This window comes from Ascaphus truei, chromosome 3 (assembly GCF_040206685.1).
Source record: "Ascaphus truei isolate aAscTru1 chromosome 3, aAscTru1.hap1, whole genome shotgun sequence".
NCBI lineage: Eukaryota > Metazoa > Chordata > Amphibia > Anura > Ascaphidae > Ascaphus > Ascaphus truei.
In genome coordinates, this window is record NC_134485.1 from 134,923,439 (window position 1) to 135,067,617 (window position 144,179).

Below are 144,179 nucleotides of genomic sequence, written 5' to 3' on the forward strand. Positions count from 1 at the left end.
AAGAAGTTAGCCAAAAAGTAGCTTCGAAAAACGCTTAGGTTAAGTTTCAGAGTTGCTTCTAATGTACCAAAGCTGGACTTAGACATAATTTCACTCTCACAACATTATGGCTGGTTGGAGACAGTCCGAACCACAAGTACCGGGTCCATGGTTCTGGGCGTATACTGGGGGGACGAGGACGACTCCCATTAACCCCTGACTATACCGGGGATACGCTTATCACAATGCCTTTCTGGTCTGTGATGAAGCAGGGCATTCTGGCAGCCAAGTGGCTTGACCTTTATTAGTGAGCCTGGTTACCCCCTCTCGGAACTACAGACTTAGAAATCGCCAGCTCATATACAGTGCATAAAATATATTTATATATACCCTTATACACCATTTTATAAAAAATATCACAAAATTCTTCTAAGTCCCTCGGGAAGAGTGAAAGACGCGCACGTTCATTTTCAGAGCTCCTAGACCTTCCTATAAGAAGTTAGCCAAAAAGTAGCTTCGAAAAACGCTTAGGTTAAGTTTCAGAGTTGCTTCTAATGTACCAAAGCTGGACTTAGACATAATTTCACTCTCACAACATTATGGCTGGTTGGAGACAGTCCGAACAACAAGTACCGGGTCCATGGTTCTGGGCGTATACTGGGGTGACGGGGACGACTCCCATTAACCCCTGACTATACCGGGGATAAGCTTATCACAATGCCTTTCTGGTCTGTGCTGAAGCAGGGCATTCTGGCAGCCAAGTGTCTTGACCTTTATTAGTGAGCCTGGTTACCCCCTCTAGGAACCACAGACTTAGAAATCGCCAGCTCATATACAGTGCTTAAAATATATTTATATATATACCCTTATACACCATTTTAATAAAAAATATCACAAAATTCTTCTAAGTCCCTCGGGAAGAGTGAAAGACGCGCACGTTCATTTTCAGAGCTACTAGACATTCCTATAAGAAGTTAGCCAAAAAGTAGCTTCGAAAAACGCTTAGGTTAAGTTTCAGAGTTGCTTCTAATGTACCAAAGCTGGACTTAGACATAATTTCACTCTCACAACATTATGGCTGGTTGGAGACAGTCCGAACAACAAGTACCGGGTCCATGGTTCTGGGCGTATACTGGGGTGACGGGGACGACTCCCATTAACCCCTGACTATACCGGGGATAAGCTTATCACAATGCCTTTCTGGTCTGTGCTGAAGCAGGGCATTCTGGCAGCCAAGTGGCTTGACCTTTATTAGTGAGCCTGTTTACCCCGTCTAGGAACCACAGACTTAGAAATCGCCAGCTCATATACAGTGCATAAAATATATTTATATATATACCCTTATACACCATTTTAATAAAAAATATCACAAAATTCTTCCAAGTCCCTCGGGAAGAGTGAAAGACGCGCACGTTCATTTTCAGAGCTCCTAGACATTCCTATAAGAAGTTAGCCAAAAAGTAGCTTCGAAAAACGCTTAGGTTAAGTTTCAGAGTTGCTTCTAATGTACCAAAGCTGGACTTAGACATAATTTCACTCTCACAACATTATGGCTGGTTGGAGACAGTCCGAACCACAAGTACCGGGTCCATGGTTCTGGGCGTATACTGGGGGGACGGGTGGGACTCCCATTAACCCCTGAAAATACCGGGGACTCGCTTATCACAATGCCTTTCTGGTCTGTGCTGAAGCAGGGCATTCTGGCAGCCAAGTGGCTTGACCTTTATTAGTGAGCCTGGTTACTCCCTCTCGGAACCACAGACTTAGAAATCGCCAGCTCATATACAGTGCATAAAATATATTTATATATATACCCTTATACACCATTTTAATAAAAAATATCACAAAATTCTTCTAAGTCCCTCGGGAAGAGTGAAAGACGCGCACGTTCATTTTCAGAGCTACTAGACATTCCTATAAGAAGTTAGCCAAAAAGTAGCTTACTAAAACGCTTAGGTTAAGTTTCAGAGTTGCTTCTAATGTACCAAAGCTGGACTTAGACATAATTTCACTCTCACAACATTATGGCTGTTTGGAGACAGTCCGAACCACAAGTACCGGGTCCATGGTTCTGGGCGTATACTGGGGGGACGGGGACGACTCCCATTAACCCCTGACTATACCGGGGATACGCTTATCACAATGCCTTTCTGGTCTGTGCTGAAGCAGGGCATTCTGGCAGCCAAGTGGCTTGACCTTTATTAGTGAGCCTGGTTACCCCCTCTCGGAACTACAGACTTAGAAATCGCCAGCTCATATACAGTGCATAAAATATATTTATATATAAACCCTTATACACCATTTTAATAAAAAATATCACAAAATTCTTCTAAGTCCCTCGGGAAGAGTGAAAGACGCGCACGTTCATTTTCAGAGCTCCTAGACCTTCCTATAAGAAGTTAGCCAAAAAGTAGCTTCGAAAAACGCTTAGGTTAAGTTTCAGAGTTGCTTCTAATGTACCAAAGCTGGACTTAGACATAATTTCACTCTCACAACATTATGGCTGGTTGGAGACAGTCCGAACCACAAGTACCGGGTCCATGGTTCTGGCGTACACTGGGGGGACGGGGACGACTCCCATTAACCCCTGACTATACCGGGGATATGCTTATCACAAAGCCTTTCTGGTCTGTGCTGAAGCAGGGCATTCTGGCAGCCAAGTGGCTTGACCTTTATTAGTGAGCCTGGTTACCCCCTCTCGGAACTACAGACTTAGAAATCGCCAGCTCATATACAGTGCATAAAATATATTTATATATATACCCTTATACACCATTTTAATAAAAAATATCACAAAATTCTTCTAAGTCCCTCGGGAAGAGTGAAAGACGCGCACGTTCATTTTCAGAGCTCCTAGACCTTCCTATAAGAAGTTAGCCAAAAAGTAGCTTCGAAAAACGCTTAGGTTAAGTTTCAGAGTTGCTTCTAATGTACCAAAGCTGGACTTAGACATAATTTCACACTCACAACATTATGGCTGGTTGGAGACAGTCCGAACAACAAGTACCGGGTCCATGGTTCTGGGCGTATACTGGGGTGACGGGGACGACTCCCATTAACCCCTGACTATACCGGGGATAAGCTTATCACAATGCCTTTCTGGTCTGTGCTGAAGCAGGGCATTCTGGCAGCCAAGTGGCTTGACATTTATTAGTGAGCCTGGTTACCCCCTCTCGGAACTACAGACTTAGAAATCGCCAGCTCATATACAGTGCATAAAATATATTTATATATACCCTTATACACCATTTTATAAAAAATATCACAAAATTCTTCTAAGTCCCTCGGGAAGAGTGAAAGACGCGCACGTTCATTTTCAGAGCTCCTAGACCTTCCTATAAGAAGTTAGCCAAAAAGTAGCTTCGAAAAACGCTTAGGTTAAGTTTCAGAGTTGCTTCTAATGTACCAAAGCTGGACTTAGACATAATTTCACTCTCACAACATTATGGCTGGTTGGAGACAGTCCGAACAACAAGTACCGGGTCCATGGTTCTGGGCGTATACTGGGGTGACGGGGACGACTCCCATTAACCCCTGACTATACCGGGGATAAGCTTATCACAATGCCTTTCTGGTCTGTGCTGAAGCAGGGCATTCTGGCAGCCAAGTGGCTTGACCTTTATTAGTAAACCTGGTTACCCCGTCTAGGAACCACAGACTTAGAAATCGCCAGCTCATATACAGTGCATAAAATATATTTATATATATACCCTTATACACCATTTTAATAAAAAATATCACAAAATTCTTCTAAGTCCCTCGGGAAGAGTGAAAGACGCGCACGTTCATTTTCAGAGCTACTAGACATTCCTATAAGAAGTTAGCCAAAAAGTAGCTTCGAAAAACGCTTAGGTTAAGTTTCAGAGTTGCTTCTAATGTACCGAAGCTGGACTTAGACATAATTTCACTCTCACAACATTATGGCTGGTTGGAGACAGTTCGAACCAAATTACCGGGTCCATGGTTCTGGGCGTATACTGGGGGGACGGGTGGGACTCCCATTAACCCCTGAAAATACCGGGGATACGCTTATCACAATGCCTTTCTGGTCTGTGCTGAAGCAGGGCATTCTGGCAGCCAAGTGGCTTGACCTTTATTAGTGAGCCTGGTTACCCCCTCTCGGAACTACAGACTTAGAAATCGCCAGCTCATATACAGTGCATAAAATATATTTATATATATATACCCTTATACACCATTTTAATAAAAAATATCACAAAATTCTTCGAAGTCCCTCGGGAAGAGTGAAAGACGCGCACGTTCATTTTCAGAGCTCCTAGACCTTCCTATAAGAAGTTAGCCAAAAAGTAGCTTCGAAAAACGCTTAGGTTAAGTTTCAGAGTTGCTTTTAATGTACCAAAGCTGGACTTAGACATAATTTCACTCTCACAACATTATGGCTGGTTGGAGACAGTCCGAACCACAAGTACCGGGTCCATGGTTCTGGGCGTATACTGGGGGGACGGGGACGACTCCCATTAACCCCTGACTATACCGGGGATACGCTTATCACAATGCCTTTCTGGTCTGTGCTGAAGCAGGGCATTCTGGCAGCCAAGTGGCTTGACCTTTATTAGTGAGCCTGGTTACCCCCTCTCGGAACTACAGACTTAGAAATCGCCAGCTCATATACAGTGCATAAAATATATTTATATATACCCTTATACACCATTTTAATAAAAAATATCACAAAATTCTTCTAAGTCCCTCGGGAAGAGTGAAAGACGCGCACGTTCATTTTCAGAGCTACTAGACATTCCTATAAGAAGTTAGCCAAAAAGTAGCTTACTAAAACGCTTAGGTTAAGTTTCAGAGTTGCTTCTAATGTACCAAAGCTGGACTTAGACATAATTTCACTCTCACAACATTATGGCTGTTTGGAGACAGTCCGAACCACAAGTACCGGGTCCATGGTTCTGGGCGTATACTGGGGGGACGGGGACGACTCCCATTAACCCCTGACTATACCGGGGATACGCTTATCACAATGCCTTTCTGGTCTGTGCTGAAGCAGGGCATTCTGGCAGCCAAGTGGCTTGACCTTTATTAGTGAGCCTGGTTACCCCCTCTCGGAACTACAGACTTAGAAATCGCCAGCTCATATACAGTGCATAAAATATATTTATATATAAACCCTTATACACCATTTTAATAAAAAATATCACAAAATTCTTCTAAGTCCCTCGGGAAGAGTGAAAGACGCGCACGTTCATTTTCAGAGCTCCTAGACCTTCCTATAAGAAGTTAGCCAAAAAGTAGCTTCGAAAAACGCTTAGGTTAAGTTTCAGAGTTGCTTCTAATGTACCAAAGCTGGACTTAGACATAATTTCACTCTCACAACATTATGGCTGGTTGGAGAGAGTCCGAACCACAAGTACCGGGTCCATGGTTCTGGCGTACACTGGGGGGACGGGGACGACTCCCATTAACCCCTGACTATACCGGGGATATGCTTATCACAAAGCCTTTCTGGTCTGTGCTGAAGCAGGGCATTCTGGCAGCCAAGTGGCTTGACCTTTATTAGTGAGCCTGGTTACCCCCTCTCGGAACCACAGACTTAGAAATCGCCAGCTCATATACAGTGCATAAAATATATTTATATATATACCCTTATACACCATTTTAATAAAAAATATCACAAAATTCTTCTAAGTCCCTCGGGAAGAGTGAAAGACGCGCACGTTCATTTTCAGAGCTCCTAGACCTTCCTATAAGAAGTTAGCCAAAAAGTAGCTTCGAAAAACGCTTAGGTTAAGTTTCAGAGTTGCTTCTAATGTACCAAAGCTGGACTTAGACATAATTTCACACTCACAACATTATGGCTGGTTGGAGACAGTCCGAACAACAAGTACCGGGTCCATGGTTCTGGGCGTATACTGGGGTGACGGGGACGACTCCCATTAACCCCTGACTATACCGGGGATAAGCTTATCACAATGCCTTTCTGGTCTGTGCTGAAGCAGGGCATTCTGGCAGCCAAGTGGCTTGACCTTTATTAGTAAACCTGGTTACCCCGTCTAGGAACCACAGACTTAGAAATCGCCAGCTCATATACAGTGCATAAAATATATTTATATATATACCCTTATACACCATTTTAATAAAAAATATCACAAAATTCTTCTAAGTCCCTCGGGAAGAGTGAAAGACGCGCACGTTCATTTTCAGAGCTCCTAGACATTCCTATAAGAAGTTAGCCAAAAAGTAGCTTCGAAAAACGCTTAGGTTAAGTTTCAGAGTTGCTTCTAATGTACCGAAGCTGGACTTAGACATAATTTCACTCTCACAACATTATGGCTGGTTGGAGACAGTTCGAACCACAAGTACCGGGTCCATGGTTCTGGGCGTATACTGGGGGGACGGGTGGGACTCCCATTAACCCCTGAAAATACCGGGGATACGCTTATCACAATGCCTTTCTGGTCTGTGCTGAAGCAGGGCATTCTGGCAGCCAAGTGGCTTGACATTTATTAGTGAGCCTGGTTACCCCCTCTCGGAACTACAGACTTAGAAATCGCCAGCTCATATACAGTGCATAAAATATATTTATATATACCCTTATACACCATTTTATAAAAAATATCACAAAATTCTTCTAAGTCCCTCGGGAAGAGTGAAAGACGCGCACGTTCATTTTCAGAGCTCCTAGACCTTCCTATAAGAAGTTAGCCAAAAAGTAGCTTCGAAAAACGCTTAGGTTAAGTTTCAGAGTTGCTTCTAATGTACCAAAGCTGGACTTAGACATAATTTCACTCTCACAACATTATGGCTGGTTGGAGACAGTCCGAACAACAAGTACCGGGTCCATGGTTCTGGGCGTATACTGGGGTGACGGGGACGACTCCCATTAACCCCTGACTATACCGGGGATAAGCTTATCACAATGCCTTTCTGGTCTGTGCTGAAGCAGGGCATTCTGGCAGCTAAGTGGCTTGACCTTTATTAGTGAGCCTGGTTACCCCCTCTAGGAACCACAGACTTAGAAATCGCCAGCTCATATACAGTGCATAAAATATATTTATATATATACCCTTATACACCATTTTAATAAAAAATATCACAAAATTCTTCTAAGTCCCTCGGGAAGAGTGAAAGACGCGCACGTTCATTTTCAGAGCTACTAGACATTCCTATAAGAAGTTAGCCAAAAAGTAGCTTCGAAAAACGCTTAGGTTAAGTTTCAGAGTTGCTTCTAATGTACCAAAGCTGGACTTAGACATAATTTCACTCTCACAACATTATGGCTGGTTGGAGACAGTCCGAACCACAAGTACCGGGTCCATGGTTCTGGGCGTATACTGGGGGGACGAGGACGACTCCCATTAACCCCTGACTATACCGGGGATACGCTTATCACAATGCCTTTCTGGTCTGTGATGAAGCAGGGCATTCTGGCAGCCAAGTGGCTTGACCTTTATTAGTGAGCCTGGTTACCCCCTCTCGGAACTACAGACTTAGAAATCGCCAGCTCATATACAGTGCATAAAATATATTTATATATACCCTTATACACCATTTTATAAAAAATATCACAAAATTCTTCTAAGTCCCTCGGGAAGAGTGAAAGACGCGCACGTTCATTTTCAGAGCTCCTAGACCTTCCTATAAGAAGTTAGCCAAAAAGTAGCTTCGAAAAACGCTTAGGTTAAGTTTCAGAGTTGCTTCTAATGTACCAAAGCTGGACTTAGACATAATTTCACTCTCACAACATTATGGCTGGTTGGAGACAGTCCGAACAACAAGTACCGGGTCCATGGTTCTGGGCGTATACTGGGGTGACGGGGACGACTCCCATTAACCCCTGACTATACCGGGGATAAGCTTATCACAATGCCTTTCTGGTCTGTGCTGAAGCAGGGCATTCTGGCAGCCAAGTGTCTTGACCTTTATTAGTGAGCCTGGTTACCCCCTCTAGGAACCACAGACTTAGAAATCGCCAGCTCATATACAGTGCTTAAAATATATTTATATATATACCCTTATACACCATTTTAATAAAAAATATCACAAAATTCTTCTAAGTCCCTCGGGAAGAGTGAAAGACGCGCACGTTCATTTTCAGAGCTACTAGACATTCCTATAAGAAGTTAGCCAAAAAGTAGCTTCGAAAAACGCTTAGGTTAAGTTTCAGAGTTGCTTCTAATGTACCAAAGCTGGACTTAGACATAATTTCACTCTCACAACATTATGGCTGGTTGGAGACAGTCCGAACAACAAGTACCGGGTCCATGGTTCTGGGCGTATACTGGGGTGACGGGGACGACTCCCATTAACCCCTGACTATACCGGGGATAAGCTTATCACAATGCCTTTCTGGTCTGTGCTGAAGCAGGGCATTCTGGCAGCCAAGTGGCTTGACCTTTATTAGTGAGCCTGTTTACCCCGTCTAGGAACCACAGACTTAGAAATCGCCAGCTCATATACAGTGCATAAAATATATTTATATATATACCCTTATACACCATTTTAATAAAAAATATCACAAAATTCTTCCAAGTCCCTCGGGAAGAGTGAAAGACGCGCACGTTCATTTTCAGAGCTCCTAGACATTCCTATAAGAAGTTAGCCAAAAAGTAGCTTCGAAAAACGCTTAGGTTAAGTTTCAGAGTTGCTTCTAATGTACCAAAGCTGGACTTAGACATAATTTCACTCTCACAACATTATGGCTGGTTGGAGACAGTCCGAACCACAAGTACCGGGTCCATGGTTCTGGGCGTATACTGGGGGGACGGGTGGGACTCCCATTAACCCCTGAAAATACCGGGGATACGCTTATCACAATGCCTTTCTGGTCTGTGCTGAAGCAGGGCATTCTGGCAGCCAAGTGGCTTGACCTTTATTAGTGAGCCTGGTTACTCCCTCTCGGAACCACAGACTTAGAAATCGCCAGCTCATATACAGTGCATAAAATATATTTATATATATACCCTTATACACCATTTTAATAAAAAATATCACAAAATTCTTCTAAGTCCCTCGGGAAGAGTGAAAGACGCGCACGTTCATTTTCAGAGCTACTAGACATTCCTATAAGAAGTTAGCCAAAAAGTAGCTTACTAAAACGCTTAGGTTAAGTTTCAGAGTTGCTTCTAATGTACCAAAGCTGGACTTAGACATAATTTCACTCTCACAACATTATGGCTGTTTGGAGACAGTCCGAACCACAAGTACCGGGTCCATGGTTCTGGGCGTATACTGGGGGGACGGGGACGACTCCCATTAACCCCTGACTATACCGGGGATACGCTTATCACAATGCCTTTCTGGTCTGTGCTGAAGCAGGGCATTCTGGCAGCCAAGTGGCTTGACCTTTATTAGTGAGCCTGGTTACCCCCTCTCGGAACTACAGACTTAGAAATCGCCAGCTCATATACAGTGCATAAAATATATTTATATATAAACCCTTATACACCATTTTAATAAAAAATATCACAAAATTCTTCTAAGTCCCTCGGGAAGAGTGAAAGACGCGCACGTTCATTTTCAGAGCTCCTAGACCTTCCTATAAGAAGTTAGCCAAAAAGTAGCTTCGAAAAACGCTTAGGTTAAGTTTCAGAGTTGCTTCTAATGTACCAAAGCTGGACTTAGACATAATTTCACTCTCACAACATTATGGCTGGTTGGAGACAGTCCGAACCACAAGTACCGGGTCCATGGTTCTGGCGTACACTGGGGGGACGGGGACGACTCCCATTAACCCCTGACTATACCGGGGATATGCTTATCACAAAGCCTTTCTGGTCTGTGCTGAAGCAGGGCATTCTGGCAGCCAAGTGGCTTGACCTTTATTAGTGAGCCTGGTTACCCCCTCTCGGAACTACAGACTTAGAAATCGCCAGCTCATATACAGTGCATAAAATATATTTATATATATACCCTTATACACCATTTTAATAAAAAATATCACAAAATTCTTCTAAGTCCCTCGGGAAGAGTGAAAGACGCGCACGTTCATTTTCAGAGCTCCTAGACCTTCCTATAAGAAGTTAGCCAAAAAGTAGCTTCGAAAAACGCTTAGGTTAAGTTTCAGAGTTGCTTCTAATGTACCAAAGCTGGACTTAGACATAATTTCACACTCACAACATTATGGCTGGTTGGAGACAGTCCGAACAACAAGTACCGGGTCCATGGTTCTGGGCGTATACTGGGGTGACGGGGACGACTCCCATTAACCCCTGACTATACCGGGGATAAGCTTATCACAATGCCTTTCTGGTCTGTGCTGAAGCAGGGCATTCTGGCAGCCAAGTGGCTTGACATTTATTAGTGAGCCTGGTTACCCCCTCTCGGAACTACAGACTTAGAAATCGCCAGCTCATATACAGTGCATAAAATATATTTATATATACCCTTATACACCATTTTATAAAAAATATCACAAAATTCTTCTAAGTCCCTCGGGAAGAGTGAAAGACGCGCACGTTCATTTTCAGAGCTCCTAGACCTTCCTATAAGAAGTTAGCCAAAAAGTAGCTTCGAAAAACGCTTAGGTTAAGTTTCAGAGTTGCTTCTAATGTACCAAAGCTGGACTTAGACATAATTTCACTCTCACAACATTATGGCTGGTTGGAGACAGTCCGAACAACAAGTACCGGGTCCATGGTTCTGGGCGTATACTGGGGTGACGGGGACGACTCCCATTAACCCCTGACTATACCGGGGATAAGCTTATCACAATGCCTTTCTGGTCTGTGCTGAAGCAGGGCATTCTGGCAGCCAAGTGGCTTGACCTTTATTAGTAAACCTGGTTACCCCGTCTAGGAACCACAGACTTAGAAATCGCCAGCTCATATACAGTGCATAAAATATATTTATATATATACCCTTATACACCATTTTAATAAAAAATATCACAAAATTCTTCTAAGTCCCTCGGGAAGAGTGAAAGACGCGCACGTTCATTTTCAGAGCTCCTAGACATTCCTATAAGAAGTTAGCCAAAAAGTAGCTTCGAAAAACGCTTAGGTTAAGTTTCAGAGTTGCTTCTAATGTACCGAAGCTGGACTTAGACATAATTTCACTCTCACAACATTATGGCTGGTTGGAGACAGTTCGAACCACAAGTACCGGGTCCATGGTTCTGGGCGTATACTGGGGGGACGGGTGGGACTCCCATTAACCCCTGAAAATACCGGGGATACGCTTATCACAATGCCTTTCTGGTCTGTGCTGAAGCAGGGCATTCTGGCAGCCAAGTGGCTTGACATTTATTAGTGAGCCTGGTTACCCCCTCTAGGAACCACAGACTTAGAAATCGCCAGCTCATATACAGTGCATAAAATATATTTATATATATACCCTTATACACCATTTTAATAAAAAATATCACAAAATTCTTCTAAGTCCCTCGGGAAGAGTGAAAGACGCGCACGTTCATTTTCAGAGCTACTAGACATTCCTATAAGAAGTTAGCCAAAAAGTAGCTTCGAAAAACGCTTAGGTTAAGTTTCAGAGTTGCTTCTAATGTACCAAAGCTGGACTTAGACATAATTTCACTCTCACAACATTATGGCTGGTTGGAGACAGTCCGAACCACAAGTACCGGGTCCATGGTTCTGGGCGTATACTGGGGGGACGAGGACGACTCCCATTAACCCCTGACTATACCGGGGATACGCTTATCACAATGCCTTTCTGGTCTGTGATGAAGCAGGGCATTCTGGCAGCCAAGTGGCTTGACCTTTATTAGTGAGCCTGGTTACCCCCTCTCGGAACTACAGACTTAGAAATCGCCAGCTCATATACAGTGCATAAAATATATTTATATATACCCTTATACACCATTTTATAAAAAATATCACAAAATTCTTCTAAGTCCCTCGGGAAGAGTGAAAGACGCGCACGTTCATTTTCAGAGCTACTAGACATTCCTATAAGAAGTTAGCCAAAAAGTAGCTTCGAAAAACGCTTAGGTTAAGTTTCAGAGTTGCTTCTAATGTACCAAAGCTGGACTTAGACATAATTTCACTCTCACAACATTATGGCTGGTTGGAGACAGTCCGAACCACAAGTACCGGGTCCATGGTTCTGGGCGTATACTGGGGTGACGGGGACGACTCCCATTAACCCCTGACTATACCGGGGATAAGCTTATCACAATGCCTTTCTGGTCAGTGCTGAAGCAGGGCATTCTGGCAGCCAAGTGGCTTGACCTTTATTAGTGAGCCTGTTTACCCCGTCTAGGAACCACAGACTTAGAAATCGCCAGCTCATATACAGTGCATAAAATATATTTATATATATACCCTTATACACCATTTTAATAAAAAATATCACAAAATTCTTCCAAGTCCCTCGGGAAGAGTGAAAGACGCGCACGTTCATTTTCAGAGCTCCTAGACATTCCTATAAGAAGTTAGCCAAAAAGTAGCTTCGAAAAACGCTTAGGTTAAGTTTCAGAGTTGCTTCTAATGTACCAAAGCTGGACTTAGACATAATTTCACTCTCACAACATTATGGCTGGTTGGAGACAGTCCGAACCACAAGTACCGGGTCCATGGTTCTGGGCGTATACTGGGGGGACGAGGACGACTCCCATTAACCCCTGACTATACCGGGGATACGCTTATCACAATGCCTTTCTGGTCTGTGATGAAGCAGGGCATTCTGGCTGCCAAGTGGCTTGACCTTTATTAGTGAGCCTGGTTACCCCCTCTCGGAACTACAGACTTAGAAATCGCCAGCTCATATACAGTGCATAAAATATATTTATATATAAACCCTTATACACCATTTTAATAAAAAATATCACAAAATTCTTCTAAGTCCCTCGGGAAGAGTGAAAGACGCGCACGTTCATTTTCAGAGCTCCTAGACCTTCCTATGAGAAGTTAGCCAAAAAGTAGCTTCGAAAAACGCTTAGGTTAAGTTTCAGAGTTGCTTCTAATGTACCAAAGCTGGACTTAGACATAATTTCACTCTCACAACATTATGGCTGGTTGGAGACAGTCCGAACCACAAGTACCGGGTCCATGGTTCTGGCGTACACTGGGGGGACGGGGACGACTCCCATTAACCCCTGACTATACCGGGGATATGCTTATCACAAAGCCTTTCTGGTCTGTGCTGAAGCAGGGCATTCTGGCAGCCAAGTGGCTTGACCTTTATTAGTGAGCCTGGTTACCCCCTCTCGGAACTACAGACTTAGAAATCGCCAGCTCATATACAGTGCATAAAATATATTTATATATATACCCTTATACACCATTTTAATAAAAAATATCACAAAATTCTTCTAAGTCCCTCGGGAAGAGTGAAAGACGCGCACGTTCATTTTCAGAGCTCCTAGACCTTCCTATAAGAAGTTAGCCAAAAAGTAGCTTCGAAAAACGCTTAGGTTAAGTTTCAGAGTTGCTTCTAATGTACCGAAGCTGGACTTAGACATAATTTCACTCTCACAACATTATGGCTGGTTGGAGACAGTTCGAACCACAAGTACCGGGTCCATGGTTCTGGGCGTATACTGGGGGGACGGGTGGGACTCCCATTAACCCCTGACTATACCGGGGATAAGCTTATCACAATGCCTTTCTGGTCTGTGCTGAAGCAGGGCATTCTGGCAGCTAAGTGGCTTGACCTTTATTAGTGAGCCTGGTTACCCCCTCTAGGAACCACAGACTTAGAAATCGCCAGCTCATATACAGTGCATAAAATATATTTATATATATACCCTTATACACCATTTTAATAAAAAATATCACAAAATTCTTCTAAGTCCCTCGGGAAGAGTGAAAGACGCGCACGTTCATTTTCAGAGCTACTAGACATTCCTATAAGAAGTTAGCCAAAAAGTAGCTTCGAAAAACGCTTAGGTTAAGTTTCAGAGTTGCTTCTAATGTACCAAAGCTGGACTTAGACATAATTTCACTCTCACAACATTATGGCTGGTTGGAGACAGTCCGAACCACAAGTACCGGGTCCATGGTTCTGGGCGTATACTGGGGGGACGAGGACGACTCCCATTAACCCCTGACTATACCGGGGATACGCTTATCACAATGCCTTTCTGGTCTGTGATGAAGCAGGGCATTCTGGCAGCCAAGTGGCTTGACCTTTATTAGTGAGCCTGGTTACCCCCTCTCGGAACTACAGACTTAGAAATCGCCAGCTCATATACAGTGCATAAAATATATTTATATATACCCTTATACACCATTTTATAAAAAATATCACAAAATTCTTCTAAGTCCCTCGGGAAGAGTGAAAGACGCGCACGTTCATTTTCAGAGCTACTAGACATTCCTATAAGAAGTTAGCCAAAAAGTAGCTTCGAAAAACGCTTAGGTTAAGTTTCAGAGTTGCTTCTAATGTACCGAAGCTGGACTTAGACATAATTTCACTCTCACAACATTATGGCTGGTTGGAGACAGTCCGAACCACAAGTACCGGGTCCATGGTTCTGGGCGTATACTGGGGAGACGGGGACGACTCCCATTAACCCCTGACTATACCGGGGATACGCTTATCACAATGCCTTTCTGGTCTGTGCTGAAGCAGGGCATTCTGGCAGCCAAGTGGCTTGACCTTTATTAGTGAGCCTGGTTAACCCCTCTCGGAACTACAGACTTAGAAATCGCCAGCTCATATACAGTGCATAAAATATATTTATATATATACCCTTATACACCATTTTAATAAAAAATATCACAAAATTCTTCTAAGTCCCTCGGGAAGAGTGAAAGACGCGCACGTTCATTTTCAGAGCTCCTAGACCTTCCTATAAGAAGTCAGCCAAAAAGTAGCTTCGAAAAACGCTTAGGTTAAGTTTCAGAGTTGCTTCTAATGTACCAAAGCTGGACTTAGACATAATTTCACTCTCACAACATTATGGCTGGTTGGAGACAGTCCGAACAACAAGTACCGAGTCCATGGTTCTGGGCGTATACTGGGGTGACGGGGACGACTCCCATTAACCCCTGACTATACCGGGGATACGCTTATCACAATGCCTTTCTGGTCTGTGCTGAAGCAGGGCATTCTGGCAGCCAAGTGGCTTGACCTTTATTAGTGAGCCTGGTTACCCCCTCTCGGAACCACAGACTTAGAAATCGCCAGCTCATATACAGTGCATAATATATATTTATATATATACCCTTATACACCATTTTATAAAAAATATCACAAAATTCTTCTAAGTCCCTCGGGAAGAGTGAAAGACGCGCACGTTCATTTTCAGAGCTACTAGACATTCCTATAAGAAGTTAGCCAAAAAGTAGCTTCGAAAAACGCTTAGGTTAAGTTTCAGAGTTGCTTCTAATGTACCAAAGCTGGACTTAGACATAATTTCACTCTCACAACATTATGGCTGGTTGGAGACAGTCCGAACAACAAGTACCGGGTCCATGGTTCTGGGCGTATACTGGGGTGACGGGGACGACTCCCATTAACCCCTGACTATACCGGGGATAAGCTTATCACAATGCCTTTCTGGTCAGTGCTGAAGCAGGGCATTCTGGCAGCCAAGTGGCTTGACCTTTATTAGTGAGCCTGTTTACCCCGTCTAGGAACCACAGACTTAGAAATCGCCAGCTCATATACAGTGCATAAAATATATTTATATATATACCCTTATACACCATTTTAATAAAAAATATCACAAAATTCTTCCAAGTCCCTCGGGAAGAGTGAAAGACGCGCACGTTCATTTTCAGAGCTCCTAGACATTCCTATAAGAAGTTAGCCAAAAAGTAGCTTCGAAAAACGCTTAGGTTAAGTTTCAGAGTTGCTTCTAATGTACCAAAGCTGGACTTAGACATAATTTCACTCTCACAACATTATGGCTGGTTGGAGACAGTCCGAACCACAAGTACCGGGTCCATGGTTCTGGGCGTATACTGGGGGGACGAGGACGACTCCCATTAACCCCTGACTATACCGGGGATACGCTTATCACAATGCCTTTCTGGTCTGTGATGAAGCAGGGCATTCTGGCTGCCAAGTGGCTTGACCTTTATTAGTGAGCCTGGTTACCCCCTCTCGGAACTACAGACTTAGAAATCGCCAGCTCATATACAGTGCATAAAATATATTTATATATAAACCCTTATACACCATTTTAATAAAAAATATCACAAAATTCTTCTAAGTCCCTCGGGAAGAGTGAAAGACGCGCACGTTCATTTTCAGAGCTCCTAGACCTTCCTATGAGAAGTTAGCCAAAAAGTAGCTTCGAAAAACGCTTAGGTTAAGTTTCAGAGTTGCTTCTAATGTACCAAAGCTGGACTTAGACATAATTTCACTCTCACAACATTATGGCTGGTTGGAGACAGTCCGAACCACAAGTACCGGGTCCATGGTTCTGGCGTACACTGGGGGGACGGGGACGACTCCCATTAACCCCTGACTATACCGGGGATATGCTTATCACAAAGCCTTTCTGGTCTGTGCTGAAGCAGGGCATTCTGGCAGCCAAGTGGCTTGACCTTTATTAGTGAGCCTGGTTACCCCCTCTCGGAACTACAGACTTAGAAATCGCCAGCTCATATACAGTGCATAAAATATATTTATATATATACCCTTATACACCATTTTAATAAAAAATATCACAAAATTCTTCTAAGTCCCTCGGGAAGAGTGAAAGACGCGCACGTTCATTTTCAGAGCTCCTAGACCTTCCTATAAGAAGTTAGCCAAAAAGTAGCTTCGAAAAACGCTTAGGTTAAGTTTCAGAGTTGCTTCTAATGTACCGAAGCTGGACTTAGACATAATTTCACTCTCACAACATTATGGCTGGTTGGAGACAGTTCGAACCACAAGTACCGGGTCCATGGTTCTGGGCGTATACTGGGGGGACGGGTGGGACTCCCATTAACCCCTGACTATACCGGGGATAAGCTTATCACAATGCCTTTCTGGTCTGTGCTGAAGCAGGGCATTCTGGCAGCTAAGTGGCTTGACCTTTATTAGTGAGCCTGGTTACCCCCTCTAGGAACCACAGACTTAGAAATCGCCAGCTCATATACAGTGCATAAAATATATTTATATATATACCCTTATACACCATTTTAATAAAAAATATCACAAAATTCTTCTAAGTCCCTCGGGAAGAGTGAAAGACGCGCACGTTCATTTTCAGAGCTACTAGACATTCCTATAAGAAGTTAGCCAAAAAGTAGCTTCGAAAAACGCTTAGGTTAAGTTTCAGAGTTGCTTCTAATGTACCAAAGCTGGACTTAGACATAATTTCACTCTCACAACATTATGGCTGGTTGGAGACAGTCCGAACCACAAGTACCGGGTCCATGGTTCTGGGCGTATACTGGGGGGACGAGGACGACTCCCATTAACCCCTGACTATACCGGGGATACGCTTATCACAATGCCTTTCTGGTCTGTGATGAAGCAGGGCATTCTGGCAGCCAAGTGGCTTGACCTTTATTAGTGAGCCTGGTTACCCCCTCTCGGAACTACAGACTTAGAAATCGCCAGCTCATATACAGTGCATAAAATATATTTATATATACCCTTATACACCATTTTATAAAAAATATCACAAAATTCTTCTAAGTCCCTCGGGAAGAGTGAAAGACGCGCACGTTCATTTTCAGAGCTACTAGACATTCCTATAAGAAGTTAGCCAAAAAGTAGCTTCGAAAAACGCTTAGGTTAAGTTTCAGAGTTGCTTCTAATGTACCAAAGCTGGACTTAGACATAATTTCACTCTCACAACATTATGGCTGGTTGGAGACAGTCCGAACAACAAGTACCGGGTCCATGGTTCTGGGCGTATAATGGGGTGACGGGGACGACTCCCATTAACCCCTGACTATACCGGGGATAAGCTTATCACAATGCCTTTCTGGTCAGTGCTGAAGCAGGGCATTCTGGCAGCCAAGTGGCTTGACCTTTATTAGTGAGCCTGTTTACCCCGTCTAGGAACCACAGACTTAGAAATCGCCAGCTCATATACAGTGCATAAAATATATTTATATATATACCCTTATACACCATTTTAATAAAAAATATCACAAAATTCTTCCAAGTCCCTCGGGAAGAGTGAAAGACGCGCACGTTCATTTTCAGAGCTCCTAGACATTCCTATAAGAAGTTAGCCAAAAAGTAGCTTCGAAAAACGCTTAGGTTAAGTTTCAGAGTTGCTTCTAATGTACCAAAGCTGGACTTAGACATAATTTCACTCTCACAACATTATGGCTGGTTGGAGACAGTCCGAACCACAAGTACCGGGTCCATGGTTCTGGCGTACACTGGGGGGACGGGGACGACTCCCATTAACCCCTGACTATACCGGGGATATGCTTATCACAAAGCCTTTCTGGTCTGTGCTGAAGCAGGGCATTCTGGCAGCCAAGTGGCTTGACCTTTATTAGTGAGCCTGGTTACCCCCTCTCGGAACTACAGACTTAGAAATCGCCAGCTCATATACAGTGCATAAAATATATTTATATATATACCCTTATACACCATTTTAATAAAAAATATCACAAAATTCTTCTAAGTCCCTCGGGAAGAGTGAAAGACGCGCACGTTCATTTTCAGAGCTCCTAGACCTTCCTATAAGAAGTTAGCCAAAAAGTAGCTTCGAAAAACGCTTAGGTTAAGTTTCAGAGTTGCTTCTAATGTACCGAAGCTGGACTTAGACATAATTTCACTCTCACAACATTATGGCTGGTTGGAGACAGTTCGAACCACAAGTACCGGGTCCATGGTTCTGGGCGTATACTGGGGGGACGGGTGGGACTCCCATTAACCCCTGACTATACCGGGGATAAGCTTATCACAATGCCTTTCTGGTCTGTGCTGAAGCAGGGCATTCTGGCAGCTAAGTGGCTTGACCTTTATTAGTGAGCCTGGTTACCCCCTCTAGGAACCACAGACTTAGAAATCGCCAGCTCATATACAGTGCATAAAATATATTTATATATATACCCTTATACACCATTTTAATAAAAAATATCACAAAATTCTTCTAAGTCCCTCGGGAAGAGTGAAAGACGCGCACGTTCATTTTCAGAGCTACTAGACATTCCTATAAGAAGTTAGCCAAAAAGTAGCTTCGAAAAACGCTTAGGTTAAGTTTCAGAGTTGCTTCTAATGTACCAAAGCTGGACTTAGACATAATTTCACTCTCACAACATTATGGCTGGTTGGAGACAGTCCGAACCACAAGTACCGGGTCCATGGTTCTGGGCGTATACTGGGGGGACGAGGACGACTCCCATTAACCCCTGACTATACCGGGGATACGCTTATCACAATGCCTTTCTGGTCTGTGATGAAGCAGGGCATTCTGGCAGCCAAGTGGCTTGACCTTTATTAGTGAGCCTGGTTACCCCCTCTCGGAACTACAGACTTAGAAATCGCCAGCTCATATACAGTGCATAAAATATATTTATATATACCCTTATACACCATTTTATAAAAAATATCACAAAATTCTTCTAAGTCCCTCGGGAAGAGTGAAAGACGCGCACGTTCATTTTCAGAGCTACTAGACATTCCTATAAGAAGTTAGCCAAAAAGTAGCTTCGAAAAACGCTTAGGTTAAGTTTCAGAGTTGCTTCTAATGTACCAAAGCTGGACTTAGACATAATTTCACTCTCACAACATTATGGCTGGTTGGAGACAGTCCGAACAACAAGTACCGGGTCCATGGTTCTGGGCGTATACTGGGGTGACGGGGACGACTCCCATTAACCCCTGACTATACCGGGGATAAGCTTATCACAATGCCTTTCTGGTCAGTGCTGAAGCAGGGCATTCTGGCAGCCAAGTGGCTTGACCTTTATTAGTGAGCCTGTTTACCCCGTCTAGGAACCACAGACTTAGAAATCGCCAGCTCATATACAGTGCATAAAATATATTTATATATATACCCTTATACACCATTTTAATAAAAAATATCACAAAATTCTTCCAAGTCCCTCGGGAAGAGTGAAAGACGCGCACGTTCATTTTCAGAGCTCCTAGACATTCCTATAAGAAGTTAGCCAAAAAGTAGCTTCGAAAAACGCTTAGGTTAAGTTTCAGAGTTGCTTCTAATGTACCAAAGCTGGACTTAGACATAATTTCACTCTCACAACATTATGGCTGGTTGGAGACAGTCCGAACCACAAGTACCGGGTCCATGGTTCTGGGCGTATACTGGGGGGACGAGGACGACTCCCATTAACCCCTGACTATACCGGGGATACGCTTATCACAATGCCTTTCTGGTCTGTGATGAAGCAGGGCATTCTGGCTGCCAAGTGGCTTGACCTTTATTAGTGAGCCTGGTTACCCCCTCTCGGAACTACAGACTTAGAAATCGCCAGCTCATATACAGTGCATAAAATATATTTATATATAAACCCTTATACACCATTTTAATAAAAAATATCACAAAATTCTTCTAAGTCCCTCGGGAAGAGTGAAAGACGCGCACGTTCATTTTCAGAGCTCCTAGACCTTCCTATGAGAAGTTAGCCAAAAAGTAGCTTCGAAAAACGCTTAGGTTAAGTTTCAGAGTTGCTTCTAATGTACCAAAGCTGGATTTAGACATAATTTCACTCTCACAACATTATGGCTGGTTGGAGACAGTCCGAACCACAAGTACCGGGTCCATGGTTCTGGCGTACACTGGGGGGACGGGGACGACTCCCATTAACCCCTGACTATACCGGGGATATGCTTATCACAAAGCCTTTCTGGTCTGTGCTGAAGCAGGGCATTCTGGCAGCCAAGTGGCTTGACCTTTATTAGTGAGCCTGGTTACCCCCTCTCGGAACTACAGACTTAGAAATCGCCAGCTCATATACAGTGCATAAAATATATTTATATATATACCCTTATACACCATTTTAATAAAAAATATCACAAAATTCCTTTAAGTCCCTCGGGAAGAGTGAAAGACGCGCACGTTCATTTTCAGAGCTCCTAGACCTTCCTATAAGAAGTTAGCCAAAAAGTAGCTTCGAAAAACGCTTAGGTTAAGTTTCAGAGTTGCTTCTAATGTACCGAAGCTGGACTTAGACATAATTTCACTCTCACAACATTATGGCTGGTTGGAGACAGTTCGAACCACAAGTACCGGGTCCATGGTTCTGGGCGTATACTGGGGGGACGGGTGGGACTCCCATTAACCCCTGAAAATACCGGGGATACGCTTATCACAATGCCTTTCTGGTCTGTGCTGAAGCAGGGCATTCTGGCAGCCAAGTGGCTTGACATTTATTAGTGAGCCTGGTTACCCCCTCTCGGAACTACAGACTTAGAAATCGCCAGCTCATATACAGTGCATAAAATATATTTATATATACCCTTATACACCATTTTATAAAAAATATCACAAAATTCTTCTAAGTCCCTCGGGAAGAGTGAAAGACGCGCACGTTCATTTTCAGAGCTCCTAGACCTTCCTATAAGAAGTTAGCCAAAAAGTAGCTTCGAAAAACGCTTAGGTTAAGTTTCAGAGTTGCTTCTAATGTACCAAAGCTGGACTTAGACATAATTTCACTCTCACAACATTATGGCTGGTTGGAGACAGTCCGAACCACAAGTACCGGGTCCATGGTTCTGGGCGTATACTGGGGGGACGAGGACGACTCCCATTAACCCCTGACTATACCGGGGATACGCTTATCACAATGCCTTTCTGGTCTGTGATGAAGCAGGGCATTCTGGCTGCCAAGTGGCTTGACCTTTATTAGTGAGCCTGGTTACCCCCTCTCGGAACTACAGACTTAGAAATCGCCAGCTCATATACAGTGCATAAAATATATTTATATATAAACCCTTATACACCATTTTAATAAAAAATATCACAAAATTCTTCTAAGTCCCTCGGGAAGAGTGAAAGACGCGCACGTTCATTTTCAGAGCTCCTAGACCTTCCTATGAGAAGTTAGCCAAAAAGTAGCTTCGAAAAACGCTTAGGTTAAGTTTCAGAGTTGCTTCTAATGTACCAAAGCTGGACTTAGACATAATTTCACTCTCACAACATTATGGCTGGTTGGAGACAGTCCGAACCACAAGTACCGGGTCCATGGTTCTGGCGTACACTTTGGGGACGGGGACGACTCCCATTAACCCCTGACTATACCGGGGATATGCTTATCACAAAGCCTTTCTGGTCTGTGCTGAAGCAGGGCATTCTGGCAGCCAAGTGGCTTGACCTTTATTAGTGAGCCTGGTTACCCCCTCTCGGAACTACAGACTTAGAAATCGCCAGCTCATATACAGTGCATAAAATATATTTATATATATACCCTTATACACCATTTTAATAAAAAATATCACAAAATTCTTCTAAGTCCCTCGGGAAGAGTGAAAGACGCGCACGTTCATTTTCAGAGCTCCTAGACCTTCCTATAAGAAGTTAGCCAAAAAGTAGCTTCGAAAAACGCTTAGGTTAAGTTTCAGAGTTGCTTCTAATGTACCGAAGCTGGACTTAGACATAATTTCACTCTCACAACATTATGGCTGGTTGGAGACAGTTCGAACCACAAGTACCGGGTCCATGGTTCTGGGCGTATACTGGGGGGACGGGTGGGACTCCCATTAACCCCTGACTATACCGGGGATAAGCTTATCACAATGCCTTTCTGGTCTGTGCTGAAGCAGGGCATTCTGGCAGCTAAGTGGCTTGACCTTTATTAGTGAGCCTGGTTACCCCCTCTAGGAACCACAGACTTAGAAATCGCCAGCTCATATACAGTGCATAAAATATATTTATATATATACCCTTATACACCATTTTAATAAAAAATATCACAAAATTCTTCTAAGTCCCTCGGGAAGAGTGAAAGACGCGCACGTTCATTTTCAGAGCTACTAGACATTCCTATAAGAAGTTAGCCAAAAAGTAGCTTCGAAAAACGCTTAGGTTAAGTTTCAGAGTTGCTTCTAATGTACCAAAGCTGGACTTAGACATAATTTCACTCTCACAACATTATGGCTGGTTGGAGACAGTCCGAACCACAAGTACCGGGTCCATGGTTCTGGGCGTATACTGGGGGGACGAGGACGACTCCCATTAACCCCTGACTATACCGGGGATACGCTTATCACAATGCCTTTCTGGTCTGTGATGAAGCAGGGCATTCTGGCAGCCAAGTGGCTTGACCTTTATTAGTGAGCCTGGTTACCCCCTCTCGGAACTACAGACTTAGAAATCGCCAGCTCATATACAGTGCATAAAATATATTTATATATACCCTTATACACCATTTTATAAAAAATATCACAAAATTCTTCTAAGTCCCTCGGGAAGAGTGAAAGACGCGCACGTTCATTTTCAGAGCTACTAGACATTCCTATAAGAAGTTAGCCAAAAAGTAGCTTCGAAAAACGCTTAGGTTAAGTTTCAGAGTTGCTTCTAATGTACCAAAGCTGGACTTAGACATAATTTCACTCTCACAACATTATGGCTGGTTGGAGACAGTCCGAACAACAAGTACCGGGTCCATGGTTCTGGGCGTATACTGGGGTGACGGGGACGACTCCCATTAACCCCTGACTATACCGGGGATAAGCTTATCACAATGCCTTTCTGGTCAGTGCTGAAGCAGGGCATTCTGGCAGCCAAGTGGCTTGACCTTTATTAGTGAGCCTGTTTACCCCGTCTAGGAACCACAGACTTAGAAATCGCCAGCTCATATACAGTGCATAAAATATATTTATATATATACCCTTATACAGTACACCATTTTAATAAAAAATATCACAAAATTCTTCCAAGTCCCTCGGGAAGAGTGAAAGACGCGCACGTTCATTTTCAGAGCTCCTAGACATTCCTATAAGAAGTTAGCCAAAAAGTAGCTTCGAAAAACGCTTAGGTTAAGTTTCAGAGTTGCTTCTAATGTACCAAAGCTGGACTTAGACATAATTTCACTCTCACAACATTATGGCTGGTTGGAGACAGTCCGAACCACAAGTACCGGGTCCATGGTTCTGGGCGTATACTGGGGGGACGAGGACGACTCCCATTAACCCCTGACTATACCGGGGATACGCTTATCACAATGCCTTTCTGGTCTGTGATGAAGCAGGGCATTCTGGCTGCCAAGTGGCTTGACCTTTATTAGTGAGCCTGGTTACCCCCTCTCGGAACTACAGACTTAGAAATCGCCAGCTCATATACAGTGCATAAAATATATTTATATATAAACCCTTATACACCATTTTAATAAAAAATATCACAAAATTCTTCTAAGTCCCTCGGGAAGAGTGAAAGACGCGCACGTTCATTTTCAGAGCTCCTAGACCTTCCTATGAGAAGTTAGCCAAAAAGTAGCTTCGAAAAACGCTTAGGTTAAGTTTCAGAGTTGCTTCTAATGTACCAAAGCTGGACTTAGACATAATTTCACTCTCACAACATTATGGCTGGTTGGAGACAGTCCGAACCACAAGTACCGGGTCCATGGTTCTGGCGTACACTGGGGGGACGGGGACGACTCCCATTAACCCCTGACTATACCGGGGATATGCTTATCACAAAGCCTTTCTGGTCTGTGCTGAAGCAGGGCATTCTGGCAGCCAAGTGGCTTGACCTTTATTAGTGAGCCTGGTTACCCCCTCTCGGAACTACAGACTTAGAAATCGCCAGCTCATATACAGTGCATAAAATATATTTATATATATACCCTTATACACCATTTTAATAAAAAATATCACAAAATTCTTCTAAGTCCCTCGGGAAGAGTGAAAGACGCGCACGTTCATTTTCAGAGCTCCTAGACCTTCCTATAAGAAGTTAGCCAAAAAGTAGCTTCGAAAAACGCTTAGGTTAAGTTTCAGAGTTGCTTCTAATGTACCGAAGCTGGACTTAGACATAATTTCACTCTCACAACATTATGGCTGGTTGGAGACAGTTCGAACCACAAGTACCGGGTCCATGGTTCTGGGCGTATACTGGGGGGACGGGTGGGACTCCCATTAACCCCTGAAAATACCGGGGATACGCTTATCACAATGCCTTTCTGGTCTGTGCTGAAGCAGGGCATTCTGGCAGCCAAGTGGCTTGACATTTATTAGTGAGCCTGGTTACCCCCTCTCGGAACTACAGACTTAGAAATCGCCAGCTCATATACAGTGCATAAAATATATTTATATATACCCTTATACACCATTTTATAAAAAATATCACAAAATTCTTCTAAGTCCCTCGGGAAGAGTGAAAGACGCGCACGTTCATTTTCAGAGCTCCTAGACCTTCCTATAAGAAGTTAGCCAAAAAGTAGCTTCGAAAAACGCTTAGGTTAAGTTTCAGAGTTGCTTCTAATGTACCAAAGCTGGACTTAGACATAATTTCACTCTCACAACATTATGGCTGGTTGGAGACAGTCCGAACAACAAGTATCGGGTCCATGGTTCTGGGCGTATACTGGGGTGACGGGGACGACTCCCATTAACCCCTGACTATACCGGGGATAAGCTTATCACAATGCCTTTCTGGTCTGTGCTGAAGCAGGGCATTCTGGCAGCTAAGTGGCTTGACCTTTATTAGTGAGCCTGGTTACCCCCTCTAGGAACCACAGACTTAGAAATCGCCAGCTCATATACAGTGCATAAAATATATTTATATATATACCCTTATACACCATTTTAATAAAAAATATCACAAAATTCTTCTAAGTCCCTCGGGAAGAGTGAAAGACGCGCACGTTCATTTTCAGAGCTCCTAGACCTTCCTATAAGAAGTTAGCCAAAAAGTAGCTTCGAAAAACGCTTAGGTTAAGTTTCAGAGTTGCTTCTAATGTACCGAAGCTGGACTTAGACATAATTTCACTCTCACAACATTATGGCTGGTTGGAGACAGTTCGAACCACAAGTACCGGGTCCATGGTTCTGGGCGTATACTGGGGGGACGGGTGGGACTCCCATTAACCCCTGAAAATACCGGGGATACGCTTATCACAATGCCTTTCTGGTCTGTGCTGAAGCAGGGCATTCTGGCAGCCAAGTGGCTTGACATTTATTAGTGAGCCTGGTTACCCCCTCTCGGAACTACAGACTTAGAAATCGCCAGCTCATATACAGTGCATAAAATATATTTATATATACCCTTATACACCATTTTATAAAAAATATCACAAAATTCTTCTAAGTCCCTCGGGAAGAGTGAAAGACGCGCACGTTCATTTTCAGAGCTCCTAGACCTTCCTATAAGAAGTTAGCCAAAAAGTAGCTTCGAAAAACGCTTAGGTTAAGTTTCAGAGTTGCTTCTAATGTACCAAAGCTGGACTTAGACATAATTTCACTCTCACAACATTATGGCTGGTTGGAGACAGTCCGAACAACAAGTATCGGGTCCATGGTTCTGGGCGTATACTGGGGTGACGGGGACGACTCCCATTAACCCCTGACTATACCGGGGATAAGCTTATCACAATGCCTTTCTGGTCTGTGCTGAAGCAGGGCATTCTGGCAGCTAAGTGGCTTGACCTTTATTAGTGAGCCTGGTTACCCCCTCTAGGAACCACAGACTTAGAAATCGCCAGCTCATATACAGTGCATAAAATATATTTATATATATACCCTTATACACCATTTTAATAAAAAATATCACAAAATTCTTCTAAGTCCCTCGGGAAGAGTGAAAGACGCGCACGTTCATTTTCAGAGCTACTAGACATTCCTATAAGAAGTTAGCCAAAAAGTAGCTTCGAAAAACGCTTAGGTTAAGTTTCAGAGTTGCTTCTAATGTACCAAAGCTGGACTTAGACATAATTTCACTCTCACAACATTATGGCTGGTTGGAGACAGTCCGAACCACAAGTACCGGGTCCATGGTTCTGGGCGTATACTGGGGGGACGAGGACGACTCCCATTAACCCCTGACTATACCGGGGATACGCTTATCACAATGCCTTTCTGGTCTGTGATGAAGCAGGGCATTCTGGCAGCCAAGTGGCTTGACCTTTATTAGTGAGCCTGGTTACCCCCTCTCGGAACTACAGACTTAGAAATCGCCACCTCATATACAGTGCATAAAATATATTTATATATAAACCCTTATACACCATTTTAATAAAAAATATCACAAAATTCTTCTAAGTCCCTCGGGAAGAGTGAAAGACGCGCACGTTCATTTTCAGAGCTCCTAGACCTTCCTATAAGAAGTTAGCCAAAAAGTAGCTTCGAAAAACGCTTAGGTTAAGTTTCAGAGTTGCTTCTAATGTACCAAAGCTGGACTTAGACATAATTTCACTCTCACAACATTATGGCTGGTTGGAGACAGTCCGAACAACAAGTATCGGGTCCATGGTTCTGGGCGTATACTGGGGTGACGGGGACGACTCCCATTAACCCCTGACTATACCGGGGATAAGCTTATCACAATGCCTTTCTGGTCTGTGCTGAAGCAGGGCATTCTGGCAGCTAAGTGGCTTGACCTTTATTAGTGAGCCTGGTTACCCCCTCTAGGAACCACAGACTTAGAAATCGCCAGCTCATATACAGTGCATAAAATATATTTATATATATACCCTTATACACCATTTTAATAAAAAATATCACAAAATTCTTCTAAGTCCCTCGGGAAGAGTGAAAGACGCGCACGTTCATTTTCAGAGCTACTAGACATTCCTATAAGAAGTTAGCCAAAAAGTAGCTTCGAAAAACGCTTAGGTTAAGTTTCAGAGTTGCTTCTAATGTACCAAAGCTGGACTTAGACATAATTTCACTCTCACAACATTATGGCTGGTTGGAGACAGTCCGAACCACAAGTACCGGGTCCATGGTTCTGGGCGTATACTGGGGGGACGAGGACGACTCCCATTAACCCCTGACTATACCGGGGATACGCTTATCACAATGCCTTTCTGGTCTGTGATGAAGCAGGGCATTCTGGCAGCCAAGTGGCTTGACCTTTATTAGTGAGCCTGGTTACCCCCTCTCGGAACTACAGACTTAGAAATCGCCAGCTCATATACAGTGCATAAAATATATTTATATATAAACCCTTATACACCATTTTAATAAAAAATATCACAAAATTCTTCTAAGTCCCTCGGGAAGAGTGAAAGACGCGCACGTTCATTTTCAGAGCTCCTAGACCTTCCTATGAGAAGTTAGCCAAAAAGTAGCTTCGAAAAACGCTTAGGTTAAGTTTCAGAGTTGCTTCTAATGTACCAAAGCTGGACTTAGACATAATTTCACTCTCACAACATTATGGCTGGTTGGAGACAGTCCGAACCACAAGTACCGGGTCCATGGTTCTGGCGTACACTGGGGGGACGGGGACGACTCCCATTAACCCCTGACTATACCGGGGATATGCTTATCACAAAGCCTTTCTGGTCTGTGCTGAAGCAGGGCATTCTGGCAGCCAAGTGGCTTGACCTTTATTAGTGAGCCTGGTTACCCCCTCTCGGAACTACAGACTTAGAAATCGCCAGCTCATATACAGTGCATAAAATATATTTATATATATACCCTTATACACCATTTTAATAAAAAATATCACAAAATTCTTCTAAGTCCCTCGGGAAGAGTGAAAGACGCGCACGTTCATTTTCAGAGCTCCTAGACCTTCCTATAAGAAGTTAGCCAAAAAGTAGCTTCGAAAAACGCTTAGGTTAAGTTTCAGAGTTGCTTCTAATGTACCGAAGCTGGACTTAGACATAATTTCACTCTCACAACATTATGGCTGGTTGGAGACAGTTCGAACCACAAGTACCGGGTCCATGGTTCTGGGCGTATACTGGGGGGACGGGTGGGACTCCCATTAACCCCTGAAAATACCGGGGATACGCTTATCACAATGCCTTTCTGGTCTGTGCTGAAGCAGGGCATTCTGGCAGCCAAGTGGCTTGACATTTATTAGTGAGCCTGGTTACCCCCTCTCGGAACTACAGACTTAGAAATCGCCAGCTCATATACAGTGCATAAAATATATTTATATATACCCTTATACACCATTTTATAAAAAATATCACAAAATTCTTCTAAGTCCCTCGGGAAGAGTGAAAGACGCGCACGTTCATTTTCAGAGCTCCTAGACCTTCCTATAAGAAGTTAGCCAAAAAGTAGCTTCGAAAAACGCTTAGGTTAAGTTTCAGAGTTGCTTCTAATGTACCAAAGCTGGACTTAGACATAATTTCACTCTCACAACATTATGGCTGGTTGGAGACAGTCCGAACAACAAGTACCGGGTCCATGGTTCTGGGCGTATACTGGGGTGACGGGGACGACTCCCATTAACCCCTGACTATACCGGGGATAAGCTTATCACAATGCCTTTCTGGTCTGTGCTGAAGCAGGGCATTCTGGCAGCTAAGTGGCTTGACCTTTATTAGTGAGCCTGGTTACCCCCTCTAGGAACCACAGACTTAGAAATCGCCAGCTCATATACAGTGCATAAAATATATTTATATATATACCCTTATACACCATTTTAATAAAAAATATCACAAAATTCTTCTAAGTCCCTCGGGAAGAGTGAAAGACGCGCACGTTCATTTTCAGAGCTACTAGACATTCCTATAAGAAGTTAGCCAAAAAGTAGCTTCGAAAAACGCTTAGGTTAAGTTTCAGAGTTGCTTCTAATGTACCAAAGCTGGACTTAGACATAATTTCACTCTCACAACATTATGGCTGGTTGGAGACAGTCCGAACCACAAGTACCGGGTCCATGGTTCTGGGCGTATACTGGGGGGACGAGGACGACTCCCATTAACCCCTGGCTATACCGGGGATACGCTTATCACAATGCCTTTCTGGTCTGTGATGAAGCAGGGCATTCTGTCAGCCAAGTGGCTTGACCTTTATTAGTGAGCCTGGTTACCCCCTCTCGGAACTACAGACTTAGAAATCGCCAGCTCATATACAGTGCATAAAATATATTTATATATAAACCCTTATACACCATTTTAATAAAAAATATCACAAAATTCTTCTAAGTCCCTCGGGAAGAGTGAAAGACGCGCACGTTCATTTTCAGAGCTCCTAGACCTTCCTATGAGAAGTTAGCCAAAAAGTAGCTTCGAAAAACGCTTAGGTTAAGTTTCAGAGTTGCTTCTAATGTACCAAAGCTGGACTTGGACATAATTTCACTCTCAAAACATTATGGCTGGTTGGAGACAGTCCGAACCACAAGTACCGGGTCCATGGTTCTGGCGTACACTGGGGGGACGGGGACGACTCCCATTAACCCCTGACTATACCGGGGATATGCTTATCACAAAGCCTTTCTGGTCTGTGCTGAAGCAGGGCATTCTGGCAGCCAAGTGGCTTGACCTTTATTAGTGAGCCTGGTTACCCCCTCTCGGAACTACAGACTTAGAAATCGCCAGCTCATATACAGTGCATAAAATATATTTATATATATACCCTTATACACCATTTTAATAAAAAATATCACAAAATTCTTCTAAGTCCCTCGGGAAGAGTGAAAGACGCGCACGTTCATTTTCAGAGCTCCTAGACCTTCCTATAAGAAGTTAGCCAAAAAGTAGCTTCGAAAAACGCTTAGGTTAAGTTTCAGAGTTGCTTCTAATGTACCGAAGCTGGACTTAGACATAATTTCACTCTCACAACATTATGGCTGGTTGGAGACAGTTCGAACCACAAGTACCGGGTCCATGGTTCTGGGCGTATACTGGGGGGACGGGTGGGACTCCCATTAACCCCTGAAAATACCGGGGATACGCTTATCACAATGCCTTTCTGGTCTGTGCTGAAGCAGGGCATTCTGGCAGCCAAGTGGCTTGACCTTTATTAGTGAGCCTGGTTACCCCCTCTCGGAACTACAGACTTAGAAATCGCCAGCTCATATACAGTGCATAAAATATATTTATATATAAACCCTTATACACCATTTTAATAAAAAATATCACAAAATTCTTCTAAGTCCCTCGGGAAGAGTGAAAGACGCGCACGTTCATTTTCAGAGCTCCTAGACCTTCCTATGAGAAGTTAGCCAAAAAGTAGCTTCGAAAAACGCTTAGGTTAAGTTTCAGAGTTGCTTCTAATGTACCAAAGCTGGACTTAGACATAATTTCACTCTCACAACATTATGGCTGGTTGGAGACAGTCCGAACCACAAGTACCGGGTCCATGGTTCTGGCGTACACTGGGGGGACGGGGACGACTCCCATTAACCCCTGACTATACCGGGGATATGCTTATCACAAAGCCTTTCTGGTCTGTGCTGAAGCAGGGCATTCTGGCAGCCAAGTGGCTTGACCTTTATTAGTGAGCCTGGTTACCCCCTCTCGGAACTACAGACTTAGAAATCGCCAGCTCATATACAGTGCATAAAATATATTTATATATATACCCTTATACACCATTTTAATAAAAAATATCACAAAATTCTTCTAAGTCCCTCGGGAAGAGTGAAAGACGCGCACGTTCATTTTCAGAGCTCCTAGACCTTCCTATAAGAAGTTAGCCAAAAAGTAGCTTCGAAAAACGCTTAGGTTAAGTTTCAGAGTTGCTTCTAATGTACCGAAGCTGGACTTAGACATAATTTCACTCTCACAACATTATGGCTGGTTGGAGACAGTTCGAACCACAAGTACCGGGTCCATGTTTCTGGGCGTATACTGGGGGGACGGGTGGGACTCCCATTAACCCCTGAAAATACCGGGGATACGCTTATCACAATGCCTTTCTGGTCTGTGCTGAAGCAGGGCATTCTGGCAGCCAAGTGGCTTGACCTTTATTAGTGAGCCTGGTTACCCCCTCTCGGAACTACAGACTTAGAAATCGCCAGCTCATATACAGTGCATAAAATATATTTATATATATACCCTTATACACCATTTTAATAAAAAATATCACAAAATTCTTCTAAGTCCCTCGGGAAGAGTGAAAGACGCGCACGTTCATTTTCAGAGCTCCTAGACCTTCCTATAAGAAGTTAGCCAAAAAGTAGCTTCGAAAAACGCTTAGGTTAAGTTTCAGAGTTGCTTCTAATGTACCGAAGCTGGACTTAGACATAATTTCACTCTCACAACATTATGGCTGGTTGGAGACAGTTCGAACCACAAGTACCGGGTCCATGGTTCTGGGCGTATACTGGGGGGACGGGTGGGACTCCCATTAACCCCTGAAAATACCGGGGATACGCTTATCACAATGCCTTTCTGGTCTGTGCTGAAGCAGGGCATTCTGGCAGCCAAGTGGCTTGACATTTATTAGTTAGCCTGGTTACCCCCTCTCGGAACTACAGACTTAGAAATCGCCAGCTCATATACAGTGCATAAAATATATTTATATATACCCTTATACACCATTTTATAAAAAATATCACAAAATTCTTCTAAGTCCCTCGGGAAGAGTGAAAGACGCGCACGTTCATTTTCAGAGCTCCTAGACCTTCCTATAAGAAGTTAGCCAAAAAGTAGCTTCGAAAAACGCTTAGGTTAAGTTTCAGAGTTGCTTCTAATGTACCAAAGCTGGACTTAGACATAATTTCACTCTCACAACATTATGGCTGGTTGGAGACAGTCCGAACAACAAGTACCGGGTCCATGGTTCTGGGCGTATACTGGGGTGACGGGGACGACTCCCATTAACCCCTGACTATACCGGGGATAAGCTTATCACAATGCCTTTCTGGTCTGTGCTGAAGCAGGGCATTCTGGCAGCTAAGTGGCTTGACCTTTATTAGTGAGCCTGGTTACCCCCTCTAGGAACCACAGACTTAGAAATCGCCAGCTCATATACAGTGCATAAAATATATTTATATATATACCCTTATACACCATTTTAATAAAAAATATCACAAAATTCTTCTAAGTCCCTCGGGAAGAGTGAAAGACGCGCACGTTCATTTTCAGAGCTCCTAGACCTTCCTATAAGAAGTTAGCCAAAAAGTAGCTTCGAAAAACGCTTAGGTTAAGTTTCAGAGTTGCTTCTAATGTACCGAAGCTGGACTTAGACATAATTTCACTCTCACAACATTATGGCTGGTTGGAGACAGTTCGAACCACAAGTACCGGGTCCATGGTTCTGGGCGTATACTGGGGGGACGGGTGGGACTCCCATTAACCCCTGAAAATACCGGGGATACGCTTATCACAATGCCTTTCTGGTCTGTGCTGAAGCAGGGCATTCTGGCAGCCAAGTGGCTTGACATTTATTAGTGAGCCTGGTTACCCCCTCTCGGAACTACAGACTTAGAAATCGCCAGCTCATATACAGTGCATAAAATATATTTATATATACCCTTATACACCATTTTATAAAAAATATCACAAAATTCTTCTAAGTCCCTCGGGAAGAGTGAAAGACGCGCACGTTCATTTTCAGAGCTCCTAGACCTTCCTATAAGAAGTTAGCCAAAAAGTAGCTTCGAAAAACGCTTAGGTTAAGTTTCAGAGTTGCTTCTAATGTACCAAAGCTGGACTTAGACATAATTTCACTCTCACAACATTATGGCTGGTTGGAGACAGTCCGAACAACAAGTACCGGGTCCATGGTTCTGGGCGTATACTGGGGTGACGGGGACGACTCCCATTAACCCCTGACTATACCGGGGATAAGCTTATCACAATGCCTTTCTGGTCTGTGCTGAAGCAGGGCATTCTGGCAGCTAAGTGGCTTGACCTTTATTAGTGAGCCTGGTTACCCCCTCTAGGAACCACAGACTTAGAAATCGCCAGCTCATATACAGTGCATAAAATATATATTATATATACCCTTATACACCATTTTAATAAAAAATATCACAAAATTCTTCTAAGTCCCTCGGGAAGAGTGAAAGACGCGCACGTTCATTTTCAGAGCTACTAGACATTCCTATAAGAAGTTAGCCAAAAAGTAGCTTCGAAAAACGCTTAGGTTAAGTTTCAGAGTTGCTTCTAATGTACCAAAGCTGGACTTAGACATAATTTCACTCTCACAACATTATGGCTGGTTGGAGACAGTCCGAACCACAAGTACCGGGTCCATGGTTCTGGGCGTATACTGGGGGGACGAGGACGACTCCCATTAACCCCTGACTATACCGGGGATACGCTTATCACAATGCCTTTCTGGTCTGTGATGAAGCAGGGCATTCTGGCAGCCAAGTGGCTTGACCTTTATTAGTGAGCCTGGTTACCCCCTCTCGGAACTACAGACTTAGAAATCGCCAGCTCATATACAGTGCATAAAATATATTTATATATACCCTTATACACCATTTTATAAAAAATATCACAAAATTCTTCTAAGTCCCTCGGGAAGAGTGAAAGACGCGCACGTTCATTTTCAGAGCTCATAGACCTTCCTATAAGAAGTTAGCCAAAAAGTAGCTTCGAAAAACGCTTAGGTTAAGTTTCAGAGTTGCTTCTAATGTACCAAAGCTGGACTTAGACATAATTTCACTCTCACAACATTATGGCTGGTTGGAGACAGTCCGAACAACAAGTACCGGGTCCATGGTTCTGGGCGTATACTGGGGTGACGGGGACGACTCCCATTAACCCCTGACTATACCGGGGATAAGCTTATCACAATGCCTTTCTGGTCTGTGCTGAAGCAGGGCATTCTGGCAGCCAAGTGGCTTGACCTTTATTAGTGAGCCTGGTTACCCCCTCTAGGAACCACAGACTTAGAAATCGCCAGCTCATATACAGTGCATAAAATATATTTATATATATACCCTTATACACCATTTTAATAAAAAATATCACAAAATTCTTCTAAGTCCCTCGGGAAGAGTGAAAGACGCGCACGTTCATTTTCAGAGCTACTAGACATTCCTATAAGAAGTTAGCCAAAAAGTAGCTTCGAAAAACGCTTAGGTTAAGTTTCAGAGTTGCTTCTAATGTACCAAAGCTGGACTTAGACATAATTTCACTCTCACAACATTATGGCTGGTTGGAGACAGTCCGAACAACAAGTACCGGGTCCATGGTTCTGGGCGTATACTGGGGTGACGGGGACGACTCCCATTAACCCCTGACTATACCGGGGATAAGCTTATCACAATGCCTTTCTGGTCTGTGCTGAAGCAGGGCATTCTGGCAGCCAAGTGGCTTGACCTTTATTAGTGAGCCTGTTTACCCCGTCTAGGAACCACAGACTTAGAAATCGCCAGCTCATATACAGTGCATAAAATATATTTATATATATACCCTTATACACCATTTTAATAAAAAATATCACAAAATTCTTCCAAGTCCCTCGGGAAGAGTGAAAGACGCGCACGTTCATTTTCAGAGCTCCTAGACCTTCCTATGAGAAGTTAGCCAAAAAGTAGCTTCGAAAAACGCTTAGGTTAAGTTTCAGAGTTGCTTCTAATGTACCAAAGCTGGACTTAGACATAATTTCACTCTCACAACATTATGGCTGGTTGGAGACAGTCCGAACCACAAGTACCGGGTCCATGGTTCTGGCGTACACTGGGGGGACGGGGACGACTCCCATTAACCCCTGACTATACCGGGGATATGCTTATCACAAAGCCTTTCTGGTCTGTGCTGAAGCAGGGCATTCTGGCAGCCAAGTGGCTTGACCTTTATTAGTGAGCCTGGTTACCCCCTCTCGGAACTACAGACTTAGAAATCGCCAGCTCATATACAGTGCATAAAATATATTTATATATATACCCTTATACACCATTTTAATAAAAAATATCACAAAATTCTTCTAAGTCCCTCGGGAAGAGTGAAAGACGCGCACGTTCATTTTCAGAGCTCCTAGACCTTCCTATAAGAAGTTAGCCAAAAAGTAGCTTCGAAAAACGCTTAGGTTAAGTTTCAGAGTTGCTTCTAATGTACCGAAGCTGGACTTAGACATAATTTCACTCTCACAACATTATGGCTGGTTGGAGACAGTTCGAACCACAAGTACCGGGTCCATGGTTCTGGGCGTATACTGGGGGGACGGGTGGGACTCCCATTAACCCCTGAAAATACCGGGGATACGCTTATCACAATGCCTTTCTGGTCTGTGCTGAAGCAGGGCATTCTGGCAGCCAAGTGGCTTGACATTTATTAGTGAGCCTGGTTACCCCCTCTCGGAACTACAGACTTAGAAATCGCCAGCTCATATACAGTGCATAAAATATATTTATATATACCCTTATACACCATTTTATAAAAAATATCACAAAATTCTTCTAAGTCCCTCGGGAAGAGTGAAAGACGCGCACGTTCATTTTCAGAGCTCCTAGACCTTCCTATAAGAAGTTAGCCAAAAAGTAGCTTCGAAAAACGCTTAGGTTAAGTTTCAGAGTTGCTTCTAATGTACCAAAGCTGGACTTAGACATAATTTCACTCTCACAACATTATGGCTGGTTGGAGACAGTCCGAACAACAAGTACCGGGTCCATGGTTCTGGGCGTATACTGGGGTGACGGGGACGACTCCCATTAACCCCTGACTATACCGGGGATAAGCTTATCACAATGCCTTTCTGGTCTGTGCTGAAGCAGGGCATTCTGGCAGCTAAGTGGCTTGACCTTTATTAGTGAGCCTGGTTACCCCCTCTAGGAACCACAGACTTAGAAATCGCCAGCTCATATACAGTGCATAAAATATATTTATATATATACCCTTATACACCATTTTAATAAAAAATATCACAAAATTCTTCTAAGTCCCTCGGGAAGAGTGAAAGACGCGCACGTTCATTTTCAGAGCTACTAGACATTCCTATAAGAAGTTAGCCAAAAAGTAGCTTCGAAAAACGCTTAGGTTAAGTTTCAGAGTTGCTTCTAATGTACCAAAGCTGGACTTAGACATAATTTCACTCTCACAACATTATGGCTGGTTGGAGACAGTCCGAACCACAAGTACCGGGTCCATGGTTCTGGGCGTATACTGGGGGGACGAGGACGACTCCCATTAACCCCTGGCTATACCGGGGATACGCTTATCACAATGCCTTTCTGGTCTGTGATGAAGCAGGGCATTCTGTCAGCCAAGTGGCTTGACCTTTATTAGTGAGCCTGGTTACCCCCTCTCGGAACTACAGACTTAGAAATCGCCAGCTCATATACAGTGCATAAAATATATTTATATATAAACCCTTATACACCATTTTAATAAAAAATATCACAAAATTCTTCTAAGTCCCTCGGGAAGAGTGAAAGACGCGCACGTTCATTTTCAGAGCTCCTAGACCTTCCTATGAGAAGTTAGCCAAAAAGTAGCTTCGAAAAACGCTTAGGTTAAGTTTCAGAGTTGCTTCTAATGTACCAAAGCTGGACTTGGACATAATTTCACTCTCACAACATTATGGCTGGTTGGAGACAGTCCGAACCACAAGTACCGGGTCCATGGTTCTGGCGTACACTGGGGGGACGGGGACGACTCCCATTAACCCCTGACTATACCGGGGATATGCTTATCACAAAGCCTTTCTGGTCTGTGCTGAAGCAGGGCATTCTGGCAGCCAAGTGGCTTGACCTTTATTAGTGAGCCTGGTTACCCCCTCTCGGAACTACAGACTTAGAAATCGCCAGCTCATATACAGTGCATAAAATATATTTATATATATACCCTTATACACCATTTTAATAAAAAATATCACAAAATTCTTCTAAGTCCCTCGGGAAGAGTGAAAGACGCGCACGTTCATTTTCAGAGCTCCTAGACCTTCCTATAAGAAGTTAGCCAAAAAGTAGCTTCGAAAAACGCTTAGGTTAAGTTTCAGAGTTGCTTCTAATGTACCGAAGCTGGACTTAGACATAATTTCACTCTCACAACATTATGGCTGGTTGGAGACAGTTCGAACCACAAGTACCGGGTCCATGGTTCTGGGCGTATACTGGGGGGACGGGTGGGACTCCCATTAACCCCTGAAAATACCGGGGATACGCTTATCACAATGCCTTTCTGGTCTGTGCTGAAGCAGGGCATTCTGGCAGCCAAGTGGCTTGACCTTTATTAGTGAGCCTGGTTACCCCCTCTCGGAACTACAGACTTAGAAATCGCCAGCTCATATACAGTGCATAAAATATATTTATATATAAACCCTTATACACCATTTTAATAAAAAATATCACAAAATTCTTCTAAGTCCCTCGGGAAGAGTGAAAGACGCGCACGTTCATTTTCAGAGCTCCTAGACCTTCCTATGAGAAGTTAGCCAAAAAGTAGCTTCGAAAAACGCTTAGGTTAAGTTTCAGAGTTGCTTCTAATGTACCAAAGCTGGACTTAGACATAATTTCACTCTCACAACATTATGGCTGGTTGGAGACAGTCCGAACCACAAGTACCGGGTCCATGGTTCTGGCGTACACTGGGGGGACGGGGACGACTCCCATTAACCCCTGACTATACCGGGGATATGCTTATCACAAAGCCTTTCTGGTCTGTGCTGAAGCAGGGCATTCTGGCAGCCAAGTGGCTTGACCTTTATTAGTGAGCCTGGTTACCCCCTCTCGGAACTACAGACTTAGAAATCGCCAGCTCATATACAGTGCATAAAATATATTTATATATATACCCTTATACACCATTTTAATAAAAAATATCACAAAATTCTTCTAAGTCCCTCGGGAAGAGTGAAAGACGCGCACGTTCATTTTCAGAGCTCCTAGACCTTCCTATAAGAAGTTAGCCAAAAAGTAGCTTCGAAAAACGCTTAGGTTAAGTTTCAGAGTTGCTTCTAATGTACCGAAGCTGGACTTAGACATAATTTCACTCTCACAACATTATGGCTGGTTGGAGACAGTTCGAACCACAAGTACCGGGTCCATGTTTCTGGGCGTATACTGGGGGGACGGGTGGGACTCCCATTAACCCCTGAAAATACCGGGGATACGCTTATCACAATGCCTTTCTGGTCTGTGCTGAAGCAGGGCATTCTGGCAGCCAAGTGGCTTGACCTTTATTAGTGAGCCTGGTTACCCCCTCTCGGAACTACAGACTTAGAAATCGCCAGCTCATATACAGTGCATAAAATATATTTATATATATACCCTTATACACCATTTTAATAAAAAATATCACAAAATTCTTCTAAGTCCCTCGGGAAGAGTGAAAGACGCGCACGTTCATTTTCAGAGCTCCTAGACCTTCCTATAAGAAGTTAGCCAAAAAGTAGCTTCGAAAAACGCTTAGGTTAAGTTTCAGAGTTGCTTCTAATGTACCGAAGCTGGACTTAGACATAATTTCACTCTCACAACATTATGGCTGGTTGGAGACAGTTCGAACCACAAGTACCGGGTCCATGGTTCTGGGCGTATACTGGGGGGACGGGTGGGACTCCCATTAACCCCTGAAAATACCGGGGATACGCTTATCACAATGCCTTTCTGGTCTGTGCTGAAGCAGGGCATTCTGGCAGCCAAGTGGCTTGACATTTATTAGTGAGCCTGGTTACCCCCTCTCGGAACTACAGACTTAGAAATCGCCAGCTCATATACAGTGCATAAAATATATTTATATATACCCTTATACACCATTTTATAAAAAATATCACAAAATTCTTCTAAGTCCCTCGGGAAGAGTGAAAGACGCGCACGTTCATTTTCAGAGCTCCTAGACCTTCCTATAAGAAGTTAGCCAAAAAGTAGCTTCGAAAAACGCTTAGGTTAAGTTTCAGAGTTGCTTCTAATGTACCAAAGCTGGACTTAGACATAATTTCACTCTCACAACATTATGGCTGGTTGGAGACAGTCCGAACAACAAGTACCGGGTCCATGGTTCTGGGCGTATACTGGGGTGACGGGGACGACTCCCATTAACCCCTGACTATACCGGGGATAAGCTTATCACAATGCCTTTCTGGTCTGTGCTGAAGCAGGGCATTCTGGCAGCTAAGTGGCTTGACCTTTATTAGTGAGCCTGGTTACCCCCTCTAGGAACCACAGACTTAGAAATCGCCAGCTCATATACAGTGCATAAAATATATTTATATATATACCCTTATACACCATTTTAATAAAAAATATCACAAAATTCTTCTAAGTCCCTCGGGAAGAGTGAAAGACGCGCACGTTCATTTTCAGAGCTCCTAGACCTTCCTATAAGAAGTTAGCCAAAAAGTAGCTTCGAAAAACGCTTAGGTTAAGTTTCAGAGTTGCTTCTAATGTACCGAAGCTGGACTTAGACATAATTTCACTCTCACAACATTATGGCTGGTTGGAGACAGTTCGAACCACAAGTACCGGGTCCATGGTTCTGGGCGTATACTGGGGGGACGGGTGGGACTCCCATTAACCCCTGAAAATACCGGGGATACGCTTATCACAATGCCTTTCTGGTCTGTGCTGAAGCAGGGCATTCTGGCAGCCAAGTGGCTTGACATTTATTAGTGAGCCTGGTTACCCCCTCTCGGAACTACAGACTTAGAAATCGCCAGCTCATATACAGTGCATAAAATATATTTATATATACCCTTATACACCATTTTATAAAAAATATCACAAAATTCTTCTAAGTCCCTCGGGAAGAGTGAAAGACGCGCACGTTCATTTTCAGAGCTCCTAGACCTTCCTATAAGAAGTTAGCCAAAAAGTAGCTTCGAAAAACGCTTAGGTTAAGTTTCAGAGTTGCTTCTAATGTACCAAAGCTGGACTTAGACATAATTTCACTCTCACAACATTATGGCTGGTTGGAGACAGTCCGAACAACAAGTACCGGGTCCATGGTTCTGGGCGTATACTGGGGTGACGGGGACGACTCCCATTAACCCCTGACTATACCGGGGATAAGCTTATCACAATGCCTTTCTGGTCTGTGCTGAAGCAGGGCATTCTGGCAGCTAAGTGGCTTGACCTTTATTAGTGAGCCTGGTTACCCCCTCTAGGAACCACAGACTTAGAAATCGCCAGCTCATATACAGTGCATAAAATATATTTATATATATACCCTTATACACCATTTTAATAAAAAATATCACAAAATTCTTCTAAGTCCCTCGGGAAGAGTGAAAGACGCGCACGTTCATTTTCAGAGCTACTAGACATTCCTATAAGAAGTTAGCCAAAAAGTAGCTTCGAAAAACGCTTAGGTTAAGTTTCAGAGTTGCTTCTAATGTACCAAAGCTGGACTTAGACATAATTTCACTCTCACAACATTATGGCTGGTTGGAGACAGTCCGAACCACAAGTACCGGGTCCATGGTTCTGGGCGTATACTGGGGGGACGAGGACGACTCCCATTAACCCCTGACTATACCGGGGATACGCTTATCACAATGCCTTTCTGGTCTGTGATGAAGCAGGGCATTCTGGCAGCCAAGTGGCTTGACCTTTATTAGTGAGCCTGGTTACCCCCTCTCGGAACTACAGACTTAGAAATCGCCAGCTCATATACAGTGCATAAAATATATTTATATATACCCTTATACACCATTTTATAAAAAATATCACAAAATTCTTCTAAGTCCCTCGGGAAGAGTGAAAGACGCGCACGTTCATTTTCAGAGCTCCTAGACCTTCCTATAAGAAGTTAGCCAAAAAGTAGCTTCGAAAAACGCTTAGGTTAAGTTTCAGAGTTGCTTCTAATGTACCAAAGCTGGACTTAGACATAATTTCACTCTCACAACATTATGGCTGGTTGGAGACAGTCCGAACAACAAGTACCGGGTCCATGGTTCTGGGCGTATACTGGGGTGACGGGGACGACTCCCATTAACCCCTGACTATACCGGGGATAAGCTTATCACAATGCCTTTCTGGTCTGTGCTGAAGCAGGGCATTCTGGCAGCCAAGTGGCTTGACCTTTATTAGTGAGCCTGGTTACCCCCTCTAGGAACCACAGACTTAGAAATCGCCAGCTCATATACAGTGCATAAAATATATTTATATATATACCCTTATACACCATTTTAATAAAAAATATCACAAAATTCTTCTAAGTCCCTCGGGAAGAGTGAAAGACGCGCACGTTCATTTTCAGAGCTACTAGACATTCCTATAAGAAGTTAGCCAAAAAGTAGCTTCGAAAAACGCTTAGGTTAAGTTTCAGAGTTGCTTCTAATGTACCAAAGCTGGACTTAGACATAATTTCACTCTCACAACATTATGGCTGGTTGGAGACAGTCCGAACAACAAGTACCGGGTCCATGGTTCTGGGCGTATACTGGGGTGACGGGGACGACTCCCATTAACCCCTGACTATACCGGGGATAAGCTTATCACAATGCCTTTCTGGTCTGTGCTGAAGCAGGGCATTCTGGCAGCCAAGTGGCTTGACCTTTATTAGTGAGCCTGTTTACCCCGTCTAGGAACCACAGACTTAGAAATCGCCAGCTCATATACAGTGCATAAAATATATTTATATATATACCCTTATACACCATTTTAATAAAAAATATCACAAAATTCTTCCAAGTCCCTCGGGAAGAGTGAAAGACGCGCACGTTCATTTTCAGTGCTCCTAGACATTCCTATAAGAAGTTAGCCAAAAAGTAGCTTCGAAAAACGCTTAGGTTAAGTTTCAGAGTTGCTTCTAATGTACCAAAGCTGGACTTAGACATAATTTCACTCTCACAACATTATGGCTGGTTGGAGACAGTCCGAACCACAAGTACCGGGTCCATGGTTCTGGGCGTATACTGGGGGGACGAGGACGACTCCCATTAACCCCTGACTATACCGGGGATACGCTTATCACAATGCCTTTCTGGTCTGTGATGAAGCAGGGCATTCTGGCTGCCAAGTGGCTTGACCTTTATTAGTGAGCCTGGTTACCCCCTCTCGGAACTACAGACTTAGAAATCGCCAGCTCATATACAGTGCATAAAATATATTTATATATAAACCCTTATACACCATTTTAATAAAAAATATCACAAAATTCTTCTAAGTCCCTCGGGAAGAGTGAAAGACGCGCACGTTCATTTTCAGAGCTCCTAGACCTTCCTATGAGAAGTTAGCCAAAAAGTAGCTTCGAAAAACGCTTAGGTTAAGTTTCAGAGTTGCTTCTAATGTACCAAAGCTGGACTTAGACATAATTTCACTCTCACAACATTATGGCTGGTTGGAGACAGTCTGAACCACAAGTACCGGGTCCATGGTTCTGGCGTACACTGGGGGGACGGGGACGACTCCCATTAACCCCTGATTTTACCGGGGATATGCTTATCACAAAGCCTTTCTGGTCTGTGCTGAAGCAGGGCATTCTGGCAGCCAAGTGGCTTGACCTTTATTAGTGAGCCTGGTTACCCCCTCTCGGAACTACAGACTTAGAAATCGCCAGCTCATATACAGTGCATAAAATATATTTATATATATACCCTTATACACCATTTTAATAAAAAATATCACAAAATTCTTCTAAGTCCCTCGGGAAGAGTGAAAGACGCGCACGTTCATTTTCAGAGCTCCTAGACCTTCCTATAAGAAGTTAGCCAAAAAGTAGCTTCGAAAAACGCTTAGGTTAAGTTTCAGAGTTGCTTCTAATGTACCGAAGCTGGACTTAGACATAATTTCACTCTCACAACATTATGGCTGGTTGGAGACAGTTCGAACCACAAGTACCGGGTCCATGGTTCTGGGCGTATACTGGGGGGACGGGTGGGACTCCCATTAACCCCTGAAAATACCGGGGATACGCTTATCACAATGCCTTTCTGGTCTGTGCTGAAGCAGGGCATTCTGGCAGCCAAGTGGCTTGACATTTATTAGTGAGCCTGGTTACCCCCTCTCGGAACTACAGACTTAGAAATCGCCAGCTCATATACAGTGCATAAAATATATTTATATATACCCTTATACACCATTTTATAAAAAATATCACAAAATTCTTCTAAGTCCCTCGGGAAGAGTGAAAGACGCGCACGTTCATTTTCAGAGCTCCTAGACCTTCCTATAAGAAGTTAGCCAAAAAGTAGCTTCGAAAAACGCTTAGGTTAAGTTTCAGAGTTGCTTCTAATGTACCAAAGCTGGACTTAGACATAATTTCACTCTCACAACATTATGGCTGGTTGGAGACAGTCCGAACAACAAGTACCGGGTCCATGGTTCTGGGCGTATACTGGGGTGACGGGGACGACTCCCATTAACCCCTGACTATACCGGGGATAAGCTTATCACAATGCCTTTCTGGTCTGTGCTGAAGCAGGGCATTCTGGCAGCTAAGTGGCTTGACCTTTATTAGTGAGCCTGGTTACCCCCTCTAGGAACCACAGACTTAGAAATCGCCAGCTCATATACAGTGCATAAAATATATTTATATATATACCCTTATACACCATTTTAATAAAAAAATATCACAAAATTCTTCTAAGTCCCTCGGGAAGAGTGAAAGACGCGCACGTTCATTTTCAGAGCTCCTAGACCTTCCTATAAGAAGTTAGCCAAAAAGTAGCTTCGAAAAACGCTTAGGTTAAGTTTCAGAGTTGCTTCTAATGTACCGAAGCTGGACTTAGACATAATTTCACTCTCACAACATTATGGCTGGTTGGAGACAGTTCGAACCACAAGTACCGGGTCCATGGTTCTGGGCGTATACTGGGGGGACGGGTGGGACTCCCATTAACCCCTGAAAATACCGGGGATACGCTTATCACAATGCCTTTCTGGTCTGTGCTGAAGCAGGGCATTCTGGCAGCCAAGTGGCTTGACATTTATTAGTGAGCCTGGTTACCCCCTCTCGGAACTACAGACTTAGAAATCGCCAGCTCATATACAGTGCATAAAATATATTTATATATACCCTTATACACCATTTTATAAAAAATATCACAAAATTCTTCTAAGTCCCTCGGGAAGAGTGAAAGACGCGCACGTTCATTTTCAGAGCTCCTAGACCTTCCTATAAGAAGTTAGCCAAAAAGTAGCTTCGAAAAACGCTTAGGTTAAGTTTCAGAGTTGCTTCTAATGTACCAAAGCTGGACTTAGACATAATTTCACTCTCACAACATTATGGCTGGTTGGAGACAGTCCGAACAACAAGTACCGGGTCCATGGTTCTGGGCGTATACTGGGGTGACGGGGACGACTCCCATTAACCCCTGACTATACCGGGGATAAGCTTATCACAATGCCTTTCTGGTCTGTGCTGAAGCAGGGCATTCTGGCAGCTAAGTGGCTTGACCTTTATTAGTGAGCCTGGTTACCCCCTCTAGGAACCACAGACTTAGAAATCGCCAGCTCATATACAGTGCATAAAATATATTTATATATATACCCTTATACACCATTTTAATAAAAAATATCACAAAATTCTTCTAAGTCCCTCGGGAAGAGTGAAAGACGCGCACGTTCATTTTCAGAGCTCCTAGACCTTCCTATAAGAAGTTAGCCAAAAAGTAGCTTCGAAAAACGCTTAGGTTAAGTTTCAGAGTTGCTTCTAATGTACCGAAGCTGGACTTAGACATAATTTCACTCTCACAACATTATGGCTGGTTGGAGACAGTTCGAACCACAAGTACCGGGTCCATGGTTCTGGGCGTATACTGGGGGGACGGGTGGGACTCCCATTAACCCCTGAAAATACCGGGGATACGCTTATCACAATGCCTTTCTGGTCTGTGCTGAAGCAGGGCATTCTGGCAGCCAAGTGGCTTGACATTTATTAGTGAGCCTGGTTACCCCCTCTCGGAACTACAGACTTAGAAATCGCCAGCTCATATACAGTGCATAAAATATATTTATATATACCCTTATACACCATTTTATAAAAAATATCACAAAATTCTTCTAAGTCCCTCGGGAAGAGTGAAAGACGCGCACGTTCATTTTCAGAGCTCCTAGACCTTCCTATAAGAAGTTAGCCAAAAAGTAGCTTCGAAAAACGCTTAGGTTAAGTTTCAGAGTTGCTTCTAATGTACCAAAGCTGGACTTAGACATAATTTCACTCTCACAACATTATGGCTGGTTGGAGACAGTCCGAACAACAAGTACCGGGTCCATGGTTCTGGGCGTATACTGGGGTGACGGGGACGACTCCCATTAACCCCTGACTATACCGGGGATAAGCTTATCACAATGCCTTTCTGGTCTGTGCTGAAGCAGGGCATTCTGGCAGCTAAGTGGCTTGACCTTTATTAGTGAGCCTGGTTACCCCCTCTAGGAACCACAGACTTAGAAATCGCCAGCTCATATACAGTGCATAAAATATATTTATATATATACCCTTATACACCATTTTAATAAAAAATATCACAAAATTCTTCTAAGTCCCTCGGGAAGAGTGAAAGACGCGCACGTTCATTTTCAGAGCTACTAGACATTCCTATAAGAAGTTAGCCAAAAAGTAGCTTCGAAAAACGCTTAGGTTAAGTTTCAGAGTTGCTTCTAATGTACCAAAGCTGGACTTAGACATAATTTCACTCTCACAACATTATGGCTGGTTGGAGACAGTCCGAACCACAAGTACCGGGTCCATGGTTCTGGGCGTATACTGGGGGGACGAGGACGACTCCCATTAACCCCTGACTATACCGGGGATACGCTTATCACAATGCCTTTCTGGTCTGTGATGAAGCAGGGCATTCTGGCAGCCAAGTGGCTTGACCTTTATTAGTGAGCCTGGTTACCCCCTCTCGGAACTACAGACTTAGAAATCGCCAGCTCATATACAGTGCATAAAATATATTTATATATACCCTTATACACCATTTTATAAAAAATATCACAAAATTCTTCTAAGTCCCTCGGGAAGAGTGAAAGACGCGCACGTTCATTTTCAGAGCTCCTAGACCTTCCTATAAGAAGTTAGCCAAAAAGTAGCTTCGAAAAACGCTTAGGTTAAGTTTCAGAGTTGCTTCTAATGTACCAAAGCTGGACTTAGACATAATTTCACTCTCACAACATTATGGCTGGTTGGAGACAGTCCGAACAACAAGTACCGGGTCCATGGTTCTGGGCGTATACTGGGGTGACGGGGACGACTCCCATTAACCCCTGACTATACCGGGGATAAGCTTATCACAATGCCTTTCTGGTCTGTGCTGAAGCAGGGCATTCTGGCAGCCAAGTGGCTTGACCTTTATTAGTGAGCCTGGTTACCCCCTCTAGGAACCACAGACTTAGAAATCGCCAGCTCATATACAGTGCATAAAATATATTTATATATATACCCTTATACACCATTTTAATAAAAAATATCACAAAATTCTTCTAAGTCCCTCGGGAAGAGTGAAAGACGCGCACGTTCATTTTCAGAGCTACTAGACATTCCTATAAGAAGTTAGCCAAAAAGTAGCTTCGAAAAACGCTTAGGTTAAGTTTCAGAGTTGCTTCTAATGTACCAAAGCTGGACTTAGACATAATTTCACTCTCACAACATTATGGCTGGTTGGAGACAGTCCGAACAACAAGTACCGGGTCCATGGTTCTGGGCGTATACTGGGGTGACGGGGACGACTCCCATTAACCCCTGACTATACCGGGGATAAGCTTATCACAATGCCTTTCTGGTCTGTGCTGAAGCAGGGCATTCTGGCAGCCAAGTGGCTTGACCTTTATTAGTGAGCCTGTTTACCCCGTCTAGGAACCACAGACTTAGAAATCGCCAGCTCATATACAGTGCATAAAATATATTTATATATATACCCTTATACACCATTTTAATAAAAAATATCACAAAATTCTTCCAAGTCCCTCGGGAAGAGTGAAAGACGCGCACGTTCATTTTCAGTGCTCCTAGACATTCCTATAAGAAGTTAGCCAAAAAGTAGCTTCGAAAAACGCTTAGGTTAAGTTTCAGAGTTGCTTCTAATGTACCAAAGCTGGACTTAGACATAATTTCACTCTCACAACATTATGGCTGGTTGGAGACAGTCCGAACCACAAGTACCGGGTCCATGGTTCTGGGCGTATACTGGGGGGACGAGGACGACTCCCATTAACCCCTGACTATACCGGGGATACGCTTATCACAATGCCTTTCTGGTCTGTGATGAAGCAGGGCATTCTGGCTGCCAAGTGGCTTGACCTTTATTAGTGAGCCTGGTTACCCCCTCTCGGAACTACAGACTTAGAAATCGCCAGCTCATATACAGTGCATAAAATATATTTATATATAAACCCTTATACACCATTTTAATAAAAAATATCACAAAATTCTTCTAAGTCCCTCGGGAAGAGTGAAAGACGCGCACGTTCATTTTCAGAGCTCCTAGACCTTCCTATGAGAAGTTAGCCAAAAAGTAGCTTCGAAAAACGCTTAGGTTAAGTTTCAGAGTTGCTTCTAATGTACCAAAGCTGGACTTAGACATAATTTCACTCTCACAACATTATGGCTGGTTGGAGACAGTCTGAACCACAAGTACCGGGTCCATGGTTCTGGCGTACACTGGGGGGACGGGGACGACTCCCATTAACCCCTGATTTTACCGGGGATATGCTTATCACAAAGCCTTTCTGGTCTGTGCTGAAGCAGGGCATTCTGGCAGCCAAGTGGCTTGACCTTTATTAGTGAGCCTGGTTACCCCCTCTCGGAACTACAGACTTAGAAATCGCCAGCTCATATACAGTGCATAAAATATATTTATATATATACCCTTATACACCATTTTAATAAAAAATATCACAAAATTCTTCTAAGTCCCTCGGGAAGAGTGAAAGACGCGCACGTTCATTTTCAGAGCTCCTAGACCTTCCTATAAGAAGTTAGCCAAAAAGTAGCTTCGAAAAACGCTTAGGTTAAGTTTCAGAGTTGCTTCTAATGTACCGAAGCTGGACTTAGACATAATTTCACTCTCACAACATTATGGCTGGTTGGAGACAGTTCGAACCACAAGTACCGGGTCCATGGTTCTGGGCGTATACTGGGGGGACGGGTGGGACTCCCATTAACCCCTGAAAATACCGGGGATACGCTTATCACAATGCCTTTCTGGTCTGTGCTGAAGCAGGGCATTCTGGCAGCCAAGTGGCTTGACATTTATTAGTGAGCCTGGTTACCCCCTCTCGGAACTACAGACTTAGAAATCGCCAGCTCATATACAGTGCATAAAATATATTTATATATACCCTTATACACCATTTTATAAAAAATATCACAAAATTCTTCTAAGTCCCTCGGGAAGAGTGAAAGACGCGCACGTTCATTTTCAGAGCTCCTAGACCTTCCTATAAGAAGTTAGCCAAAAAGTAGCTTCGAAAAACGCTTAGGTTAAGTTTCAGAGTTGCTTCTAATGTACCAAAGCTGGACTTAGACATAATTTCACTCTCACAACATTATGGCTGGTTGGAGACAGTCCGAACAACAAGTACCGGGTCCATGGTTCTGGGCGTATACTGGGGTGACGGGGACGACTCCCATTAACCCCTGACTATACCGGGGATAAGCTTATCACAATGCCTTTCTGGTCTGTGCTGAAGCAGGGCATTCTGGCAGCTAAGTGGCTTGACCTTTATTAGTGAGCCTGGTTACCCCCTCTAGGAACCACAGACTTAGAAATCGCCAGCTCATATACAGTGCATAAAATATATTTATATATATACCCTTATACACCATTTTAATAAAAAAATATCACAAAATTCTTCTAAGTCCCTCGGGAAGAGTGAAAGACGCGCACGTTCATTTTCAGAGCTACTAGACATTCCTATAAGAAGTTAGCCAAAAAGTAGCTTCGAAAAACGCTTAGGTTAAGTTTCAGAGTTGCTTCTAATGTACCAAAGCTGGACTTAGACATAATTTCACTCTCACAACATTATGGCTGGTTGGAGACAGTCCGAACCACAAGTACCGGGTCCATGGTTCTGGGCGTATACTGGGGGGACGAGGACGACTCCCATTAACCCCTGACTATACCGGGGATACGCTTATCACAATGCCTTTCTGGTCTGTGATGAAGCAGGGCATTCTGGCAGCCAAGTGGCTTGACCTTTATTAGTGAGCCTGGTTACCCCCTCTCGGAACTACAGACTTAGAAATCGCCAGCTCATATACAGTGCATAAAATATATTTATATATATACCCTTATACACCATTTTAATAAAAAATATCACAAAATTCTTCCAAGTCCCTCGGGAAGAGTGAAAGACGCGCACGTTCATTTTCAGTGCTCCTAGACATTCCTATAAGAAGTTAGCCAAAAAGTAGCTTCGAAAAACGCTTAGGTTAAGTTTCAGAGTTGCTTCTAATGTACCAAAGCTGGACTTAGACATAATTTCACTCTCACAACATTATGGCTGGTTGGAGACAGTCCGAACCACAAGTACCGGGTCCATGGTTCTGGGCGTATACTGGGGGGACGAGGACGACTCCCATTAACCCCTGACTATACCGGGGATACGCTTATCACAATGCCTTTCTGGTCTGTGATGAAGCAGGGCATTCTGGCTGCCAAGTGGCTTGACCTTTATTAGTGAGCCTGGTTACCCCCTCTCGGAACTACAGACTTAGAAATCGCCAGCTCATATACAGTGCATAAAATATATTTATATATAAACCCTTATACACCATTTTAATAAAAAATATCACAAAATTCTTCTAAGTCCCTCGGGAAGAGTGAAAGACGCGCACGTTCATTTTCAGAGCTCCTAGACCTTCCTATGAGAAGTTAGCCAAAAAGTAGCTTCGAAAAACGCTTAGGTTAAGTTTCAGAGTTGCTTCTAATGTACCAAAGCTGGACTTAGACATAATTTCACTCTCACAACATTATGGCTGGTTGGAGACAGTCTGAACCACAAGTACCGGGTCCATGGTTCTGGCGTACACTGGGGGGACGGGGACGACTCCCATTAACCCCTGATTTTACCGGGGATATGCTTATCACAAAGCCTTTCTGGTCTGTGCTGAAGCAGGGCATTCTGGCAGCCAAGTGGCTTGACCTTTATTAGTGAGCCTGGTTACCCCCTCTCGGAACTACAGACTTAGAAATCGCCAGCTCATATACAGTGCATAAAATATATTTATATATATACCCTTATACACCATTTTAATAAAAAATATCACAAAATTCTTCTAAGTCCCTCGGGAAGAGTGAAAGACGCGCACGTTCATTTTCAGAGCTCCTAGACCTTCCTATAAGAAGTTAGCCAAAAAGTAGCTTCGAAAAACGCTTAGGTTAAGTTTCAGAGTTGCTTCTAATGTACCGAAGCTGGACTTAGACATAATTTCACTCTCACAACATTATGGCTGGTTGGAGACAGTTCGAACCACAAGTACCGGGTCCATGGTTCTGGGCGTATACTGGGGGGACGGGTGGGACTCCCATTAACCCCTGAAAATACCGGGGATACGCTTATCACAATGCCTTTCTGGTCTGTGCTGAAGCAGGGCATTCTGGCAGCCAAGTGGCTTGACATTTATTAGTGAGCCTGGTTACCCCCTCTCGGAACTACAGACTTAGAAATCGCCAGCTCATATACAGTGCATAAAATATATTTATATATACCCTTATACACCATTTTATAAAAAATATCACAAAATTCTTCTAAGTCCCTCGGGAAGAGTGAAAGACGCGCACGTTCATTTTCAGAGCTCCTAGACCTTCCTATAAGAAGTTAGCCAAAAAGTAGCTTCGAAAAACGCTTAGGTTAAGTTTCAGAGTTGCTTCTAATGTACCAAAGCTGGACTTAGACATAATTTCACTCTCACAACATTATGGCTGGTTGGAGACAGTCCGAACAACAAGTACCGGGTCCATGGTTCTGGGCGTATACTGGGGTGACGGGGACGACTCCCATTAACCCCTGACTATACCGGGGATAAGCTTATCACAATGCCTTTCTGGTCTGTGCTGAAGCAGGGCATTCTGGCAGCTAAGTGGCTTGACCTTTATTAGTGAGCCTGGTTACCCCCTCTAGGAACCACAGACTTAGAAATCGCCAGCTCATATACAGTGCATAAAATATATTTATATATATACCCTTATACACCATTTTAATAAAAAAATATCACAAAATTCTTCTAAGTCCCTCGGGAAGAGTGAAAGACGCGCACGTTCATTTTCAGAGCTACTAGACATTCCTATAAGAAGTTAGCCAAAAAGTAGCTTCGAAAAACGCTTAGGTTAAGTTTCAGAGTTGCTTCTAATGTACCAAAGCTGGACTTAGACATAATTTCACTCTCACAACATTATGGCTGGTTGGAGACAGTCCGAACCACAAGTACCGGGTCCATGGTTCTGGGCGTATACTGGGGGGACGAGGACGACTCCCATTAACCCCTGACTATACCGGGGATACGCTTATCACAATGCCTTTCTGGTCTGTGATGAAGCAGGGCATTCTGGCAGCCAAGTGGCTTGACCTTTATTAGTGAGCCTGGTTACCCCCTCTCGGAACTACAGACTTAGAAATCGCCAGCTCATATACAGTGCATAAAATATATTTATATATAAACCCTTATACACCATTTTAATAAAAAATATCACAAAATTCTTCTAAGTCCCTCGGGAAGAGTGAAAGACGCGCACGTTCATTTTCAGAGCTCCTAGACCTTCCTATGAGAAGTTAGCCAAAAAGTAGCTTCGAAAAACGCTTAGGTTAAGTTTCAGAGTTGCTTCTAATGTACCAAAGCTGGACTTAGACATAATTTCACTCTCACAACATTATGGCTGGTTGGAGACAGTCCGAACCACAAGTACCGGGTCCATGGTTCTGGCGTACACTGGGGGGACGGGGACGACTCCCATTAACCCCTGACTATACCGGGGATATGCTTATCACAAAGCCTTTCTGGTCTGTGCTGAAGCAGGGCATTCTGGCAGCCAAGTGGCTTGACCTTTATTAGTGAGCCTGGTTACCCCCTCTCGGAACTACAGACTTAGAAATCGCCAGCTCATATACAGTGCATAAAATATATTTATATATATACCCTTATACACCATTTTAATAAAAAATATCACAAAATTCTTCTAAGTCCCTCGGGAAGAGTGAAAGACGCGCACGTTCATTTTCAGAGCTCCTAGACCTTCCTATAAGAAGTTAGCCAAAAAGTAGCTTCGAAAAACGCTTAGGTTAAGTTTCAGAGTTGCTTCTAATGTACCGAAGCTGGACTTAGACATAATTTCACTCTCACAACATTATGGCTGGTTGGAGACAGTTCGAACCACAAGTACCGGGTCCATGGTTCTGGGCGTATACTGGGGGGACGGGTGGGACTCCCATTAACCCCTGAAAATACCGGGGATACGCTTATCACAATGCCTTTCTGGTCTGTGCTGAAGCAGGGCATTCTGGCAGCCAAGTGGCTTGACATTTATTAGTGAGCCTGGTTACCCCCTCTCGGAACTACAGACTTAGAAATCGCCAGCTCATATACAGTGCATAAAATATATTTATATATACCCTTATACACCATTTTATAAAAAATATCACAAAATTCTTCTAAGTCCCTCGGGAAGAGTGAAAGACGCGCACGTTCATTTTCAGAGCTCCTAGACCTTCCTATAAGAAGTTAGCCAAAAAGTAGCTTCGAAAAACGCTTAGGTTAAGTTTCAGAGTTGCTTCTAATGTACCAAAGCTGGACTTAGACATAATTTCACTCTCACAACATTATGGCTGGTTGGAGACAGTCCGAACAACAAGTACCGGGTCCATGGTTCTGGGCGTATACTGGGGTGACGGGGACGACTCCCATTAACCCCTGACTATACCGGGGATAAGCTTATCACAATGCCTTTCTGGTCTGTGCTGAAGCAGGGCATTCTGGCAGCTAAGTGGCTTGACCTTTATTAGTGAGCCTGGTTACCCCCTCTAGGAACCACAGACTTAGAAATCGCCAGCTCATATACAGTGCATAAAATATATTTATATATATACCCTTATACACCATTTTAATAAAAAATATCACAAAATTCTTCTAAGTCCCTCGGGAAGAGTGAAAGACGCGCACGTTCATTTTCAGAGCTACTAGACATTCCTATAAGAAGTTAGCCAAAAAGTAGCTTCGAAAAACGCTTAGGTTAAGTTTCAGAGTTGCTTCTAATGTACCAAAGCTGGACTTAGACATAATTTCACTCTCACAACATTATGGCTGGTTGGAGACAGTCCGAACCACAAGTACCGGGTCCATGGTTCTGGGCGTATACTGGGGGGACGAGGACGACTCCCATTAACCCCTGACTATACCGGGGATACGCTTATCACAATGCCTTTCTGGTCTGTGATGAAGCAGGGCATTCTGGCAGCCAAGTGGCTTGACCTTTATTAGTGAGCCTGGTTACCCCCTCTCGGAACTACAGACTTAGAAATCGCCAGCTCATATACAGTGCATAAAATATATTTATATATACCCTTATACACCATTTTATAAAAAATATCACAAAATTCTTCTAAGTCCCTCGGGAAGAGTGAAAGACGCGCACGTTCATTTTCAGAGCTCCTAGACCTTCCTATAAGAAGTTAGCCAAAAAGTAGCTTCGAAAAACGCTTAGGTTAAGTTTCAGAGTTGCTTCTAATGTACCAAAGCTGGACTTAGACATAATTTCACTCTCACAACATTATGGCTGGTTGGAGACAGTCCGAACAACAAGTACCGGGTCCATGGTTCTGGGCGTATACTGGGGTGACGGGGACGACTCCCATTAACCCCTGACTATACCGGGGATAAGCTTATCACAATGCCTTTCTGGTCTGTGCTGAAGCAGGGCATTCTGGCAGCCAAGTGGCTTGACCTTTATTAGTGAGCCTGGTTACCCCCTCTAGGAACCACAGACTTAGAAATCGCCAGCTCATATACAGTGCATAAAATATATTTATATATATACCCTTATACACCATTTTAATAAAAAATATCACAAAATTCTTCTAAGTCCCTCGGGAAGAGTGAAAGACGCGCACGTTCATTTTCAGAGCTACTAGACATTCCTATAAGAAGTTAGCCAAAAAGTAGCTTCGAAAAACGCTTAGGTTAAGTTTCAGAGTTGCTTCTAATGTACCAAAGCTGGACTTAGACATAATTTCACTCTCACAACATTATGGCTGGTTGGAGACAGTCCGAACAACAAGTACCGGGTCCATGGTTCTGGGCGTATACTGGGGTGACGGGGACGACTCCCATTAACCCCTGACTATACCGGGGATAAGCTTATCACAATGCCTTTCTGGTCTGTGCTGAAGCAGGGCATTCTGGCAGCCAAGTGGCTTGACCTTTATTAGTGAGCCTGTTTACCCCGTCTAGGAACCACAGACTTAGAAATCGCCAGCTCATATACAGTGCATAAAATATATTTATATATATACCCTTATACACCATTTTAATAAAAAATATCACAAAATTCTTCCAAGTCCCTCGGGAAGAGTGAAAGACGCGCACGTTCATTTTCAGTGCTCCTAGACATTCCTATAAGAAGTTAGCCAAAAAGTAGCTTCGAAAAACGCTTAGGTTAAGTTTCAGAGTTGCTTCTAATGTACCAAAGCTGGACTTAGACATAATTTCACTCTCACAACATTATGGCTGGTTGGAGACAGTCCGAACCACAAGTACCGGGTCCATGGTTCTGGGCGTATACTGGGGGGACGAGGACGACTCCCATTAACCCCTGACTATACCGGGGATACGCTTATCACAATGCCTTTCTGGTCTGTGATGAAGCAGGGCATTCTGGCTGCCAAGTGGCTTGACCTTTATTAGTGAGCCTGGTTACCCCCTCTCGGAACTACAGACTTAGAAATCGCCAGCTCATATACAGTGCATAAAATATATTTATATATAAACCCTTATACACCATTTTAATAAAAAATATCACAAAATTCTTCTAAGTCCCTCGGGAAGAGTGAAAGACGCGCACGTTCATTTTCAGAGCTCCTAGACCTTCCTATGAGAAGTTAGCCAAAAAGTAGCTTCGAAAAACGCTTAGGTTAAGTTTCAGAGTTGCTTCTAATGTACCAAAGCTGGACTTAGACATAATTTCACTCTCACAACATTATGGCTGGTTGGAGACAGTCCGAACAACAAGTACCGGGTCCATGGTTCTGGGCGTATACTGGGGTGACGGGGACGACTCCCATTAACCCCTGACTATACCGGGGATAAGCTTATCACAATGCCTTTCTGGTCTGTGCTGAAGCAGGGCATTCTGGCAGCCAAGTGGCTTGACCTTTATTAGTGAGCCTGTTTACCCCGTCTAGGAACCACAGACTTAGAAATCGCCAGCTCATATACAGTGCATAAAATATATTTATATATATACCCTTATACACCATTTTAATAAAAAATATCACAAAATTCTTCCAAGTCCCTCGGGAAGAGTGAAAGACGCGCACGTTCATTTTCAGTGCTCCTAGACATTCCTATAAGAAGTTAGCCAAAAAGTAGCTTCGAAAAACGCTTAGGTTAAGTTTCAGAGTTGCTTCTAATGTACCAAAGCTGGACTTAGACATAATTTCACTCTCACAACATTATGGCTGGTTGGAGACAGTCCGAACCACAAGTACCGGGTCCATGGTTCTGGGCGTATACTGGGGGGACGAGGACGACTCCCATTAACCCCTGACTATACCGGGGATACGCTTATCACAATGCCTTTCTGGTCTGTGATGAAGCAGGGCATTCTGGCTGCCAAGTGGCTTGACCTTTATTAGTGAGCCTGGTTACCCCCTCTCGGAACTACAGACTTAGAAATCGCCAGCTCATATACAGTGCATAAAATATATTTATATATAAACCCTTATACACCATTTTAATAAAAAATATCACAAAATTCTTCTAAGTCCCTCGGGAAGAGTGAAAGACGCGCACGTTCATTTTCAGAGCTCCTAGACCTTCCTATGAGAAGTTAGCCAAAAAGTAGCTTCGAAAAACGCTTAGGTTAAGTTTCAGAGTTGCTTCTAATGTACCAAAGCTGGACTTAGACATAATTTCACTCTCACAACATTATGGCTGGTTGGAGACAGTCTGAACCACAAGTACCGGGTCCATGGTTCTGGCGTACACTGGGGGGACGGGGACGACTCCCATTAACCCCTGATTTTACCGGGGATATGCTTATCACAAAGCCTTTCTGGTCTGTGCTGAAGCAGGGCATTCTGGCAGCCAAGTGGCTTGACCTTTATTAGTGAGCCTGGTTACCCCCTCTCGGAACTACAGACTTAGAAATCGCCAGCTCATATACAGTGCATAAAATATATTTATATATATACCCTTATACACCATTTTAATAAAAAATATCACAAAATTCTTCTAAGTCCCTCGGGAAGAGTGAAAGACGCGCACGTTCATTTTCAGAGCTCCTAGACCTTCCTATAAGAAGTTAGCCAAAAAGTAGCTTCGAAAAACGCTTAGGTTAAGTTTCAGAGTTGCTTCTAATGTACCGAAGCTGGACTTAGACATAATTTCACTCTCACAACATTATGGCTGGTTGGAGACAGTTCGAACCACAAGTACCGGGTCCATGGTTCTGGGCGTATACTGGGGGGACGGGTGGGACTCCCATTAACCCCTGAAAATACCGGGGATACGCTTATCACAATGCCTTTCTGGTCTGTGCTGAAGCAGGGCATTCTGGCAGCCAAGTGGCTTGACATTTATTAGTGAGCCTGGTTACCCCCTCTCGGAACTACAGACTTAGAAATCGCCAGCTCATATACAGTGCATAAAATATATTTATATATACCCTTATACACCATTTTATAAAAAATATCACAAAATTCTTCTAAGTCCCTCGGGAAGAGTGAAAGACGCGCACGTTCATTTTCAGAGCTCCTAGACCTTCCTATAAGAAGTTAGCCAAAAAGTAGCTTCGAAAAACGCTTAGGTTAAGTTTCAGAGTTGCTTCTAATGTACCAAAGCTGGACTTAGACATAATTTCACTCTCACAACATTATGGCTGGTTGGAGACAGTCCGAACAACAAGTACCGGGTCCATGGTTCTGGGCGTATACTGGGGTGACGGGGACGACTCCCATTAACCCCTGACTATACCGGGGATAAGCTTATCACAATGCCTTTCTGGTCTGTGCTGAAGCAGGGCATTCTGGCAGCTAAGTGGCTTGACCTTTATTAGTGAGCCTGGTTACCCCCTCTAGGAACCACAGACTTAGAAATCGCCAGCTCATATACAGTGCATAAAATATATTTATATATATACCCTTATACACCATTTTAATAAAAAAATATCACAAAATTCTTCTAAGTCCCTCGGGAAGAGTGAAAGACGCGCACGTTCATTTTCAGAGCTACTAGACATTCCTATAAGAAGTTAGCCAAAAAGTAGCTTCGAAAAACGCTTAGGTTAAGTTTCAGAGTTGCTTCTAATGTACCAAAGCTGGACTTAGACATAATTTCACTCTCACAACATTATGGCTGGTTGGAGACAGTCCGAACCACAAGTACCGGGTCCATGGTTCTGGGCGTATACTGGGGGGACGAGGACGACTCCCATTAACCCCTGACTATACCGGGGATACGCTTATCACAATGCCTTTCTGGTCTGTGATGAAGCAGGGCATTCTGGCAGCCAAGTGGCTTGACCTTTATTAGTGAGCCTGGTTACCCCCTCTCGGAACTACAGACTTAGAAATCGCCAGCTCATATACAGTGCATAAAATATATTTATATATAAACCCTTATACACCATTTTAATAAAAAATATCACAAAATTCTTCTAAGTCCCTCGGGAAGAGTGAAAGACGCGCACGTTCATTTTCAGAGCTCCTAGACCTTCCTATGAGAAGTTAGCCAAAAAGTAGCTTCGAAAAACGCTTAGGTTAAGTTTCAGAGTTGCTTCTAATGTACCAAAGCTGGACTTAGACATAATTTCACTCTCACAACATTATGGCTGGTTGGAGACAGTCCGAACCACAAGTACCGGGTCCATGGTTCTGGCGTACACTGGGGGGACGGGGACGACTCCCATTAACCCCTGACTATACCGGGGATATGCTTATCACAAAGCCTTTCTGGTCTGTGCTGAAGCAGGGCATTCTGGCAGCCAAGTGGCTTGACCTTTATTAGTGAGCCTGGTTACCCCCTCTCGGAACTACAGACTTAGAAATCGCCAGCTCATATACAGTGCATAAAATATATTTATATATATACCCTTATACACCATTTTAATAAAAAATATCACAAAATTCTTCTAAGTCCCTCGGGAAGAGTGAAAGACGCGCACGTTCATTTTCAGAGCTCCTAGACCTTCCTATAAGAAGTTAGCCAAAAAGTAGCTTCGAAAAACGCTTAGGTTAAGTTTCAGAGTTGCTTCTAATGTACCGAAGCTGGACTTAGACATAATTTCACTCTCACAACATTATGGCTGGTTGGAGACAGTTCGAACCACAAGTACCGGGTCCATGGTTCTGGGCGTATACTGGGGGGACGGGTGGGACTCCCATTAACCCCTGAAAATACCGGGGATACGCTTATCACAATGCCTTTCTGGTCTGTGCTGAAGCAGGGCATTCTGGCAGCCAAGTGGCTTGACATTTATTAGTGAGCCTGGTTACCCCCTCTCGGAACTACAGACTTAGAAATCGCCAGCTCATATACAGTGCATAAAATATATTTATATATACCCTTATACACCATTTTATAAAAAATATCACAAAATTCTTCTAAGTCCCTCGGGAAGAGTGAAAGACGCGCACGTTCATTTTCAGAGCTCCTAGACCTTCCTATAAGAAGTTAGCCAAAAAGTAGCTTCGAAAAACGCTTAGGTTAAGTTTCAGAGTTGCTTCTAATGTACCAAAGCTGGACTTAGACATAATTTCACTCTCACAACATTATGGCTGGTTGGAGACAGTCCGAACAACAAGTACCGGGTCCATGGTTCTGGGCGTATACTGGGGTGACGGGGACGACTCCCATTAACCCCTGACTATACCGGGGATAAGCTTATCACAATGCCTTTCTGGTCTGTGCTGAAGCAGGGCATTCTGGCAGCTAAGTGGCTTGACCTTTATTAGTGAGCCTGGTTACCCCCTCTAGGAACCACAGACTTAGAAATCGCCAGCTCATATACAGTGCATAAAATATATTTATATATAAACCCTTATACACCATTTTAATAAAAAATATCACAAAATTCTTCTAAGTCCCTCGGGAAGAGTGAAAGACGCGCACGTTCATTTTCAGAGCTCCTAGACCTTCCTATAAGAAGTTAGCCAAAAAGTAGCTTCGAAAAACGCTTAGGTTAAGTTTCAGAGTTGCTTCTAATGTACCAAAGCTGGACTTAGACATAATTTCACTCTCACAACATTATGGCTGGTTGGAGACAGTCCGAACCACAAGTACCGGGTCCATGGTTCTGGCGTACACTGGGGGGACGGGGACGACTCCCATTAACCCCTGACAATACCGGGGATATGCTTATCACAAAGCCTTTCTGGTCTGTGCTGAAGCAGGGCATTCTGGCAGCCAAGTGGCTTGACCTTTATTAGTGAGCCTGGTTACCCCCTCTCGGAACTACAGACTTAGAAATCGCCAGCTCATATACAGTGCATAAAATATATTTATATATATACCCTTATACACCATTTTAATAAAAAAATATCACAAAATTCTTCTAAGTCCCTCGGGAAGAGTGAAAGACGCGCACGTTCATTTTCAGAGCTCCTAGACCTTCCTATAAGAAGTTAGCCAAAAAGTAGCTTCGAAAAACGCTTAGGTTAAGTTTCAGAGTTGCTTCTAATGTACCGAAGCTGGACTTAGACATAATTTCACTCTCACAACATTATGGCTGGTTGGAGACAGTTCGAACCACAAGTACCGGGTCCATGGTTCTGGGCGTATACTGTGGTGACGGGGACGACTCCCATTAACCCCTGACTATACCGGGGATACGCTTATCACAATGCCTTTCTGGTCTGTGCTGAAGCAGGGCATTCTGGCAGCCAAGTGGCTTGACCTTTATTAGTGAGCCTGGTTACCCCCTCTCGGAACCACAGACTTAGAAATCGCAAGCTCATATACAGTGCATAATATATATTTATATATATACCCTTATACACCATTTTAATAAAAAATATCACAAAATTCTTCTAAGTCCCTCGGGAAGAGTGAAAGACGCGCACGTTCATTTTCAGAGCTACTAGACATTCCTATAAGAAGTTAGCCAAAAAGTCGCTTCGAAAAACGCTTAGGTTAAGTTTCAGAGTTGCTTCTAATGTACCAAAGCTGGACTTAGACATAATTTCACTCTCACAACATTATGGCTGGTTGGAGACAGTCCGAACCACAAGTACCGGGTCCATGGTTCTGGGCGTATACTGGGGGAACGGGGACGACTCCCATTAACCCCTGACTATACCGGGGATACGCTTATCACAATGCCTTTCTGGTCTGTGCTGAAGCAGGGCATTCTGGCAGCCAAGTGGCTTGACATTTATTAGTGAGCCTGGTTACCCCCTCTCGGAACTACAGACTTAGAAATCGCCAGCTCATATACAGTGCATAAAATATATTTATATATACCCTTATACACCATTTTAATAAAAAATATCACAAAATTCTTCTAAGTCCCTCGGGAAGAGTGAAAGACGCGCACGTTCATTTTCAGAGCTCCTAGACCTTCCTATAAGAAGTTAGCCAAAAAGTAGCTTCGAAAAACGCTTAGGTTAAGTTTCAGAGTTGCTTCTAATGTACCGAAGCTGGACTTAGACATAATTTCACTCTCACAACATTATGGCTGGTTGGAGACAGTCCGAACCACAAGTACCGGGTCCATGGTTCTGGGCGTATACTGGGGAGACGGGGACGACTCCCATTAACCCCTGACTATACCGGGGATACGCTTATCACAATGCCTTTCTGGTCTGTGCTGAAGCAGGGCATTCTGGCAGCCAAGTGGCTTGACCTTTATTAGTGAGCCTGGTTAACCCCTCTCGGAACTACAGACTTAGAAATCGCCAGCTCATATACAGTGCATAAAATATATTTATATATATACCCTTATACACCATTTTAATAAAAAATATCACAAAATTCTTCTAAGTCCCTCGGGAAGAGTGAAAGACGCGCACGTTCATTTTCAGAGCTCCTAGACCTTCCTATAAGAAGTCAGCCAAAAAGTAGCTTCGAAAAACGCTTAGGTTAAGTTTCAGAGTTGCTTCTAATGTACCAAAGCTGGACTTAGACATAATTTCACTCTCACAACATTATGGCTGGTTGGAGACAGTCCGAACAACAAGTACCGAGTCCATGGTTCTGGGCGTATACTGGGGTGACGGGGACGACTCCCATTAACCCCTGACTATACCGGGGATACGCTTATCACAATGCCTTTCTGGTCTGTGCTGAAGCAGGGCATTCTGGCAGCCAAGTGGCTTGACCTTTATTAGTGAGCCTGGTTACCCCCTCTCGGAACCACAGACTTAGAAATCGCCAGCTCATATACAGTGCATAATATATATTTATATATATACCCTTATACACCATTTTAATAAAAAATATCACAAAATTCTTCTAAGTCCCTCGGGAAGAGTGAAAGACGCGCACGTTCATTTTCAGAGCTACTAGACATTCCTATAAGAAGTTAGCCAAAAAGTAGCTTCGAAAAACGCTTAGGTTAAGTTTCAGAGTTGCTTCTAATGTACCAAAGCTGGACTTAGACATAATTTCACTCTCACAACATTATGGCTGGTTGGAGATAGTCCGAACCACAAGTACCGGGTCCATGGTTCTGGGCGTATACCGGGGGGACGGGGACGACTCCCATTAACCCCTGACTATACCGGGGATACGCTTATCACAATGCCTTTCTGGACTGTGCTGAAGCAGGGCATTATGGCAGCCAAGTGGCTTGACCTTTATTAGTGAGTCTGGTTACCCCCTCTCGGAACTACAGACTTAGAAATCGCCAGCTCATATACAGTGCATAAAATATATTTATATATATACCCTTATACACCATTTTAATAAAAAATATCACAAAATTCTTCTAAGTCCCTCGGGAAGAGTGAAAGACGCGCACGTTCATTTTCAGAGCTCCTAGACCTTCCTATAAGAAGTTAGCCAAAAAGTAGCTTCGAAAAACGCTTAGGTTAAGTTTCAGAGTTGCTTCTAATGTACCAAAGCTGGACTTAGACATAATTTCACTCTCACAACATTATGGCTGGTTGGAGACAGTCCGAACAACAAGTACCGAGTCCATGGTTCTGGGCGTATACTGGGGTGACGGGGACGACTCCCATTCACCCCTGACTATACCGGGGATACGCTTATCACAATGCCTTTCTGGTCTGTGCTGAAGCAGGGCATTCTGGCAGCCAAGTGGCTTGACCTTTATTAGTGAGCCTGGTTACCCCCTCTCGGAACCACAGACTTAGAAATCGCCAGCTCATATACAGTGCATAATATATATTTATATATATACCCTTATACACCATTTTAATAAAAAATATCACAAAATTCTTCTAAGTCCCTCGGGAAGAGTGAAAGACGCGCACGTTCATTTTCAGAGCTCCTAGACCTTCCTATAAGAAGTTAGCCAAAAAGTAGCTTCGAAAAACGCTTAGGTTAAGTTTCAGAGTTGCTTCTAATGTACCGAAGCTGGACTTAGACATAATTTCACTCTCACAACATTATGGCTGGTTGGAGACAGTCCGAACCACAAGTACCGGGTCCATGGTTCTGGGCGTATACTGGGGAGACGGGGACAACTCCCATTAACCCCTGACTATACCGGGGATACGCTTATCACAATGCCTTTCTGGTCTGTGCTGAAGCAGGGCATTCTGGCAGCCAAGTGGCTTGACCTTTATTAGTGAGCCTGGTTAACCCCTCTCGGAACTACAGACTTAGAAATCGCCAGCTCATATACAGTGCATAAAATATATTTATATATATACCCTTATACACCATTTTAATAAAAAATATCACAAAATTCTTCTAAGTCCCTCGGGAAGAGTGAAAGACGCGCACGTTCATTTTCAGAGCTCCTAGACCTTCCTATAAGAAGTTAGCCAAAAAGTAGCTTCGAAAAACGCTTAGGTTAAGTTTCAGAGTTGCTTCTAATGTACCGAAGCTGGACTTAGACATAATTTCACTCTCACAACATTATGGCTGGTTGGAGACAGTCCGAACAACAAGTACCGAGTCCATGGTTCTGGGCGTATACTGGGGTGACGGGGACGACTCCCATTAACCCCTGACTATACCGGGGATACGCTTATCACAATGCCTTTCTGGTCTGTGCTGAAGCAGGGCATTCTGGCAGCCAAGTGGCTTGACCTTTATTAGTGAGCCTGGTTACCCCCTCTCGGAACCACAGACTTAGAAATCGCCAGCTCATATACAGTGCATAATATATATTTATATATATACCCTTATACACCATTTTAATAAAAAATATCACAAAATTCTTCTAAGTCCCTCGGGAAGAGTGAAAGACGCGCACGTTCATTTTCAGAGCTCCTAGACCTTCCTATAAGAAGTTAGCCAAAAAGTAGCTTCGAAAAACGCTTAGGTTAAGTTTCAGAGTTGCTTCTAATGTACCAAAGCTGGACTTAGACATAATTTCACTCTCACAACATTATGGCTGGTTGGAGACAGTCCGAACAACAAGTACCGGGTCCATGGTTCTGGGCGTATACTGGGGTGACGGGGACGACTCCCATTAACCCCTGACTATACCGGGGATACGCTTATCACAATGCCTTTCTGGTCTGTGCTGAAGCAGGGCATTCTGGCAGCCAAGTGGCTTGACCTTTATTAGTGAGCCTGGTTACCCCCTCTCGGAACCACAGACTTAGAAATCGCCAGCTCATATACAGTGCATAAAATATATTTATATATATACCCTTATACACCATTTTAATAAAAAATATCACAAAATTCTTCTAAGTCCCTCGGGAAGAGTGAAAGACGCGCACGTTCATTTTCAGTGCTCCTAGACCTTCCTATAAGAAGTTAGCCAAAAAGTAGCTTCGAAAAACGCTTAGGTTAAGTTTCAGAGTTGCTTCTAATGTACCAAAGCTGGACTTAGACATAATTTCACTCTCACAACATTATGGCTGGTTGGAGACAGTCCGAACCACAAGTACCGGGTCCATGGTTCTGGGCGTATACTGGGGGGACGGGGACGACTCCCATTAACCCCTGACTATACCGGGGATACGCTTATCACAATGCCTTTCTGGTCTGTGCTGAAGCAGGGCATTCTGGCAGCCAAGTGGCTTGACCTTTATTAGTGAGCCTGGTTACCCCCTCTCGGAACTACAGACTTAGAAATCGCCAGCTCATATACAGTGCACAAAATATATTTATATATACCCTTATTCACCATTTTAATAAAAAAATATCACAAAATTCTTCTAAGTCCCTCGGGAAGAGTGAAAGACGCGCACGTTCATTTTCAGAGCTCCTAGACCTTCCTATAAGAAGTTAGCCAAAAAGTCGCTTCGAAAAACGCTTAGGTTAAGTTTCAGAGTTGCTTCTAATGTACCGAAGCTGGACTTTGACATAATTTCACTCTCACAACATTATAGCTGGTTGGAGACAGTTCGAACCACAAGTACCGGGTCCATGGTTCTGGGCGTATACTGGGGGGACGGGTGGGACTCCCATTAACCCCTGAAAATACCGGGGATACGCTTATCACAATGCCTTTCTGGTCTGTGCTGAAGCAGGGCATTCTGGCAGCCAAGTGGCTTGACCTTTATTAGTGAGCCTGGTTAACCCCTCTCGGAACTACAGACTTAGAAATCGCCAGCTCATATACAGTGCATAAAATATATTTATATATATACCCTTATACACCATTTTAATAAAAAATATCACAAAATTCTTCTAAGTCCCTCGGGAAGAGTGAAAGACGCGCACGTTCATTTTCAGAGCTCCTAGACCTTCCTATAAGAAGTTAGCCAAAAAGTAGCTTCGAAAAACGCTTAGGTTAAGTTTCAGAGTTGCTTCTAATGTACCAAAGCTGGACTTAGACATAATTTCACTCTCACAACATTATGGCTGGTTGGAGATAGTCCGAACCACAAGTACCGGGTCCATGGTTCTGGGCGTATACCGGGGGGACGGGGACGACTCCCATTAACCCCTGACTATACCGGGGATACGCTTATCACAATGCCTTTCTGGACTGTGCTGAAGCAGGGCATTATGGCAGCCAAGTGGCTTGACCTTTATTAGTGAGTCTGGTTACCCCCTCTCGGAACTACAGACTTAGAAATCGCCAGCTCATATACAGTGCATAAAATATATTTATATATATACCCTTATACACCATTTTAATAAAAAATATCACAAAATTCTTCTAAGTCCCTCGGGAAGAGTGAAAGACGCGCACGTTCATTTTCAGAGCTCCTAGACCTTCCTATAAGAAGTTAGCCAAAAAGTAGCTTCGAAAAACGCTTAGGTTAAGTTTCAGAGTTGCTTCTAATGTACCAAAGCTGGACTTAGACATAATTTCACTCTCACAACATTATGGCTGGTTGGAGACAGTCCGAACAACAAGTACCGAGTCCATGGTTCTGGGCGTATACTGGGGTGACGGGGACGACTCCCATTCACCCCTGACTATACCGGGGATACGCTTATCACAATGCCTTTCTGGTCTGTGCTGAAGCAGGGCATTCTGGCAGCCAAGTGGCTTGACCTTTATTAGTGAGCCTGGTTACCCCCTCTCGGAACCACAGACTTAGAAATCGCCAGCTCATATACAGTGCATAATATATATTTATATATATACCCTTATACACCATTTTAATAAAAAATATCACAAAATTCTTCTAAGTCCCTCGGGAAGAGTGAAAGACGCGCACGTTCATTTTCAGAGCTCCTAGACCTTCCTATAAGAAGTTAGCCAAAAAGTAGCTTCGAAAAACGCTTAGGTTAAGTTTCAGAGTTGCTTCTAATGTACCGAAGCTGGACTTAGACATAATTTCACTCTCACAACATTATGGCTGGTTGGAGACAGTCCGAACCACAAGTACCGGGTCCATGGTTCTGGGCGTATACTGGGGAGACGGGGACAACTCCCATTAACCCCTGACTATACCGGGGATACGCTTATCACAATGCCTTTCTGGTCTGTGCTGAAGCAGGGCATTCTGGCAGCCAAGTGGCTTGACCTTTATTAGTGAGCCTGGTTAACCCCTCTCGGAACTACAGACTTAGAAATCGCCAGCTCATATACAGTGCATAAAATATATTTATATATATACCCTTATACACCATTTTAATAAAAAATATCACAAAATTCTTCTAAGTCCCTCGGGAAGAGTGAAAGACGCGCACGTTCATTTTCAGAGCTCCTAGACCTTCCTATAAGAAGTTAGCCAAAAAGTAGCTTCGAAAAACGCTTAGGTTAAGTTTCAGAGTTGCTTCTAATGTACCGAAGCTGGACTTAGACATAATTTCACTCTCACAACATTATGGCTGGTTGGAGACAGTCCGAACAACAAGTACCGAGTCCATGGTTCTGGGCGTATACTGGGGTGACGGGGACGACTCCCATTAACCCCTGACTATACCGGGGATACGCTTATCACAATGCCTTTCTGGTCTGTGCTGAAGCAGGGCATTCTGGCAGCCAAGTGGCTTGACCTTTATTAGTGAGCCTGGTTACCCCCTCTCGGAACCACAGACTTAGAAATCGCCAGCTCATATACAGTGCATAATATATATTTATATATATACCCTTATACACCATTTTAATAAAAAATATCACAAAATTCTTCTAAGTCCCTCGGGAAGAGTGAAAGACGCGCACGTTCATTTTCAGAGCTCCTAGACCTTCCTATAAGAAGTTAGCCAAAAAGTAGCTTCGAAAAACGCTTAGGTTAAGTTTCAGAGTTGCTTCTAATGTACCGAAGCTGGACTTAGACATAATTTCACTCTCACAACATTATGGCTGGTTGGAGACAGTCCGAACCACAAGTACCGGGTCCATGGTTCTGGGCGTATACTGGGGGGACGGGGACGACTCCCATTAACCCCTGACTATACCGGGGATACGCTTATCACAATGCCTTTCTGGTCTGTGCTGAAGCAGGGCATTCTGGCAGCCAAGTGGCTTGACCTTTATTAGTGAGCCTGGTTACCCCCTCTCGGAACTACAGACTTAGAAATCGCCAGCTCATATACAGTGCATAAAATATATTTATATATACCCTTATACACCATTTTAATAAAAAATATCACAAAATTCTTCTAAGTCCCTCGGGAAGAGTGAAAGACGCGCACGTTCATTTTCAGAGCTCCTAGACCTTTCTATAAGAAGTTAGCCAAAAAGTAGCTTCGAAAAACGCTTAGGTTAAGTTTCAGAGTTGCTTCTAATGTACCGAAGCTGGACTTAGACATAATTTCACTCTCACAACATTATGGCTAGTTGGAGACAGTCCGAACCACAAGTACCGGGTCCATGGTTCTGGGCGTATACTGGGGGGACGGGGACGACTCCCATTAACCCCTGACTATACCGGGGATACGCTTATCACAATGCCTTTCTGGTCTGTGCTGAAGCAGGGCATTCTGGCAGCCAAGTGGCTTGACCTTTATTAGTGAGCCTGGTTAACCCCTCTCGGAACTACAGACTTAGAAATCGCCAGCTCATATACAGTGCATAAAATATATTTATATATATACCCTTATACACCATTTTAATAAAAAATATCACAAAATTCTTTTAAGTCCCTCGGGAAGAGTGAAAGACGCGCACGTTCATTTTCAGAGCTTCTAGACCTTCCTATAAGAAGTTAGCCAAAAAGTAGCTTCGAAAAACGCTTAGGTTAAGTTTCAGAGTTGCTTCTAATGTACCAAAGCTGGACTTAGACATAATTTCACTCTCACAACATTATGGCTGGTTGGAGACAGTCCGAACAACAAGTACCGGGTCCATGGTTCTGGGCGTATACTGGGGTGACGGGGACGACTCCCATTAACCCCTGACTATACCGGGGATACGCTTATCACAATGCCTTTCTGGTCTGTGCTGAAGCAGGGCATTCTGGCAGCCAAGTGGCTTGACCTTTATTAGTGAGCCTGGTTACCCCCTCTCGGAACCACAGACTTAGAAATCGCCAGCTCATATACAGTGCATAAAATATATTTATATATATATACCCTTATACACCATTTTAATAAAAAATATCACAAAATTCTTCTAAGTCCCTCGGGAAGAGTGAAAGACGCGCACGTTCATTTTCAGTGCTCCTAGACCTTCCTATAAGAAGTTAGCCAAAAAGTAGCTTCGAAAAACGCTTAGGTTAAGTTTCAGAGTTGCTTCTAATGTACCAAAGCTGGACTTAGACATAATTTCACTCTCACAACATTATGGCTGGTTGGAGACAGTCCGAACCACAAGTACCGGGTCCATGGTTCTGGGCGTATACTGGGGGGACGGGGACGACTCCCATTAACCCCTGACTATACCGGGGATACGCTTATCACAATGCCTTTCTGGTCTGTGCTGAAGCAGGGCATTCTGGCAGCCAAGTGGCTTGACCTTTATTAGTGAGCCTGGTTACCCCCTCTCGGAACTACAGACTTAGAAATCGCCAGCTCATATACAGTGCACAAAATATATTTATATATACCCTTATTCACCATTTTAATAAAAAAATATCACAAAATTCTTCTAAGTCCCTCGGGAAGAGTGAAAGACGCGCACGTTCATTTTCAGAGCTCCTAGACCTTCCTATAAGAAGTTAGCCAAAAAGTCGCTTCGAAAAACGCTTAGGTTAAGTTTCAGAGTTGCTTCTAATGTACCGAAGCTGGACTTAGACATAATTTCACTCTCACAACATTATAGCTGGTTGGAGACAGTTCGAACCACAAGTACCGGGTCCATGGTTCTGGGCGTATACTGGGGGGACGGGTGGGACTCCCATTAACCCCTGAAAATACCGGGGATACGCTTATCACAATGCCTTTCTGGTCTGTGCTGAAGCAGGGCATTCTGGCAGCCAAGTGGCTTGACCTTTATTAGTGAGCCTGGTTAACCCCTCTCGGAACTACAGACTTAGAAATCGCCAGCTCATATACAGTGCATAAAATATATTTATATATATACCCTTATACACCATTTTAATAAAAAATATCACAAAATTCTTCTAAGTCCCTCGGGAAGAGTGAAAGACGCGCACGTTCATTTTCAGAGCTCCTAGACCTTCCTATAAGAAGTTAGCCAAAAAGTAGCTTCGAAAAACGCTTAGGTTAAGTTTCAGAGTTGCTTCTAATGTACCGAAGCTGGACTTATACATAATTTCACTCTCACAACATTATGGCTGGTTGGAGACAGTTCGAACCACAAGTACCGGGTCCATAGTTCTGGGCGTATACTGGGGGACGGGGACGACTCCCATTAACCCCTGACTATACCGGGGATACGCTTATCACAATGCCTTTCTGGTCTGTGCTGTAGCAGGGCATTCTGGCAGCCAAGTGGCTTGACCTTTATTAGTGAGCCTGGTTACCCCCTCTCGGAACTACAGACTTAGAAATCGCCAGCTCATATACAGTGCATAAAATATATTTATATATATACCCTTATACACCATTTTAATAAAAAATATCACAAAATTCTTCTAAGTCCCTCGGGAAGAGTGAAAGACGCGCACGTTCATTTTCAGAGCTCCTAGACCTTCCTATAAGAAGTTAGCCAAAAAGTAGCTTCGAAAAACGCTTAGGTTAAGTTTCAGAGTTGCTTCTAATGTACAGTACCAAAGCTGGACTTAGACATAATTTCACTCTCACAACATTATGGCTGGTTGGAGACAGTCCGAACCACAAGTACCGGGTCCATGGTTCTGGGCGTATACTGGGGGGACGGGGACGACTCCCATTAACCCCTGACTATACCGGGGATACGCTTATCACAATGCCTTTCTGGTCTGTGCTGAAGCAGGGCATTCTGGCAGCCAAGTGGCTTGACCTTTATTAGTGAGCCTGGTTACCCCCTCTCGGAACTACAGACTTAGAAATCGCCAGCTCATATACAGTGCATAAAATATATTTATATATACCCTTATACACCATTTTAATAAAAAATATCACAAAATTCTTCTAAGTCCCTCGGGAAGAGTGAAAGACGCGCACGTTCATTTTCAGAGCTCCTAGACCTTTCTATAAGAAGTTAGCCAAAAAGTAGCTTCGAAAAACGCTTAGGTTAAGTTTCAGAGTTGCTTCTAATGTACCGAAGCTGGACTTAGACATAATTTCACTCTCACAACATTATGGCTGGTTGGAGACAGTCCGAACCACAAGTACCGGGTCCATGGTTCTGGGCGTATACTGGGGGGACGGGGACGACTCCCATTAACCCCTGACTATACCGGGGATACGCTTATCACAATGCCTTTCTGGTCTGTGCTGAAGCAGGGCATTCTGGCAGCCAAGTGGCTTGACCTTTATTAGTGAGCCTGGTTAACCCCTCTCGGAACTACAGACTTAGAAATCGCCAGCTCATATACAGTGCATAAAATATATTTATATATATACCCTTATACACCATTTTAATAAAAAATATCACAAAATTCTTCTAAGTCCCTCGGGAAGAGTGAAAGACGCGCACGTTCATTTTCAGAGCTCCTAGACCTTCCTATAAGAAGTTAGCCAAAAAGTAGCTTCGAAAAACGCTTAGGTTAAGTTTCAGAGTTGCTTCTAATGTACCAAAGCTGGACTTAGACATAATTTCACTCTCACAACATTATGGCTGGTTGGAGACAGTCCGAACAACAAGTACCGGGTCCATGGTTCTGGGCGTATGCTGGGGTGACGGGGACGACTCCCATTAACCCCTGACTATACCGGGGATACGCTTATCACAATGCCTTTCTGGTCTGTGCTGAAGCAGGGCATTCTGGCAGCCAAGTGGCTTGACCTTTATTAGTGAGCCTGGTTACCCCCTCTCGGAACCACAGACTTAGAAATCGCCAGCTCATATACAGTGCATAAAATATATTTATATATATACCCTTATACACCATTTTAATAAAAAATATCACAAAATTCTTCTAAGTCCCTCGGGAAGAGTGAAAGACGCGCACGTTCATTTTCAGAGCTACTAGACATTCCTATAAGAAGTTAGCCAAAAAGTAGCTTCGAAAAACGCTTAGGTTAAGTTTCAGAGTTGCTTCTAATGTACCGAAGCTGGACTTAGACATAATTTCACTCTCACAACATTATGGCTGGTTGGAGACAGTTCGAACCAAATTACCGGGTCCATGGTTCTGGGCGTATACTGGGGGGACGGGTGGGACTCCCATTAACCCCTGAAAATACCGGGGATACGCTTATCACAATGCCTTTCTGGTCTGTGCTGAAGCAGGGCATTCTGGCAGCCAAGTGGCTTGACCTTTATTAGTGAGCCTGGTTACCCCCTCTCGGAACTACAGACTTAGAAATCGCCAGCTCATATACAGTGCATAAAATATATTTATATATATATACCCTTATACACCATTTTAATAAAAAATACCACAAAATTCTTCTAAGTCCCTCTGGAAGAGTGAAAGACGCGCACGTTCATTTTCAGAGCTCCTAGACCTTCCTATTAGAAGTTAGCCAAAAAGTAGCTTCGAAAAACGCTTAGGTTAAGTTTCAGAGTTGCTTCTAATGTACCAAAGCTGGACTTAGACATAATTTCACTCTCACAACATTATGGCTGGTTGGAGACAGTCCGAACCACAAGTACCGGGTCCATGGTTCTGGGCGTATACTGGGGGGACGGGTGGGACTCCCATTAACCCCAGAAAATACCGGGGATACGCTTATCACAATGCCTTTCTGGTCTGTGCTGAAGCAGGGCATTCTGGCAGCCAAGTGGCTTGACCTTTATTAGTGAGCCTGGTTACTCCCTCTCGGAACCACAGACTTAGAAATCGCCAGCTCATATACAGTGCATAAAATATATTTATATATATACCCTTATACACCATTTTAATAAAAAATATCACAAAATTCTTCTAAGTCCCTCGGGAAGAGTGAAAGACGCGCACGTTCATTTTCAGAGCTACTAGACATTCCTATAAGAAGTTAGCCAAAAAGTAGCTTACTAAAACGCTTAGGTTAAGTTTCAGAGTTGCTTTTAATGTACCAAAGCTGGACTTAGACATAATTTCACTCTCACAACATTATGGCTGTTTGGAGACAGTCCGAACCACAAGTACCGGGTCCATGGTTCTGGGCGTATACTGGGGGGACGGGGACGACTCCCATTAACCCCTGACTATACCGGGGATACGCTTATCACAATGCCTTTCTGGTCTGTGCTGAAGCAGGGCATTCTGGCAGCCAAGTGGCTTGACCTTTATTAGTGAGCCTGGTTACCCCCTCTCGGAACTACAGACTTAGAAATCGCCAGCTCATATACAGTGCATAAAATATATTTATATATAAACCCTTATACACCATTTTAATAAAAAATATCACAAAATTCTTCTAAGTCCCTCGGGAAGAGTGAAAGACGCGTACGTTCATTTTCAGAGCTCCTAGACCTTCCTATAAGAAGTTAGCCAAAAAGTAGCTTCGAAAAACGCTTAGGTTAAGTTTCAGAGTTGCTTCTAATGTACCAAAGCTGGACTTAGACATAATTTCACTCTCACAACATTATGGCTGGTTGGAGACAGTCCGAACCACAAGTACCGGGTCCATGGTTCTGGCGTACACTGGGGGGACGGGGACGACTCCCATTAACCCCTGACTATACCGGGGATATGCTTATCACAAAGCCTTTCTGGTCTGTGCTGAAGCAGGGCATTCTGGCAGCCATGTGGCTTGACCTTTATTAGTGAGTCTGGTTACCCCCTCTCGGAACTACAGACTTAGAAATCGCCAGCTCATATACAGTGCATAAAATATATTTATATATATATACCCTTATACACCATTTTAATAAAAAATATCTCAAAATTCTTCTAAGTCCCTCGGGAAGAGTGAAAGACGCGCACGTTCATTTTCAGAGCTCCTAGACCTTCCTATAAGAAGTTAGCCAAAAAGTAGCTTCGAAAAACGCTTAGGTTAAGTTTCAGAGTTGCTTCTAATGTACCAAAGCTGGACTTAGACATAATTTCACTCTCACAACATTATGGCTGGTTGGAGACAGTCCGAACAACAAGTACCGGGTCCATGGTTCTGGGCGTATACTGGGGTGACGGGGATGACTCCCATTAACCCCTGAAAATACCGGGGATACGCTTATCACAATGCCTTTCTGGTCTGTGCTGAAGCAGGGCATTCTGGCAGCCAAGTGGCTTGACCTTTATTAGTGAGCCTGGTTACCCCCTCTCGGAACTACAGACTTAGAAATCGCCAGCTCATATACAGTGCATAAAATATATTTATATATATACCCTTATACACCATTTTAATAAAAAATATCACAAAATTCTTCTAAGTCCCTCGGGAAGAGTGAAAGACGCGCACGTTCATTTTCAGAGCTCAAAGACCTTCCTATAAGAAGTTAGCCAAAAAGTAGCTTCGAAAAACGCTTAGGTTAAGTTTCAGAGTTGCTTCTAATGTACCGAAGCTGGACTTAGACATAATTTCACTCTCACAACATTATGGCTGGTTGGAGACAGTTCGAACCACAAGTACCGGGTCCATGGTTCTGGGCGTATACTGGGGGGACGGGGACGACTCCCATTAACCCCTGACTATACCGGGGATACGCTTATCACAATGCCTTTCTGGTCTGTGCTGAAGCAGGGCATTCTGGCAGCCATGTGGCTTGACCTTTATTAGTGAGTCTGGTTAACCCCTCTCGGAACTACAGACTTAGAAATCGCCAGCTCATATACAGTGCATAAAATATATTTATATATATATACCCTTATACACCATTTTAATAAAAAATATCACAAAATTCTTCTAAGTCCCTCGGGAAGAGTGAAAGACGCGCACGTTCATTTTCAGAGCTCCTAGACCTTCCTATAAGAAGTTAGCCAAAAAGTAGCTTCGAAAAACGCTTAGGTTAAGTTTCAGAGTTGCTTCTAATGTACCAAAGCTGGACTTAGACATAATTTCACTCTCACAACATTATGGCTGGTTGGAGACAGTCCGAACAACAAGTACCGGGTCCATGGTTCTGGGCGTATACTGGGGTGACGGGGATGACTCCCATTAACCCCTGAAAATACCGGGGATACGCTTATCACAATGCCTTTCTGGTCTGTGCTGAAGCAGGGCATTCTGGCAGCCAAGTGGCTTGACCTTTATTAGTGAGCCTGGTTACCCCCTCTCGGAACCACAGACTTATAAATCGCCAGCTCATTTACAGTGCATAAAATATATTTATATATATACCCTTATACACCATTTTAATAAAAAATATCACAAAATTCTTCTAAGTCCCTCGGGAAGAGTGAAAGACGCGCACGTTCATTTTCAGAGCTCCTAGACCTTCCTATAAGAAGTTAGCCAAAAAGTAGCTTCGAAAAACGCTTAGGTTAAGTTTCAGAGTTGCTTCTAATGTACCGAAGCTGGACTTAGACATAATTTCACTCTCACAACATTATGGCTGGTTGGAGACAGTTCGAACCACAAGTACCGGGTCCATGGTTCTGGGCGTATACTGGGGGGACGGGTGGGACTCCCATTAACCCCTGAAAATACCGGGGATACGCTTATCACAATGCCTTTCTGGTCTGTGCTGAAGCAGGGCATTCTGGCAGCCAAGTGGCTTGACCTTTATTAGTGAGCCTGGTTACCCCCTCTCGGAACCACAGACTTAGAAATCGCCAGCTCATATACAGTGCATAAAATATATTTATATATATATACCCTTATACACCATTTTAATAAAAAATATCACAAAATTCTTCTAAGTCCCTCGGGAAGAGTGAAAGACGCGCACGTTCATTTTCAGAGCTCCTAGACCTTCCTATAAGAAGTTAGCCAAAAAGTAGCTTCGAAAAACGCTTAGGTTAAGTTTCAGAGTTGCTTCTAATGTACCAAAGCTGGACTTAGACATAATTTCACTCTCACAACATTATGGCTGGTTGGAGACAGTCCGAACCACAAGTACCGGGTCCATGGTTCTGGGCGTATACTGGGGGGACGGGGACGACTCCCATTAACCCCTGACTATACCGGGGATACGCTTATCACAATGCCTTTCTGGTCTGTGCTGAAGCAGGGCATTCTGGCAGCCAAGTGGCTTGACCTTTATTAGTGAGCCTGGTTAACCCCTCTCGGAACTACAGACTTAGAAATCGCCAGCTCATATACAGTGCATAAAATATATTTATATATATACCCTTATACACCATTTTAATAAAAAATATCACAAAATTCTTCTAAGTCCCTCGGGAAGAGTGAAAGACGCGCACGTTCATTTTCAGAGCTCCTAGACCTTCCTATAAGAAGTTAGCCAAAAAGTAGCTTCGAAAAACGCTTAGGTTAAGTTTCAGAGTTGCTTCTAATGTACCAAAGCTGGACTTAGACATAATTTCACTCTCACAACATTATGGCTGTTTGGAGACAGTCCGAACCACAAGTACCGGGTCCATGGTTCTGGGCGTATACTGGGGGGACGGGGACGACTCCCATTAACCCCTGACTATACCGGGGATACGCATATCACAATGCCTTTCTGGTCTGTGCTGAAGCAGGGCATTCTGGCAGCCAAGTGGCTTGACCTTTATTAGTGAGCCTGGTTAACCCCTCTCGGAACTACAGACTTAGAAATCGCCAGCTCATATACAGTGCATAAAATATATTTATATATATACCCTTATACACCATTTTAATAAAAAATATCACAAAATTCTTCTAAGTCCCTCGGGAAGAGTGAAAGACGCGCACGTTCATTTTCAGAGCTCCTAGACCTTCCTATAAGAAGTTAGCCAAAAAGTAGCTTCGAAAAACGCTTAGGTTAAGTTTCAGAGTTGCTTCTAATGTACCAAAGCTGGACTTAGACATAATTTCACTCTCACAACATTATGGCTGGTTGGAGACAGTCCGAACCACAAGTACCGGGTCCATGGTTCTGGGCGTATACTGGGGGGACGGGGACGACTCCCATTAACCCCTGACTATACCGGGGATACGCTTATCACAATGCCTTTCTGGTCTGTGCTGAAGCAGGGCATTCTGGCAGCCAAGTGGCTTGACCATTATTAGTGAGCCTGGTTAACCCCTCTCGGAACTACAGACTTAGAAATCGCCAGCTCATATACAGTGCATAAAATATATTTATATATATACCCTTATACACCATTTTAATAAAAAATATCACAAAATTCTTCTAAGTCCCTCGGGAAGAGTGAAAGACGCGCACGTTCATTTTCAGAGCTCCTAGACCTTCCTATAAGAAGTTAGCCAAAAAGTAGCTTCGAAAAACGCTTAGGTTAAGTTTCAGAGTTGCTTCTAATGTACCAAAGCTGGACTTAAACATAATTTCACTCTCACAACATTATGGCTGGTTGGAGACAGTCCGAACCACAAGTACCGGGTCCATGGTTCTGGGCGTATACTGGGGGGACGGGGACGACTCCCATTAACCCCTGACTATACCGGGGATACGCTTATCACAATGCCTTTCTGGTCTGTGCTGAAGCAGGGCATTCTGGCAGCCAAGTGGCTTGACCATTATTAGTGAGCCTGGTTAACCCCTCTCGGAACTACAGACTTAGAAATCGCCAGCTCATATACAGTGCATAAAATATATTTATATATATACCCTTATACACCATTTTAATAAAAAATATCACAAAATTCTTCTAAGTCCCTCGGGAAGAGTGAAAGACGCGCACGTTCATTTTCAGAGCTCCTAGACCTTCCTATAAGAAGTTAGCCAAAAAGTAGCTTCGAAAAACGCTTAGGTTAAGTTTCAGAGTTGCTTCTAAAGTACCAAAGCTGGACTTAGACATAATTTCACTCTCACAACATTATGGCTGGTTGGAGACAGTCCGAACCACAAGTACCGGGTCCATGGTTCTGGGCGTATACTGGGGGGACGGGGACGACTCCCATTAACCCCTGACTATACCGGGGATACGCTTATCACAATGCCTTTCTGGTCTGTGCTGAAGCAGGGCATTCTGGCAGCCAAGTGGCTTGACGTTTATTAGTGAGCCTGGTTACCCCCTCTCGGAACCACAGACTTAGAAATCGCCAGCTCATATACAGTGCATAAAATATATTTATATATATACCCGTATATATTAGAAGCATCTGTCCACTTCACTTTGCACTTTTCTATTAGAATCTATTAAATTTTTATTAACTCACAATTATTTCTTATTTGATTCACGTTTTTATTTACAATTATTAGGCACTGCAATGGGCACAAGTTTTGCACCATCATATGCAAACTTATTCATGGGGTTATGGGAAGCACAATACATATATCACAGTAATAATTCTTATCGCTCACAAATTATTTACTATAAAAGATTCATCGACGATCTCATTATTATATGGGACGGCGATGAATCATCACTTGTAGCATTTATAAATACACTTAATATCAATAATGTTAATATTAAATTCACTTATGAACAAAATATAAATTGCATTAACTATCTGGACCTGCTCCTTTACATAGACCATGACATGCTAATCCAAACTGACATATTTCGCAAGCCAAACTCCCGGAACACACTACTGTCAGCCAAAAGTTGTCATCCACAATCTTTAATCAAAAGTATTCCGAGAGCCCAATTTGTAAGGTTGAGACGGATATGTTCTGATGATGAGAATTTCTCTTTGCAGTCACAAGCATTATTTGAGAGATTCCAAGCCAGGGGTTACAAATATACAGATATCCAGACAGCATACGAGTACGCTATGACTTTGGATCGCCCTGGAATCCTTGATCAAAAGAAAAAAGACAAACATCATAAAGGGTACATACAATCTAAGAGCAAGTATAGTGATATGAGTCCATTATTCATCACCACTTATAGTCGCCAATCCAAGCTTATATGCGACATTGTGCATAAACATTGGCACACCCTGTCCCTTGATAAGGATATTGCTGAGTTTACCTTGAAGGGACCAAAATTTTCATTCCGTAGGGCTAAGACACTAGCATCGCACCTCTCGCCAAGTCACTTTCAAACTAAAACTGATCTTAAAAGAATTGGTAGTATTCCTAAAGGCTTTTTTGCATGTGGAAATTGTTCCATGTGTAAATATGTTCATAGTACAAAATTTGTCCAAACTGACATCAATGGAAAAAAATATTTTATTAAAGAATTTTTGAATTGTAATACATCCTATACCATTTATCTTTTGAGATGTGGTTGCAAAAAATTGTATGTGGGACGAACCATTCGGCCAGTCAAGACCCGCATTGCCGAGCATGTCAGGCTTATTAAAAAGAATGATGTATCTCATCCAGTCCCCAGACACTTCTCCAGATGCCCTAAAGGGGGAATAGCTAACTTTTCCTATATGGCAATTGAACATATCCCTTGTAACGCTAGAGGAGGCCATAGAGAGGGGGTATTAAATAAACAGGAAATGTATTGGGTGTACACTCTGAACACACTCCATCCGGCCGGCATCAATCAGGAGTGGGAACTGAAACACTTTCTGATGGGGTAATGGCTAAGTTTTGGGGTGGGTTCACAGTGTTCACCCAATTACATTGTGATCTGGGAGGTGACATATGATGTTACCGTCTGTCATGCGGTTGCCACTGTATCCATGGATATGAATTATGTGAATAAATTGATAAAATGTTTATATCCCTTTAAGGTGAATCTTGATACTGAACATGCTTTATAAGTACTAGATATATGAAATCCTTTGTTATACATCTGTATACTTCCATTAATTGATATAGCTTTATATAATAATAATGATGCTGGTAACTTAAAATATCAGTAGTTGTGTTTTTAAATTTATCCATTATATGTTCTGTTTTGTTTTTAAGATTTCTCATGTGTATGTTGTAAATACCTTGTTGTGCAGCCATTGCTATGGGGATTGTTGTGGAGATAGTTATCCACTTTAATGATTAATTTACCACAGGTGAGGTTTAAATACGTTCCCTGTTCCTATTGGTGGCATACACTCACCACTCCCTATATCTATTTGGCTGCCATACACTATCAGCACTCTTTGAAAAAGTCCATAGCCTGGACGAAACATGTTAGAGTGGTTGCCTGATGTTTGCTGCTAGCGATCAATAAAGTTTTTTTAGACATCCATGCGTTGGCTGCTGAAGTTGCTGTGAACCACGGACCATCCTACCCCCTTCTTCCCATTAACCCCTGACTATACCGGGGATACGCTTATCACAATGCCTTTCTGGTCTGTGCTGAAGCAGGGCATTCTGGCAGCCAAGTGGCTTGACCTTTATTAGTGAGCCTGGTTACCCCCTCTCGGAACCACAGACTTAGAAATCGCCAGCTCATATACAGTGCATAAAATATATTTATATATAAACCCTTATACACCATTTTAATAAAAAATATCACAAAATTCTTCTAAGTCCCTCAGGAAGAGTAAAAGACGTGCACTTTCATTTTCAGAGCTCCTAGACCTTCCTATAAGAAGTTAGCCAAAAAGTAGCTTCGAAGAATGCTTAGGTTAAGTTTCAGAGTTGCTTCTAATGTACCGAAGCTGGACTTAGACATAATTTCACTCTCACAACATTATGGCTGGTTGGAGACAGTCCGAACCACAAGTACCAGGTCCATGGTTCTGGGCGTATACTGGGGGGACGGGGGGGACTCCCATTAACCCCTGAAAATACCGGGGATACGCTTATCACAATGCCTTTCTGGTCTGTGCTGAAGCAGGGCATTCTGGCAGCCAAGTGGCTTGACCTTTATTAGTGAGCCTGGTTACCCCCTCTCGGAACCACAGACTTAGAAATCGCCAGCTCATATACAGTGCATAAAATATATTTATATATATATACCCTTATACACCATTTTAATAAAAAATATCACAAAATTCTTCTAAGTCCCTCGGGAAGAGTGAAAGACGCGCACGTTCATTTTTAGAGCTCCTAGACCTTCCTATAAGAAGTTAGCCAAAAAGTAGCTTCGAAAAACGCTTAGGTTAAGTTTCAGAGTTGCTTCTAATGTACCAAAGCTGGACTTAGACATAATTTCACTCTCACAACATTATGGCTGGTTGGAGACAGTCCGAACCACAAGTACCGGGTCCATGGTTCTGGGCGTATACTGGGGGGACAGGGACGATTCCCATTAACCCCTGACTATACCGGGGATACGCTTATCACAATGCCTTTCTGGTCTGTGCTGAAGCAGGGCATTCTGGCAGCCAAGTGGCTTGACCTTTATTAGTGAGTCTGGTTACCCCCTCTCGGAACTACAGACTTAGAAATCGCCAGCTCATATACAGTGCATAAAATATATTTATATATATACCCTTATACACCATTTTAATAAAAAATTTCACAAAATTCTTCTAAGTCCCTAGGGAAGAGTGAAAGACGCGCACTTTCATTTTCAGAACTCCTAGACCTTCCTATAAGAAGTTAGCCAAAAAGTAGCTTCGAAGAATGCTTAGGTTAAGTTTCAGAGTTGCTTCTAATGTACCGAAGCTGGACTTAGACATAATTTCACTCTCACAACATTATGGCTGGTTGGAGACAGTCCGAACCACAAGTACCAGGTCCATGGTTCTGGGCGTATACTGGGGGGACGGGGGGGACTCCCATTAACCCCTGAAAATACCAGGGATACGCTTATCACAATGCCTTTCTGGTCTGTGCTGAAGAAGGGCATTCTGGCAGCCAAGTGGCTTGACCTTTATTAGTGAGCCTGGTTACCCCCTCTCGGAACCACAGACTTAGAAATCGCCAGCTCATATACAGTGCATAAAATATATTTATATATATATACCCTTATACACCATTTTAATAAAAAATATCACAAAATTCTTCTAAGTCCCTCGGGAAGAGTGAAAGACGCGCACGTTCATTTTTTAGAGCTCCTAGACCTTCCTATAAGAAGTTAGCCAAAAAGTAGCTTCGAAAAACGCTTAGGTTAAGTTTCAGAGTTGCTTCTAATGTACCAAAGCTGGACTTAGACATAATTTCACTCTCACAACATTATGGCTGGTTGGAGACAGTCCGAACCACAAGTACCGGGTCCATGGTTCTGGGCGTATACTGGGGGGACGGGGACGACTCCCATTAACCCCTGACTATACCGGGGATACGCTTATCACAATGCCTTTCTGGTCTGTGCTGAAGCAGGGCATTCTGGCAGCCAAGTGGCTTGACCTTTATTAGTGAGCCTGGTTAACCCCTCTCGGAACTACAGACTTAGAAATCGCCAGCTCATATACAGTGCATAAAATATATTTATATATATACCCTTATACACCATTTTAATAATAAATATCACAAAATTCTTCTAAGTCCCTCGGGAAGAGTGAAAGACGCGCACGTTCATTTTCAGAGCTCCTAGACCTTCCTATAAGAAGTTAGCCTAAAAGTAGCTTCGAAAAACGCTTAGGTTAAGTTTCAGAGTTGCTTCTAATGTACCGAAGCTGGACTTAGACATAATTTCACTCTCACAACATTATGGCTGGTTGGAGACAGTCCGAACCACAAGTACCGGGTCCATGGTTCTGGGCGTATACTGGGGGGACGGGGACGACTCCCATTAACCCCTGACTATACCGGGGATACGCATATCACAATGCCTTTCTGGTCTGTGCTGAAGCAGGGCATTCTGGCAGCCAAGTGGCTTGACCTTTATTAGTGAGCCTGGTTAACCCCTCTCGGAACTACAGACTTAGAAATCGCCAGCTCATATACAGTGCATAAAATATATTTATATATATACCCTTATACACCATTTTAATAAAAAATATCACAAAATTCTTCTAAGTCCCTCGGGAAGAGTGAAAGACGCGCACGTTCATTTTCAGAGCTCCTAGACTTTCCTATAAGAAGTTAGCCAAAAAGTAGCTTCGAAAAACGCTTAGGTTAAGTTTCAGAGTTGCTTCTAATGTACCAAAGCTGGACTTAGACATAATTTCACTCTCACAACATTATGGCTGGTTGGAGACAGTCCGAACCACAAGTACCGGGTCCATGGTTCTGGGCGTATACTGGGGGGACGGGGACGACTCCCATTAACCCCTGACTATACCGGGGATACGCTTATCACAATGCCTTTCTGGTCTGTGCTGAAGCAGGGCATTCTGGCAGCCAAGTGGCTTGACCATTATTAGTGAGCCTGGTTAACCCCTCTCGGAACTACAGACTTAGAAATCGCCAGCTCATATACAGTGCATAAAATATATTTATATATATACCCTTATACACCATTTTAATAAAAAATATCACAAAATTCTTCTAAGTCCCTCGGGAAGAGTGAAAGACGCGCACGTTCATTTTCAGAGCTCCTAGACCTTCCTATAAGAAGTTAGCCAAAAAGTAGCTTCGAAAAACGCTTAGGTTAAGTTTCAGAGTTGCTTCTAAAGTACCAAAGCTGGACTTAGACATAATTTCACTCTCACAACATTATGGCTGGTTGGAGACAGTCCGAACCACAAGTACCGGGTCCATGGTTCTGGGCGTATACTGGGGGGACGGGGACGACTCCCATTAACCCCTGACTATACCGGGGATACGCTTATCACAATGCCTTTCTGGTCTGTGCTGAAGCAGGGCATTCTGGCAGCCAAGTGGCTTGACCTTTATTAGTGAGCCTGGTTAACCCCTCTCGGAACTACAGACTTAGAAATCGCCAGCTCATATACAGTGCATAAAATATATTTATATATATACCCTTATACACCATTTTAATAAAAAATATCACAAAATTCTTCTAAGTCCCTCGGGAAGAGTGAAAGACGCGCACGTTCATTTTCAGAGCTCCTAGACCTTCCTATAAGAAGTTAGCCAAAAAGTAGCTTCGAAAAACGCTTAGGTTAAGTTTCAGAGTTGCTTCTAATGTACCAAAGCTGGACTTAGACATAATTTCACTCTCACAACATTATGGCTGGTTGGAGACAGTCCGAACCACAAGTACCGGGTCCATGGTTCTGGGCGTATACTGGGGGGACGGGGACGACTCCCATTAACCCCTGACTATACCGGGGATACGCTTATCACAATGCCTTTCTGGTCTGTGCTGAAGCAGGGCATTCTGGCAGCCAAGTGGCTTGACCATTATTAGTGTGCCTGGTTAACCCCTCTCGGAACTACAGACTTAGAAATCGCTAGCTCATATACAGTGCATAAAATATATTTATATATATACCCTTATACACAATTTTAATAAAAAATATCACAAAATTCTTCTAAGTCCCTCGGGAAGAGTGAAAGACGCGCACGTTCATTTTCAGAGCTCCTAGACATTCCTATAAGAAGTTAGCCAAAAAGTAGCTTCGAAAAACGCTTAGGTTAAGTTTCAGAGTTGCTTCTAATGTACCAAAGCTGGACTTAGACATAATTTCACTCTCACAACATTATGGCTGGTTGGAGACAGTCCGAACCACAAGTACTGGTCCATGGTTCTGGGCGTATACTGGGGTGACGGGGACGACTCCCATTAACCCCTGACTATACCGGGGATACGCTTATCACAATGCCTTTCTGGTCTGTGCTGAAGCAGGGCATTCTGGCAGCCAAGTGGCTTGACCTTTATTAGTGAGCCTGGTTACCCCCTCTCGGAACCACAGACTTAGAAATCGCCAGCTCATATACAGTGCATAAAATATATTTATATATTTACCCTTATACACCATTTTAATAAAAAATATCACAAAATTCTTCTAAGTCCCTCGGGAAGAGTGAAAGACGCGCACGTTCATTTTCAGAGCTTCTAGACCTTCCTATAAGAAGTTAGCCAAAAAGTAGCTTCGAAAAACGCTTAGGTTAAGTTTCAGAGTTGCTTCTAATGTACCAAAGCTGGACTTAGACATAATTTCACTCTCACAACATTATGGCTGGTTGGAGACAGTCCGAACCACAAGTACCGGGTCCATGGTTCTGGGCGTATACTGGGGGGACGGGGACGACTCCCATTAACCCCTGACTATACCGGGGATACGCTTATCACAATGCCTTTCTGGTCTGTGCTGAAGCAGGGCATTCTGGCAGCCAAGTGGCTTGACCTTTATTAGTGAGCCTGGTTAACCCCTCTCGGAACTACAGACTTAGAAATCGCCAGCTCATATACAGTGCATAAAATATATTTATATATATACCCTTATACACCATTTTAATAAAAAATATCACAAAATTCTTCTAAGTCCCTCGGGAAGAGTGAAAGACGCGCACGTTCATTTTCAGAGCTCCTAGACCTTCCTATAAGAAGTTAGCCAAAAAGTAGCTTCGAAAAACGCTTAGGTTAAGTTTCAGAGTTGCTTCTAATGTACCAAAGCTGGACTTAGACATAATTTCACTCTCACAACATTATGGCTGGTTGGAGACAGTCCGAACCACAAGTACCGGGTCCATGGTTCTGGGCGTATACTGGGGGGACGGGGACGACTCCCATTAACCCCTGACTATACCGGGGATACGCTTATCACAATGCCTTTCTGGTCTGTGCTGAAGCAGGGCATTCTGGCAGCCAAGTGGCTTGACCATTATTAGTGAGCCTGGTTAACCCCTCTCGGAACTACAGACTTAGAAATCGCCAGCTCATATACAGTGCATAAAATATATTTATATATATACCCTTATACACCATTTTAATAAAAAATATCACAAAATTCTTCTAAGTCCCTCGGGAAGAGTGAAAGACGCGCACGTTCATTTTCAGAGCTCCTAGACCTTCCTATAAGAAGTTAGCCAAAAAGTAGCTTCGAAAAACGCTTAGGTTAAGTTTCAGAGTTGCTTCTAAAGTACCAAAGCTGGACTTAGACATAATTTCACTCTCACAACATTATGGCTGGTTGGAGACAGTCCGAACCACAAGTACCGGGTCCATGGTTCTGGGCGTATACTGGGGGGACGGGGACGACTCCCATTAACCCCTGACTATACCGGGGATACGCTTATCACAATGCCTTTCTGGTCTGTGCTGAAGCAGGGCATTCTGGCAGCCAAGTGGCTTGACCTTTATTAGTGAGCTTTGTTACCCCCTCTCGGAACTACAGACTTAGAAATCGCCAGCTCATATACAGTGCATAAAATATATTTATATATACCCTTATACACCATTTTAATAAAAAATATCACAAAATTCTTCTAAGTCCCTCGGGAAGAGTGAAAGACGCGCACGTTCATTTTCAGAGCTCCTAGACCTTCCTATAAGAAGTTAGCCAAAAAGTAGCTTCGAAAAACGCTTAGGTTAAGTTTCAGAGTTGCTTCTAATGTACCAAAGCTGGACTTAGACATAATTTCACTCTCACAACATTATGGCTGGTTGGAGACAGTCCGAACCACAAGTACCTGGTCCATGGTTCTGGGCGTATACTGGGGGGACGGGGACGACTCCCATTAACCCCTGACTATACCGGGGATACGCTTATCACAATGCCTTTCTGGTCTGTGCTGAAGCAGGGCATTCTGGCAGCCAAGTGGCTTGACCTTTATTAGTGAGCCTGGTTAACCCCTCTCGGAACTACAGACTTAGAAATCGCCAGCTCATATACAGTGCATAAAATATATTTATATATACCCTTATACACCATTTTAATAAAAAATATCACAAAATTCTTCTAAGTCCCTCGGGAAGAGTGAAAGACGCGCACGTTCATTTTCAGAGCTCCTAGACCTTCCTATAAGAAGTTAGCCAAAAAGTAGCTTCGAAAAACGCTTAGGTTAAGTTTCAGAGTTGCTTCTAATGTACCAAAGCTGGACTTAGACATAATTTCACTCTCACAACATTATGGCTGGTTGGAGACAGTCCGAACCACAAGTACCTGGTCCATGGTTCTGGGCGTATACTGGGGGGACGGGGACGACTCCCATTAACCCCTGACTATACCGGGGATACGCTTATCACAATGCCTTTCTGGTCTGTGCTGAAGCAGGGCATTCTGGCAGCCAAGTGGCTTGACCTTTATTAGTGAGCCTGGTTAACCCCTCTCGGAACTACAGACTTAGAAATCGCCAGCTCATATACAGTGCATAAAATATATTTATATATATACCCTTATACACCATTTTAATAAAAAATATCACAAAATTCTTCTAAGTCCCTCGGGAAGAGTGAAAGACGCGCACGTTCATTTTCAGAGCTCCTAGACCTTCCTATAAGAAGTTAGCCAAAAAGTAGCTTCGAAAAACGCTTAGGTTAAGTTTCAGAGTTGCTTCTAATGTACCAAAGCTGGACTTAGACATAATTTCACTCTCACAACATTATGGCTGGTTGGAGACAGTCCGAACCACAAGTACCGGGTCCATGGTTCTGGGCGTATACTGGGGGGACGGGGACGACTCCCATTAACCCCTGACTATACCGGGGATACGCTTATCACAATGCCTTTCTGGTCTGTGCTGAAGCAGGGCATTCTGGCAGCCAAGTGGCTTGACCATTATTAGTGAGCCTGGTTAACCCCTCTCGGAACTACAGACTTAGAAATCGCCAGCTCATATACAGTGCATAAAATATATTTATATATATACCCTTATACACCATTTTAATAAAAAATATCACAAAATTCTTCTAAGTCCCTCGGGAAGAGTGAAAGACGCGCACGTTCATTTTCAGAGCTCCTAGACCTTCCTATAAGAAGTTAGCCAAAAAGTAGCTTCGAAAAACGCTTAGGTTAAGTTTCAGAGTTGCTTCTAATGTACCAAAGCTGGACTTAGACATAATTTCACTCTCACAACATTATGGCTGGTTGGAGACAGTCCGAACCACAAGTACCTGGTCCATGGTTCTGGGCGTATACTGGGGGGACGGGGACGACTCCCATTAACCCCTGACTATACCGGGGATACGCTTATCACAATGCCTTTCTGGTCTGTGCTGAAGCAGGGCATTCTGGCAGCCAAGTGGCTTGACCTTTATTAGTGAGCCTGGTTAACCCCTCTCGGAACTACAGACTTAGAAATCGCCAGCTCATATACAGTGCATAAAATATATTTATATATATACCCTTATACACCATTTTAATAAAAAATATCACAAAATTCTTCTAAGTCCCTCAGGAAGAGTGAAAGACGCGCACGTTCATTTTCAGAGCTCCTAGACCTTCCTATAAGAAGTTAGCCAAAAAGTAGCTTCGAAAAACGCTTAGGTTAAGTTTCAGAGTTGCTTCTAATGTACCAAAGCTGGACTTAGACATAATTTCACTCTCACAACATTATGGCTGGTTGGAGACAGTCCGAACCACAAGTACCGGGTCCATGGTTCTGGGCGTATACTGGGGGGACGGGGACGACTCCCATTAACCCCTGACTATACCGGGGATACGCTTATCACAATGCCTTTCTGGTCTGTGCTGAAGCAGGGCATTCTGGCAGCCAAGTGGCTTGACCATTATTAGTGAGCCTGGTTAACCCCTCTCGGAACTACAGACTTAGAAATCGCCAGCTCATATACAGTGCATAAAATATATTTATATATATACCCTTATACACCATTTTAATAAAAAATATCACAAAATTCTTCTAAGTCCCTCGGGAAGAGTGAAAGACGCGCACGTTCATTTTCAGAGCTCCTAGACCTTCCTATAAGAAGTTAGCCAAAAAGTAGCTTCGAAAAACGCTTAGGTTAAGTTTCAGAGTTGCTTCTAATGTACCAAAGCTGGACTTAGACATAATTTCACTCTCACAACATTATGGCTGGTTGGAGACAGTCCGAACCACAAGTACCTGGTCCATGGTTCTGGGCGTATACTGGGGGGACGGGGACGACTCCCATTAACCCCTGACTATACCGGGGATACGCTTATCACAATGCCTTTCTGGTCTGTGCTGAAGCAGGGCATTCTGGCAGCCAAGTGGCTTGACCTTTATTAGTGAGCCTGGTTAACCCCTCTCGGAACTACAGACTTAGAAATCGCCAGCTCATATACAGTGCATAAAATATATTTATATATATACCCTTATACACCATTTTAATAAAAAATATCACAAAATTCTTCTAAGTCCCTCGGGAAGAGTGAAAGACGCGCACGTTCATTTTCAGAGCTCCTAGACCTTCCTATAAGAAGTTAGCCAAAAAGTAGCTTCGAAAAACGCTTAGGTTAAGTTTCAGAGTTGCTTCTAATGTACCAAAGCTGGACTTAGACATAATTTCACTCTCACAACATTATGGCTGGTTGGAGACAGTCCGAACCACAAGTACCGGGTCCATGGTTCTGGGCGTATACTGGGGGGACGGGGACGACTCCCATTAACCCCTGACTATACCGGGGATACGCTTATCACAATGCCTTTCTGGTCTGTGCTGAAGCAGGGCATTCTGGCAGCCAAGTGGCTTGACCATTATTAGTGAGCCTGGTTAACCCCTCTCGGAACTACAGACTTAGAAATCGCCAGCTCATATACAGTGCATAAAATATATTTATATATATATACCCTTATACACCATTTTAATAAAAAATATCACAAAATTCTTCTAAGTCCCTCGGGAAGAGTGAAAGACGCGCACGTTCATTTTCAGAGCTCCTAGACATTCCTATAAGAAGTTAGCCAAAAAGTAGCTTCGAAAAACGCTTAGGTTAAGTTTCAGAGTTGCTTCTAAAGTACCAAAGCTGGACTTAGACATAATTTCACTCTCACAACATTATGGCTGGTTGGAGACAGTCCGAACCACAAGTACCGGGTCCATGGTTCTGGGCGTATACTGGGGGGACGGGGACGACTCCCATTAACCCCTGACTATACCGGGGATACGCTTATCACAATGCCTTTCTGGTCTGTGCTGAAGCAGGGCATTCTGGCAGCCAAGTGGCTTGACCATTATTAGTGAGCCTGGTTAACCCCTCTCGGAACTACAGACTTAGAAATCGCCAGCTCATATACAGTGCATATAATATATTTATATATATACCCTTATACACCATTTTAATAAAAAATATCACAAAATTCTTCTAAGTCCCTCGGGAAGAGTGAAAGACGCGCACGTTCATTTTCAGAGCTCCTAGACCTTCCTATAAGAAGTTAGCCAAAAAGTAGCTTCGAAAAACGCTTAGGTTAAGTTTCAGAGTTGCTTCTAATGTACCAAAGCTGGACTTAGACATAATTTCACTCTCACAACATTATGGCTGGTTGGAGACAGTCCGAACCACAAGTACTGGGTCCATGGTTCTGGGCGTATACTGGGGGGACGGGGACGACTCCCATTAACCCCTGACTATACCGGGGATACGCTTATCACAATGCCTTTCTGGTCTGTGCTGAAGCAGGGCATTCTGGCAGCCAAGTGGCTTGACCATTATTAGTGAGCCTGGTTAACCCCTCTCGGAACTACAGACTTAGAAATCGCCAGCTCATATACAGTGCATAAAATATATTTATATATATACCCTTATACACCATTTTAATAAAAAATATCACAAAATTCTTCTAAGTCCCTCGGGAAGAGTGAAAGACGCGCACGTTCATTTTCAGAGCTCCTAGACCTTCCTATAAGAAGTTAGCCAAAAAGTAGCTTCGAAAAACGCTTAGGTTAAGTTTCAGAGTTGCTTCTAATGTACCAAAGCTGGACTTAGACATAATTTCACTCTCACAACATTATGGCTGGTTGGAGACAGTCCGAACCACAAGTACCGGGTCCATGGTTCTGGGCGTATACTGGGGGGACGGGGACGACTCCCATTAACCCCTGACTATACCGGGGATACGCTTATCACAATGCCTTTCTGGTCTGTGCTGAAGCAGGGCATTCTGGCAGCCAAGTGGCTTGACCATTATTAGTGAGCCTGGTTAACCCCTCTCGGAACTACAGACTTAGAAATCGCCAGCTCATATACAGTGCATAAAATATATTTATATATATACCCTTATACACCATTTTAATAAAAAATATCACAAAATTCTTCTAAGTCCCTCGGGAAGAGTGAAAGACGCGCACGTTCATTTTCAGAGCTCCTAGACCTTCCTATAAGAAGTTAGCCAAAAAGTAGCTTCGAAAAACGCTTAGGTTAAGTTTCAGAGTTGCTTCTAAAGTACCAAAGCTGGACTTAGACATAATTTCACTCTCACAACATTATGGCTGGTTGGAGACAGTCCGAACCACAAGTACCGGGTCCATGGTTCTGGGCGTATACTGGGGGGACGGGGACGACTCCCATTAACCCCTGACTATACCGGGGATACGCTTATCACAATGCCTTTCTGGTCTGTGCTGAAGCAGGGCATTCTGGCAGCCAAGTGGCTTGACCTTTATTAGTGAGCCTGGTTAACCCCTCTCGGAACTACAGACTTAGAAATCGCCAGCTCATATACAGTGCATAAAATATATTTATATATATACCCTTATACACCATTTTAATAAAAAATATCACAAAATTCTTCTAAGTCCCTCGGGAAGAGTGAAAGACGCGCACGTTCATTTTCAGAGCTCCTAGACCTTCCTATAAGAAGTTAGCCAAAAAGTAGCTTCGAAAAACGCTTAGGTTAAGTTTCAGAGTTGCTTCTAATGTACCAAAGCTGGACTTAGACATAATTTCACTCTCACAACATTATGGCTGGTTGGAGACAGTCCGAACCACAAGTACCGGGTCCATGGTTCTGGGCGTATACTGGGGGGACGGGGACGACTCCCATTAACCCCTGACTATACCGGGGATACGCTTATCACAATGCCTTTCTGGTCTGTGCTGAAGCAGGGCATTCTGGCAGCCAAGTGGCTTGACCATTATTAGTGTGCCTGGTTAACCCCTCTCGGAACTACAGACTTAGAAATCGCTAGCTCATATACAGTGCATAAAATATATTTATATATATACCCTTATACACAATTTTAATTAAAAAATATCACAAAATTCTTCTAAGTCCCTCGGGAAGAGTGAAAGACGCGCACGTTCATTTTCAGAGCTCCTAGACATTCCTATAAGAAGTTAGCCAAAAAGTAGCTTCGAAAAACGCTTAGGTTAAGTTTCAGAGTTGCTTCTAATGTACCAAAGCTGGACTTAGACATAATTTCACTCTCACAACATTATGGCTGGTTGGAGACAGTCCGAACCACAAGTACTGGTCCATGGTTCTGGGCGTATACTGGGGTGACGGGGACGACTCCCATTAACCCCTGACTATACCGGGGATACGCTTATCACAATGCCTTTCTGGTCTGTGCTGAAGCAGGGCATTCTGGCAGCCAAGTGGCTTGACCATTATTAGTGTGCCTGGTTAACCCCTCTCGGAACTACAGACTTAGAAATCGCTAACTCATATACAGTGCATAAAATATATTTATATATATACCCTTATACACAATTTTAATAAAAAATATCACAAAATTCTTCTAAGTCCCTCGGGAAGAGTGAAAGACGCGCACGTTCATTTTCAGAGCTCCTAGACATTCCTATAAGAAGTTAGCCAAAAAGTAGCTTCGAAAAACGCTTAGGTTAAGTTTCAGAGTTGCTTCTAATGTACCAAAGCTGGACTTAGACATAATTTCACTCTCACAACATTATGGCTGGTTGGAGACAGTCCGAACCACAAGTACTGGTCCATGGTTCTGGGCGTATACTGGGGTGACGGGGACGACTCCCATTAACCCCTGACTATACCGGGGATACGCTTATCACAATGCCTTTCTGGTCTGTGCTGAAGCAGGGCATTCTGGCAGCCAAGTGGCTTGACCTTTATTAGTGAGCCTGGTTACCCCCTCTCGGAACCACAGACTTAGAAATCGCCAGCTCATATACAGTGCATAAAATATATTTATATATTTACCCTTATACACCATTTTAATAAAAAATATCACAAAATTCTTCTAAGTCCCTCGGGAAGAGTGAAAGACGCGCACGTTCATTTTCAGAGCTTCTAGACCTTCCTATAAGAAGTTAGCCAAAAAGTAGCTTCGAAAAACGCTTAGGTTAAGTTTCAGAGTTGCTTCTAATGTACCAAAGCTGGACTTAGACATAATTTCACTCTCACAACATTATGGCTGGTTGGAGACAGTCCGAACCACAAGTACCGGGTCCATGGTTCTGGGCGTATACTGGGGGGGACGGGGACGACTCCCATTAACCCCTGACTATACCGGGGATACGCTTATCACAATGCCTTTCTGGTCTGTGCTGAAGCAGGGCATTCTGGCAGCCAAGTGGCTTGACCTTTATTAGTGAGCCTGGTTAACCCCTCTCGGAACTACAGACTTAGAAATCGCCAGCTCATATACAGTGCATAAAATATATTTATATATATACCCTTATACACCATTTTAATAAAAAATATCACAAAATTCTTCTAAGTCCCTCGGGAAGAGTGAAAGACGCGCACGTTCATTTTCAGAGCTCCTAGACCTTCCTATAAGAAGTTAGCCAAAAAGTAGCTTCGAAAAACGCTTAGGTTAAGTTTCAGAGTTGCTTCTAATGTACCGAAGCTGGACTTAGACATAATTTCACTCTCACAACATTATGGCTGGTTGGAGACAGTCCGAACCACAAGTACCGGGTCCATGGTACTGGGCGTATACTGGGGGGACGGGGACGACTCCCATTAACCCCTGACTATACCGGGGATACGCTTATCACAATGCCTTTCTGGTCTGTGCTGAAGCAGGGCATTCTGGCAGCCAAGTGGCTTGACCTTTATTAGTGAGCCTGGTTACCCCCTCTCGGAACTACAGACTTAGAAATCGCCAGCTCATATACAGTGCATAAAATATATTTATATATACCCTTATACACCATTTTAATAAAAAATATCACAAAATTCTTCTAAGTCACTCGGGAAGAGTGAAAGACGCGCACGTTCATTTTCAGAGCTCCTAGACCTTCCTATAAGAAGTTAGCCAAAAAGTAGTTTCGAAAAACGCTTAGGTTAAGTTTCAGAGTTGCTTCTAATGTACCGAAGCTGGACTTAGACATAATTTCACTCTCACAACATTATGGCTGGTTGGAGACAGTCCGAACCACAAGTACCAGGTCCATGGTTCTGGGCGTATACTGGGGGGACGGGGGGGACTCCCATTAACCCCTGAAAATACCAGGGATACGCTTATCACAATGCCTTTCTGGTCTGTGCTGAAGAAGGGCATTCTGGCAGCCAAGTGGCTTGACCTTTATTAGTGAGCCTGGTTACCCCCTCTCGGAACCACAGACTTAGAAATCGCCAGCTCATATACAGTGCATAAAATATATTTATATATATATACCCTTATACACCATTTTAATAAAAAATATCACAAAATTCTTCTAAGTCCCTCGGGAAGAGTGAAAGACGCGCACGTTCATTTTTAGAGCTCCTAGACCTTCCTATAAGAAGTTAGCCAAAAAGTAGCTTCGAAAAACGCTTAGGTTAAGTTTCAGAGTTGCTTCTAATGTACCAAAGCTGGACTTAGACATAATTTCACTCTCACAACATTATGGCTGGTTGGAGACAGTCCGAACCACAAGTACCGGGTCCATGGTTCTGGGCGTATACTGGGGGGACGGGGACGACTCCCATTAACCCCTGACTATACCGGGGATACGCTTATCACAATGCCTTTCTGGTCTGTGCTGAAGCAGGGCATTCTGGCAGCCAAGTGGCTTGACCTTTATTAGTGAGCCTGGTTAACCCCTCTCGGAACTACAGACTTAGAAATCGCCAGCTCATATACAGTGCATAAAATATATTTATATATATACCCTTATACACCATTTTAATAATAAATATCACAAAATTCTTCTAAGTCCCTCGGGAAGAGTGAAAGACGCGCACGTTCATTTTCAGAGCTCCTAGACCTTCCTATAAGAAGTTAGCCAAAAAGTAGCTTCGAAAAACGCTTAGGTTAAGTTTCAGAGTTGCTTCTAATGTACCAAAGCTGGACTTAGACATAATTTCACTCTCACAACATTATGGCTGGTTGGAGACAGTCCGAACCACAAGTACCGGGTCCATGGTTCTGGGCGTATACTGGGGGGACGGGGACGACTCCCATTAACCCCTGACTATACCGGGGATACGCATATCACAATGCCTTTCTGGTCTGTGCTGAAGCAGGGCATTCTGGCAGCCAAGTGGCTTGACCTTTATTAGTGAGCCTGGTTAACCCCTCTCGGAACTACAGACTTAGAAATCGCCAGCTCATATACAGTGCATAAAATATATTTATATATATACCCTTATACACCATTTTAATAAAAAATATCACAAAATTCTTCTAAGTCCCTCGGGAAGAGTGAAAGACGCGCACGTTCATTTTCAGAGCTCCTAGACCTTCCTATAAGAAGTTAGCCAAAAAGTAGCTTCGAAAAACGCTTAGGTTAAGTTTCAGAGTTGCTTCTAATGTACCAAAGCTGGACTTAGACATAATTTCACTCTCACAACATTATGGCTGGTTGGAGACAGTCCGAACAACAAGTACCGGGTCCATGGTTCTGGGCGTATACTGGGGTGACGGGGACGACTCCCATTAACCCCTGACTATACCGGGGATACGCTTATCACAATGCCTTTCTGGTCTGTGCTGAAGCAGGGCATTCTGGCAGCCAAGTGGCTTGACCTTTATTAGTGATCCTGGTTACCCCCTCTCGGAACCACAGACTTAGAAATCGCCAGCTCATATACAGTGCATAAAATATATTTATATATTTACCCTTATACACCATTTTAATAAAAAATATCACAAAATTCTTCTAAGTCCCTCGGGAAGAGTGAAAGACGCGCACGTTCATTTTCAGAGCTCCTAGACATTCCTATAAGAAGTTAGCCAAAAAGTAGCTTCGAAAAACGCTTAGGTTAAGTTTCAGAGTTGCTTCTAATGTACCAAAGCTGGACTTAGACATAATTTCACTCTCACAACATTATGGCTGGTTGGAGACAGTCCGAACCACAAGTACTGGTCCATGGTTCTGGGCGTATACTGGGGTGACGGGGACGACTCCCATTAACCCCTGACTATACCGGGGATACGCTTATCACAATGCCTTTCTGGTCTGTGCTGAAGCAGGGCATTCTGGCAGCCAAGTGGCTTGACCTTTATTAGTGAGCCTGGTTACCCCCTCTCGGAACCACAGACTTAGAAATCGCCAGCTCATATACAGTGCATAAAATATATTTATATATTTACCCTTATACACCATTTTAATAAAAAATATCACAAAATTCTTCTAAGTCCCTCGGGAAGAGTGAAAGACGCGCACGTTCATTTTCAGAGCTCCTAGACCTTCCTATAAGAAGTTAGCCAAAAAGTAGCTTCGAAAAACGCTTAGGTTAAGTTTCAGAGTTGCTTCTAATGTACCAAAGCTGGACTTAGACATAATTTCACTCTCACAACATTATGGCTGGTTGGAGACAGTCCGAACCACAAGTACCGGGTCCATGGTTCTGGGCGTATACTGGGGGGACGGGGACGACTCCCATTAACCCCTGACTATACCGGGGATACGCTTATCACAATGCCTTTCTGGTCTGTGCTGAAGCAGGGCATTCTGGCAGCCAAGTGGCTTGACCTTTATTAGTGAGCCTGGTTAACCCCTCTCGGAACTACAGACTTAGAAATCGCCAGCTCATATACAGTGCATAAAATATATTTATATATATACCCTTATACACCATTTTAATAAAAAATATCACAAAATTCTTCTAAGTCCCTCGGGAAGAGTGAAAGACGCGCACGTTCATTTTCAGAGCTCCTAGACCTTCCTATAAGAAGTTAGCCAAAAAGTAGCTTCGAAAAACGCTTAGGTTAAGTTTCAGAGTTGCTTCTAATGTACCAAAGCTGGACTTAGACATAATTTCACTCTCACAACATTATGGCTGGTTGGAGACAGTCCGAACCACAAGTACCGGGTCCATGGTTCTGGGCGTATACTGGGGGGACGGGGACGACTCCCATTAACCCCTGACTATACCGGGGATACGCTTATCACAATGCCTTTCTGGTCTGTGCTGAAGCAGGGCATTCTGGCAGCCAAGTGGCTTGACCATTATTAGTGAGCCTGGTTAACCCCTCTCGGAACTACAGACTTAGAAATCGCCAGCTCATATACAGTGCATAAAATATATTTATATATATACCCTTATACACCATTTTAATAAAAAATATCACAAAATTCTTCTAAGTCCCTCGGGAAGAGTGAAAGACGCGCACGTTCATTTTCAGAGCTCCTAGACCTTCCTATAAGAAGTTAGCCAAAAAGTAGCTTCGAAAAACGCTTAGGTTAAGTTTCAGAGTTGCTTCTAAAGTACCAAAGCTGGACTTAGACATAATTTCACTCTCACAACATTATGGCTGGTTGGAGACAGTCCGAACCACAAGTACCGGGTCCATGGTTCTGGGCGTATACTGGGGGGACGGGGACGACTCCCATTAACCCCTGACTATACCGGGGATACGCTTATCACAATGCCTTTCTGGTCTGTGCTGAAGCAGGGCATTCTGGCAGCCAAGTGGCTTGACCTTTATTAGTGAGCTTTGTTACCCCCTCTCGGAACTACAGACTTAGAAATCGCCAGCTCATATACAGTGCATAAAATATATTTATATATACCCTTATACACCATTTTAATAAAAAATATCACAAAATTCTTCTAAGTCCCTCGGGAAGAGTGAAAGACGCGCACGTTCATTTTCAGAGCTCCTAGACCTTCCTATAAGAAGTTAGCCAAAAAGTAGCTTCGAAAAACGCTTAGGTTAAGTTTCAGAGTTGCTTCTAATGTACCAAAGCTGGACTTAGACATAATTTCACTCTCACAACATTATGGCTGGTTGGAGACAGTCCGAACCACAAGTACCTGGTCCATGGTTCTGGGCGTATACTGGGGGGACGGGGACGACTCCCATTAACCCCTGACTATACCGGGGATACGCTTATCACAATGCCTTTCTGGTCTGTGCTGAAGCAGGGCATTCTGGCAGCCAAGTGGCTTGACCTTTATTAGTGAGCCTGGTTAACCCCTCTCGGAACTACAGACTTAGAAATCGCCAGCTCATATACAGTGCATAAAATATATTTATATATATACCCTTATACACCATTTTAATAAAAAATATCACAAAATTCTTCTAAGTCCCTCGGGAAGAGTGAAAGACGCGCACGTTCATTTTCAGAGCTCCTAGACATTCCTATAAGAAGTTAGCCAAAAAGTAGCTTCGAAAAACGCTTAGGTTAAGTTTCAGAGTTGCTTCTAATGTACCAAAGCTGGACTTAGACATAATTTCACTCTCACAACATTATGGCTGGTTGGAGACAGTCCGAACCACAAGTACTGGTCCATGGTTCTGGGCGTATACTGGGGTGACGGGGACGACTCCCATTAACCCCTGACTATACCGGGGATACGCTTATCACAATGCCTTTCTGGTCTGTGCTGAAGCAGGGCATTCTGGCAGCCAAGTGTCTTGACCTTTATTAGTGAGCCTGGTTACCCCCTCTCGGAACCACAGACTTAGAAATCGCCAGCTCATATACAGTGCATAAAATATATTTATACATTTACCCTTATACACCATTTTAATAAAAAATATCACAAAATTCTTCTAAGTCCCTCGGGAAGAGTGAAAGACGCGCACGTTCATTTTCAGAGCTCCTAGACCTTCCTATAAGAAGTTAGCCAAAAAGTAGCTTCGAAAAACGCTTAGGTTAAGTTTCAGAGTTGCTTCTAATGTACCAAAGCTGGACTTAGACATAATTTCACTCTCACAACATTATGGCTGGTTGGAGACAGTCCGAACCACAAGTACCGGGTCCATGGTTCTGGGCGTATACTGGGGGGACGGGGACGACTCCCATTAACCCCTGACTATACCGGGGATACGCTTATCACAATGCCTTTCTGGTCTGTGCTGAAGCAGGGCATTCTGGCAGCCAAGTGGCTTGACCTTTATTAGTGAGCCTGGTTAACCCCTCTCGGAACTACAGACTTAGAAATCGCCAGCTCATATACAGTGCATAAAATATATTTATATATATACCCTTATACACCATTTTAATAAAAAATATCACAAAATTCTTCTAAGTCCCTCGGGAAGAGTGAAAGACGCGCACATTCATTTTCAGAGCTCCTAGACATTCCTATAAGAAGTTAGCCAAAAAGTAGCTTCGAAAAACGCTTAGGTTAAGTTTCAGAGTTGCTTCTAATGTACCAAAGCTGGACTTAGACATAATTTCACTCTCACAACATTATGGCTGGTTGGAGACAGTCCGAAACACAAGTACTGGTCCATGGTTCTGGGCGTATACTGGGGTGACGGGGACGACTCCCATTAACCCCTGACTATACCGGGGATACGCTTATCACAATGCCTTTCTGGTCTGTGCTGAAGCAGGGCATTCTGGCAGCCAAGTGGCTTGACCTTTATTAGTGAGCCTGGTTACCCCCTCTCGGAACCACAGACTTAGAAATCGCCAGCTCATATACAGTGCATAAAATATATTTATATATTTACCCTTATACACCATTTTAATAAAAAATATCACAAAATTCTTCTAAGTCCCTCGGGAAGAGTGAAAGACGCGCACGTTCATTTTCAGAGCTCCTAGACCTTCCTATAAGAAGTTAGCCAAAAAGTAGCTTCGAAAAACGCTTAGGTTAAGTTTCAGAGTTGCTTCTAATGTACCAAAGCTGGACTTAGACATAATTTCACTCTCACAACATTATGGCTGGTTGGAGACAGTCCGAACCACAAGTACCGGGTCCATGGTTCTGGGCGTATACTGGGGGAACGGGGACGACTCCCATTAACCCCTGACTATACCGGGGATACGCTTATCACAATGCCTTTCTGGTCTGTGCTGAAGCAGGGCATTCTGGCAGCCAAGTGGCTTGACCTTTATTAGTGAGCCTGGTTAACCCCTCTCGGAACTACAGACTTAGAAATCGCCAGCTCATATACAGTGCATAAAATATATTTATATATATACCCTTATACACCATTTTAATAAAAAATATCACAAAATTCTTCTAAGTCCCTCGGGAAGAGTGAAAGACGCGCACGTTCATTTTCAGAGCTCCTAGACCTTCCTATAAGAAGTTAGCCAAAAAGTAGCTTCGAAAAACGCTTAGGTTAAGTTTCAGAGTTGCTTCTAATGTACCAAAGCTGGACTTAGACATAATTTCACTCTCACAACATTATGGCTGGTTGGAGACAGTCCGAACCACAAGTACCGGGTCCATGGTTCTGGGCGTATACTGGGGGGACGGGGACGACTCCCATTAACCCCTGACTATACCGGGGATACGCTTATCACAATGCCTTTCTGGTCTGTGCTGAAGCAGGGCATTCTGGCAGCCAAGTGGCTTGACCATTATTAGTGAGCCTGGTTAACCCCTCTCGGAACTACAGACTTAGAAATCGCCAGCTCATATACAGTGCATAAAATATATTTATATATATACCCTTATACACCATTTTAATAAAAAATATCACAAAATTCTTCTAAGTCCCTCGGGAAGAGTGAAAGACGCGCACGTTCATTTTCAGAGCTCCTAGACCTTCCTATAAGAAGTTAGCCAAAAAGTAGCTTCGAAAAACGCTTAGGTTAAGTTTCAGAGTTGCTTCTAATGTACCGAAGCTGGACTTAGACATAATTTCACTCTCACAACATTATGGCTGGTTGGAGACAGTCCGAACCACAAGTACCAGGTCCATGGTTCTGGGCGTATACTGGGGGGACGGGGGGGACTCCCATTAACCCCTGAAAATACCAGGGATACGCTTATCACAATGCCTTTCTGGTCTGTGCTGAAGAAGGGCATTCTGGCAGCCAAGTGGCTTGACCTTTATTAGTGAGCCTGGTTACCCCCTCTCGGAACCACAGACTTAGAAATCGCCAGCTCATATACAGTGCATAAAATATATTTATATATATATACCCTTATACACCATTTTAATAAAAAATATCACAAAATTCTTCTAAGTCCCTCGGGAAGAGTGAAAGACGCGCACGTTCATTTTTAGAGCTCCTAGACCTTCCTATAAGAAGTTAGCCAAAAAGTAGCTTCGAAAAACGCTTAGGTTAAGTTTCAGAGTTGCTTCTAATGTACCAAAGCTGGACTTAGACATAATTTCACTCTCACAACATTATGGCTGGTTGGAGACAGTCCGAACCACAAGTACCGGGTCCATGGTTCTGGGCGTATACTGGGGGGACGGGGACGACTCCCATTAACCCCTGACTATACCGGGGATACGCTTATCACAATGCCTTTCTGGTCTGTGCTGAAGCAGGGCATTCTGGCAGCCAAGTGGCTTGACCTTTATTAGTGAGCCTGGTTAACCCCTCTCGGAACTACAGACTTAGAAATCGCCAGCTCATATACAGTGCATAAAATATATTTATATATATACCCTTATACACCATTTTAATAATAAATATCACAAAATTCTTCTAAGTCCCTCGGGAAGAGTGAAAGACGCGCACGTTCATTTTCAGAGCTCCTAGACCTTCCTATAAGAAGTTAGCCTAAAAGTAGCTTCGAAAAACGCTTAGGTTAAGTTTCAGAGTTGCTTCTAATGTACCAAAGCTGGACTTAGACATAATTTCACTCTCACAACATTATGGCTGGTTGGAGACAGTCCGAACCACAAGTACCGGGTCCATGGTTCTGGGCGTATACTGGGGGGACGGGGACGACTCCCATTAACCCCTGACTATACCGGGGATACGTATATCACAATGCCTTTCTGGTCTGTGCTGAAGCAGGGCATTCTGGCAGCCAAGTGGCTTGACCTTTATTAGTGAGCCTGGTTAACCCCTCTCGGAACTACAGACTTAGAAATCGCCAGCTCATATACAGTGCATAAAATATATTTATATATATACCCTTATACACCATTTTAATAAAAAATATCACAAAATTCTTCTAAGTCCCTCGGGAAGAGTGAAAGACGCGCACGTTCATTTTCAGAGCTCCTAGACCTTCCTATAAGAAGTTAGCCAAAAAGTAGCTTCGAAAAACGCTTAGGTTAAGTTTCAGAGTTGCTTCTAATGTACCAAAGCTGGACTTAGACATAATTTCACTCTCACAACATTATGGCTGGTTGGAGACAGTCCGAACAACAAGTACCGGGTCCATGGTTCTGGGCGTATACTGGGGTGACGGGGACGACTCCCATTAACCCCTGACTATACCGGGGATACGCTTATCACAATGCCTTTCTGGTCTGTGCTGAAGCAGGGCATTCTGGCAGCCAAGTGGCTTGACCTTTATTAGTGAGCCTGGTTACCCCCTCTCGGAACCACAGACTTAGAAATCGCCAGCTCATATACAGTGCATAAAATATATTTATATATTTACCCTTATACACCATTTTAATAAAAAATATCACAAAATTCTTCTAAGTCCCTCGGGAAGAGTGAAAGACGCGCACGTTCATTTTCAGAGCTCCTAGACCTTCCTATAAGAAGTTAGCCAAAAAGTAGCTTCGAAAAACGCTTAGGTTAAGTTTCAGAGTTGCTTCTAATGTACCAAAGCTGGACTTAGACATAATTTCACTCTCACAACATTATGGCTGGTTGGAGACAGTCCGAACCACAAGTACCGGGTCCATGGTTCTGGGCGTATACTGGGGGGACGGGGACGACTCCCATTAACCCCTGACTATACCGGGGATACGCTTATCACAATGCCTTTCTGGTCTGTGCTGAAGCAGGGCATTCTGGCAGCCAAGTGGCTTGACCTTTATTAGTGAGCCTGGTTAACCCCTCTCGGAACTACAGACTTAGAAATCGCCAGCTCATATACAGTGCATAAAATATATTTATATATATACCCTTATACACCATTTTAATAAAAAATATCACAAAATTCTTCTAAGTCCCTCGGGAAGAGTGAAAGACGCGCACGTTCATTTTCAGAGCTCCTAGACCTTCCTATAAGAAGTTAGCCAAAAAGTAGCTTCGAAAAACGCTTAGGTTAAGTTTCAGAGTTGCTTCTAATGTACCAAAGCTGGACTTAGACATAATTTCACTCTCACAACATTATGGCTGGTTGGAGACAGTCCGAACCACAAGTACCGGGTCCATGGTTCTGGGCGTATACTGGGGGGACGGGGACGACTCCCATTAACCCCTGACTATACCGGGGATACGCTTATCACAATGCCTTTCTGGTCTGTGCTGAAGCAGGGCATTCTGGCAGCCAAGTGGCTTGACCATTATTAGTGAGCCTGGTTAACCCCTCTCGGAACTACAGACTTAGAAATCGCCAGCTCATATACAGTGCATAAAATATATTTATATATATATGCTTATACACAATTTTAATAAAAAATATCACAAAATTCTTCTAAGACCCTCGGGAAGAGTGAAAGACGCGCACGTTCATTTTCAGAGCTCCTAGACCTTCCTATAAGAAGTTAGCCAAAAAGTAGCTTCGAAAAACGCTTAGGTTAAGTTTCAGAGTTGCTTCTAAAGTACCAAAGCTGGACTTAGACATAATTTCACTCTCACAACATTATGGCTGGTTGGAGACAGTCCGAACCACAAGTACCGGGTCCATGGTTCTGGGCGTATACTGGGGGGACGGGGACGACTCCCATTAACCCCTGACTATACCGGGGATACGCTTATCACAATGCCTTTCTGGTCTGTGCTGAAGCAGGGCATTCTGGCAGCCAAGTGGCTTGACCTTTATTAGTGAGCTTTGTTACCCCCTCTCGGAACTACAGACTTAGAAATCGCCAGCTCATATACAGTGCATAAAATATATTTATATATACCCTTATACACCATTTTAATAAAAAATATCACAAAATTCTTCTAAGTCCCTCGGGAAGAGTGAAAGACGCGCACGTTCATTTTCAGAGCTCCTAGACCTTCCTATAAGAAGTTAGCCAAAAAGTAGCTTCGAAAAACGCTTAGGTTAAGTTTCAGAGTTGCTTCTAATGTACCAAAGCTGGACTTAGACATAATTTCACTCTCACAACATTATGGCTGGTTGGAGACAGTCCGAACCACAAGTACCTGGTCCATGGTTCTGGGCGTATACTGGGGGGACGGGGACGACTCCCATTAACCCCTGACTATACCGGGGATACGCTTATCACAATGCCTTTCTGGTCTGTGCTGAAGCAGGGCATTCTGGCAGCCAAGTGGCTTGACCTTTATTAGTGAGCCTGGTTAACCCCTCTCGGAACTACAGACTTAGAAATCGCCAGCTCATATACAGTGCATAAAATATATTTATATATATACCCTTATACACCATTTTAATAAAAAATATCACAAAATTCTTCTAAGTCCCTCGGGAAGAGTGAAAGACGCGCACGTTCATTTTCAGAGCTCCTAGACCTTCCTATAAGAAGTTAGCCAAAAAGTAGCTTCGAAAAACGCTTAGGTTAAGTTTCAGAGTTGCTTCTAATGTACCAAAGCTGGACTTAGACATAATTTCACTCTCACAACATTATGGCTGGTTGGAGACAGTCCGAACCACAAGTACCGGGTCCATGGTTCTGGGCGTATACTGGGGGGACGGGGACGACTCCCATTAACCCCTGACTATACCGGGGATACGCTTATCACAATGCCTTTCTGGTCTGTGCTGAAGCAGGGCATTCTGGCAGCCAAGTGGCTTGACCATTATTAGTGAGCCTGGTTAACCCCTCTCGGAACTACAGACTTAGAAATCGCCAGCTCATATACAGTGCATAAAATATATTTATATATATACCCTTATACACCATTTTAATAAAAAATATCACAAAATTCTTCTAAGTCCCTCGGGAAGAGTGAAAGACGCGCACGTTCATTTTCAGAGCTCCTAGACCTTCCTATAAGAAGTTAGCCAAAAAGTAGCTTCGAAAAACGCTTAGGTTAAGTTTCAGAGTTGCTTCTAAAGTACCAAAGCTGGACTTAGACATAATTTCACTCTCACAACATTATGGCTGGTTGGAGACAGTCCGAACCACAAGTACCGGGTCCATGGTTCTGGGCGTATACTGGGGGGACGGGGACGACTCCCATTAACCCCTGACTATACCGGGGATACGCTTATCACAATGCCTTTCTGGTCTGTGCTGAAGCAGGGCATTCTGGCAGCCAAGTGGCTTGACCTTTATTAGTGAGCTTTGTTACCCCCTCTCGGAACTACAGACTTAGAAATCGCCAGCTCATATACAGTGCATAAAATATATTTATATATACCCTTATACACCATTTTAATAAAAAATATCACAAAATTCTTCTAAGTCCCTCGGGAAGAGTGAAAGACGCGCACGTTCATTTTCAGAGCTCCTAGACCTTCCTATAAGAAGTTAGCCAAAAAGTAGCTTCGAAAAACGCTTAGGTTAAGTTTCAGAGTTGCTTCTAATGTACCAAAGCTGGACTTAGACATAATTTCACTCTCACAACATTATGGCTGGTTGGAGACAGTCCGAACCACAAGTACCTGGTCCATGGTTCTGGGCGTATACTGGGGGGACGGGGACGACTCCCATTAACCCCTGACTATACCGGGGATACGCTTATCACAATGCCTTTCTGGTCTGTGCTGAAGCAGGGCATTCTGGCAGCCAAGTGGCTTGACCTTTATTAGTGAGCCTGGTTAACCCCTCTCGGAACTACAGACTTAGAAATCGCCAGCTCATATACAGTGCATAAAATATATTTATATATATACCCTTATACACCATTTTAATAAAAAATATCACAAAATTCTTCTAAGTCCCTCGGGAAGAGTGAAAGACGCGCACGTTCATTTTCAGAGCTCCTAGACCTTCCTATAAGAAGTTAGCCAAAAAGTAGCTTCGAAAAACGCTTAGGTTAAGTTTCAGAGTTGCTTCTAATGTACCAAAGCTGGACTTAGACATAATTTCACTCTCACAACATTATGGCTGGTTGGAGACAGTCCGAACCACAAGTACCGGGTCCATTGTTCTGGGCGTATACTGGGGGGACGGGGACGACTCCCATTAACCCCTGACTATACCGGGGATACGCTTATCACAATGCCTTTCTGGTCTGTGCTGAAGCAGGGCATTCTGGCAGCCAAGTGGCTTGACCATTATTAGTGAGCCTGGTTAACCCCTCTCGGAACTACAGACTTAGAAATCGCCAGCTCATATACAGTGCATAAAATATATTTATATATATACCCTTATACACCATTTTAATAAAAAATATCACAAAATTCTTCTAAGTCCCTCGGGAAGAGTGAAAGACGCGCACGTTCATTTTCAGATCTCCTAGACCTTCCTATAAGAAGTTAGCCAAAAAGTAGCTTCGAAAAACGCTTAGGTTAAGTTTCAGAGTTGCTTCTAAAGTACCAAAGCTGGACTTAGACATAATTTCACTCTCACAACATTATGGCTGGTTGGAGACAGTCCGAACCACAAGTACCGGGTCCATGGTTCTGGGCGTATACTGGGGGGACGGGGACGACTCCCATTAACCCCTGACTATACCGGGGATACGCTTATCACAATGCCTTTCTGGTCTGTGCTGAAGCAGGGCATTCTGGCAGCCAAGTGGCTTGACCTTTATTAGTGAGCCTGGTTAACCCCTCTCGGAACTACAGACTTAGAAATCGCCAGCTCATATACAGTGCATAAAATATATTTATATATATACCCTTATACACCATTTTAATAAAAAATATCACAAAATTCTTCTAAGTCCCTCGGGAAGAGTGAAAGACGCGCACGTTCATTTTCAGAGCTCCTAGACCTTCCTATAAGAAGTTAGCCAAAAAGTAGCTTCGAAAAACGCTTAGGTTAAGTTTCAGAGTTGCTTCTAATGTACCAAAGCTGGACTTAGACATAATTTCACTCTCACAACATTATGGCTGGTTGGAGACAGTCCGAACCACAAGTACCGGGTCCATGGTTCTGGGCGTATACTGGGGGGACGGGGACGACTCCCATTAACCCCTGACTATACCGGGGATACGCTTATCACAATGCCTTTCTGGTCTGTGCTGAAGCAGGGCATTCTGGCAGCCAAGTGGCTTGACCATTATTAGTGAGCCTGGTTAACCCCTCTCGGAACTACAGACTTAGAAATCGCTAGCTCATATACAGTGCATAAAATATATTTATATATATACCCTTATACACAATTTTAATAAAAAATATCACAAAATTCTTCTAAGTCCCTCGGGAAGAGTGAAAGACGCGCACGTTCATTTTCAGAGCTCCTAGACATTCCTATAAGAAGTTAGCCAAAAAGTAGCTTCGAAAAACGCTTAGGTTAAGTTTCAGAGTTGCTTCTAATGTACCAAAGCTGGACTTAGACATAATTTCACTCTCACAACATTATGGCTGGTTGGAGACAGTCCGAACCACAAGTACTGGTCCATGGTTCTGGGCGTATACTGGGGTGACGGGGACGACTCCCATTAACCCCTGACTATACCGGGGATACGCTTATCACAATGCCTTTCTGGTCTGTGCTGAAGCAGGGCATTCTGGCAGCCAAGTGGCTTGACCTTTATTAGTGAGCCTGGTTACCCCCTCTCGGAACCACAGACTTAGAAATCGCCAGCTCATATACAGTGCATAAAATATATTTATATATTTACCCTTATACACCATTTTAATAAAAAATATCACAAAATTCTTCTAAGTCCCTCGGGAAGAGTGAAAGACGCGCACGTTCATTTTCAGAGCTTCTAGACCTTCCTATAAGAAGTTAGCCAAAAAGTAGCTTCGAAAAACGCTTAGGTTAAGTTTCAGAGTTGCTTCTAATGTACCAAAGCTGGACTTAGACATAATTTCACTCTCACAACATTATGGCTGGTTGGAGACAGTCCGAACCACAAGTACCGGGTCCATGGTTCTGGGCGTATACTGGGGGGACGGGGACGACTCCCATTAACCCCTGACTATACCGGGGATACGCTTATCACAATGCCTTTCTGGTCTGTGCTGAAGCAGGGCATTCTGGCAGCCAAGTGGCTTGACCTTTATTAGTGAGCCTGGTTAACCCCTCTCGGAACTACAGACTTAGAAATCGCCAGCTCATATACAGTGCATAAAATATATTTATATATATACCCTTATACACCATTTTAATAAAAAATATCACAAAATTCTTCTAAGTCCCTCGGGAAGAGTGAAAGACGCGCACATTCATTTTCAGAGCTCCTAGACATTCCTATAAGAAGTTAGCCAAAAAGTAGCTTCGAAAAACGCTTAGGTTAAGTTTCAGAGTTGCTTCTAATGTACCAAAGCTGGACTTAGACATAATTTCACTCTCACAACATTATGGCTGGTTGGAGACAGTCCGAACCACAAGTACTGGTCCATGGTTCTGGGCGTATACTGGGGTGACGGGGACGACTCCCATTAACCCCTGACTATACCGGGGATACGCTTATCACAATGCCTTTCTGGTCTGTGCTGAAGCAGGGCATTCTGGCAGCCAAGTGGCTTGACCTTTATTAGTGAGCCTGGTTACCCCCTCTCGGAACCACAGACTTAGAAATCGCCAGCTCATATACAGTGCATAAAATATATTTATATATTTACCCTTATACACCATTTTAATAAAAAATATCACAAAATTCTTCTAAGTCCCTCGGGAAGAGTGAAAGACGCGCACGTTCATTTTCAGAGCTTCTAGACCTTCCTATAAGAAGTTAGCCAAAAAGTAGCTTCGAAAAACGCTTAGGTTAAGTTTCAGAGTTGCTTCTAATGTACCAAAGCTGGACTTAGACATAATTTCACTCTCACAACATTATGGCTGGTTGGAGACAGTCCGAACCACAAGTACCGGGTCCATGGTTCTGGGCGTATACTGGGGGGACGGGGACGACTCCCATTAACCCCTGACTATACCGGGGATACGCTTATCACAATGCCTTTCTGGTCTGTGCTGAAGCAGGGCATTCTGGCAGCCAAGTGGCTTGACCTTTATTAGTGAGCCTGGTTAACCCCTCTCGGAACTACAGACTTAGAAATCGCCAGCTCATATACAGTGCATAAAATATATTTATATATATACCCTTATACACCATTTTAATAAAAAATATCACAAAATTCTTCTAAGTCCCTCGGGAAGAGTGAAAGACGCGCACATTCATTTTCAGAGCTCCTAGACCTTCCTATAAGAAGTTAGCCAAAAAGTAGCTTCGAAAAACGCTTAGGTTAAGTTTCAGAGTTGCTTCTAATGTACCAAAGCTGGACTTAGACATAATTTCACTCTCACAACATTATGGCTGGTTGGAGACAGTCCGAACCACAAGTACCGGGTCCATGGTTCTGGGCGTATACTGGGGGGACGGGGACGACTCCCATTAACCCCTGACTATACCGGGGATACGCTTATCACAATGCCTTTCTGGTCTGTGCTGAAGCAGGGCATTCTGGCAGCCAAGTGGCTTGACCATTATTAGTGAGCCTGGTTAACCCCTCTCGGAACTACAGACTTAGAAATCGCCAGCTCATATACAGTGCATAAAATATATTTATATATATACCCTTATACACCATTTTAATAAAAAATATCACAAAATTCTTCTAAGTCCCTCGGGAAGAGTGAAAGACGCGCACGTTCATTTTCAGAGCTCCTAGACCTTCCTATAAGAAGTTAGCCAAAAAGTAGCTTCGAAAAACGCTTAGGTTAAGTTTCAGAGTTGCTTCTAAAGTACCAAAGCTGGACTTAGACATAATTTCACTCTCACAACATTATGGCTGGTTGGAGACAGTCCGAGCCACAAGTACCGGGTCCATGGTTCTGGGCGTATACTGGGGGGACGGGGACGACTCCCATTAACCCCTGACTATACCGGGGATACGCTTATCACAATGCCTTTCTGGTCTGTGCTGAAGCAGGGCATTCTGGCAGCCAAGTGGCTTGACCTTTATTAGTGAGCTTTGTTACCCCCTCTCGGAACTACAGACTTAGAAATCGCCAGCTCATATACAGTGCATAAAATATATTTATATATACCCTTATACACCATTTTAATAAAAAATATCACAAAATTCTTCTAAGTCCCTCGGGAAGAGTGAAAGACGCGCACGTTCATTTTCAGAGCTCCTAGACCTTCCTATAAGAAGTTAGCCAAAAAGTAGCTTCGAAAAACGCTTAGGTTAAGTTTCAGAGTTGCTTCTAATGTACCAAAGCTGGACTTAGACATAATTTCACTCTCACAACATTATGGCTGGTTGGAGACAGTCCGAACCACAAGTACCGGGTCCATGGTTCTGGGCGTATACTGGGGGGACGGGGACGACTCCCATTAACCCCTGACTATACCGGGGATACGCTTATCACAATGCCTTTCTGGTCTGTGCTGAAGCAGGGCATTCTGGCAGCCAAGTGGCTTGACCTTTATTAGTGAGCCTGGTTAACCCCTCTCGGAACTACAGACTTAGAAATCGCCAGCTCATATACAGTGCATAAAATATATTTATATATATACCCTTATACACCATTTTAATAAAAAATATCACAAAATTCTTCTAAGTCCCTCGGGAAGAGTGAAAGACGCGCACGTTCATTTTCAGAGCTCCTAGACCTTCCTATAAGAAGTTAGCCAAAAAGTAGCTTCGAAAAACGCTTAGGTTAAGTTTCAGAGTTGCTTCTAATGTACCAAAGCTGGACTTAGACATAATTTCACTCTCACAACATTATGGCTGGTTGGAGACAGTCCGAACCACAAGTACCGGGTCCATGGTTCTGGGCGTATACTGGGGGGACGGGGACGACTCCCATTAACCCCTGACTATACCGGGGATACGCTTATCACAATGCCTTTCTGGTCTGTGCTGAAGCAGGGCATTCTGGCAGCCAAGTGGCTTGACCATTATTAGTGAGCCTGGTTAACCCCCCTCGGAACTACAGACTTAGAAATCGCCAGCTCATATACAGTGCATAAAATATATTTATATATATACCCTTATACACCATTTTAATAAAAAATATCACAAAATTCTTCTAAGTCCCTCGGGAAGAGTGAAAGACGCGCACGTTCATTTTCAGAGCTCCTAGACCTTCCTATAAGAAGTTAGCCAAAAAGTAGCTTCGAAAAACGCTTAGGTTAAGTTTCAGAGTTACTTCTAAAGTACCAAAGCTGGACTTAGACATAATTTCACTCTCACAACATTATGGCTGGTTGGAGACAGTCCGAGCCACAAGTACCGGGTCCATGGTTCTGGGCGTATACTGGGGGGACGGGGACGACTCCCATTAACCCCTGACTATACCGGGGATACGCTTATCACAATGCCTTTCTGGTCTGTGCTGAAGCAGGGCATTCTGGCAGCCAAGTGGCTTGACCTTTATTAGTGAGCTTTGTTACCCCCTCTCGGAACTACAGACTTAGAAATCGCCAGCTCATATACAGTGCATAAAATATATTTATATATACCCTTATACACCATTTTAATAAAAAATATCACAAAATTCTTCTAAGTCCCTCGGGAAGAGTGAAAGACGCGCACGTTCATTTTCAGAGCTCCTAGACCTTCCTATAAGAAGTTAGCCAAAAAGTAGCTTCGAAAAACGCTTAGGTTAAGTTTCAGAGTTGCTTCTAATGTACCAAAGCTGGACTTAGACATAATTTCACTCTCACAACATTATGGCTGGTTGGAGACAGTCCGAACCACAAGTACCGGGTCCATGGTTCTGGGCGTATACTGGGGGGACGGGGACGACTCCCATTAACCCCTGACTATACCGGGGATACGCTTATCACAATGCCTTTCTGGTCTGTGCTGAAGCAGGGCATTCTGGCAGCCAAGTGGCTTGACCTTTATTAGTGAGCCTGGTTAACCCCTCTCGGAACTACAGACTTAGAAATCGCCAGCTCATATACAGTGCATAAAATATATTTATATATATACCCTTATACACCATTTTAATAAAAAATATCACAAAATTCTTCTAAGTCCCTCGGGAAGAGTGAAAGACGCGCACGTTCATTTTCAGAGCTCCTAGACCTTCCTATAAGAAGTTAGCCAAAAAGTAGCTTCGAAAAACGCTTAGGTTAAGTTTCAGAGTTGCTTCTAATGTACCAAAGCTGGACTTAGACATAATTTCACTCTCACAACATTATGGCTGGTTGGAGACAGTCCGAACCACAAGTACCGGGTCCATGGTTCTGGGCGTATACTGGGGGGACGGGGACGACTCCCATTAACCCCTGACTATACCGGGGATACGCTTATCACAATGCCTTTCTGATCTGTGCTGAAGCAGGGCATTCTGGCAGCCAAGTGGCTTGACCATTATTAGTGAGCCTGGTTAACCCCTCTCGGAACTACAGACTTAGAAATCGCCAGCTCATATACAGTGCATAAAATATATTTATATATATACCCTTATACACCATTTTAATAAAAAATATCACAAAATTCTTCTAAGTCCCTCGGGAAGAGTGAAAGACGCGCACGTTCATTTTCAGAGCTCCTAGACCTTCCTATAAGAAGTTAGCCAAAAAGTAGCTTCGAAAAACGCTTAGGTTAAGTTTCAGAGTTGCTTCTAATGTACCAAAGCTGGACTTAGACATAATTTCACTCTCACAACATTATGGCTGGTTGGAGACAGTCCGAACCACAAGTACCGGGTCCATGGTTCTGGGCGTATACTGGGGGGACGGGGACGACTCCCATTAACCCCTGACTATACCGGGGATACGCATATCACAATGCCTTTCTGGTCTGTGCTGAAGCAGGGCATTCTGGCAGCCAAGTGGCTTGACCTTTATTAGTGAGCCTGGTTAACCCCTCTCGGAACTACAGACTTAGAAATCGCCAGCTCATATACAGTGCATAAAATATATTTATATATATACCCTTATACACCATTTTAATAAAAAATATCACAAAATTCTTCTAAGTCCCTCGGGAAGAGTGAAAGACGCGCACGTTCATTTTCAGAGCTCCTAGACCTTCCTATAAGAAGTTAGCCAAAAAGTAGCTTCGAAAAACGCTTAGGTTAAGTTTCAGAGTTGCTTCTAATGTACCAAAGCTGGACTTAGACATAATTTCACTCTCACAACATTATGGCTGGTTGGAGACAGTCCGAACAACAAGTACCGGGTCCATGGTTCTGGGCGTATACTGGGGTGACGGGACGACTCCCATTAACCCCTGACTATACCGGGGATACGCTTATCACAATGCCTTTCTGGTCTGTGCTGAAGCAGGGCATTCTGGCAGCCAAGTGGCTTGACCTTTATTAGTGAGCCTGGTTACCCCCTCTCGGAACCACAGACTTAGAAATCGCCAGCTCATATACAGTGCATAAAATATATTTATATATTTACCCTTATACACCATTTTAATAAAAAATATCACAAAATTCTTCTAAGTCCCTCGGGAAGAGTGAAAGACGCGCACGTTCATTTTCAGAGCTCCTAGACCTTCCTATAAGAAGTTAGCCAAAAAGTAGCTTCGAAAAACGCTTAGGTTAAGTTTCAGAGTTGCTTCTAATGTACCAAAGCTGGACTTAGACATAATTTCACTCTCACAACATTATGGCTGGTTGGAGACAGTCCGAACCACAAGTACCGGGTCCATGGTTCTGGGCGTATACTGGGGGGACGGGGACGACTCCCATTAACCCCTGACTATACCGGGGATACGCTTATCACAATGCCTTTCTGGTCTGTGCTGAAGCAGGGCATTCTGGCAGCCAAGTGGCTTGACCTTTATTAGTGAGCCTGGTTAACCCCTCTCGGAACTACAGACTTAGAAATCGCCAGCTCATATACAGTGCATAAAATATATTTATATATATACCCTTATACACCATTTTAATAAAAAATATCACAAAATTCTTCTAAGTCCCTCGGGAAGAGTGAAAGACGCGCACGTTCATTTTCAGAGCTCCTAGACCTTCCTATAAGAAGTTAGCCAAAAAGTAGCTTCGAAAAACGCTTAGGTTAAGTTTCAGAGTTGCTTCTAATGTACCAAAGCTGGACTTAGACATAATTTCACTCTCACAACATTATGGCTGGTTGGAGACAGTCCGAACCACAAGTACCGGGTCCATGGTTCTGGGCGTATACTGGGGGGACGGGGACGACTCCCATTAACCCCTGACTATACCGGGGATACGCATATCACAATGCCTTTCTGGTCTGTGCTGAAGCAGGGCATTCTGGCAGCCAAGTGGCTTGACCTTTATTAGTGAGCCTGGTTAACCCCTCTCGGAACTACAGACTTAGAAATCGCCAGCTCATATACAGTGCATAAAATATATTTATATATATACCCTTATACACCATTTTAATAAAAAATATCACAAAATTCTTCTAAGTCCCTCGGGAAGAGTGAAAGACGCGCACGTTCATTTTCAGAGCTCCTAGACCTTCCTATAAGAAGTTAGCCAAAAAGTAGCTTCGAAAAACGCTTAGGTTAAGTTTCAGAGTTGCTTCTAATGTACCAAAGCTGGACTTAGACATAATTTCACTCTCACAACATTATGGCTGGTTGGAGACAGTCCGAACAACAAGTACCGGGTCCATGGTTCTGGGCGTATACTGGGGTGACGGGACGACTCCCATTAACCCCTGACTATACCGGGGATACGCTTATCACAATGCCTTTCTGGTCTGTGCTGAAGCAGGGCATTCTGGCAGCCAAGTGGCTTGACCTTTATTAGTGAGCCTGGTTACCCCCTCTCGGAACCACAGACTTAGAAATCGCCAGCTCATATAAAGTGCATAAAATATATTTATATATTTACCCTTATACACCATTTTAATAAAAAATATCACAAAATTCTTCTAAGTCCCTCGGGAAGAGTGAAAGACGCGCACGTTCATTTTCAGAGCTCCTAGACCTTCCTATAAGAAGTTAGCCAAAAAGTAGCTTCGAAAAACGCTTAGGTTAAGTTTCAGAGTTGCTTCTAATGTACCAAAGCTGGACTTAGACATAATTTCACTCTCACAACATTATGGCTGGTTGGAGACAGTCCGAACCACAAGTACCGGGTCCATGGTTCTGGGCGTATACTGGGGGGACGGGGACGACTCCCATTAACCCCTGACTATACCGGGGATACGCTTATCACAATGCCTTTCTGGTCTGTGCTGAAGCAGGGCATTCTGGCAGCCAAGTGGCTTGACCTTTATTAGTGAGCCTGGTTAACCCCTCTCGGAACTACAGACTTAGAAATCGCCAGCTCATATACAGTGCATAAAATATATTTATATATATACCCTTATACACCATTTTAATAAAAAATATCACAAAATTCTTCTAAGTCCCTCGGGAAGAGTGAAAGACGCGCACGTTCATTTTCAGAGCTCCTAGACCTTCCTATAAGAAGTTAGCCAAAAAGTAGCTTCGAAAAACGCTTAGGTTAAGTTTCAGAGTTGCTTCTAATGTACCAAAGCTGGACTTAGACATAATTTCACTCTCACAACATTATGGCTGGTTGGAGACAGTCCGAACCACAAGTACCGGGTCCATGGTTCTGGGCGTATACTGGGGGGACGGGGACGACTCCCATTAACCCCTGACTATACCGGGGATACGCTTATCACAATGCCTTTCTGGTCTGTGCTGAAGCAGGGCATTCTGGCAGCCAAGTGGCTTGACCATTATTAGTGAGCCTGGTTAACCCCTCTCGGAACTACAGACTTAGAAATCGCCAGCTCATATACAGTGCATAAAATATATTTATATATATACCCTTATACACAATTTTAATAAAAAATATCACAAAATTCTTCTAAGTCCCTCGGGAAGAGTGAAAGACGCGCACGTTCATTTTCAGAGCTCCTAGACATTCCTATAAGAAGTTAGCCAAAAAGTAGCTTCGAAAAACGCTTAGGTTAAGTTTCAGAGTTGCTTCTAATGTACCAAAGCTGGACTTAGACATAATTTCACTCTCACAACATTATGGCTGGTTGGAGACAGTCCGAACCACAAGTACTGGTCCATGGTTCTGGGCGTATACTGGGGTGACGGGGACGACTCCCATTAACCCCTGACTATACCGGGGATACGCTTATCACAATGCCTTTCTGGTCTGTGCTGAAGCAGGGCATTCTGGCAGCCAAGTGGCTTGACCTTTATTAGTGAGCCTGGTTACCCCCTCTCGGAACCACAGACTTAGAAATCGCCAGCTCATATACAGTGCATAAAATATATTTATATATTTACCCTTATACACCATTTTAATAAAAAATATCACAAAATTCTTCTAAGTCCCTCGGGAAGAGTGAAAGACGCGCACGTTCATTTTCAGAGCTCCTAGACCTTCCTATAAGAAGTTAGCCAAAAAGTAGCTTCGAAAAACGCTTAGGTTAAGTTTCAGAGTTGCTTCTAATGTACCAAAGCTGGACTTAGACATAATTTCACTCTCACAACATTATGGCTGGTTGGAGACAGTCCGAACAACAAGTACCGGGTCCATGGTTCTGGGCGTATACTGGGGTGACGGGACGACTCCCATTAACCCCTGACTATACCGGGGATACGCTTATCACAATGCCTTTCTGGTCTGTGCTGAAGCAGGGCATTCTGGCAGCCAAGTGGCTTGACCTTTATTAGTGAGCCTGGTTACCCCCTCTCGGAACCACAGACTTAGAAATCGCCAGCTCATATACAGTGCATAAAATATATTTATATATTTACCCTTATACACCATTTTAATAAAAAATATCACAAAATTCTTCTAAGTCCCTCGGGAAGAGTGAAAGACGCGCACGTTCATTTTCAGAGCTCCTAGACCTTCCTATAAGAAGTTAGCCAAAAAGTAGCTTCGAAAAACGCTTAGGATAAGTTTCAGAGTTGCTTCTAATGTACCAAAGCTGGACTTAGACATAATTTCACTCTCACAACATTATGGCTGGTTGGAGACAGTCCGAACCACAAGTACCGGGTCCATGGTTCTGGGCGTATACTGGGGGGACGGGGACGACTCCCATTAACCCCTGACTATACCGGGGATACGCTTATCACAATGCCTTTCTGGTCTGTGCTGAAGCAGGGCATTCTGGCAGCCAAGTGGCTTGACCTTTATTAGTGAGCCTGGTTAACCCCTCTCGGAACTACAGACTTAGAAATCGCCAGCTCATATACAGTGCATAAAATATATTTATATATATACCCTTATACACCATTTTAATAAAAAATATCACAAAATTCTTCTAAGTCCCTCGGGAAGAGTGAAAGACGCGCACGTTCATTTTCAGAGCTCCTAGACCTTCCTATAAGAAGTTAGCCAAAAAGTAGCTTCGAAAAACGCTTAGGTTAAGTTTCAGAGTTGCTTCTAATGTACCAAAGCTGGACTTAGACATAATTTCACTCTCACAACATTATGGCTGGTTGGAGACAGTCCGAACCACAAGTACCGGGTCCATGGTTCTGGGCGTATACTGGGGGGACGGGGACGACTCCCATTAACCCCTGACTATACCGGGGATACGCTTATCACAATGCCTTTCTGGTCTGTGCTGAAGCAGGGCATTCTGGCAGCCAAGTGGCTTGACCATTATTAGTGAGCCTGGTTAACCCCTCTCGGAACTACAGACTTAGAAATCGCCAGCTCATATACAGTGCATAAAATATATTTATATATATACCCTTATACACAATTTTAATAAAAAATATCACAAAATTCTTCTAAGTCCCTCGGGAAGAGTGAAAGACGCGCACGTTCATTTTCAGAGCTCCTAGACATTCCTATAAGAAGTTAGCCAAAAAGTAGCTTCGAAAAACGCTTAGGTTAAGTTTCAGAGTTGCTTCTAATGTACCAAAGCTGGACTTAGACATAATTTCACTCTCACAACATTATGGCTGGTTGGAGACAGTCCGAACCACAAGTACTGGTCCATGGTTCTGGGCGTATACTGGGGTGACGGGGACGACTCCCATTAACCCCTGACTATACCGGGGATACGCTTATCACAATGCCTTTCTGGTCTGTGCTGAAGCAGGGCATTCTGGCAGCCAAGTGGCTTGACCTTTATTAGTGAGCCTGGTTACCCCCTCTCGGAACCACAGACTTAGAAATCGCCAGCTCATATACAGTGCATAAAATATATTTATATATTTACCCTTATACACCATTTTAATAAAAAATATCACAAAATTCTTCTAAGTCCCTCGGGAAGAGTGAAAGACGCGCACGTTCATTTTCAGAGCTCCTAGACCTTCCTATAAGAAGTTAGCCAAAAAGTAGCTTCGAAAAACGCTTAGGTGAAGTTTCAGAGTTGCTTCTAATGTACCAAAGCTGGACTTAGACATAATTTCACTCTCACAACATTATGGCTGGTTGGAGACAGTCCGAACCACAAGTACCGGGTCCATGGTTCTGGGCGTATACTGGGGGGACGGGGACGACTCCCATTAACCCCTGACTATACCGGGGATACGCTTATCACAATGCCTTTCTGGTCTGTGCTGAAGCAGGGCATTCTGGCAGCCAAGTGGCTTGACCATTATTAGTGAGCCTGGTTAACCCCTCTCGGAACTACAGACTTAGAAATCGCCAGCTCATATACAGTGCATAAAATATATTTATATATATACCCTTATACACCATTTTAATAAAAAATATCACAAAATTCTTCTAAGTCCCTCGGGAAGAGTGAAAGACGCGCACTTTCATTTTCAGAACTCCTAGACCTTCCTATAAGAAGTTAGCCAAAAAGTAGCTTCGAAGAATGCTTAGGTTAAGTTTCAGAGATGCTTCTAATGTACCGAAGCTGGACTTAGACATAATTTCACTCTCACAACATTATGGCTGGTTGGAGACAGTCCGAACCACAAGTACCAGGTCCATGGTTCTGGGCGTATACTGGGGGGACGGGGGGGACTCCCATTAACCCCTGAAAATACCAGGGATACGCTTATCACAATGCCTTTCTGGTCTGTGCTGAAGAAGGGCATTCTGGCAGCCAAGTGGCTTGACCTTTATTAGTGAGCCTGGTTACCCCCTCTCGGAACCACAGACTTAGAAATCGCCAGCTCATATACAGTGCATAAAATATATTTATATATATATACCCTTATACACCATTTTAATAAAAAATATCACAAAATTCTTCTAAGTCCCTCGGGAAGAGTGAAAGACGCGCACGTTCATTTTTAGAGCTCCTAGACCTTCCTATAAGAAGTTAGCCAAAAAGTAGCTTCGAAAAACGCTTAGGTTAAGTTTCAGAGTTGCTTCTAATGTACCAAAGCTGGACTTAGACATAATTTCACTCTCACAACATTATGGCTGGTTGGAGACAGTCCGAACCACAAGTACCGGGTCCATGGTTCTGGGCGTATACTGGGGGGACGGGGACGACTCCCATTAACCCCTGACTATACCGGGGATACGCTTATCACAATGCCTTTCTGGACTGTGCTGAAGCAGGGCATTCTGGCAGCCAAGTGGCTTGACCTTTATTAGTGAGCCTGGTTAACCCCTCTCGGAACTACAGACTTAGAAATCGCCAGCTCATATACAGTGCATAAAATATATTTATATATATACCCTTAAACACCATTTTAATAAAAAATATCACAAAATTCTTCTAAGTCCCTCGGGAAGAGTGAAAGACGCGCACGTTCATTTTCAGAGCTCCTAGACCTTCCTATAAGAAGTTAGCCAAAAAGTAGCTTCGAAAAACGCTTAGGTTAAGTTTCAGAGTTGCTTCTAATGTACCAAAGCTGGACTTAGACATAATTTCACTCTCAAAACATTATGGCTGGTTGGAGACAGTCCGAACCACAAGTACCGGGTCCATGGTTCTGGGCGTATACTGGGGGGACGGGGACGACTCCCATTAACCCCTGACTATACCGGGGATACGCTTATCACAATGCCTTTCTGGTCTGTGCTGAAGCAGGGCATTCTGGCAGCCAAGTGGCTTGACCATTATTAGTGAGCCTGGTTAACCCCTCTCGGAACTACAGACTTAGAAATCGCCAGCTCATATACAGTGCATAAAATATATTTATATATATACCCTTATACACCATTTTAATAAAAAATATCACAAAATTCTTCTAAGTCCCTCGGGAAGAGTGAAAGACGCGCACTTTCATTTTCAGAACTCCTAGACCTTCCTATAAGAAGTTAGCCAAAAAGTAGCTTCGAAGAATGCTTAGGTTAAGTTTCAGAGATGCTTCTAATGTACCGAAGCTGGACTTAGACATAATTTCACTCTCACAACATTATGGCTGGTTGGAGACAGTCCGAACCACAAGTACCAGGTCCATGGTTCTGGGCGTATACTGGGGGGACGGGGGGGACTCCCATTAACCCCTGAAAATACCAGGGATACGCTTATCACAATGCCTTTCTGGTCTGTGCTGAAGAAGGGCATTCTGGCAGCCAAGTGGCTTGACCTTTATTAGTGAGCCTGGTTACCCCCTCTCGGAACCACAGACTTAGAAATCGCCAGCTCATATACAGTGCATAAAATATATTTATATATATATACCCTTATACACCATTTTAATAAAAAATATCACAAAATTCTTCTAAGTCCCTCGGGAAGAGTGAAAGACGCGCACGTTCATTTTTAGAGCTCCTAGACCTTCCTATAAGAAGTTAGCCAAAAAGTAGCTTCGAAAAACGCTTAGGTTAAGTTTCAGAGTTGCTTCTAATGTACCAAAGCTGGACTTAGACATAATTTCACTCTCACAACATTATGGCTGGTTGGAGACAGTCCGAACCACAAGTACCGGGTCCATGGTTCTGGGCGTATACTGGGGGGACGGGGACGACTCCCATTAACCCCTGACTATACCGGGGATACGCTTATCACAATGCCTTTCTGGACTGTGCTGAAGCAGGGCATTCTGGCAGCCAAGTGGCTTGACCTTTATTAGTGAGCCTGGTTAACCCCTCTCGGAACTACAGACTTAGAAATCGCCAGCTCATATACAGTGCATAAAATATATTTATATATATACCCTTATACACCATTTTAATAAAAAATATCACAAAATTCTTCTAAGTCCCTCGGGAAGAGTGAAAGACGCGCACGTTCATTTTCAGAGCTTCTAGACCTTCCTATAAGAAGTTAGCCTAAAAGTAGCTTCGAAAAACGCTTAGGTTAAGTTTCAGAGTTGCTTCTAATGTACCAAAGCTGGACTTAGACATAATTTCACTCTCACAACATTATGGCTGGTTGGAGACAGTCCGAACCACAAGTACCGGGTCCATGGTTCTGGGCGTATACTGGGGGGACGGGGACGACTCCCATTAACCCCTGACTATACCGGGGATACGCATATCACAATGCCTTTCTGGTCTGTGCTGAAGCAGGGCATTCTGGCAGCCAAGTGGCTTGACCTTTATTAGTGAGCCTGGTTAACCCCTCTCGGAACTACAGACTTAGAAATCGCCAGCTCATATACAGTGCATAAAATATATTTATATATATACCCTTATACACCATTTTAATAAAAAATATCACAAAATTCTTCTAAGTCCCTCGGGAAGAGTGAAAGACGCGCACGTTCATTTTCAGAGCTCCTAGACCTTCCTATAAGAAGTTAGCCAAAAAGTAGCTTCGAAAAACGCTTAGGTTAAGTTTCAGAGTTGCTTCTAAAGTACCAAAGCTGGACTTAGACATAATTTCACTCTCAAAACATTATGGCTGGTTGGAGACAGTCCGAACCACAAGTACCAGGTCCATGGTTCTGGGCGTATACTGGGGGGACGGGGGGGACTCCCATTAACCCCTGAAAATACCAGGGATACGCTTATCACAATGCCTTTCTGGTCTGTGCTGAAGAAGGGCATTCTGGCAGCCAAGTGGCTTGACCTTTATTAGTGAGCCTGGTTACCCCCTCTCGGAACCACAGACTTAGAAATCGCCAGCTCATATACAGTGCATAAAATATATTTATATATATATACCCTTATACACCATTTTAATAAAAAATATCACAAAATTCTTCTAAGTCCCTCGGGAAGAGTGAAAGACGCGCACGTTCATTTTTAGAGCTCCTAGACCTTCCTATAAGAAGTTAGCCAAAAAGTAGCTTCGAAAAACGCTTAGGTTAAGTTTCAGAGTTGCTTCTAATGTACCAAAGCTGGACTTAGACATAATTTCACTCTCACAACATTATGGCTGGTTGGAGACAGTCCGAACCACAAGTACCGGGTCCATGGTTCTGGGCGTATACTGGGGGGACGGGGACGACTCCCATTAACCCCTGACTATACCGGGGATACGCTTATCACAATGCCTTTCTGGACTGTGCTGAAGCAGGGCATTCTGGCAGCCAAGTGGCTTGACCTTTATTAGTGAGCCTGGTTAACCCCTCTCGGAACTACAGACTTAGAAATCGCCAGCTCATATACAGTGCATAAAATATATTTATATATATACCCTTATACACCATTTTAATAAAAAATATCACAAAATTCTTCTAAGTCCCTCGGGAAGAGTGAAAGACGCGCACGTTCATTTTCAGAGCTCCTAGACCTTCCTATAAGAAGTTAGCCTAAAAGTAGCTTCGAAAAACGCTTAGGTTAAGTTTCAGAGTTGCTTCTAATGTACCGAAGCTGGACTTAGACATAATTTCACTCTCACAACATTATGGCTGGTTGGAGACAGTCCGAACCACAAGTACCGGGTCCATGGTTCTGGGCGTATACTGGGGGGACGGGGACGACTCCCATTAACCCCTGACTATACCGGGGATACGCATATCACAATGCCTTTCTGGTCTGTGCTGAAGCAGGGCATTCTGGCAGCCAAGTGGCTTGACCTTTATTAGTGAGCCTGGTTAACCCCTCTCGGAACTACAGACTTAGAAATCGCCAGCTCATATACAGTGCATAAAATATATTTATATATATACCCTTATACACCATTTTAATAAAAAATATCACAAAATTCTTCTAAGTCCCTCGGGAAGAGTGAAAGACGCGCACGTTCATTTTCAGAGCTCCTAGACCTTCCTATAAGAAGTTAGCCAAAAAGTAGCTTCGAAAAACGCTTAGTTTAAGTTTCAGAGTTGCTTCTAATGTACCAAAGCTGGACTTAGACATAATTTCACTCTCAAAACATTATGGCTGGTTGGAGACAGTCCGAACAACAAGTACCGGGTCCATGGTTCTGGGCGTATACTGGGGTGACGGGGACGACTCCCATTAACCCCTGACTATACCGGGGATACGCTTATCACAATGCCTTTCTGGTCTGTGCTGAAGCAGGGCATTCTGGCAGCCAAGTGGCTTGGCCTTTATTAGTGAGCCTGGTTACCCCCTCTCGGAACCACAGACTTAGAAATCGCCAGCTCATATACAGTGCATAAAATATATTTATATATTTACCCTTATACACCATTTTAATAAAAAATATCACAAAATTCTTCTAAGTCCCTCGGGAAGAGTGAAAGACGCGCACGTTCATTTTCAGAGCTCCTAGACCTTCCTATAAGAAGTTAGCCAAAAAGTAGCTTCGAAAAACGCTTAGGTTAAGTTTCAGAGTTGCTTCTAATGTACCAAAGCTGGACTTAGACATAATTTCACTCTCACAACATTATGGCTGGTTGGAGACAGTCCGAACCACAAGTACCGGGTCCATGGTTCTGGGCGTATACTGGGGGGACGGGGACGACTCCCATTAACCCCTGACTATACCGGGGATACGCTTATCACAATGCCTTTCTGGTCTGTGCTGAAGCAGGGCATTCTGGCAGCCAAGTGGCTTGACCTTTATTAGTGAGCCTGGTTAACCCCTCTCGGAACTACAGACTTAGAAATCGCCAGCTCATATACAGTGCATAAAATATATTTATATATATACCCTTATACACCATTTTAATAAAAAATATCACAAAATTCTTCTAAGTCCCTCGGGAAGAGTGAAAGACGCGCACGTTCATTTTCAGAGCTCCTAGACCTTCCTATAAGAAGTTAGCCAAAAAGTAGCTTCGAAAAACGCTTAGGTTAAGTTTCAGAGTTGCTTCTAATGTACCAAAGCTGGACTTAGACATAATTTCACTCTCACAACATTATGGCTGGTTGGAGACAGTCCGAACCACAAGTACCGGGTCCATGGTTCTGGGCGTATACTGGGGGGACGGGGACGACTCCCATTAACCCCTGACTATACCGGGGATACGCTTATCACAATGCCTTTCTGGTCTGTGCTGAAGCAGGGCATTCTGGCAGCCAAGTGGCTTGACCATTATTAGTGAGCCTGGTTAACCCCTCTCGGAACTACAGACTTAGAAATCGCCAGCTCATATACAGTGCATAAAATATATTTATATATATACCCTTATACACAATTTTAATAAAAAATATCACAAAATTCTTCTAAGTCCCTCGGGAAGAGTGAAAGACGCGCACGTTCATTTTCAGAGCTCCTAGACATTCCTATAAGAAGTTAGCCAAAAAGTAGCTTCGAAAAACGCTTAGGTTAAGTTTCAGAGTTGCTTCTAATGTACCAAAGCTGGACTTAGACATAATTTCACTCTCACAACATTATGGCTGGTTGGAGACAGTCCGAACCACAAGTACTGGTCCATGGTTCTGGGCGTATACTGGGGTGACGGGGACGACTCCCATTAACCCCTGACTATACCGGGGATACGCTTATCACAATGCCTTTCTGGTCTGTGCTGAAGCAGGGCATTCTGGCAGCCAAGTGGCTTGACCTTTATTAGTGAGCCTGGTTACCCCCTCTCGGAACCACAGACTTAGAAATCGCCAGCTCATATACAGTGCATAAAATATATTTATATATTTACCCTTATACACCATTTTAATAAAAAATATCACAAAATTCTTCTAAGTCCCTCGGGAAGAGTGAAAGACGCGCACGTTCATTTTCAGAGCTCCTAGACCTTCCTATAAGAAGTTAGCCAAAAAGTAGCTTCGAAAAACGCTTAGGTTAAGTTTCAGAGTTGCTTCTAATGTACCAAAGCTGGACTTAGACATAATTTCACTCTCACAACATTATGGCTGGTTGGAGACAGTCCGAACCACAAGTACCGGGTCCATGGTTCTGGGCGTATACTGGGGGGACGGGGACGACTCCCATTAACCCCTTACTATACCGGGGATACGCTTATCACAATGCCTTTCTGGTCTGTGCTGAAGCAGGGCATTCTGGCAGCCAAGTGGCTTGACCTTTATTAGTGAGCCTGGTTAACCCCTCTCGGAACTACAGACTTAGAAATCGCCAGCTCATATACAGTGCATAAAATATATTTATATATATACCCTTATACACCATTTTAATAAAAAATATCACAAAATTCTTCTAAGTCCCTCGGGAAGAGTGAAAGACGCGCACGTTCATTTTCAGAGCTCCTAGACCTTCCTATAAGAAGTTAGCCAAAAAGTAGCTTCGAAAAACGCTTAGGTTAAGTTTCAGAGTTGCTTCTAATGTACCAAAGCTGGACTTAGACATAATTTCACTCTCACAACATTATGGCTGGTTGGAGACAGTCCGAACCACAAGTACCGGGTCCATGGTTCTGGGCGTATACTGGGGGGACGGGGACGACTCCCATTAACCCCTGACTATACCGGGGATACGCTTATCACAATGCCTTTCTGGTCTGTGCTGAAGCAGGGCATTCTGGCAGCCAAGTGGCTTGACCATTATTAGTGAGCCTGGTTAACCCCTCTCGGAACTACAGACTTAGAAATCGCCAGCTCATATACAGTGCATAAAATATATTTATATATATACCCTTATACACCATTTTAATAAAAAATATCACAAAATTCTTCTAAGTCCCTCGGGAAGAGTGAAAGACGCGCACGTTCATTTTCAGAGCTCCTAGACCTTCCTATAAGAAGTTAGCCTAAAAGTAGCTTCGAAAAACGCTTAGGTTAAGTTTCAGAGTTGCTTCTAATGTACCAAAGCTGGACTTAGACATAATTTCACTCTCACAACATTATGGCTGGTTGGAGACAGTCCGAACCACAAGTACCGGGTCCATGGTTCTGGGCGTATACTGGGGGGACGGGGACGACTCCCATTAACCCCTGACTATACCGGGGATACGCATATCACAATGCCTTTCTGGTCTGTGCTGAAGCAGGGCATTCTGGCAGCCAAGTGGCTTGACCTTTATTAGTGAGCCTGGTTAACCCCTCTCGGAACTACAGACTTAGAAATCGCCAGCTCATATACAGTGCATAAAATATATTTATATATATACCCTTATACACCATTTTAATAAAAAATATCACAAAATTCTTCTAAGTCCCTCGGGAAGAGTGAAAGACGCGCACGTTCATTTTCAGAGCTCCTAGACCTTCCTATAAGAAGTTAGCCAAAAAGTAGCTTCGAAAAACGCTTAGGTTAAGTTTCAGAGTTGCTTCTAATGTACCAAAGCTGGACTTAGACATAATTTCACTCTCACAACATTATGGCTGGTTGGAGACAGTCCGAACCACAAGTACCGGGTCCATGGTTCTGGGCGTATACTGGGGGGACGGGGACGACTCCCATTAACCCCTTACTATACCGGGGATACGCTTATCACAATGCCTTTCTGGTCTGTGCTGAAGCAGGGCATTCTGGCAGCCAAGTGGCTTGACCTTTATTAGTGAGCCTGGTTAACCCCTCTCGGAACTACAGACTTAGAAATCGCCAGCTCATATACAGTGCATAAAATATATTTATATATATACCCTTATACACCATTTTAATAAAAAATATCACAAAATTCTTCTAAGTCCCTCGGGAAGAGTGAAAGACGCGCACGTTCATTTTCAGAGCTCCTAGACCTTCCTATAAGAAGTTAGCCAAAAAGTAGCTTCGAAAAACGCTTAGGTTAAGTTTCAGAGTTGCTTCTAATGTACCAAAGCTGGACTTAGACATAATTTCACTCTCACAACATTATGGCTGGTTGGAGACAGTCCGAACCACAAGTACCGGGTCCATGGTTCTGGGCGTATACTGGGGGGACGGGGACGACTCCCATTAACCCCTGACTATACCGGGGATACGCTTATCACAATGCCTTTCTGGTCTGTGCTGAAGCAGGGCATTCTGGCAGCCAAGTGGCTTGACCATTATTAGTGAGCCTGGTTAACCCCTCTCGGAACTACAGACTTAGAAATCGCCAGCTCATATACAGTGCATAAAATATATTTATATATATACCCTTATACACCATTTTAATAAAAAATATCACAAAATTCTTCTAAGTCCCTCGGGAAGAGTGAAAGACGCGCACGTTCATTTTCAGAGCTCCTAGACCTTCCTATAAGAAGTTAGCCAAAAAGTAGCTTCGAAAAACGCTTAGGTTAAGTTTCAGAGTTGCTTCTAAAGTACCAAAGCTGGACTTAGACATAATTTCACTCTCACAACATTATGGCTGGTTGGAGACAGTCCGAACAACAAGTACCGGGTCCATGGTTCTGGGCGTATACTGGGGTGACGGGGACGACTCCCATTAACCCCTGACTATACCGGGGATACGCTTATCACAATGCCTTTCTGGTCTGTGCTGAAGCAGGGCATTCTGGCAGCCAAGTGGCTTGACCTTTATTAGTGAGCCTGGTTACCCCCTCTCGGAACCACAGACTTAGAAATCGCCAGCTCATATACAGTGCATAAAATATATTTATATATATACCCTTATACACCATTTTAATAAAAAATATCACAAAATTCTTCTAAGTTCCTCGGGAAGAGTGAAAGACGCGCACGTTCATTTTCAGAGCTCCTAGACCTTCCTATAAGAAGTTAGCCTAAAAGTAGCTTCGAAAAACGCTTAGGTTAAGTTTCAGAGTTGCTTCTAATGTACCAAAGCTGGACTTAGACATAATTTCACTCTCACAACATTATGGCTGGTTGGAGACAGTCCGAACCACAAGTACCGGGTCCATGGTTCTGGGCGTATACTGGGGGGACGGGGACGACTCCCATTAACCCCTGACTATACCGGGGATACGCTTATCACAATGCCTTTCTGGTCTGTGCTGAAGCAGGGCATTCTGGCAGCCAAGTGGCTTGACCATTATTAGTGAGCCTGGTTAACCCCTCTCGGAACTACAGACTTAGAAATCGCCAGCTCATATACAGTGCATAAAATATATTTATATATATACCCTTATACACAATTTTAATAAAAAATATCACAAAATTCTTCTAAGTCCCTCGGGAAGAGTGAAAGACGCGCACGTTCATTTTCAGAGCTCCTAGACATTCCTATAAGAAGTTAGCCAAAAAGTAGCTTCGAAAAACGCTTAGGTTAAGTTTCAGAGTTGCTTCTAATGTACCAAAGCTGGACTTAGACATAATTTCACTCTCACAACATTATGGCTGGTTGGAGACAGTCCGAACCACAAGTACTGGTCCATGGTTCTGGGCGTATACTGGGGTGACGGGGACGACTCCCATTAACCCCTGACTATACCGGGGATACGCTTATCACAATGCCTTTCTGGTCTGTGCTGAAGCAGGGCATTCTGGCAGCCAAGTGGCTTGACCTTTATTAGTGAGCCTGGTTACCCCCTCTCGGAACCACAGACTTAGAAATCGCCAGCTCATATACAGTGCATAAAATATATTTATATATTTACCCTTATACACCATTTTAATAAAAAATATCACAAAATTCTTCTAAGTCCCTCGGGAAGAGTGAAAGACGCGCACGTTCATTTTCAGAGCTCCTAGACCTTCCTATAAGAAGTTAGCCAAAAAGTAGCTTCGAAAAACGCTTAGGTTAAGTTTCAGAGTTGCTTCTAATGTACCAAAGCTGGACTTAGACATAATTTCACTCTCACAACATTATGGCTGGTTGGAGACAGTCCGAACCACAAGTACCGGGTCCATGGTTCTGGGCGTATACTGGGGGGACGGGGACGACTCCCATTAACCCCTTACTATACCGGGGATACGCTTATCACAATGCCTTTCTGGTCTGTGCTGAAGCAGGGCATTCTGGCAGCCAAGTGGCTTGACCTTTATTAGTGAGCCTGGTTAACCCCTCTCGGAACTACAGACTTAGAAATCGCCAGCTCATATACAGTGCATAAAATATATTTATATATATACCCTTATACACCATTTTAATAAAAAATATCACAAAATTCTTCTAAGTCCCTCGGGAAGAGTGAAAGACGCGCACGTTCATTTTCAGAGCTCCTAGACCTTCCTATAAGAAGTTAGCCAAAAAGTAGCTTCGAAAAACGCTTAGGTTAAGTTTCAGAGTTGCTTCTAATGTACCAAAGCTGGACTTAGACATAATTTCACTCTCACAACATTATGGCTGGTTGGAGACAGTCCGAACCACAAGTACCGGGTCCATGGTTCTGGGCGTATACTGGGGGGACGGGGACGACTCCCATTAACCCCTGACTATACCGGGGATACGCTTATCACAATGCCTTTCTGGTCTGTGCTGAAGCAGGGCATTCTGGCAGCCAAGTGGCTTGACCATTATTAGTGAGCCTGGTTAACCCCTCTCGGAACTACAGACTTAGAAATCGCCAGCTCATATACAGTGCATAAAATATATTTATATATATACCCTTATACACCATTTTAATAAAAAATATCACAAAATTCTTCTAAGTCCCTCGGGAAGAGTGAAAGACGCGCACGTTCATTTTCAGAGCTCCTAGACCTTCCTATAAGAAGTTAGCCTAAAAGTAGCTTCGAAAAACGCTTAGGTTAAGTTTCAGAGTTGCTTCTAATGTACCAAAGCTGGACTTAGACATAATTTCACTCTCACAACATTATGGCTGGTTGGAGACAGTCCGAACCACAAGTACCGGGTCCATGGTTCTGGGCGTATACTGGGGGGACGGGGACGACTCCCATTAACCCCTGACTATACCGGGGATACGCATATCACAATGCCTTTCTGGTCTGTGCTGAAGCAGGGCATTCTGGCAGCCAAGTGGCTTGACCTTTATTAGTGAGCCTGGTTAACCCCTCTCGGAACTACAGACTTAGAAATCGCCAGCTCATATACAGTGCATAAAATATATTTATATATATACCCTTATACACCATTTTAATAAAAAATATCACAAAATTCTTCTAAGTCCCTCGGGAAGAGTGAAAGACGCGCACGTTCATTTTCAGAGCTCCTAGACCTTCCTATAAGAAGTTAGCCAAAAAGTAGCTTCGAAAAACGCTTAGGTTAAGTTTCAGAGTTGCTTCTAATGTACCAAAGCTGGACTTAGACATAATTTCACTCTCACAACATTATGGCTGGTTGGAGACAGTCCGAACCACAAGTACCGGGTCCATGGTTCTGGGCGTATACTGGGGGGACGGGGACGACTCCCATTAACCCCTTACTATACCGGGGATACGCTTATCACAATGCCTTTCTGGTCTGTGCTGAAGCAGGGCATTCTGGCAGCCAAGTGGCTTGACCTTTATTAGTGAGCCTGGTTAACCCCTCTCGGAACTACAGACTTAGAAATCGCCAGCTCATATACAGTGCATAAAATATATTTATATATATACCCTTATACACCATTTTAATAAAAAATATCACAAAATTCTTCTAAGTCCCTCGGGAAGAGTGAAAGACGCGCACGTTCATTTTCAGAGCTCCTAGACCTTCCTATAAGAAGTTAGCCAAAAAGTAGCTTCGAAAAACGCTTAGGTTAAGTTTCAGAGTTGCTTCTAATGTACCAAAGCTGGACTTAGACATAATTTCACTCTCACAACATTATGGCTGGTTGGAGACAGTCCGAACCACAAGTACCGGGTCCATGGTTCTGGGCGTATACTGGGGGGACGGGGACGACTCCCATTAACCCCTGACTATACCGGGGATACGCTTATCACAATGCCTTTCTGGTCTGTGCTGAAGCAGGGCATTCTGGCAGCCAAGTGGCTTGACCATTATTAGTGAGCCTGGTTAACCCCTCTCGGAACTACAGACTTAGAAATCGCCAGCTCATATACAGTGCATAAAATATATTTATATATATACCCTTATACACCATTTTAATAAAAAATATCACAAAATTCTTCTAAGTCCCTCGGGAAGAGTGAAAGACGCGCACGTTCATTTTCAGAGCTCCTAGACCTTCCTATAAGAAGTTAGCCAAAAAGTAGCTTCGAAAAACGCTTAGGTTAAGTTTCAGAGTTGCTTCTAAAGTACCAAAGCTGGACTTAGACATAATTTCACTCTCACAACATTATGGCTGGTTGGAGACAGTCCGAACAACAAGTACCGGGTCCATGGTTCTGGGCGTATACTGGGGTGACGGGGACGACTCCCATTAACCCCTGACTATACCGGGGATACGCTTATCACAATGCCTTTCTGGTCTGTGCTGAAGCAGGGCATTCTGGCAGCCAAGTGGCTTGACCTTTATTAGTGAGCCTGGTTACCCCCTCTCGGAACCACAGACTTAGAAATCGCCAGCTCATATACAGTGCATAAAATATATTTATATATATACCCTTATACACCATTTTAATAAAAAATATCACAAAATTCTTCTAAGTTCCTCGGGAAGAGTGAAAGACGCGCACGTTCATTTTCAGAGCTCCTAGACCTTCCTATAAGAAGTTAGCCTAAAAGTAGCTTCGAAAAACGCTTAGGTTAAGTTTCAGAGTTGCTTCTAATGTACCAAAGCTGGACTTAGACATAATTTCACTCTCACAACATTATGGCTGGTTGGAGACAGTCCGAACCACAAGTACCGGGTCCATGGTTCTGGGCGTATACTGGGGGGACGGGGACGACTCCCATTAACCCCTGACTATACCGGGGATACGCATATCACAATGCCTTTCTGGTCTGTGCTGAAGCAGGGCATTCTGGCAGCCAAGTGGCTTGACCTTTATTAGTGAGCCTGGTTAACCCCTCTCGGAACTACAGACTTAGAAATCGCCAGCTCATATACAGTGCATAAAATATATTTATATATATACCCTTATACACCATTTTAATAAAAAATATCACAAAATTCTTCTAAGTCCCTCGGGAAGAGTGAAAGACGCGCACGTTCATTTTCAGAGCTCCTAGACCTTCCTATAAGAAGTTAGCCAAAAAGTAGCTTCGAAAAACGCTTAGGTTAAGTTTCAGAGTTGCTTCTAATGTACCAAAGCTGGACTTAGACATAATTTCACTCTCACAACATTATGGCTGGTTGGAGACAGTCCGAACAACAAGTACCGGGTCCATGGTTCTGGGCGTATACTGGGGTGACGGGGACGACTCCCATTAACCCCTGACTATACCGGGGATACGCTTATCACAATGCCTTTCTGGTCTGTGCTGAAGCAGGGCATTCTGGCAGCCAAGTGGCTTGACCTTTATTAGTGAGCCTGGTTACCCCCTCTCGGAACCACAGACTTAGAAATCGCCAGCTCATATACAGTGCATAAAATATATTTATATATTTACCCTTATACACCATTTTAATAAAAAATATCACAAAATTCTTCTAAGTCCCTCGGGAAGAGTGAAAGACGCGCACGTTCATTTTCAGAGCTCCTAGACCTTCCTATAAGAAGTTAGCCAAAAAGTAGCTTCGAAAAACGCTTAGGTTAAGTTTCAGAGTTGCTTCTAATGTACCAAAGCTGGACTTAGACATAATTTCACTCTCACAACATTATGGCTGGTTGGAGACAGTCCGAACCACAAGTACCGGGTCCATGGTTCTGGGCGTATACTGGGGGGACGGGGACGACTCCCATTAACCCCTGACTATACCGGGGATACGCTTATCACAATGCCTTTCTGGTCTGTGCTGAAGCAGGGCATTCTGGCAGCCAAGTGGCTTGACCTTTATTAGTGAGCCTGGTTAACCCCTCTCGGAACTACAGACTTAGAAATCGCCAGCTCATATACAGTGCATAAAATATATTTATATATATACCCTTATACACAATTTTAATAAAAAATATCACAAAATTCTTCTAAGTCCCTCGGGAAGAGTGAAAGACGCGCACGTTCATTTTCAGAGCTCCTAGACCTTCCTATAAGAAGTTAGCCAAAAAGTAGCTTCGAAAAACGCTTAGGTTAAGTTTCAGAGTTGCTTCTAATGTACCAAAGCTGGACTTAGACATAATTTCACTCTCACAACATTATGGCTGGTTGGAGACAGTCCGAACCACAAGTACCGGGTCCATGGTTCTGGGCGTATACTGGGGGGACGGGGACGACTCCCATTAACCCCTGACTATACCGGGGATACGCTTATCACAATGCCTTTCTGGTCTGTGCTGAAGCAGGGCATTCTGGCAGCCAAGTGGCTTGACCTTTATTAGTGAGCCTGGTTACCCCCTCTCGGAACCACAGACTTAGAAATCGCCAGCTCATATACAGTGCATAAAATATATTTATATATATATACCCTTATACACCATTTTAATAAAAAATATCACAAAATTCTTCTAAGTCCCTCGGGAAGAGTGAAAGACGCGCACGTTCATTTTCAGAGCTCCTAGACCTTCCTATAAGAAGTTAGCCAAAAAGTAGCTTCGAAAAACGCTTAGGTTAAGTTTCAGAGTTGCTTCTAATGTACCAAAGCTGGACTTAGACATAATTTCACTCTCACAACATTATGGCTGGTTGGAGACAGTCCGAACCACAAGTACCGGGTCCATGGTTCTGGGCGTATACTGGGGGGACGGGGACGACTCCCATTAACCCCTGACTATACCGGGGATACGCTTATCACAATGCCTTTCTGGTCTGTGCTGAAGCAGGGCATTCTGGCAGCCAAGTGGCTTGACCATTATTAGTGAGCCTGGTTAACCCCTCTCGGAACTACAGACTTAGAAATCGCCAGCTCATATACAGTGCATAAAATATATTTATATATATACCCTTATACACCATTTTAATAAAAAATATCACAAAATTCTTCTAAGTCCCTCGGGAAGAGTGAAAGACGCGCACGTTCATTTTCAGAGCTCCTAGACCTTCCTATAAGAAGTTAGCCAAAAAGTAGCTTCGAAAAACGCTTAGGTTAAGTTTCAGAGTTGCTTCTAAAGTACCAAAGCTGGACTTAGACATAATTTCACTCTCACAACATTATGGCTGGTTGGAGACAGTCCGAACAACAAGTACCGGGTCCATGGTTCTGGGCGTATACTGGGGTGACGGGGACGACTCCCATTAACCCCTGACTATACCGGGGATACGCTTATCACAATGCCTTTCTGGTCTGTGCTGAAGCAGGGCATTCTGGCAGCCAAGTGGCTTGACCTTTATTAGTGAGCCTGGTTACCCCCTCTCGGAACCACAGACTTAGAAATCGCCAGCTCATATACAGTGCATAAAATATATTTATATATATACCCTTATACACCATTTTAATAAAAAATATCACAAAATTCTTCTAAGTCCCTCGGGAAGAGTGAAAGACGCGCACGTTCATTTTCAGAGCTCCTAGACCTTCCTATAAGAAGTTAGCCTAAAAGTAGCTTCGAAAAACGCTTACTGTAGGTTAAGTTTCAGAGTTGCTTCTAATGTTCCAAAGCTGGACTTAGACATAATTTCACTCTCACAACATTATGGCTGGTTGGAGACAGTCCGAACCACAAGTACCGGGTCCATGGTTCTGGGCGTATACTGGGGGGACGGGGACGACTCCCATTAACCCCTGACTATACCGGGGATACGCATATCACAATGCCTTTCTGGTCTGTGCTGAAGCAGGGCATTCTGGCAGCCAAGTGGCTTGACCTTTATTAGTGAGCCTGGTTAACCCCTCTCGGAACTACAGACTTAGAAATCGCCAGCTCATATACAGTGCATAAAATATATTTATATATATACCCTTATACACCATTTTAATAAAAAATATCACAAAATTCTTCTAAGTCCCTCGGGAAGAGTGAAAGACGCGCACGTTCATTTTCAGAGCTCCTAGACCTTCCTATAAGAAGTTAGCCAAAAAGTAGCTTCGAAAAACGCTTAGGTTAAGTTTCAGAGTTGCTTCTAATGTACCAAAGCTGGACTTAGACATAATTTCACTCTCACAACATTATGGCTGGTTGGAGACAGTCCGAACCACAAGTACCGGGTCCATGGTTCTGGGCGTATACTGGGGGGACGGGGACGACTCCCATTAACCCCTGACTATACCGGGGATACGCTTATCACAATGCCTTTCTGGTCTGTGCTGAAGCAGGGCATTCTGGCAGCCAAGTGGCTTGACCATTATTAGTGAGCCTGGTTAACCCCTCTCGGAACTACAGACTTAGAAATCGCCAGCTCATATACAGTGCATAAAATATATTTATATATATACCCTTATACACAATTTTAATAAAAAATATCACAAAATTCTTCTAAGTCCCTCGGGAAGAGTGAAAGACGCGCACGTTCATTTTCAGAGCTCCTAGACCTTCCTATAAGAAGTTAGCCAAAAAGTAGCTTCGAAAAACGCTTAGGTTAAGTTTCAGAGTTGCTTCTAATGTACCAAAGCTGGACTTAGACATAATTTCACTCTCACAACATTATGGCTGGTTGGAGACAGTCCGAACCACAAGTACCGGGTCCATGGTTCTGGGCGTATACTGGGGGGACGGGGACGACTCCCATTAACCCCTGACTATACCGGGGATACGCTTATCACAATGCCTTTCTGGTCTGTGCTGAAGCAGGGCATTCTGGCAGCCAAGTGGCTTGACCTTTATTAGTGAGCCTGGTTACCCCCTCTCGGAACCACAGACTTAGAAATCGCCAGCTCATATACAGTGCATAAAATATATTTATATATATATACCCTTATACACCATTTTAATAAAAAATATCACAAAATTCTTCTAAGTCCCTCGGGAAGAGTGAAAGACGCGCACGTTCATTTTCAGAGCTCCTAGACCTTCCTATAAGAAGTTAGCCAAAAAGTAGCTTCGAAAAACGCTTAGGTTAAGTTTCAGAGTTGCTTCTAATGTACCAAAGCTGGACTTAGACATAATTTCACTCTCACAACATTATGGCTGGTTGGAGACAGTCCGAACCACAAGTACCGGGTCCATGGTTCTGGGCGTATACTGGGGGGACGGGGACGACTCCCATTAACCCCTGACTATACCGGGGATACGCTTATCACAATGCCTTTCTGGTCTGTGCTGAAGCAGGGCATTCTGGCAGCCAAGTGGCTTGACCATTATTAGTGAGCCTGGTTAACCCCTCTCGGAACTACAGACTTAGAAATCGCCAGCTCATATACAGTGCATAAAATATATTTATATATATACCCTTATACACCATTTTAATAAAAAATATCACAAAATTCTTCTAAGTCCCTCGGGAAGAGTGAAAGACGCGCACGTTCATTTTCAGAGCTCCTAGACCTTCCTATAAGAAGTTAGCCAAAAAGTAGCTTCGAAAAACGCTTAGGTTAAGTTTCAGAGTTGCTTCTAAAGTACCAAAGCTGGACTTAGACATAATTTCACTCTCACAACATTATGGCTGGTTGGAGACAGTCCGAACAACAAGTACCGGGTCCATGGTTCTGGGCGTATACTGGGGTGACGGGGACGACTCCCATTAACCCCTGACTATACCGGGGATACGGTTATCACAATGCCTTTCTGGTCTGTGCTGAAGCAGGGCATTCTGGCAGCCAAGTGGCTTGACCTTTATTAGTGAGCCTGGTTACCCCCTCTCGGAACCACAGACTTAGAAATCGCCAGCTCATATACAGTGCATAAAATATATTTATATATATACCCTTATACACCATTTTAATAAAAAATATCACAAAATTCTTCTAAGTCCCTCGGGAAGAGTGAAAGACGCGCACGTTCATTTTCAGAGCTCCTAGACCTTCCTATAAGAAGTTAGCCTAAAAGTAGCTTCGAAAAACGCTTAGGTTAAGTTTCAGAGTTGCTTCTAATGTTCCAAAGCTGGACTTAGACATAATTTCACTCTCACAACATTATGGCTGGTTGGAGACAGTCCGAACCACAAGTACCGGGTCCATGGTTCTGGGCGTATACTGGGATGACGGGGACGACTCCCATTAACCCCTGACTATACCGGGGATACGCATATCACAATGCCTTTCTGGTCTGTGCTGAAGCAGGGCATTCTGGCAGCCAAGTGGCTTGACCTTTATTAGTGAGCCTGGTTAACCCCTCTCGGAACTACAGACTTAGAAATCGCCAGCTCATATACAGTGCATAAAATATATTTATATATATACCCTTATACACCATTTTAATAAAAAATATCACAAAATTCTTCTAAGTCCCTCGGGAAGAGTGAAAGACGCGCACGTTCATTTTCAGAGCTCCTAGACCTTCCTATAAGAAGTTAGCCAAAAAGTAGCTTCGAAAAACGCTTAGGTTAAGTTTCAGAGTTGCTTCTAATGTACCAAAGCTGGACTTAGACATAATTTCACTCTCACAACATTATGGCTGGTTGGAGACAGTCCGAACAACAAGTACCGGGTCCATGGTTCTGGGCGTATACTGGGGTGACGGGGACGACTCCCATTAACCCCTGACTATACCGGGGATACGTTTATCACAATGCCTTTCTGGTCTGTGCTGAAGCAGGGCATTCTGGCAGCCAAGTGGCTTGACCTTTATTAGTGAGCCTGGTTACCCCCTCTCGGAACCACAGACTTAGAAATCGCCAGCTCATATACAGTGCATAAAATATATTTATATATTTACCCTTATACACCATTTTAATAAAAAATATCACAAAATTCTTCTAAGTCCCTCGGGAAGAGTGAAAGACGCGCACATTCATTTTCAGAGCTTCTAGACCTTCCTATAAGAAGTTAGCCAAAAAGTAGCTTCGAAAAACGCTTAGGTTAAGTTTCAGAGTTGCTTCTAATGTACCAAAGCTGGACTTAGACATAATTTCACTCTCACAACATTATGGCTGGTTGGAGACAGTCCGAACCACAAGTACCGGGTCCATGGTTCTGGGCGTATACTGGGGGGACGGGGACGACTCCCATTAACCCCTGACTATACCGGGGATACGCTTATCACAATGCCTTTCTGGTCTGTGCTGAAGCAGGGCATTCTGGCAGCCAAGTGGCTTGACCTTTATTAGTGAGCCTGGTTAACCCCTCTCGGAACTACAGACTTAGAAATCGCCAGCTCATATACAGTGCATAAAATATATTTATATATATACCCTTATACACCATTTTAATAAAAAATATCACAAAATTCTTCTAAGTCCCTCGGGAAGAGTGAAAGACGCGCACGTTCATTTTCAGAGCTCCTAGACCTTCCTATAAGAAGTTAGCCAAAAAGTAGCTTCGAAAAACGCTTAGGTTAAGTTTCAGAGTTGCTTCTAATGTACCAAAGCTGGACTTAGACATAATTTCACTCTCACAACATTATGGCTGGTTGGAGACAGTCCGAACCACAAGTACTGGTCCATGGTTCTGGGCGTATACTGGGGTGACGGGGACGACTCCCATTAACCCCTGACTATACCGGGGATACGCTTATCACAATGCCTTTCTGGTCTGTGCTGAAGCAGGGCATTCTGGCAGCCAAGTGGCTTGACCATTATTAGTGAGCCTGGTTAACCCCTCTCGGAACTACAGACTTAGAAATCGCCAGCTCATATACAGTGCATAAAATATATTTATATATATACCCTTATACACCATTTTAATAAAAAATATCACAAAATTCTTCTAAGTCCCTCGGGAAGAGTGAAAGACGCGCACGTTCATTTTCAGAGCTCCTAGACCTTCCTATAAGAAGTTAGCCAAAAAGTAGCTTCGAAAAACGCTTAGGTTAAGTTTCAGAGTTGCTTCTAAAGTACCAAAGCTGGACTTAGACATAATTTCACTCTCACAACATTATGGCTGGTTGGAGACAGTCCGAACCACAAGTACCAGGTCCATTGTCTGGGCGTATACTGGGGTGACGGGGACGACTCCCATTAACCCCTGACTATACCGGGGATACGCTTATCACAATGCCTTTCTGGTCTGTGCTGAAGCAGGGCATTCTGGCAGCCAAGTGGCTTGACCTTTATTAGTGAGCCTGGTTACCCCCTCTCGGAACCACAGACTTAGAAATCGCCAGCTCATATACAGTGCATAAAATATATTTATATATATACCCTTATACACCATTTTAATAAAAAATATCACAAAATTCTTCTAAGTCCCTCGGGAAGAGTGAAAGACGCGCACGTTCATTTTCAGAGCTCCTAGACCTTCCTATAAGAAGTTAGCCTAAAAGTAGCTTCGAAAAACGCTTAGGTTAAGTTTCAGAGTTGCTTCTAATGTACCAAAGCTGGACTTAGACATAATTTCACTCTCACAACATTATGGCTGGTTGGAGACAGTCCGAACCACAAGTACCGGGTCCATTGTCTGGGCGTATACTGGGGGGACGGGGACGACTCCCATTAACCCCTGACTATACCGGGGATCCGCATATCACAATGCCTTTCTGGTCTGTGCTGAAGCAGGGCATTCTGGCAGCCAAGTGGCTTGACCTTTATTAGTGAGCCTGGTTAACCCCTCTCGGAACTACAGACTTAGAAATCGCCAGCTCATATACAGTGCATAAAATATATTTATATATATACCCTTATACACCATTTTAATAAAAAATATCACAAAATTCTTCTAAGTCCCTCGGGAAGAGTGAAAGACGCGCACGTTCATTTTCAGAGCTCCTAGACCTTCCTATAAGAAGTTAGCCAAAAAGTAGCTTCGAAAAACGCTTAGGTTAAGTTTCAGAGTTGCTTCTAATGTACCAAAGCTGGACTTAGACATAATTTCACTCTCACAACATTATGGCTGGTTGGAGACAGTCCGAACAACAAGTACCGGGTCCATGGTTCTGGGCGTATACTGGGGTGACGGGGACGACTCCCATTAACCCCTGACTATACCGGGGATACGCTTATCACAATGCCTTTCTGGTCTGTGCTGAAGCAGGGCATTCTGGCAGCCAAGTGGCTTGACCTTTATTAGTGAGCCTGGTTACCCCCTCTCGGAACCACAGACTTAGAAATCGCCAGCTCATATACAGTGCATAAAATATATTTATATATTTACCCTTATACACAATTTTAATAAAAAATATCACAAAATTCTTCTAAGTCCCTCGGGAAGAGTGAAAGACTCGCACGTTCATTTTCAGAGCTCCTAGACCTTCCTATAAGAAGTTAGCCAAAAAGTAGCTTCGAAAAACGCTTAGGTTAAGTTTCAGAGTTGCTTCTAATGTACCAAAGCTGGACTTAGACATAATTTCACTCTCACAACATTATGGCTGGTTGGAGACAGTCCGAACAACAAGTACCGGGTCCATGGTTCTGGGCGTATACTGGGGGGACGGGGACGACTCCCATTAACCCCTGACTATACCGGGGATACGCTTATCACAATGCCTTTCTGGTCTGTGCTGAAGCAGGGCATTCTGGCAGCCAAGTGGCTTGACCTTTATTAGTGAGCCTGGTTAACCCCTCTCGGAACTACAGACTTAGAAATCGCCAGCTCATATACAGTGCATAAAATATATTTATATATATACCCTTATACACCATTTTAATAAAAAATATCACAAAATTCTTCTAAGTCCCTCGGGAAGAGTGAAAGACGCGCACGTTCATTTTCAGAGCTCCTAGACCTTCCTATAAGAAGTTAGCCAAAAAGTAGCTTCGAAAAACGCTTAGGTTAAGTTTCAGAGTTGCTTCTAATGTACCAAAGCTGGACTTAGACATAATTTCACTCTCACAACATTATGGCTGGTTGGAGACAGTCCGAACCACAAGTACCGGGTCCATGGTTCTGGGCGTATACTGGGGGGACGGGGACGACTCCCATTAACCCCTGACTATACCGGGGATACGCTTATCACAATGCCTTTCTGGTCTGTGCTGAAGCAGGGCATTCTGGCAGCCAAGTGGCTTGACCATTATTAGTGAGCCTGGTTAACCCCTCTCGGAACTACAGACTTAGAAATCGCCAGCTCATATACAGTGCATAAAATATATTTATATATATACCCTTATACACCATTTTAATAAAAAATATCACAAAATTCTTCTAAGTCCCTCGGGAAGAGTGAAAGACGCGCACGTTCATTTTCAGAGCTCCTAGACCTTCCTATAAGAAGTTAGCCAAAAAGTAGCTTCGAAAAACGCTTAGGTTAAGTTTCAGAGTTGCTTCTAATGTACCAAAGCTGGACTTAGACATAATTTCACTCTCACAACATTATGGCTGGTTGGAGACAGTCCGAACCACAAGTACCGGGTCCATGGTTCTGGGCGTATACTGGGGGGACGGGGACGACTCCCATTAACCCCTGATTATACCGGGGATACGCTTATCACAATGCCTTTCTGGTCTGTGCTGAAGCAGGGCATTCTGGCAGCCAAGTGGCTTGACCATTATTAGTGAGCCTGGTTAACCCCTCTCGGAACTACAGACTTAGAAATCGCCAGCTCATATACAGTGCATAAAATATATTTATATATATACCCTTATACACAATTTTAATAAAAAATATCACAAAATTCTTCTAAGTCCCTCGGGAAGAGTGAAAGACGCGCACGTTCATTTTCAGAGCTCCTAGACATTCCTATAAGAAGTTAGCCAAAAAGTAGCTTCGAAAAACGCTTAGGTTAAGTTTCAGAGTTGCTTCTAATGTACCAAAGCTGGACTTAGACATAATTTCACTCTCACAACATTATGGCTGGTTGGAGACAGTCCGAACCACAAGTACTGGTCCATGGTTCTGGGCGTATACTGGGGTGACGGGGACGACTCCCATTAACCCCTGACTATACCGGGGATACGCTTATCACAATGCCTTTCTGGTCTGTGCTGAAGCAGGGCATTCTGGCAGCCAAGTGGCTTGACCTTTATTAGTGAGCCTGGTTACCCCCTCTCGGAACCACAGACTTAGAAATCGCCAGCTCATATACAGTGCATAAAATATATTTATATATTTACCCTTATACACCATTTTAATAAAAAATATCACAAAATTCTTCTAAGTCCCTCGGGAAGAGTGAAAGACGCGCACGTTCATTTTCAGAGCTCCTAGACCTTCCTATAAGAAGTTAGCCAAAAAGTAGCTTCGAAAAACGCTTAGGTTAAGTTTCAGAGTTGCTTCTAATGTACCAAAGCTGGACTTAGACATAATTTCACTCTCACAACATTATGGCTGGTTGGAGACAGTCCGAACCACAAGTACCGGGTCCATGGTTCTGGGCGTATACTGGGGGGACGGGGACGACTCCCATTAACCCCTGACTATACCGGGGATACGCTTATCACAATGCCTTTCTGGTCTGTGCTGAAGCAGGGCATTCTGGCAGCCAAGTGGCTTGACCATTATTAGTGAGCCTGGTTAACCCCTCTCGGAACTACAGACTTAGAAATCGCCAGCTCATATACAGTGCATAAAATATATTTATATATATACCCTTATACACCATTTTAATAAAAAATATCACAAAATTCTTCTAAGTCCCTCGGGAAGAGTGAAAGACGCGCACGTTCATTTTCAGAGCTCCTAGACCTTCCTATAAGAAGTTAGCCAAAAAGTAGCTTCGAAAAACGCTTAGGTTAAGTTTCAGAGTTGCTTCTAAAGTACCAAAGCTGGACTTAGACATAATTTCACTCTCACAACATTATGGCTGGTTGGAGACAGTCCGAACAACAAGTACCGGGTCCATGGTTCTGGGCGTATACTGGGGTGACGGGGACGACTCCCATTAACCCCTGACTATACCGGGGATACGCTTATCACAATGCCTTTCTGGTCTGTGCTGAAGCAGGGCATTCTGGCAGCCAAGTGGCTTGACCTTTATTAGTGAGCCTGGTTACCCCCTCTCGGAACCACAGACTTAGAAATCGCCAGCTCATATACAGTGCATAAAATATATTTATATATATACCCTTATACACCATTTTAATAAAAAATATCACAAAATTCTTCTAAGTCCCTCGGGAAGAGTGAAAGACGCGCACGTTCATTTTCAGAGCTCCTAGACCTTCCTATAAGAAGTTAGCCAAAAAGTAGCTTCGAAAAACGCTTAGGTTAAGTTTCAGAGTTGCTTCTAAAGTACCAAAGCTGGACTTAGACATAATTTCACTCTCACAACATTATGGCTGGTTGGAGACAGTCCGAACAACAAGTACCGGGTCCATGGTTCTGGGCGTATACTGGGGTGACGGGGACGACTCCCATTAACCCCTGACTATACCGGGGATACGCTTATCACAATGCCTTTCTGGTCTGTGCTGAAGCAGGGCATTCTGGCAGCCAAGTGGCTTGACCTTTATTAGTGAGCCTGGTTACCCCCTCTCGGAACCACAGACTTAGAAATCGCCAGCTCATATACAGTGCATAAAATATATTTATATATATACCCTTATACACCATTTTAATAAAAAATATCACAAAATTCTTCTAAGTCCCTCGGGAAGTGAAAGACGCGCACGTTCATTTTCAGAGCTCCTAGACCTTCCTATAAGAAGTTAGCCTAAAAGTAGCTTCGAAAAACGCTTAGGTTAAGTTTCAGAGTTGCTTCTAATGTACCAAAGCTGGACTTAGACATAATTTCACTCTCACAACATTATGGCTGGTTGGAGACAGTCCGAACCACAAGTACCGGGTCCATTGTCTGGGCGTATACTGGGGTGACGGGGACGACTCCCATTAACCCCTGACTATACCGGGGATACGCTTATCACAATGCCTTTCTGGTCTGTGCTGAAGCAGGGCATTCTGGCAGCCAAGTGGCTTGACCTTTATTAGTGAGCCTGGTTACCCCCTCTCGGAACCACAGACTTAGAAATCGCCAGCTCATATACAGTGCATAAAATATATTTATATATATACCCTTATACACCATTTTAATAAAAAATATCACAAAATTCTTCTAAGTCCCTCGGGAAGAGTGAAAGACGCGCACGTTCATTTTCAGTGCTCCTAGACCTTCCTATAAGAAGTTAGCCTAAAAGTAGCTTCGAAAAACGCTTAGGTTAAGTTTCAGAGTTGCTTCTAATGTACCAAAGCTGGACTTAGACATAATTTCACTCTCACAACATTATGGCTGGTTGGAGACAGTCCGAACCACAAGTACCGGGTCCATTGTCTGGGCGTATACTGGGGGGACGGGGACGACTCCCATTAACCCCTGACTATACCGGGGATACGCATATCACAATGCCTTTCTGGTCTGTGCTGAAGCAGGGCATTCTGGCAGCCAAGTGGCTTGACCTTTATTAGTGAGCCTGGTTAACCCCTCTCGGAACTACAGACTTAGAAATCGCCAGCTCATATACAGTGCATAAAATATATTTATATATATACCCTTATACACCATTTTAATAAAAAATATCACAAAATTCTTCTAAGTCCCTCGGGAAGAGTGAAAGACGCGCACGTTCATTTTCAGAGCTCCTAGACCTTCCTATAAGAAGTTAGCCAAAAAGTAGCTTCGAAAAACGCTTAGGTTAAGTTTCAGAGTTGCTTCTAATGTACCAAAGCTGGACTTAGACATAATTTCACTCTCACAACATTATGGCTGGTTGGAGACAGTCCGAACAACAAGTACCGGGTCCATGGTTCTGGGCGTATACTGGGGTGACGGGGACGACTCCCATTAACCCCTGACTATACCGGGGATACGCTTATCACAATGCCTTTCTGGTCTGTGCTGAAGCAGGGCATTCTGGCAGCCAAGTGGCTTGACCTTTATTAGTGAGCCTGGTTACCCCCTCTCGGAACCACAGACTTAGAAATCGCCAGCTCATATACAGTGCATAAAATATATTTATATATTTACCCTTATACACCATTTTAATAAAAAATATCACAAAATTCTTCTAAGTCCCTCGGGAAGAGTGAAAGACGCGCACGTTCATTTTCAGAGCTCCTAGACCTTCCTATAAGAAGTTAGCCAAAAAGTAGCTTCG